Source organism: Vidua macroura, chromosome 5 (genome assembly GCF_024509145.1).
Source record: "Vidua macroura isolate BioBank_ID:100142 chromosome 5, ASM2450914v1, whole genome shotgun sequence".
NCBI classification, from domain to species: domain Eukaryota; kingdom Metazoa; phylum Chordata; class Aves; order Passeriformes; family Viduidae; genus Vidua; species Vidua macroura.
In genome coordinates, this window is record NC_071575.1 from 66,056,195 (window position 1) to 66,183,364 (window position 127,170).

Consider the following 127,170-nt stretch of genomic DNA (forward strand, 5'->3'; position numbering starts at 1 on the left):
GGAACAACCAAAACACGACGGCAGCCCATAATCACCTCTATTCTTGTGTCTCCCTTGTTCCTGCTGCATGAATTCAGTGTGGGCACCACTAGACAGGTGACTGGAGATGTCGCTGTACACTGTGACACACACTGCACGTTCTAGGATGAGCTGATTTCCTTTTATTTCTATTCCTCTCCCCTTACATCTCACCAAAGCAGCACACTTCAGAAGTCTTCAACAAGAAATAAAAACAAGGGAATTCAGTGAATGTAGCACACAAGGGGAAAGACTAAGAGAGACCACCACCAAAGATAAGCAAAACTTCATAAGAGTTCTCTTGAGGTTATCACTGAGAAGAGAAGGCTCTGGGGACACCTCATTGCAGCCTTCCAGTACCTAAGGGGGGCTTATAAAAAAGTTACTTTTTACATGGGCAGATAATAACAGGAGAGTGAATGGTTTTAAACCAAAACAAGGGATATTTAGATTACATGCTAGGAGAAAACATTCAGGGTCGTGAGGGTCTGGAATGTGCTTCCCAGAGACGTTGTCAAATATTATCTAGAATAGCTATTTAAGTCCTCCACGCTTCATGATATGGACCAACCAGCAGCATTCCTTGCTGAGGAGGAAATCCTCACTGGTGTGTCAGCATGAATTGTAGCTGCTTCTACACTTACATTGAAGCATCTGTGTTGGTCACTGCTGGAGAAGAGTCAACAACCACTGGCTCCTAAATGTTGACATCTGCTGCTATCTGATTATAATTAAGTACTTTGATTTTACAGGTAGTACTGGCTCCAGAAGGACAAAACCTGCAAACTTTCCCCTCTACTATCAAAGAATCCCAGAACCGATTTCTCAAAAGCAAATAGTAAAATCCTTTCTTTGAACAAAGATTATAGACCATTGAAGCTGCTCAGTAATTTCCCTCTGTGGTTCTAAGACATAGTTTTCCCCAAACCTTAATCAATTATATTCTGTATTACAAACACCAACTAACACAATCAGAGCCAAGCCAGAACATATTCTTTGTGCATTTTCCCCCTAGCAAGCACTGTCAAAGCTGAGACAATGACATTCTGCTAATTTGCCAATAATTTATACAGACACCACTAAAATGTGCTTAATCCTCAAAGAGATTCAGTTGCTTGACTCCAGATTTCAAAGAAAAGCATGCAAATGCAGCAATAAAATGTATTCCATTTAATCAAGTGAACACATAACAGACTGATTCACATTGTTTTATGGCATCAAATAACAGTTTTCTGATGTGATTCCATGTGGAAGAAAAGGGGGAGGTTGCTGTAAGTATATTTTGGCAGAGCAGTAGAAGAGGTCACACATAGCTGACTTTTTAGTGAACTGTTAAAGGCTTCCAAAATTTGTCTCTTAGGGGAAAATGGAAACATCCCCTCTCTACTACATCTTTAACAGAAAGAAATGAATAGCAGAAATCAGCTCAAATATTTCAGTTTACACTTGCTTAATTTTTGGAAAATGCAGTTTTCTTATTTTAAGGTAAGTAAATTCTACAGTACTGGTTTGTGTCCCACTATGTTAGCACTGCACCAGATACACCATTAGACTGCCTGGGAGAATTTTCAACAGCATAATGATAAACCATTTGGAAGCAGAGCTGAGAAGAGTCATACAGCAAAGTCTGTCACAGCTGTCAAAAAATTCCATTCCATTTTATTTGGAAAATATAATGGAAAGAGAAGGGAACCCAATGAAACCTGTGCGGTATTAAGTCAAATTAAATATAGTTCATAAAAATTAAGGCATTTCTGCATTACAGGGATATGAGTCCAGTAATAAAGAAAGAAATGGTGTTCTGGAGAATGAACTGTAATTATGGCTGAAAAAACATATGGAGAGAGAAGGGGAAAAATTAAAGGAGTTGTAGACAAATACAACTTGATGGCAGTGAAAAGCTCTACTCATTACTGAAGACCAGCAATGTTCAGGAAAGGCTGCAGTGCCGCCAAACATCTCAAGTCCAAAATTTCAAATATATTTTTACTTTATTTTATGAATGTCCATCAGATATATATCTTTGATGCTACAACACACTAGCTGAATAAAAATCAACAACATAAAACCCCTCATCATAAAAGATTCAAGAAGTGAAATCCCAAAGCCATAACCATTTACTCCGTGAGCATATCATCTTTGACAACCATATATAAATGACATCATGACAACAAATACAGTGTACAATAATAAGTGTGCAATGGTACAAAATATACAAAAAGGAATGTGTATTTAATATACATTCAACATTACCCCATAAAAATCTTTGTTGGGAAAGTGAAGTGCCTTTTCAAGACCAACAGAAAATGTACACCACTTCAGTTAAGATGCCTGAAGGATCTCCCATCAAAAGAGTAAAGTGTGTGTTCTTTGACTGAAACTATAAAACAACGGAGCTGAATTTTCCCTAATGAAAAAAAAAAATCTAAACTTCATAAAATTTTTGTTCACATCTAGAGTATAATAAAATATTTAGAGTGCAGAAAATTCAGTTTAATTTAAATTTTACTTTAAAGTGGGCCCTCTTTTATTGATAGACCTAGCTCAGTCATATAAAATCAAAAATCTATATTCCTTATAGTAAAAAGACTATTTCTGCCCATGTCTCTGTTCTGGTTTTGATGCATTCCACAATTCACATAAATTTGCTGTAATGGAAATATGAGTCAGACCAGAGGTCAATACAAGAATCATTACTCATTTTCTCTGGCTCTATACAAGTCTTACATAATTTTACTCGAATATTTTTTTGCCTAAGTTTCAGATTCCTTTGAGTTCGACCTCAGAGGGAATTTCAGGAAATTATTACTGTGGATATTATGAAGATCACATACTTATAAAATGTGGCTGATTTTATGGAAAAGTCCACCTAGCCTCCAGTTTCCAAGGCACCACTTTGTGCCTTTCCTCCAGAGCTGCTACTTGCACTGACACAGGATGCAATTAGATGCTGTGCAAGTACATAACCCATGCTCAGCTCTGCTGGACATCCATCCATCCATCCATCCCTCCATCCATCCATCCATCCATCCATCCCTCCATCCCTCCATCCATCCCTCCATCCCTCCATCCATTATTTCTAACAAGCCTCCCAAATGACAGAGCTGATCCCTGATTCCCAAAAGTAGAGATTTTTGCTGTACCTCCAGAGTTCAGGTTTTGCTGGTTCCCAGCCCTGGGAAAAGTGACATTTACACAGCTCAAGGGAGAACACTGAATCTGCCAAAGACCTCTCCTGAAAGGACAAGCTTCCACAGAGAGGGACAAGTGCAACTTGCACGGTAGGTACCACTTTACTTCTCTATAAAGAGTTTGAATCTGCTACTGCCTACAAACTCATGGGCCCAGACCTATAATTCACACAACAGCTGTTACTAAGTTTAAATTTAATAGCACTAGGTTTTACTCCAACCCTGATGGCCATGACTTAGGCACCAGAATGGGTTCAATTTGCAGGTGCAACACAATTCCTCTTGCATTAGAGGTCAACACTGACCATCCACACCTTCAAAGCATTAAAATCAAAAGTATTTTCCAAAGTTCAAAACTCACCCAAGGTTCATTCTGAGTACCATTCACAATTTTGATTTCAAGAAATACTCACAGTTATACCAGTAAACAACAACACACAACCTTTGCAGGAGGTTGCAGGCCTCTCTGAAAATAATTTCTTAGGAATATGCACAGGAGTGAGAAGGAAACAAAAAGTACCTATAAATCATATGGCATGCCTGAGTGTTGCCCAGGTGAATGCAAAAAATTCATGTTATTTGCAGTATGCATATCTCTTCCTGAGTTGAATTTCATTCCCAGTATGGAATCCAAGAATCTGCTTTCTTGTTTTGGCAAGGTACTCAATCACTTGGTAAGGCAATCCCATTTTCTGGTTTGCTTCCTGTCTTCTTTCCTCCTAAAAGGCCAAGCATTTCTCACCAAGATCACCACTATAATGTGTGCCAGAATATGTTTAAAATATAGTCCTGTAAAAATAGAAATTAGGTTTGTTCCTTGAAGGCAGCATTAATTCTTCATATATTCTGGGATCTTGAAGATTTCAGCTGAACAGATTCAAAATTATCTTCCTTTTCCTGCAATGGAAAGAGAGGTTCCCATCAACTGGATTGCCTCAAAATCTCTCCAGCAGTCAGCACAATCACTTCTCTCTCAATATCCTTTGCCAAAAACTTAACTTTATTTTTACTATGGTATTTAAGTGCACAGTTTGACCCTTTAATATTTAATATCATTACTAATTCTGTAAAAATTTGCAAAACAAATAAAATTATGCTATAGCTATTGTTCATGGTACTTATTTTAGATGGTACAGGGAAAGTCTGCATTTCATATTCAGAGAATAGGACAGGTAGCCTAAGCTGGGGAATTGCAAGGTAATCATCTCTATGGTTATTATCAGTTATAAATGTGTTTCCTGCAATATATAAAATGCTTGAAGCATAGCACGTGAGTGTGTACACCACTGCCTTGCTCCTGGATTCCAATCTCAACACCTCCTCTGGGAGACCCACAAGACAAAACATCAGTTTCCATCTTAAAAATCAGGGCTAGAGAGTTGAGTTTTCTCTCTGTTTTCATTTGCTGGGTGACAGCCTTGGCCATTTGGCCAGCAGGCATCAGGGTGAGCAAGAAATGTGGACATACACACACAAATAGTCTGCAAACTGTCTTGAACTGCCTTCATAATCTGATTTTTAAAGCCATCTCGCACAGATCAGGACAGCCTGGTGCAGACAAGAGAAAGAAGGGGAGAAATTGTCCTATGCTAATCTAGTGAAAAATATATGTTCTGAAGATTGTGGTATTGCCGTGCTGGAGACAACAGACACAACTAGAACAGCCCCCAGTCTGAAACAGGTTTGTAACTATTTGGTTTATATCTTCTCATTAAAAATAAGTCATCCCTTTCTATATTACAAGCCTAGCCCTCAATCCCTTGGGTACTCAAACCCACCAATACCTTTATGACATGTTGATAGAGATGCCATAGCCTGAAGCTTGAACATAGTTAGGGTACTGCAGATTTTCTTTCTCTCTCATTTTACGTTTTTCCTTTTTCTCCCCTGTTTTCCTCCATATATTTTTCTGTATTTGACATGCATATGTAGCAGGACATGAATTTCTTCATCTTTTGCATAAATGACAAGCAATGCCTATAACATTTGTTTTCGATAAATATCTATTAAATCTGAGTTATCTGCAGGTGTGCAGGACACAGAGCTGAGTAAGCTAATGAGTTATTGGAAGTCGAATTTACCAGCTATTGTTATCTAGCAGTAAAAAAAAGGAAGAAGCTTAGAAATATCTGACAATCTTGTTGAAAAAGGAGAGAACACTCAGGAGGCCTGCTACAGTGGATAAAAGAACATTTAAAAAAAATACAGGTAGGCATTCAAGTTGTCTGAATACTGAAGTACTAAAGCTTAATTCTATTTTTGCAATATCACCAGAAAATTTTATGTGATTTGATTTTATTTACATCTTCAATATTCTCAATATTGAATTAAGAATTAATATTGAATTTCTGCCCCTTTCCACAAGGAACAATATTGATTTTGCAGGACAAATAGGCTGGGGTCAAGGGAAAATTCTGCACATTATCTGTGCAATGGTAACTTCTCCTAGGAGGGATAGCTGAGGAGCAGGTAGCGTGGCAAGAGGACACCAGTCAAATAAAAAAAGTAAAAGAATGAAGAGAAGAGAATAATAAGGGAAAAGAAAGGCAGTACACAAGTCTTAATTATATTTCACTCAATCACAGAAAGGAAAAAAAAAAAAGAGATACAGGGAAAAGATCTCATAATTCAACATTCTGAGATATTATATGACAATAAACTAGAGTACAATGTTTCAAAATTAATTTTTATTATGAGCTTTTAGAAGACTTTCTAAGGAACTGACTTCAACAAAGCTGTTTGAAAGGGAAAATGTCATTTGCCTTTATCCTGATCATAACAGATGCCCCCTTGAATCCCTTAAAGACAACACTATCCTTTCCATAGCACAGATTTCAGGGCATTTAGAACAAAGACCAAAGAGCTTTTGGGATCTACCGTGATGGCCCTCTGTGGCTCCTCTCAGAAATGTTCAAAGGACACCAAAGACTTTGGTACTGTCAGTTCAGACATGCAACAATCCACATCACATCTACTGTAGAAAAAAAATGCTTTTTTGGTGTTGCTTCCCACTGAAATGGAGGAGGCTGCTGTGTTGGGCAACAGGATGAAGCTGATGCCTCCTCTTTAACTGAATCCTACTCAAAATTATGGTTCTCAAGTCAGCCATGAAGCCAGCCCAGGTGAGCTACAAGCAGCTGGCTGGTGCCTGTGTTGCCAGTGTTAATTTTCTATATTTCTAATAGCTGTGTTTGCCTCAGCAATGGATGTGCCTGGGAGGATTCCAGCCAAAAAAGGTTCTCTCTGCCATTAACTGGATTTTCTGGTGCCATCCATGCAACAAAAAATGTTACTGACATCTCTCTGTGGAGGAAAGAGCATTTACCCAAAACCCTATAAAATTTCTTAATTTTATCCAGACTGTGGATTTCAGCAGATCACTATGGACTGGATGAGATGTGTGTGGGAGGCTGCACTGCTGTGAAATTAGCATCAAAGATTCATCACATCCAGTAATAAATAAAGGTAATAATTATTTTTAGTATTAATATTGGTAATTACTACTCACCTTTGTTGCCAAGGATTTAAGCTTCCCCAGCAGTGACTGCTTATTTGAATATACAATTTCTTCTTCATTATCTTCTCCTTCCATTATAGCACAGCTGTCAGCAGCTGGCAGTTCACACTCTTTTGAGTTCGTTGTCATCACTAATTTGGAATATTTATACTCCAGCCTGAAGATATAAAGCCACACAGGAACAGATTTTTTCTCAAATGTCCCATACCCAGGGGTTTTGTAATTTAGATTGTCTGCAGTCCTCCCACATAGTTACTTCTGAGGTAGTGGAAATTAGATACATTTCAATCATTAAAAATATGTAACCAAAATAGTATTAACAATACACTGAGCTCTTGCTCTCCAATTAGTCCTCTATCCTTATAAAAGGACCATGTTTTCCCAGAAGACCAAGGGGAGGACAAGAGGGCTTCCTGCCGGAGGGCTTCCTGAAGAAGTGCTGGCTGGGGCAACAGCCAAAAGAGAACTAAGCAATATGGCCAAGAACCTAATTTTTTACCAAGCTGAAAGGGACTAATTAGACTAAAGATTCCCTTTTGGTCTTCAGAACTTGAAAAGGCCATGTTGCTTCAGAAACTAAAGTCAAGTTCAAACTCTCAAAAGACAGTTCCTATTGGGAAATTATGCCATTGCAAATTACTGTGGATGTTCTATACTTTCCTCACCAGAATTTTTTATCACCATCGTTGACAGAAGAAACATCAACTTGGTGTATGAATGGATTGATCCTACAAGGCACTGCTCATCAAGAGTATCATGAAGTCAGATGCAGGAAAAGTCACTCCATCAAGCTTTTAGCTCACTTTTCTATAGAACACAATTTGCAGTACTTACTTCTGGTTCTTCTTCCAAAAGTAGCAAGTCAAGGCTATGAGCAGAACAGCTGTGAAAGCACCAACACCAGCTCCAACTTTAAGCCAAAAATCCACTGTTTCACAAGGGCTGGTCCTTTTTTCTGGCAAGGGAACTCCTTTAATGCAATGCTTTGGCTCATTCCATACATATAAGGTTTCCTTTCAAACAGAAAACATCAAAAAGTGGGCTGCTTGTAGGAAAAGAAAGAACTGTTTAGACTTACAGAAAACAAGCTGTTCTGAGGTAGAAAGGTAAATGAAAGCAAACCAAAACACATCCTTCAGATTTTCAGACTTTAGGTTTTCAGTTATATTGTCTAATCAGTCCTCCCCTTGCTTGTGCCAGCAGGTTCAGGCACTGCAAAGGATTTCCTCCCCTGTACAGGTCTCCATGTGACACAATATGGGCTGGACAGCTTTGGGAATAAGTTGTGCCTGCACAGGAGCTGTTGATCAACAGGAGAGTTTGAACCTGTGGAAGGACTTCCTAATATTTGACTAGAGAATGCAGCAGCAAAAACATTGCAAGCAAGTAGGATGAATTTATGAACTGACATTTGGAAACCTTTCCCAGCCTGCCCCTGATGTTTGTGGTTACGAAACAACTTAAGTCTTTTGGGCAGTCCATCCTTCAGAAATAAGTGTCCTGCATGTCTGAATGCATTGAGAGCTCACATCCTTGCTCACACAGCTGGTCAGCACAAACCAGCTCTCTTGCAGGAACCACCCTACCACTGACACAAACATTCCTGAGTGTCAACACAGCTCCTCCCCAGCCAGCTCAGAGCCTGGGCTGAGATCTTCCAACCCATTTACATAACAATTTGCACACCAAATCTCAAGAAGAGTCCAAGTTACATGTAAATGAGCCCAGCTGACTTTGAGATATGGGTCCTGTACCTGAAATCCTTTTTTGCAGGCTCCCTCAATCTCATGGTAGTCTTGCTCCGTGCAGAGAGGACAAGCTTCTGCACTTTCCCATAGGAAGTAGAAAGTGCACCCATCGCAGGTGCCCGCAGGACAGGAGCTACGAGGAGAGCAGAGCTCAGTTATCAGTTATGAAAGAAACACTCTGGGGTGTGCATCCTCCACGTTCTGCTGCTGAAGATTGGGAAATATGAGAAATGGGTAAACATTCATCAAGTTAGCAGATGGGAGAATTTGGGGGAAGAATTTTTCCTGGTTTGTAAAATGCTTTCTCAAGTGAAGACAGGAGTTGAGCTGTCAAAGATCTAAAGGGAGAGGGAGAGGGAGAGGGAGAGGGAGAGGGAGAGGGAGAGGGAGAGGGAGAGGGAGAGGGAGAGGGAGAGGGAGAGGAGTCACTACACCAGCCCAGGCTAGCCCAGCATACTCCTCCATCACTGTTCTCCTGCACAGGGTGGCTGTTCCACCTGAATGCTGCTATCTGGTTCCTGCCATTGTTCTAATGATGTCTGGGTGATTTAGTTCATATGGAATGGACTTGTCCTGTCAGGGTTAATTACTAGAAGGATGTTCACCAGTTAATGAAGAGATAACAGCTTCTCTTACTCCAAGAAAAACGAATGGCCTATTTTGTATTCAGCCTGCAGAAGAAAGTTGTACTGGCAGTGGCAGGAAAGTCATGTAGATTTTGTTACTGACAATCACATCAGGTCTAACAGGAGCAATGGCCAAAGGCCATGCAAGAAGTTTGGTCATGTAAATATGAAATATATTCATGCAGAAAAAATGGATTTAAAGTTGTGTTGTTCTATATCATCTGGAAACCTGATATCCTGATCTGAAAAAAAAAAAACATCCCTAAAAGCCCATTCTGGCTTATCCAGATTTGAATACCTGACAACAGGTACATTCCTCTGTGAATTATGGAGCATTTTTCCAACCTACATGGCAAGAGCACTGACAGACCTTTCCCTTCAACTACTTTCATCTTATACTGCAGATTCATGTGATACTAAACACCATGCCTGGAGGATCAAGGAGTTACATTATTTGACATATTTCTGAGACCTCACCATGTGAAAACAGCTGACTGCTGAGCTAATCAAAGGGGGACAGGAAAGGAGAAGTCTACATGAACAGAGATAAGGTACACGTGTCAGCTGTGTGCCATTTCTGCCCATGCTCACACTTTCAAAAGCAAGGCAGGTTGTTCCTCCCTCACTCCTGCTGCTTTATCACAGTTCACATCGTGTTTATCCTGTGGCACTGGAAGAACAACTGAAGAATTTTCATGCAGAAGCTGATAGTGGCTTACTGCCCAGCATAATTTGTGTTAGGACAGGTCCCTCAGAAACTGGGGAAAGCATCTCTAAAGGTGTTCAAATATCATTCATTTCATCCATCACCTGTGAAGGAGACTCTACTTTGCTTTCAGGCAATCACAGTTTGTGTGTCACAAGAGGGACAGGGATCAAAGGATCCCACACATCTCACACTGTTCTGTTTTGGGAAGAGGACTCAGCTTTTGGGAAGGAGGATGAGTGAGAGCTATCAGCAGAGTTGTAGTAACATCCAGACAGACTAGAAAGGGCCTTGATATCCAAAGAGAAGGGTTATCAGAGTTGAACGAAGCTTCTGAAAAATCACAGTGTGCTGCTAAAGAGTAATAGAATTTAGTATTTTACTGTTTTTTTCTCTGCAGTTTTTCAATCATGCTTATGACTTAAGTTATGTTTATGCAGGCATAAACAGGATTTTGGAAGAAAGAAGCTTTTTAAAGTCCCTCAAATCAGACTGAAGAGGAAAAAAACTCAGGCAAATTAAACACAACTGGTACAAGGCAGCCAGGATACAGCAATGAAACACATAAATAAATATATCCCAAACATAAAATAGACAATCAGAGCTCACATAAGCATTGCAATAGCAGATTTCAAAGTTCCTAGAATAGGTTAGCCTTTTCCAAAAAAAACAATTTTCACTAGCCACTGCTGTAGACCAAAGAAGAAAAAGTACCTCTCAAAGCCCCAACTAGGCAGTTTAATCAGAAGGCCGAAGATTAAAATAAGGAACTGAAATAAAGGAGAAGTGAAGACAAGTAAACATCACTGCATTTTCTTTTGCATTTAAGCTCAGAACAACCTGCCACACAGCCTAAACACAGATCAGTTGGTCTGCTGGAAGCTGATGGACACCTAGGAAAAACAAGTGACTGATGAGGGAGAGAGCACTCCTCATTGCTATTATATCATAATATAAAATTACTAATGAGTTTTGTAAAGATTACCTGAGGAGCAAAGGCTTTTTGGTACTAGTAGGACACAAAGACTGAAATACCTGGGCACAGAAAGCTCTCCTTGGTCTGGTTTGTTGGGGTTGCATCTCATTGTTACAACAGTTGCACGGCCATTTTCACAGGAGGTTGTCACTGTTGAAGACCTAATGTCAAACAAGAGGAGAAAAGCAACATATTTCCACTACATTAAATGGATATTACTGTTTCATGTAAACACTCATGCAGCTGCAGTACTAACAAAATACCCTTTACCACAATGCTTTTGACTTTGCCAGGTGAAAAAACAACAAAAACAAAACAAAACAAAACAAAACAAAACAAAACAAAACAAAAAAAAAAAAAAAAAAAAAAAAAAAAAAAAAAAAGAGAGCAACAACAGAATCAGGGTAGGCCTCACCAATTCATTCATTTAAATCTCAAAGTGCTCTGAGATGCTACTGCTACTTAGGGAACTGCTCTGGTTTTCTAGCTAGTTTGGAATCTGCTGCATCAAGGAGTGAACTTTCCCACAAAACAGAATAGAATGATTGAAAAGGACAACCACAGGTGATGTGGTTGGTGTGTTACTCTGCTGGAGAGGTGCTGAAGGCTCACTCCCAGCCTAGAAACCTGAAAACCAAACTGTCCTGAAATAGCACAGGGCAAAGGGGATTAAAAAGATCTTTCTCCAGCATGATAGATGTTGTAAGCCAAGTTCATGATATGCTCAAAGCAGGGTCACTGGTGTGGGGCTCAGAACGCAGAATGAGACACATAATTTAAGTATTCACATAAGCATAAAGTGCTGATATCCAAAATCCTATATTCAGTCAAGTCCCAGCCTAGAAACACAGCTGACATGAAGACCAGCATGTAGACATCTGAACTGAGCTGATCTTTGAGCTACTTCCTACCCAAACTGAGGCATTCTTTTTATGGAGAAGAGTGAAGAATGGGAAAAGCATACCAGTAACTGTGCATGTTGAAACAATTACTTTTAATCTTGATTAGTCCTTTTTTGTAGCATCAAAGTAAACACAAATGAAAGTGAAAGAAAATATGCAACCAGAAGTGGACATTTCAAAGTCATATATGAGAAAATATGGAAGGTAACAGGATATTGAAAGTGGCATCTGGATGAATCAAAGCTCTACAAACACTTCCTATGGATCAAGCCTAATTTAGATTTAAGTAAAGAGTGTTTGCTGATTTCATTAGATGATCTTCAACCTGTCAATCAATATCAGGTAGATACTGATTAAAGTGGCAAAGATTAAAGGTGGGTTATAGATCCCCCCTCAGTTTTACTTTCCTCTAAACAAATTAAGACATCTGACATAGCAATAAGCAGCATTTTTTACCTACTTGTAAAAGAAATGCACATCCAGTGTTTTGCTTGGAGAGGGAGGAAACATGTCTGCCTTGATGCTGATATTTTCCAGCACTGTTTCAACAGTAGCTCCTAAAATGTGAGAAATTTTTAAAAAAGAAGCAAATATTAATGGATTTTTGAGGGGTCTATGTGTAATATTTTCTCAGTCTGAAAGGTGTGGATCTTACTTAATAGCATTTAATGGCATTGTTGTACATTACACACACCTTTTTCTAACTGAACTTTGCAGATATATATGTTCCTCATACAGTCTGATTTCCTCATGTAGACATAGCAAAATTTTAAAAATTAATAAAACACCCATGTAAATATTTATTACTCTCTTATATTAATTTAAAGCAATCACTGGATATTAAAGAAACATAAAATAATTTAGGCTGGCAAAAGATTACTGAAGGTATCTGATGGAACCACTCAGAGCATATGCCTTGAGTGTATAACCCTCACACATCAAAACCATGTAATGACCTGAGCAATTTGCAGTACTTTGAGAGAAGAAATAACAAGACTCAGAAGGACTATGGAATCATAGGCAAGCCTTGATGGCATATTTTGGAACAAATGACAGGCTGCTGTATGAACGACATGGATTTTGGGCAAAAGCTGAAAAGGAGGAAAATGCAAGTAATCAAAGTTCTTAGAGATCCTTCCAACCCCATGGACCAAAGAATACAGAAAATATTGGTGCTCCACTGCAACATTTCAGAAGAGGGAGTTGTACAAAGGGGGCTGCATCCTTCCAGAGAGTTAAAAGTTGACAGAACAAGAAGTGGTAGTGGTCAGAAACTGGTGAAAAGACTGAAGAAAAGAAGTTTTCCACTTGTTCTTGAAACAGTTCACAGAATCACAGACTCATACAATGGTCTGGGTTGGAAGCAACTTAAAGATCATCTTGTTCCAAACCCCCTGCCATGGGCAGGGACTCCTTTCACTAGACCAGGTTGCTCAAAACCCTGTCCAACCTGTTCTTGAACACTTCCAGGGATGGGGCAGCCACAGCTTTTCTGGGCAACCTGTGCCAGTGTCTCAGCACCTTCACAGGGAAGAATTTCTTCCTAATATCTAATTTAAACCTGCCTTCTTTAAGTTTGAAGGCATTCCCCCTCATCCTGTCACTACATGCCCGTGTAAAAAATCCCTCTCCAGCTCTCTTGCAGCCCCTTTAGGTACTGGAAGATGATCTAAAATCTCCTTGAAGCCTTCTCTTCTCCAGGCTGAACAATCACAGTTCTATCAGCCTGTCACCCAGGAGGAGTGATCAGCCCTCTGACCGTGTTTTGGCCTCCTCTGGACTCACTTCAAGCAGGTCCACATCCTTGCTATGTTAGGAAAGGCAGACTTCAACCATTTTAAAATCTAGCAACTGAGATTTAAAAAGGCACCAGAAGAGCTTGGCATCTTTTTTTTTGTATTAGGAAAAAGTCAGGACTATCTCTTTGTTTTTCAAGACAATGACTGCCCTCATTCCTCTAGTGGCAGGAGACAATATTGGCATTTACTGGCATGAATGTTTGTGAATTAGAAACCCATACCTAAGAGTGACCTTTAACAGAGCTTTTGATGACAGTGAATTGTCAAAAGATTCATGGAGAGGGGAAATGGTGACCCGAATTACAATGTCTCTCTCACAATGAGGCAAAATAATGGTAATGGAAAATGGGTTTCAGTTCATGGACAGATGCACAATGACAGAAAGTCAACAAGAATTTATGGAGCACCTCTTTTGTTGAACAAATCTGATCTCACTCCTTGAGTGCTGATGAACTTGGTTGCTAAAGAAAGTTATGTAAATTTATCAAGTATTTCACTAATTACATGAGGTTCTAATTAAAAAGTTAGCAGTGTACTATCAATTAAGCGCACACTCTGCATTAAAAACTATTTAGCTAAGTCATTATAAAATTATCTGGCCATGGGAAATTGTCATCAAACGTGGGATGTCTCCAGGCTTCTCTAGGCATCGATACTGAAGTGTGAAAATGCAAGATTAACATCAGGGATCTGCAAGTAACTGTACAATCCATGCTGGCAAAGTGTGTAGATGAGACAAAGATTAAGGGGATTAAAAATAAAATACAGAGCAACCTGGTTGCTTGGTTCACTTAGTAAAATGGTCCCAAAAAAACTCAATATAAGATATATATATATATAAAATATATAATGTAATACAAGTGCAGCAATAATTGAAGGCCAGTCTTAAGGAAGAGAGATTTTCCCTTGGAAATTGTAACTCTGACATCAGATCCAAGAAGCCAAGCCATCATTAAATCCCTTAAGTTTGGAGAAAGAAGGATGAAGGGATTCCAAATACAAAAGTGATTTTTATTGCTATTATAGCAAATTAAGTACTGGAATACTATTCCATTTTATGCTTTAAAAAAATATAAAATCTTACAGAAGGTGTAGAAAGAGACCCAAAAGTTATTTAGGTGTTAAAAAAAAAAATACATGGTAGCAAGACAATTAGGAGAACTTGGTCTACTTAATTTATCAGAAGGGTGTGACGATTCCAGTACACAAAATATTTCTTCAAGAAGGAAAATATTGGTGTGGACTGGAGAAAGACTAATAAAAAGCAAGAGCTGAAAACTGAAGTCAGGGAAATTCAAATAGGAGACAAGCCTGCTTTAAAAACAGAGAGATGGTGTTTGACCAGTGGAAAAAAATACCAGTGACTGTGGCAAAGTTGTTATTTCTGGCAGTCTTAAAAGTCCAGGTTGAATGCTTTCCCAAAGATGTGCTTTTGTCAAACATAAGTTTCTGGGCTCGGTGCCAGGGAGAAAGTACAAACACTCAGTGCCTGTAATGGATAGGTGAGCAGACCAAATTACTTCATTGTCTCATCTGGTCTCAGATTCTGGGGACTTGTGATCTGCACCAATGTAAAACTTAATGATGTGCACAGCCATGTGCTGCCCTAAGCCTCCTGACTCCTTGCCTAATTATGTCCCCACATCAGTTTCTTCTAAAAGTGCCCAAGCGGGATCTTGGCAGGGCAGAAACACTTGCACTAATGTGACTATCACAGTCATTTGTCTTGCCCTGAGTGAGGTGGGTACAGAACATAAAAGAAAACCAGTGCTTTTTAATTACACTCTCCAGATTTTTGTGCTGAAATGCTATGCACCGTGAGACCTGCCAGACCAAGCACAAGGAAGAGTGAATAATACAGAAAGGGAAAACTAAAAATGTGCACAGCCTTTGCTTTTCTCCTCCAGCCATCAGCTCAACTGAAACATCAGCAAAACACAAAGGCCTCTGTGCAGAGCTGCTTCACAGCTCAGGAACCATCTCAGACTGGTCTTGGGCTGCCCCTTCACCCTTCCCTCAAAGTAATGCAGCTGCTGAGCCAAGAAGGATTTACTCTGCAGCCCTAAATACATGAGTACATTCACAACAACAAGGAGAAGACAAACCATGTACCTAAGAACCTGTCAGCAAGGCTGTTGGACTGCAGAGCCAAGGCTGTTCGGAAGCCCTTGCTGTCTGATGGGATGATGGTGGACTGACAGACAAAAGCTCCCACAAAATTGGAAAAATCTTCTGATTCTGCAACCATGTCCTTCAGAGTAACATCTGTGATATTGTCAGTGCAAATTGCCATCTTCTTCCCCTGTGGACAATCAGGAAAAAAGAGAGAAGCTGCTGGTTGTTGATAAGATGTGAAAAAGTTTGGGAAGAAAGAGATTACAAACTTGCTGATTGCAAACTGGATGAGATTCATTACTTTACTTTATAACAAGTTGATGTCTCTATGTGTCTGTCATAAGAGGGACAAACCACAACAAATTGTGCCATTGTCAAAGTTCCCATTAAAGCCTTGTACAGACTCAGAAATACAATGTCACCTCTGGCAGGTGCCTTATCAGAAATCTGTACTGTGGAGCACTCTTCTTTGTTTATCTTGACAGCACAGTGTTTTCTTGCAGAGCATAGTAAAATGGCTTGCAAAGGAAAACCCTATTTCCCTTGCCTTTAAATAATATACTGTAGAATACCTCTTTATTTGGGATTTAATCCAGATAAAATATTTTCAAAGCACAAATACATGAAATCCCTAAACAGATATATAACCTTCAAGACTGCTTTAATATCGTATGCCAAGATCAGTGCTAGAATCAGAGCAACAGCAATGAAAGAGAAATTACCAGACTCAGTTTCCCTAGCAAAATGTCAAGCACTCACCACCTAATCATATGCTTGGTTGTACTGTAGTACCATTGTAGTAGTTTGGGAAAGTGAAGAGCAGATCCACAGAGAAGAGAGCATATCTGTATGTTTGTGGATCTAGCTGTCAGCAGCTCTAATCCAGGTGGTAGTTAAACACACATAGAAGCCTAAAAGTATGCAAAATGCTGTAAAGAAATGTGACTACTCATTTGTCTTAACTCATGCAAATCCTTTGATACATGGCTAAAAGACTTCAGAACTTTACAGGGCTGAGCATTATTGTTAACTACACATGTTGGCTTTCATGGGACAATGCACAACACTGGTACTGCTCTGAAAGTCAATTTATGTGTGTGACAGCATGCTCTGACTCAGACCAAGCTCCAGACAGAGCCTGTTTAACTCACAGACTAAACACATTTTTCTGCCACTCTTTAAGGCTGCAAAGTCAGCACTGGGCATCTTGGCCACTGGCAGACAGCAGGGTGACCAGGGGGTCTGTATACAACATCTCCAGGGAAGCAATGAGGGACACATATGGAAAGCAGTTGCCAGCTGAAAGACTCAGACTCTTCATTTGAGCTCCTGGGTGGCAGCCCACAAAGGTCAGGGTTGTGATGTAAGTGACTTAAAGGCACAAGAAAGAAAAAGCTGGGATGTGACAGGAATTATCTTCTGAGCTTTATTTATGGCCTATAACACAATATCTCTGCTCTGGAAAATCACTTGGCTGCTCAAAAGTCCTCTTGCACTGCAAAGCAAGATCCAAAGGGAAGTGTTTGCACAATATTGGTAACAACTCAGCTGACAGGGAGTCTTTGTCCTGTCGCAGTGTTACCCCAGAGCATCAACACATGCAACAGATTGGTTCATCCTCCCAACCCTCAAGCCCAGCTGAGCTCACCTCATGCCCACACAGGCTGATGTTAAAGAAGTGGAAGAACTTGGTCCCTCGGGAAGTGAAGCTAGGTCCACTCATCAATGAGCCCACCTGGCTGAGGTTGCTAAAATTGTAATTCAGGCTCTGGTTATCCTTGACATAGGACACCAGGCAATCACTGAAGCAGGCAGAGTGGTCCTGCAAGGCAGAGGCATCCATTAAAGAGCAGTTATGGAACAGCAGCAAACCATTCACCTCAGAGTTAAAGCATGGGTGCAGACAGGACTGCTTTCCTTATTAAGGATGAAGGGGAACTCTGTCCTATTCCTGTAACTGATCTTTCCCTTGGGATAATTCCCATTCCCATTTCAGTCCCTTGCAATCACATATCAGGACCAAAATGTTCCCTAAGCCTGATTTTTCTGTTGTCTGCTGCATTAGCCAAGAGAATGCAATTTCTTGCTTTGTTTTGTCCTGGGTACTTTTAGGATCCCAATGTTCAAGCTTAAAGCCCTGTAAACAGGCCAAAACACAACCTTGGTCACACTTGCATTTTGTAAAGGAAACACAGGAAACAGCTCAAGAAACAAGGGCAGGATACGAACGCAGCAGAACGCAGGCAGAATACAAACAAACTGGAGCCATTCTTCCAGTACCTGTGCAGCTCCTTGAACATGATAAATGTTTACTTATGCTTACAGTTTCATGTAAGAGGAACTTGTTATAGGTTTCTAAAGGCCCAGAAACATCATCCATCTGAGGAAGACTGAGTTTAAAAGAGCAGGCATTGGGATAGCTTTGGTGGAAGTAATGTAGATACTTGCCATGTTTGTACACTGTCCACAGTACAGCACCTTGAAATAAACCTTTTTTTGAGCTGATATTGTCACTTTTATCTGATTATTTACAAACAGAAATTAGACTAGTGACATCTTTGGTGGGCTTATTGGTTACAGCCATACTCCAGTGCTCACAAGGCACATGCCTGTAGGAAAGCACTAGAAGCAGCCCTCTGAGAGCTTCCAGCCCAACAAACCCTGTCTGCTCATCTCCCAGAAACACTGAGGTTCAGTACCTTGGTGCTCTTGCTGCCAGGCCCGCATGGGATGCAGGCCTCCCTGCCGTACACCTGGTGGATGGACAGGAAGGTGTTGGCCGGACACTCCTTGCACTGGCTGGTCTCCTTCTCGATGTAGTGTCCTGGCGGGCAGGGCACGCAGGACGAGCCGGACTGCTCGGAGCCCAGGGCACAGGCCCGGCAAGAAGAGGCCACTCCATCCACTGCGTTGGTCACCGTGATGGAGTAGATCTTGGCCATGTCATTGATGAACTGCCTGCTCTGGAACGAGAGCCAAGGAAACCACCCCGGTGTCATCACACCATGGCACTGGGACACCACCCACATCTCTGCACCAGTTCAGGTATCAGCTTGTCCATGGCTCTGTCCTTCCTCATGGATCGTTTATGCACAGCTGCCTCCCAGGGGCTGCTTTGTGGTGAAAGCCACTTGTCCCTTATGGGAAACCTGTGAGCTTCAACAGAGGGCTACAGTTCTGGCAGAGAGTGTCCAAAGAGTGCTGGGTTGCAAAGCCCCACACATAAAGAAGTACTTACATCTTGGCCTTCATTTATTCTCTGAAAGGCCCAGGTGAATGTGAAGGAAGCATTTTTGGAGATGATGTGAGTGTAGGATTGTCTTTCTTTACTTTTTTCCCATGATTCCACCACATTGGTATTTTTTCGATTAACATCCTACAAAATGGGCATAATTAAAAAAAAACAAAACAACAAAAAGTGTGGTCATACTACACTAAGCACCAATGTTTTATGATCTAGAGATTAGCATATAAAAAGGACTCCACAACTGCATTTAACATTTAATAAAGCAAGCATACTTATTTTGTTTTGCACAACTGACAAATTTTCAGACTGTTCTAAATTGCTGCCTAATTTCCACTCAATTTTCTTTAAATCAAAAGTAGATTCCTTTAAAGAGACACTAAATACCAAAAAGAACTGGCTTCCCCTTTCAGTGGAAGGGGCAAGGGAGCCATTGCAGATCCATTTCCTCAGCTAATGGACATTCAAACAAACATCTGTCTGATCCTCCAGGTCATTGACAGGATCAACTCCAAATTTCCAAATTCTCCTCTTCCCATCCCTCTGACCCAGATCTTGACTTGTCACTCTGTTACTAGATGCTAACACAGCAGCACAATAGACACTGATAATTTTGTCAGTCAGTTTAACAGGGGAAAAACTGTCTCCTTAGTGTCCAGTGATTACTGTTAGAATAAGCAGATAGCCAGGAATGGTTCACAACTCATGTGCTGGAGGAATTTCACTAGGTCATTCATTAAATCCTTCCTGCAAGGGCACTGCAGATACCAAACTAATGCCATGCTTAATCATAATAAACCAAGTACAACTAATCACACCTATGCAGAGGTATTAAAGTGACTTGTGCAGGCTCAGTCCTCAGTCATGGAGAAAGGGGTCTCACTTACTGCCATAAAGTACAGCACACAATCTGCTGAACAGATGGTCTCAAAAATAAAAGTAATCCGTCCGAGTTCTGACCCAGTTGCTCCTGTCACTGATGTTGGAGGTCTGTTTAACAGAGAAGGAACCAAATATTTATACAGTGCTCTCCAGACAGGCACCAGTCAATCCTTCAAATTCCTTTTTGTACAGTGAAGCCATCAAAGTCCTGTCACAGAAAACCTGTCCTTGCTGAATGGTGGGAGCCTCTGCACTGAGTACAGGGTGCAGCAGGGTCATTTTTTAAGCATCTAAATTCTTTATTGTACACTTCCCTCCTTATAATGAACACCCAAATTTGACCATATTGGTAGGGAGCCTTATTATTAAAACACATTACATACTCCAAGTGATTTACACCAATGTAATTGCATCTACCTCAGCTGGACAACAGCAGAGGGAGGGTGAGGTTCATCTTCCGCACCTTACTGGTCTCAACATTCGGCACCTGGTCTGAGCTAGGAGTCTAAGCTCACTCTTTTGACAGAGACATAAGCACCTCAAGCAGGTATTTCAGCCTGTCTGGGGGCTCAGGAGTGGAGGGATTCCCATTCTCCTGCAACACCTGCATCTCCCCACTGGCTCCAAGGGAAGCACAGACTGTGGAGGCTTCCTGGAGCCACAGAGCAAAATAACTTGGGTTTGACTAAAATACTTTTAGGGCAGGCTCCAGTATCCTCCCCATGGCAGGTTTAGCTGGTTACTGTGGAATAATTTAGAAACAGAGGTATAGCAATATCTTTTCTCAGTTTCCAGACAGCCAACTGGCTGCATCTTGGACTGAAGCAAATACTGCTAAAAACCAAGGTCTCACATGCTTGCCTGCCTCAATGGACAAACTGGGGACATGGGAAGAAAATTCAAGATTCCTCTTATCTCTAATTCATTACATTATTTCACTTCAGAAAGGAAGACTCAGATCATCCCTGGAATAGAGTGAAAGAGGTATAAGAGACAGAAATAACTGACAAACAGATGAAAAAATATCCCATTCCTTACTTAAATCCTGGGATGTGCAGGTTCAATATAAGATAGTCATTGTCAGAGCCTCCTGCTCCACTCTGGATGTGATCACCAGCCACCTCCCAACCTTCACAGGACAGAAAAAGAAAAAAAAATCAATGAATGGGTGGCAAAAGAAACCTATGTTACCATAATTTTTAAACAATTTGGTATTTCAGTGTATTTTAAAGATATCTGATATAAACTACAGAACAATACCATGATGATTTGAATGAAGAATTTTAGCAATTGTATGAACTGCTGATTTTACAGGCAATTTTCACCTTTTAAATCAGCAGAGATATTGATATTCCCTGTTCTGTGCTGTGCAGCTCAAGGGGGATAATCCATCCAATGTCTTTCAGCCTTAAAACAGATGAATCAGTGAACCTGTGTGTTAAATGTTAAGCACATACTTCAGTTGGCCTCTGCTCAACAGGCATAATTGAAAGCTTGAGTTACATCAGTCTGACAGGGTGGATCAGACTGAGGAAAATCTGTCAGAGAAGGCTGGAGAAGTCCCAAACAGGATCATTTTCACCAGTGAGCTGTGACTGCTCTCTGCTGCAATTTTAGCACATGTGCAGAGAGAAAGCTCTGAGCACTAAAGGAATAAAATTATAGACTGTAATTAAGTTTTCCAAAAGAATTATGTGTGACCTCGATGGGCACAGTTATCGCAAAACAGAAAATGAGAGAAACTAGGGAGAAGACAAAACAATGTTTTTTATAATGGGGATATGAATGCATCTGAGCATCTTTGATGAGGGAACTTCACATAGGCTGCAGCTCCTGCCCTCCTCTGGTATACAAGAGATTTTTTATTCCTTTGTGATACTGTGACATTGCTTCTCACAGGAAATTTCAAGCCTGGTGCAACTAAAGGAAAGGGAGGAAACTGTGCTGTGAATCATGCAGCCAAGAGCACAGTCATTTTGATGGGTGCTCCATTACAACAGGGATCCATGCAGGAGACAGGCACACAGCCCAGGGAGTTTGGCTCACCATTCATCCCATCACACTTCGAGTTGCCAACATTAAAGCAAGATGTCTTCATGTTTCCTGGCAGGATGTTCCACCACTTGTATTCAAACCCAAGAGCTGGTTCAGTCCCAGCAGGGCAGGCTTTGCACTCTAAAGGTGAGAGGGCAGAAAAGGATATCACACAGCCAAGGCACATGTCAAACAGTGCTTTGAAGAACATAGATACTGCTATTTTACTCTCTGGTGCAAGTAATAAGCAAAGAAAAGAATTCATTTCTTTGTAGTTATACAGTCAAAAGAATTATCAGGAGCAGGAGAATGGAAGTGAGACCAGCATTTTATGAATTGTAGAGCATAGCGGTGTGTTAAGTAATCTGCAACTGGTCCCCCAAGTCACACTTACTTTTTAATAGATTCAGCTGATAGTTTGAAAAACAAGAGCTCCCACAAAATGCTGTAGGGGACCATTGGGCCAATGCATCTCAGAATCAACAAGCCAGAGCTTAGGCTAGACAATGTTGGCAGGGTATTCATCTGACTGGGCTTAAAATGAGGTTTTCGCAGGAAAGAATTTGGCATGGATAGGAGAATGGTTGAGGAGGAATTGCTGACTGGAAAAGTTCTGATTCCCCTCTCAGAATCCCTTAAAATAGCCCTCAGGATGTCTATATCAGCCAAGAAATGCATCCAGAACACAGCAGGTCAACTTAGAGCAGCAATCCCTGATAAGAAAGGATTCAGGAGAGAAAGCAGATATCCACATGCTGCTCTCCAATGTTATTTAACAAGTATTTAACACAAAATGAATGCTGGCTTATGATGATGTGACACTAAATTAAGTCACATACAAGCAGATGACTGCTTTTGGAGACACAAAGTATTTTTTTGCAGACTCCTACCCTGTGTCCCATCCGAAAATGTGCCTGGTGGGCAGGGAGTACAGGAAGATGAGGCGTTGTTGTAAAAGCCAGGATTGCAGGGTGGACAGTCCTGCCTCTCTCCAGAAGGAGGTAGGGTCAATGCATCAGGGAGATCCTCTCTGCAGATCTTGGGTTCAATCCACTTGTACATGATCTGAGTCTGGAAAGAGGAGAAATGAGCTCTCATGGTGTACTATGAAGTTGTAGGACTAGATGCACCAATGAAGGTCCCCCTTGTAAACTAAATTATTTTATTTCCATCATTTGAGGCCACAGACCTTGCACACACAGGACAATAAAGAGAAGTGCAGGTAAGAGCAACAGAAATGATTGGCTTCACAGGAGATTCCAAGATATGAGGCTTTAAGGACAAAACAAAATAAAACAGCAATTAAAACAATTCCTATTTAATTAGTAAATTTCCTATTTAATTAGTAAATTTAATTTCTATTTAATTAGTAAATTCCCCCATGCAAGCAGTCCTGAGGAACAGCAGATAAATAATTCTAACTGGACATGCAATCTCTGCATTTTAACCACAGTAACACAAAATATAACTTCTGCCATATAAAAGCCCTTTATTTGGATTAGCAGAGAGAACCACAAGTTCTGCATTTCTAATTCATACTGGCCTGTTCTTTGAAAAGTCTCCAATTTCTCTCCTGCCATTTTTCACCTATTGAGAAAATGTCAAAACCATGCAGGAGCTGTCCCCAAGCCCCTCCAATCCCTTGTCATCACATAAGGAGCAGTTTATGAACACAAACTTGAGTCAGTCCATGGTGTTACTATATCACCTCTTCATCATCACCCCTCTTTGAGGACACAAGTTTCTGTCTTCAGGAGAACAACTGGGTGAGATGCATCACCCACAAAGTTGTGTTTCAAATTTCATCTGACTTTGTGTCTCTCTCTGAAAGGGTTTTACATCTCAAGATGAAACTTAGCTGAGTTCCACAGCTGAGAAACCCAACTGGCAAAAGTTTAACCTGCCCACAGCTCCCACTCTGGGTACTTCCACCCTTTGGTCCCAGCAGTCAGGGATCTTTGAGGCTGGAGGTTCAGGTAAGGGAGATTTCACCTTATGAATTTGATCCAGACCCCCTGTCACCCTGGGCCTTGAGCTGCTTGCACTCAGGGTTAGCCCTCTGGTAACACAGAGCACCTGAAGTATTGATCCTTCTTGAAACTGTTTCACAGAATAACCTGGGAGAAGCCTCAGTTCAGGCTCAGGCCCGTGCTCCTGGGAGCTCCAATGCTGCTGAGGCTCTCACTCTCCATCCCTGCCTGTACTTTGTTGCAGCCATGCCTGTGCCAGGTCATGTTCCCTGGCTGACCCATGGACACAATGTCCCAGCTCGACACTGGTCCTGCCTTGTCTCCATGGACTTGTCTGCCACCTTGGCTGAATCTGGTCACTGGCACAGGGTCCTCAAGCACTGAGGAACTGCTCCTGCTGCCAGAGTGGCACCTCTTCCTATGGATCAGCCTGTCCTTGCAGCTCCTGAACACTTGGGGGATTTTCTGGAGAATCACCCCAGAAATGCTTCAGCAGAATCAGGGTACACAGCATTTAAAATAAAAAGGCTCAAGAGCTGGTAAAGCACCTGTGTTGCTGCCCAGAGCCCAGACACACTGCCTACCATAGAAATCCTACTGCACCTGAGCAGGGAGAAGAGGGTCAGAGGGTGCCTGTGGCCATGTGGTGAGGGGTTTCTCAGACTGGGGATGAAGCATTCAACTTGGGATTTTTAAATCAGCAGGTAGATGAAAAGTCAAGAGTAAAGTGTATAAATCTCCAGAGGCCTCTTCTACACATGGAGTGGGACAGCAGAAGGGAGACAACAATCTATTGTTCAGTGAAAACCTGGCTTATTTTAGCAACCATGGATCAATAGGCTGGTCCTTTACAGCCACTGCTCTCCTGTAGATGGCCTGCAGAGTCAGGCCCTCTCACTGAGCTGCATCACATGGAGAGATGGCTGTGGAGTACAGCAAACCTGAACCAATTTCCAGACATGCAGAGCAGTGAAACCAACGCTGAAAACTCAGCCAGTATCTGTGTGCCTGTGACACCTGCTGCTGTCATTGCAAGTGGACAGTGAAGGCTGTCTGCAGAAAAACCCACTTTTCATTCTAATGATATCCATCAGTAAAGGGAAAGGCCATTGGAAAGGTAGGAAAAAGGTCAAATAACAGGAACTTGTTCAGTGTCAGGGAGACTTGGGCCACACAGAGCAGTGACAGAACAATCCACAGGAGCCTGCAATTAAAGCTGTAGCTGGGGGTGTAGCTGTGAACACTGCTGCTAATTTCTTGAGTCATTAGAGACAGTTAACAGAGCAGAAATCAGTGAGTCAAGACCAGATTGCAGAGCCTGACAGCTCTGGGGCTAAACTCACTGATGCTTGTTATCAAAGCATACGAGCTCTCAGCTGCATTTTAGAACTCACTGATCAGAAGAAACCAAAATACTCAATCCTGCCAGCAAATATTAGGCCAGCAACATACAGGTGTTATGGAATTTGACTATTTGTAATTCCATCTGAGAGATGGGATCTGAGAGATGGGAAAGGAAAGACATGAAACAGGCCTGACCATGCGTCCACACCCCTGTGGGCTTCCTATAGCAGTAAACAGCAGTTTCTTCTCCAAATTCCTCCAAAAATTCCACTTGACTGCTAGGACAAAGCCAGGCTGCTCCACCAGGAGGTCCCTCTATGAGAGACCAAGTGGATCTAGGGTGACTGGGTGAAACAATGTCCTGAGAGCCCAGGTGATTCGAGGCATCCCATAGGACAAGCACATTTCCAGCAGCTAAGCTGACACACGTGAACACTCCAGACTATCTATATACCATTATTTTACCTGACCACAGGCAGGAGTTTGACCTGTCCTTTGATGCTAAAACCAAGGGACATGACACACTTCATACCTATGCAGCCAAACACTCCTCCACCTGAAATAGAGATGGTCATATCCAGTGCTCCTGGGCCATGGTATCACCTGAATTATGGCTGGGCACTGCTGGGACAGTCATCACAAGCTTAAAGTATGCCAGAAATATTATTAACAACTAGAGAGATGGGTTTATGCTGGGACAGTACTTCACCCTGTGTTCCAGCAGCATGGACGTATGAAAGCAGCCCCAGTGACCCCATCAGGCCCATCACAAGTGCAAGGAGCTTATCATCTCACCAAAACACATCCCTTAAGCAGACCCAGACCTGGCAAATTGTTGCAGAGGGATAAAGGCTGCAGAGAGGGCAGGCAAAGGACAAGCCCAAAGCCTTGGATGCAATACTGAAAGCAAAATTGGGAAAGTAATCGGGAAATGGATTCCTAAAAAGGACTACCTTGCTTTCAAATGCAGAGATAGCACTAAAGTCAGTGAGCTTAAAAATAGTATCTTGCCTTCTACTTACTTTTCCCTCCTTATCACATGGGGTGTGGATCTGGAAAAAGTCTTTGCTTGTGCATGGAGGTCGCTCTAGGCATGCACTGGATCCCTCCTCTAAAAGAAAAGGTGAGAAACAGGATATTAAACTATCAAATGGTCCCTGGAAACAAATGTAACAAGCTTGAAATTTGGAGGCTAACATGAGTCAGCAGAAAATTATAAAAAGAAAATGAAAAATCAAGCTCTTAATGGTGTCTGCATGAACCTTCCCCTGAAATGAAGTGGGGGAACAGGGAAAATAGTAGCTGTGCTTATACTGTCACACTGAAATTCACTTATTCAGTGTATGCAGGGACAATTATTAGGAATAAGTTTTTTTACTCTGAGGATGGTGAGACACTGTAGCAGGTCACCCAGAAAAGTTGTGAATATCCCATACCTGGAAACAATCAAGGCCTGGTTGAACAGGGCTTTGAGCAAAGTGGTCTATTTTCCCTGCCCATGGCACACGGGTTGGAAAATTCCCTGCCCATGGCACAGGGGTTGGAAAATTCCCTGCCCATGGCACAGGGGTTGGAATGAGATGATCTCTAAGGTCCTTTCCAACCCAAACCACTCTATAATTCCATCAAACCCTCCCCCCTTCAAACAGAAAATTGTACAGTTTACCAAGCATGGAAATATTTTCTCACTTGATAAGGAACAAAACCACTCTAATCCTGTAGAAACTTCCTTATAACACTGGCCCAATTTCTCCTCTTGCCAAATAATTTTGCGATATTTCCATTCCCACTGTGAGCAGAGGCACAGGTCCTCAAGCATTTGCAATCATCAGTGATAGCAGATGCTATGATCAGTAAGTGATTCTTCAAGAACTTTCTAAAACTGCTACAAGGAAGAAATCTGAAGACCTTTTGCCTATGAAGAATAGATTAAGACCAAGTCGTTTGAAGATCATCACCTAACCATAGGAGAGGAAACGCAGAGGACTTTGGGACTAGTTTTTGCAACTAGATCACCCCATTTTCCAACCCCACAGGAGGCAGGGGCAAGGCAGGGGAGAGTGTTTGGAAAGGACATTCCTCAAAACAAGTTAAGGCTGAAGGTAGTGATGAAGCAAATTCGTGTCATCACCAACCTATAACACAAATTACCACGAGAGGGCACAGCCCACCTGCTCTATCCTTCAGAAGAACTCTCCCCTTCCTGGTGATAAAGGTCTCCATCCCTTCATGCTAACACTGATGACACTAACAACGTTTGACTGTGGCCCATTATGTATCTATGTGCCCTCTGCTTATTTTGGGAAGTCAATCATCTCCCCTTTACATATCTACTGGAGACCGTCATTGCTGGATACAGCCACGCTCACAGCTGAAACAGCTGGTGACTGCACATACTCAGACCTTCCTGGTTTTGCTTGTCCCACTTGGTTTATGTACCTGCATAATACATTTCTTCTTTACACTTGGTGCACTCTTTAGCTCCTTTCTCAGAATAAGTGTCTCGTGGGCACACCTGGCAGCCAGATGCACCTGGTTTGTCGCTGAAGGTACCAGGCTTGCATGCGAAGCATTCAGACGTGTACGCAACTCCTGTAAGAAAAATTCTGGGTAAAGCATTGAGAAAGACCCATCTTTAACTGCTGCTTATCTGGGCTTATGGCTGAGAGCAAACCAGCTGTATAAAACAGCGTAAAAACCACACTCAGTTTCATTACTCGCTTAAGACACTTTGGCTTTGCTGACTCATAATTTAGGTCTTTAATCTTTATACCTCAATGAAAGTCTGACCCATCTAGGAACCTTATATGACACTCCCAGTTTTATTATACTTAGACTTAGACCAAAAGAGCAATTATAGATAAACCAGATCATTTGAATATTAATTCAACTGTCATTGTTATTATACATATCCATTTATCACTGTTGAGAGGCTTATCAATAACCACGGTCTTTCTATCCTACAATAAAGAAAACCTGATTATTCCTTTTTCTCTCTATTTGCTAATCCAGTCTTCTCCAGTAGATGGCAACATTTACCAGATAAATTAATTTTTTAGCCTTTCCTCACTGAATTTTTGCTGTTCTCTTTCTACTCTTCAGAGGAGGAGACAGGGGGCAAGGGGCTAAAAAAAAGCCACTTCCGTGCCTACAGCACGTAGAAATAGCACTTGGCAAACATTGTGACAAAAGAGTGAGATAAAACCTCAAAGACAAATTCTACTTACCTTCAATTGTGATGTTCTTCACTAAAACTGGTTTTACAACTTTGGAGCCCATGAGAATCCCTGTTGTTCTCCAGTATAATATATTGCTACCTGATTTCAGAGTTACCTGCAACAACACATGTGAGTTAGCAAACATCCCCTTGCCAAGATGTTGTTTCATTTCCTACTTCCATTCAAATTTCTTGCATCCTAGCAGCTTTTCCTGTGCTGTTTATTGGGTCAAGAGGTAATGGTAAAGCAATAGCCAAATGCTGTACAGACATATCTGAGGAGTGCCAAAGTGTGCTTTATGAAAATGTTTCTCAACACCCCAGTTGGCAAAACACCAAGAGCTGTTTCTGACCTTGTTTTAAGCAGAATTTGGTAAAAACTGTTCCTGTCTTTGTCCAATTACCCCTGAAACTCAAGAGCTTTTATCTCCAGCCTTATGTTCAGATATAGTTAATCAGTTTGTTTTAAAAGCCTTGAGATACACTTTCATAAAGAAACTCGACATGACCTAGAGTTCAAAAATCCAGTTCACAAGTGAGTTTTGTTTATAGGTTTTAAAAATCAAGCTCTGCCTGCATGTAACACTACAACACCATGACCAGTAAGCCAGGCACAAACCATGGCTATCTCCGGCAGCAGTCTCATCCCTCCTGCTCACTTCTGACTGCAAACAGCAAATGAGATGCAGAAAACAACCTGGTTTCTGACTGCCCTGACCCACTTGTTTTCATGGCATGGTTCAGCGACTGCACAGCCCCTGTGGAAGGTTGGTGGGTTGGTGGCACCATGGCTGAGGTAAGGGGCAGTAGGAAGGCACGAAAACTCCTCCAGCAGCAGTTTTAGTGCCTTCTGCCTTCAACTCACTTTGTAACTGCAGTGTAACTCTCATCACTAAAAGCAGCAGGTTCACCAAGCCTCTGCCTGGCATGCAAAGCTGTTCTATATCTACTAGCTCAGTACAAGTTCTTTACTACCAATAGCAGGATAATGGCCTGAAAGTGCTATATTTTCAGACAAGAAAAGGGATAAACTCTACCAGCATAAGGGTCCAGGATAATGTGATTTCCAGCAGGCCTAGCAGGACCAGAGTTTTTGTTCACCCAGGATAAGGAGTTGAAAAATTTAGCAAAGTTGGAGTACAGCATATTGTATCTCCCACACCCAAACATCTGCTACCTACAGGGGAGAGCTGAGCTATCACGTGTAACAGGGCAACTGGGACCATATTGAAACAGGCATCAGGTTGTGTGAGGTGAGGTACCCAACACCAGCTCCAGGGCAGCAGGAATCACCTGCTGAGAGCAGAGACTGCAGCACATGGAAAATTGTGCTCACAGAAGACACCTTGACAGGATTTTCAGTGCAGAAAAATCCCTTCAGGACAGCCAGAATCATCATCTCACCTAGCTCATATGTTTACATTTCAGCCAGCCATCCCAAAAACTTTCATACTTTCATAGACAGTGAGAACACTTGCACACCCCAGATGACAAGCTCAGGGGGCACCATCTCCCATGCAGACTGCCTACATCCCTCAGATCTCCCAAGTCAATGCCCTGGCCTTGGATCTACCTCCAGCTCATGCCACTCATCCCTCCTCAGCCAGCTTTCCAGCCTCCCAGTGTAACCTGCACTGGTCTTGCCCCTGACCTAACAGGCACTCCGACCAGAGCTGGCTCAGGAATACATTTTCTCCTCCAGGAGGAAAAGCACACCATGGAAACAGAGAGTGTGCTGCTGCCTATGTCCACAAAAGCCTTCTTCTTCTGGCATAATGTCACCTGTGCTGGGCCTTTGCTGATATGGCTCTGGGGACAAGGGTATGATGGTATAGTGGAAGCCAGGCCTCAGCTGGTGAGCTGGTCTGCACATGATCCTGGGAACATGATGTTCACAGGGCAAACTCAGCCAGCTGGGTCACGGGCCAGCCAAAGGGCTCCTACCCCCAACATGGACAGGCTCATATCTGTGCTGCAGGAGCCATCCTGGTGCTGCCAGCTGGTTTTTCACACCAGCCCCCATGGAGCAGGAGTTGGGTGCAGTCCAGCTCCTCTGCGCACACTTGAGAATGAAATGCCCGTCCTGCTTGTCTCCACATATACACCCCACTCCCACTGCTCTGCTGAGACAGAGAAAAATCTTGTGTTCTCACGAGCAAACTGTTGTACAAGTTTTCAATCACAATCATGCAGAGTGATTGTGGCATGCAGATTTGCATAAATCTATTTAACCTCATAAAACACTTAATTCAAAGCCCAGGGAAATCAATACAAAGTCTTGCATCTATATAATTTCCTTTGGGATCAGCACCTTAGGCATCTCCATGACTTTTCCCCTCAGTACTAGGAAAGCTCTGCTTCTTCAAATACATTCACAGGAGCTGGCCCATGTTTGGTGTCAGGACAGAAGAAATTACAGACATTTATAAATGGAAAGAAACTTCATGAAGGAATTTTTCACACACTTACAGAATGAGAGCCCCATTCCCCGTTGTCTGTGAGCTTCACCCATTTGTCAGCTGTAGAGTCCATTTCTTTGCACTGGTCATTTTGTATCTGTTAATAAAAACACAAAATCAGTGACTACAATCAGGTGCATCTCTCTGTCAGCATAATGACTTCTGAGAATTATAAGACTCAGCTCTGTTTCTCTTGTCTACATATTTAGACAGCTGCCTTACTTGTGGCAAAATAAACCCCCAGCTTTCAACATCTGTTACAGCTTAACAGTGCCTCCACTGGCCCCCTCTAACACAGATGGTAAAAAAAGAGCAGGATGAGATGATCTCAGACTTGTCCTCACACTATATGGGAAGACAAGGATGCTGAGCATCTTGTCTTGCTGCTTCCTCCTTCTTCTGAACCTACAAAGACTTAATTCTCTAAAATCCAGAGGCTTCTAAGTCATAGGGGAAGCAGGAGTGGATGGGCCCAAGCAGGAAGACGAAGTGTTTTCTCTACAGCCAATATGTGCTTTGCCTTTGGCCTGCTGCCACCTGACCTAGGAATGAGAGTAAAGCTATCAAGGGAGAGGCAACATGCCATGGAGAGTCTGTTCTGGCAGAAGTGTGAGGTTGGCTGTCCCTTGCTCAGGTCCAGGGCAGATCAGAAGCATTTCCTTACAGCAGGGTGTGGTACACTTCTTTCTTATTTCTTCTTATATCTGCCTTCACAGATGAAAAAGTATGAAGTCCCTTTGAGGCACAAGATCACATACTCAACTTTTATTACACCAGGGAGAAAGGCCACTTCAACACTTTCAGACACTTGACCTGGAGTCAAGGATCCTCCTTAAAGTTGCTCCAAATCAAATCTGAAATAAGCTGTGTAACTCCACATCCTCCAAAGCATCTATACACTCAGTTCCCACCTAGACCAACTGCACTGAGGAAAAGAGGTGTGAAGAAGCTCCTGTGTTGAAGGTAGATCCCTAATTATCTTGTGCAACCTGAGCTACAGCACTTTTGTCTCTTGGTTCCCACCTGCAAAGAGGAGGTAAGAATATATAGCCTCTTCTCATCAGGTGTAAATATGTAAACAGAGCCAAGGAAAGGCAGATAAAACACCTCACCATTTCCCATTAAGCTGTCACTGCCACTGAAATGCCACTGTCCAGAGCTGAAGTGTCATTGTTAAATATATTTAAGCACAAAGGCATGCTGGAGGGAAAAAAATTAATTTTGCAGGAGCATTAAATATGGCTTCCCTGAAATACTGAGGTTGACTATGAATTTATGGGCATTTCTATAAAGGACTGCACCACTCATTGCTTCTTGAACAGGGAATGATAAATTCAGAGAAGGCGAATGAGTGGGATACGGATAAACGCAATAATCAAGAAGCCATTTTCAAAGTCAGTGCTCAGAGACACAATATATTTGCTCTATTGCAGGAGCAGATCTGCCAGTCAGTCAAACAACTGGAGCTGGGATTCATAATCCTGGCACATTCACCTGACAGCAGAAAGCATAGTTGCTGCTTTCTTCCCATGAAGAAGGCAGGGTAGTCTAATACAAAACAGAAATGGCTAAATAACATTGCCTGCACGGTCTGTTATCCAAGTGCAGTAGCAATCTATCACACTGATGTAGCAGCATGAAAGTGCCTGAACAGGTAATTTTTGTCTTCCTTTCCAGGCCTACTAAGGATAAGATACTTTGCACTTTTTTCCAAACTTCAATAAATACTAACCAACACCAGCTAAGACTTCTCACTCCTGTGAGGTGCCATGAACTGTGTCTTTCTGATGAAAAACAGAGCTTGTCAGACAGATAAAGGGGCACTAACAAAGGAGAGTGAAAATTTCCAATCATCTGCTTCTCTTGAGTTACCCTCCCATTACATTTTCTTCTGTCCCAAATGGTAGGTACAACACAACAAGGACAGTGGAACCTTCCAAAGCTCCTTAGTAATGTGGGGCATTTACACCCCACTGCAAATCCTGATGCTGGGAACCCTCCAGCTCAGTGGACAGCAGCCAGTCCATCCAGGTGGGCAGAGCAGGGTTGCCTTCCCCATTCTGGTCACTGCTGACCAGAAAGTTTCAGCAATTTGAGCACACCATTGAGCAACTTGAGCCCAGCCAGGCTGTTCCCATATCAGAGCTAATGACCCCCAGCCCCTCCATTTCGCAGCACAGACACATCCTCAGAGACTAATTCCTGCTGAAAGTCACCTGAATTTCTCCTGCTTTTATTTTCATCTTAATTACTGAATTACTAGGACACAAACTGACCTAAAACGAAAGGTTTCCACACAGTACTACCTTGGAAGAAGTATTTTTAAATGTCAAGTCCCTTCAAAGACATCTCCAGTCAGACACCCCTAAATAGGAGCATGTACCACCAACACCCATCTTGCAAAAGGCTGGACTAACTGGGGCAGTCATGACCTCTAATGGCAAAATCCCAGTGCGTGGAAGACAGGATCAATTCAGGCTGAGTTTTGAAGATTAAATAAATACCACAAGACAGTATAAGTGACAGAAAGAGAAGCAGATTTTTTGTATTGTTCAGCAATAACAAGTTATGGGCATGCAGGGAACTGAAAAGGGGGAAAGCTGCTGCTAATGATCTGGGGTGAATTCTTACAATATAAGGTTGGATTCACCATTTAAAAGGCCTTACAAAAAATTCAAAGAAGATGTTGTTGTCAATATACTGGTATTCGAAGAAGACAGAGCCGGATTTCTTCAGGTGCACAGCGTAGATGAGAGAAACTGTACAGTCATCCCTGTTTGACTCTATGTAATTCCCTCGAGGCGTCCATGAAGAGCTGATGAACATAAACAAAACAAGCCTCAACTGAGATCACAGATACTGAGGAGACTTTTTATACACTACTATACAACAACATGTTACATAATACCCCAGAATCCCACAACAGCTAACTGCAGTGAATTTTAAATTTTATTACAGGATCTCCATTTATTTTTCAGATATAGTAAATACAATAATTTTATTTTATATATATTTTTATATGTTACATGAATAATATAAAATATAATACTTTTCATTGAAACTGTGCATGGGAAAGGATATGGTATGAAAAATTTAGGTCTCAGCCTATATAAGAAAAGTTTCTTATCCACAGGTTCTATATACCCTCAATTACACTCAGAAACAGCCTTCTGCAAGCACCACAGGTCTCTAAATAGGCTGTAAAAGGACCTTTTAGCCACATTCACTATACCATGACCCTGGAGCTTTCCAGCTACAAATAAAAGCAGCTCCAGGCTGGTCTTAAACTCACTGGCTGCTGATGAGCCCAAGGAGACCATGCTGACAGCAAAGAGATGGGGCTACAGATTTCACCTCCCAGCCACTCTTGTTTGCCATTAGCAGGGCTGGCCATCCTCTGCAGAGCTTAGATGAGTCATTAAGCAGCTTTGTGCTGCTGAGCTGTCTCAGGTTTACCCACAGCTGCCTAACCCAGGTGCAAACAGAACTTCTCACTTGTTGCAGCTGTCAGCTTTACTCTCAGATGAGCCGACCGCCGTGTCCATGAAAGTCGCCACGTTGGAGAATCCTGCTGGCAGCTCATCCCACTCGTCAAACTTGATCCCGCTGCCCAGTGAGTAGGTCCCCTCTGCACATTTGCTGCACACTTGGTTCTTCATCTCCAGGTACTCACCAGAGGCACAGGAGAAAGCTGGGGAGACAATGGTTTACAATATAGGAATGAATTCATCAATCCTTATTAATTTCCTCATTCTTCTTCATTTTTCTTCTGCCACTTAATTAATTAAGATTGAACTGCCACTAAAGGGGACCAAACAGAATGTCCTAGTCCCAGGAACACAACAGCAGGATTACCAACATCATCAGCAAAATTGAGATGTTCACCTGGGTTTTCACTGGCATGGCAGCACTGAAACCAAACCCCAGTGACAACTCCTGATTTGCAGTTTGCCTCCATTGGCAAAATAAGATTTTTAGAAATAAAATCTCTATGGACAGATTGTGTCCAAAAGCAATTTGTGAAAATGAGGATTTATAATAAGAGTTCTTCTCACCCTTGCTCACCCAACTGTTACACCTTGAACTCAATTAAAACCACCAGTACTTGAGAGCCAGAACAGACTTTTCTCGCTCACCTAAGCTAAGAAGGGCATACAGCAGCAGGCTGACAGTCAATATAACACTACAAACCTTGTCTGAGAGTAGCAGACCTAATCCAAAGGCCCCTCTGTGTTTCTCCTCACATGAACTACCTACAAAGCCTCAAACATCTTGCCTGATAGACCATGTGGTCTTGGAAAAGGTCACCCACAGGTTTGTGACTAGAAGATGAGGATCTTTGATTAGGGTGACATTAGCATGCTGAGAAAATAACCACTGGTTGTCAGCACAGCAAAGACATTATTCAAAATCTGTGTAATTAAGGGAAGTACAATTAGGAGGTATATTCGCAAAGTGTTTTTTTTTCTGATGTCTCTAAAATTATTTTCTCCAAATAGCTGTATGCTCCTTGTCCCCCTGATCACATCTCTGTCTGCTAAGGGAAGATTATCCCCACTATGAAACAGAAACCTGGACAGTAGCTGAAGTCCTGTATGCCCAGAGAGCCCTATGCCTGTGTCACAACATTAACTCCTGCCTGGACACTTGTTTCAATGGCAGGCCATCCCGCTTTCCCTCAGTACCATGCTGCATCATGTCCTCCTTGAGACTGAACACCCTGAATGGAAAACAAATGAGCGCTTTCTGCAGCCCATAGCACTTCCTATGATGTTTGCAGATTTTTTAACTACACCAGTCAAGCCAAAGCAGGATCCAGAGCAACGCACACAACTCACATCCCAAGAAATGATGGGATTTTCTTCTGTTTCACACATGCCACATTGCACAGTGACAGATATTTCATACACTCTCTTTGACAGACATAAACTCATTAGCCTGAGAAACTGCAGGATGAGATCAGACTGGCAGCCGAAGTGCTGAAACTGGCCCAAAACAATGATGTCGGCTGAAGTCCCAGAAAATGTGGTTCCACAGATGTGCCAGTGTTTATCTAAACTGCAGAAAAACTTGCTTTATTGCAAGTTCTTTGATTAACTCATGGCTGCGTAACACGAATCTCCATCTGAATCCAACTAACAGTTCTGGCTCCCATTTCTGTCCCAGTACCAGCAGGATTTCTTTCTGTAATTGTCCTTGATGTGTGCCACTGGAAAGCAGATTAAAGGTCTATTTTGATGGAATGATCTGCCAAAGGGTCGTTTTTCCTTCTTGGTCGTATCAAAGCTAAATAGCAAGAAATTGAGAGTGCTGCTTAACCATTCCAGAATCATGAAATTCAACTAAGGAGTCAAGAACCGTGAGCAATTCACTGCCATAATGAAGATGCTGAGGGCAGCAGAGCCGCCTCTTCCATTGCAGCAAGGTCGAGCAGAGATTGTTACTTTAGCTGAACTAATATATTTTAACCCCTTGCAAGCTGATAATTTGAGAGAAATAAAAGTGTACAAGAGATCAGGCCAGCTGTCATGCAGGACACATCATCCATCTCTCACCTTCTAGGAAATAGGTGAGTCTTCATCTTATTTAGGTGGGGAATTACCTTCTTTCCTTATAAGAATTGTATTTCGAAGGCAGCAGCATTTCCCATCAAAACGCTTCCCTGGCTGGCTCTGAGCATGCCAGCTGCTTGCCAGGGTCAATTTGGGGCTGAATGTGGCTAATGGCAACATGAACCACTTTCAGTATTGGAACAGATGCAACATTTGGTCTTGTTCCAGCTGGAGAAGGGTGGGGAGGAAATACAGTGTGTGGTGAGCATGAAGATGGTCTCCTCTCCTCATGTCCCATAACTTGGTCTTCCATCAAGGGGGAGACCAAAAGCCAGGGCAAACTTTCTTTAATCTAAATTGCATCAGTTCAAGAATTCATCCCAGCTGGAGACAGGGATGTCAGAGTCACTTGTGGAGGGACAGAACACAGGCAGATGATCCATCCCAGGAGCTTCTCCTTCCTCGTGGCTGCTCCATAACACTGAGACGTAGCTGAGCACAGATGCAGCACTTCCCAGCAGCCACAGAAACAGCTGGAATTATTGCAGCATCGCTGTGTTTGTGAGGGTGACAACATGAGATGCTGCCAACAAGAAGGGCTGCATCACAACTTAGGAAGTTAAGGAGTGATGCAAAGTTTTGGGAACATAAATTCTGTATTTTAGGAATGTGATCTGATTTGTCATCCACTAAACTTCTTCAGAATCCAGAGGAAAAATTATTCTTCCACATTAGAGGAAGATTCTGTGAACACCCCTTACCCCAGAGTCCATTTGTTTAGGCATTTGATACTTAATTTTCAGAGAAATCATCTCTACTGAATAACTGGACATCACTATTTTCTATCCCTCTCTAACTGCAAATTTTACTATTACCCCTTTCAAATATCAGTTTGGGTGTTACACACCAACTTACACAGAGCAATGCACATTGTGAAGACTGAATGTGATCTTTCTGTCAAAAAAACTGTGAAATGCATGAAAATATTTCATGACTTGCCCCACCATGGGCATTTTTAAAATTGGAAGAACATTTCCAGAGGCAGTTAGGAACAGCATGACACACTGTGGTGCTGGATACACTGCTGCCTTTGGAGCTGATACAATTATTAGTGATTCGCAGCTGTAGCTTTCCTAAATAACTACAGAAGGAAAAAAAAAAAAAAAAGATGTTGTGGTTTGTACAGGTGAGTAGTCTTTCTCACAACAAGATGCTGTAAAGTACTGTTTAACTAGACATTGCCACAGGCAGCCACACATTTACACACATGTGCAATAAAGCTGACAGCATATGCGCTTAATAAAAAATTGACATGAGATCCAGTACTAATAGCCACCACTGTATAAGTCTTGTCAAACAGATCTCATTTCATTCTTCCAAAGGATTACAAGTCACTTGATAAAGGTGGCAGAGTGGATGTCATAGACTTAGGGTTCCTAATACAGTTAGCTTAGTTTTGCATGTCACTTATGAAGAAAGGTGGTGCTGCACAACGCCAGCAGGGAACACCTTAAAGGGATTGAGAACAGCCTGAGTAACAGACCTCAGATGGGCTGTCGATAAGAAACCATCCTTGAGCAGGGAGGAAGGGGGCAGTTCTGCCTGCCCAGGACTGAGTCAGATGGCTGCCCACATTTTTCTCAATGAAAAGGCAAAAAGAAAAGGAATGGTATCAAGATTGGCAGGGGAGAGACTGTTACCAAGCCTAAGCCCACTTAAAGTCCGTGTGCTTTAGCAGAGTCAGAGGTAAAGACAAGCTGCTGAGGGCAAGGTGTGCCAACCCTGCCTGTAGAGGACTGAAATGTATCCCAGAGAGCAGCAAGCTGAGGATGAGAGCAGACCCATCATTCATCAAGAGCTTCCACTGTCAAGGCATCCAACAAAGTCACTAGTGAGATCTAGATAAATTTAGAGGTGGAAGTAGAGATATGTAGGATGAAACATGTATTACAGGGAAGAAGATTGTTATAATGCTGCATATAGATGTGATTTGGCATTTTTGTGAGGTCAGTACAAAACAAAAGGACTTCAAATGGTTTTAAAATTAGAGGTAATGTCCTGCAGTGAGAGATTTGAAGTGCTTAATCTATGTAGTTTATCACAAGGAGATTGAGAGTCAACTTGATTAATATATAAGCATCTCCAGGGGGAGCAAACACAAGATCCTGCTGCACTCTTTAATCAAGCAGACAAATGCATAAGAAGAGCTACCTTCTGGAAGCTGAACCCAAACAAACTCAAATTGGAGATAATGCACAGACTTTTAATAGGAGGAATGACTGGTTGTTGGAACAATCTGTCATGGCATGTGATGGACCCTTTGTCTCTCAAGTGTTTCATGCCATAACTGGATACCATATGGAAGAAAAGCTCATGCCAAATACCCATTATCAGCCCCACCATCAGCCCAGATGGGTGTATGTTAATGGTCTTCAAGGTCAGACTAGCAAATCTAATTAAATCCCTTACTCTTAAACTCTTTGAGTCAAGATCAGTGGTGCCCTGCCTCCCTCCTAGGACACACCACAAGGACTGGGGCATCCTGAAGCAGGAGCTCTGCCCACGATGTAACCACTTCCAAGGAGTGCTTGCAGTACATCACTTGGCAGACCTGATTGCACTTTACAATCACTTTGCAGACATGGAAGCAGCTCCCCAGAGGGCAAAACAGACCATAAACAAGCTTGTCCCATTTGACCTTTGACTGTAAGTCTCCAGGGTCACATTCTGTCTTTTAGTACACCCTCCTGGTGATTTTGGTGGACTAGGATCAATATTAGTTGGCAAATTTCTCTTCTACTAACCGACCATAACATTCTCACATTGCTTAACTCTCTAATGCTGGGGATCAGGACAGGATTATCAGGAACAAAGACTGACAAACAGAGTAGATCCTCGCATGTATTTGGCTACTCAGCTTCTCCTGAGTGCTGTTACACACATGTGCAATTGTGGATTGTGTCCTCATCTCAAGTATCTTTCAGATACTGCCACACTGTGAGAGGGATAAGAATATTTGAGATTTCACCAGAAGATTAACCAAAGATGTCTCAATACCCTGCATCCTCCAACACCAAACTATAATGTATTCATTTGCTTTCCTCCCTTATGCAGCCCTGGCCACTCAGTCTTCCCTCCTTCCTCATCCAGCTTCCCATCCCACACCACTTGGACCCACTACTTCTACCTCCACCACTCTTCTCAGCAAACTATTCCTCCAGGCATTTCTTACTTAACAATACCTAAAACTATCTCAGGTCTTCTGTTTATTCTGCTGTCACTGAACATGTGCACATTCATGTGTATTCTTCTGTGTCTCCCTGGCTCTCGATAATTAGGATTAAAAAAAAAAAAAAAGACACAGGACTGGATTTTACCAGGTTGTACAACATCAGAAGGGGATAGCAATTGTGCAATTATACACAAATCAATGAAAATACAAAGCAAAAATGACGTCAAACACTGGTTTTCCATCTCTCCCCTCTCCATTCCTGTGTTGTTCATCCAAAGCCCCACAATCTGGGATTCAGGTGATGTGCTGCCATCTCCTGCAGGCAGAGTCAGGGCTGAATTGTCTCAGCCTCCCATGGGCAGAGGTGGAAATGTGAGGTTGGCGGCATCAGGCAGCTGTGTCTCAGAACAGCTGCTGTTTTCAGCAGACACATGCCACAAGCCTGGAGGGGAAGATGTGGCCAAGGACAAGCACATGGAGGATTTTCAGTGATACCCCTGGGCCATCGGGGTCCACACAACATGGAACCAAGGACCAACCAAAATACAGAATGAGGAGAAAAAAAAAGAGGAAGACAAAGGATGAGAAGAAATCATTGCTTTATTATTAATATTTCCTATAATCTTGCCAGCTTCAGAATGTCTTCTGTGAATAATTTATACGTGGCTTCTCCAATAGACTGTGAATAATTGATGTTCGTTTCCTTCAGTCATTATTTCCCAATGTGTTACCAGGAACTAGACTGAATCTTAATTAAAAAAAAAAAAAAAGAAAAAAAAAAAGAAAAAAAGTCTGTCTAGGCTGTTTAGTCTTGAAATGTGATCATACTGAAACCTGATATAACTTGGGGAAGAGTACCTTCTGTGGAAAATCTTTGCATTTCATAGGAATACATAATTTTTCCTTTTATCCAAAAAATAATGAAATAGAGCAAAGCTTTTTTCAGTTCGCCTCTTTTCCCCAGCTGGCCTGGCACTTTTTTTATCACTTTATTGCATCATTTGGACACTGAAAGGTGTGGGTTTAGAATGGAAATAATCAATTCATAGCAGTGCGGTGTAGAGAGCAGGAATGCAGCTATCGCCAAGAGGTTAGGAAGCACATTTGCTACCAGGGTTTCAACAGCCATCCCAGTGGAGATGGCAGGAAACAGATCTGGAGGTGAGTGAGCAGCTCTCCAGCCCCTACTGACTCCTTCAGGCATATTTTGATTGCTCATCAACCAAAGTGGTTCTAGTGCCATTTGATGTTCCCTGCACACACACAGAGTACTTTCCTCTCATCCCTCTACCAAGCCATAACAAATCTCAAGTCTTGCCAGCTGCTTCCCTATTGAAAGAGAAATTAGTGACTCAGATGAATTTTTTTTAACTTTTTTTATTACATTGTGTACACAACCAAGGTGAAGAATTCATCAAAAGACACTAAGGCCAACCTTTCCCTTCATAAACTCAGTACACACATAAACATGCAGTTCCCAGTAACTCTTCCCCAGAGAAGAGAATTAAATTCTGAGCGTTCTGTTCAAACTCTTCAGCTTTTTAACTATTTGCCTATTTTGTTTTGAATCTGTGCTTCAAAAATCCAACAATGTGACTTGTTCCGCAGGGACAGTGTCTTGCATAGAGTAGAAATTCCTAGAAAAACTACTTGTAAAACTGGGGTATCTCTCAGGGTATCAATCCATATGGAAACACCATGAAGTCCAGCCTCAAGTTTCAGCCCAGGTGAGAAACCTAATACCATCAGTAAGACTCACACACCTGACTGGAGTGAGGAACACCAATTAGCAAGGATGCTCTAAGAGGAACAGGAATAAACATCTGCTCAAGTGCTTTGCTAAATCACAGCCCTTCAATAGCAACTCTCAAACTGTGCTGTGCACACCCCTGCTAGCTGAACATCTCTGATCCATGGCAGCCCTGCATTAATATCTGTGTGCACACAGACTTTGCAGATGCCCACTGACCCAGTTGTTACCTGCTTGGGATATCCAGCTTTACCAAAGACTGAGAGAACATCAATCTCAAAACCTTCATTTAAGTTTTCTGTTATGAAAGAAAAATGCTAAAACTCCTGCTGATTACTTAAATTGCCCTAAAGTGTCATAAAGTGTACAGCCTTAAAAAGGTCATTTTGCTTAATTGAGACTGCAATTAGCAGGAAGATCTGTATCTCCTCCTGTGGTATGCTGGGAGCAGCAAATCCAACTCCTTTAAAAATGTTCTATTATTTTCACTAGAGTTTCTTTATTATGCACATAGCACTACAAAATGAGCAGACCTTTATGAGATAAGGTACAACCTATTCTTGCCTAGGATGGCAAAAAAAAACTAATATTCTGTGGAATAAGAGAGTTAATATTTTAAAAGAATATGAGGTCAAAATGTGAACTTTAAGCTCTTTTTGGGCAACAATTCTGCTGAGATGAGAATATCAGTGCACCTGGGCACACCCTAAATCAGGTAATTGGGCTGTACTGGAGGGGGAGAAGGGAGGGGGGGAGAAGGGAGGGAGGAAGGGAGGGAGGAAGGAAGGGAGGGAGGAAGGGAGGGAGGGAGGAAGGGAGGGAGGAAGGGAGGAAGGGAGGGAGGGAGGAAGGGAGGGAGGGAGGGAGGGAGGAAGGGAGGGAGGGAGGAAGGGAGGGAGGGAGGAAGGGAGGGAGGGAGGGAGGGAGGAAGGGAGGGAGGGAGGGAGGAAGGAAGGAAGGAAGGAAGGAAGGAAGGAAGGAAGGAAGGAAGGAAGGAAGGAAGGAAGGAAGGAAGGAAGGAAGGAAGGAAGGAAGGAAGGAAGGAAGGAAGGAAGGAAGGAAGGAAGGAAGGAAGGAAGGAAGGAAGGAAGGCTCCAAATTCAGACTCTGGAGTGTAAAACATGCAGCATATGGTCAGGCTGGCAGAAGAGCCTGATGGTGGCCACAAAAACAGACTGCAGTGCAGTGTCAGCAGGAGCACCATGCCAAGTGCTGCTCCCACTGCCAAATCCCAAAAAATCACCAATAGACACTGCCTATAGCCCCACACCAAAACAAAGAGCTCCCAGAGATCCCAGCCATAAGGGGGTGCAGGAAAGGGCTTAGCCCTAAAGCAAGCTGCTCCCTTGGACTGCCATCAATATTTTCCATTTTAAAAGCCAAGCAACTGCCCAGATGGCAGTGATCCTTATCAGCTGAACTCCCTTCCTGCTATCAGACTCATGAACGGATCAGAAGGAGATCTGTGGTAATTAAAAACGAAGGAGATCAAATTAGTAAAGCAAATTCCCAACTGTCAGGAGTGATTCAGAGGTCTGGATTCTGCTGAAGGAGGCTCTCTGTCTGCCACTCCCACCTCCATGTATGTACCTGTCCTTCAGAACAGTATTGGGAAGATGACCAGATGGGATACCTTAAATGGGAAGCAGAGGAGAGCCAGAATAGCTCTAGGAGTAATAAATATTACCTTTTCCCTAGCCAAAATCTTTCCGGACTTTTAATGCATCTCTTCACAGGAACCCTTGCAACCATGATGTGGCAGCATCAAAAATGTGACTCAGCTCTGAACAAACAGAAACCTGAGAGTGGTGCCCAAGCAATCTGGTGTGGCCATGCCATGGCCTGTCCAGACCTCACAGGGTGGCCACTGAGGTACCACACCACACTGAATGGGAAAACACAGGCTGCAGGGTCTGAAAGTGGTGATGACTGCAGCTCCATAGAGCAAGGAGAACAGAAAAAAAAAAAAAAAAAAAAAAATAGAGGGGAGTGAAATACAGAACAGGGCACGTTGTCCCAGTGCCTTGCAACTGCAGAGCTGTTACTGCAGCTTCCCTCATATATCTGGGTCACTGCATAGCAGGACTTCCTACAGCACCACAAAAATCTCTCATGTGAGCCTCCTTTCTTCCCACCTACCACCTACATGGGAGAGGTGTGGAGGGCAGGAGGGCAGCAGGAGGGGAAGGTGGATCATTGTGCTGCTCTGTGCTCATGGAAACAAGAAAGCGTAAAAATCCTTCTAGTAACCAGGTCATAAAGCAATCAAAATATGACAGCCCTTTCTACTATGCACCCCATGACTATTTCTCAGAGGACACTGTCTTCTCTGCAGGTAAACTGTGCTGATTAAGCTTCCAAAGACTCAAAAACAGGGTAGAATCCCGGCATGTTTCAGAGCCTGCAGCAGTTTCAGGGAATGTTGAGGCTGTGTTCAGCAGGACACAGTCAGCTGTGATTTGCAGGTCACTGTGTGCTTCAAAATGCAGCAGAGCACAGAGACATCCAACCTAATTTTAAATGGTTTCATTCAAATGAAAAGCAGTAAAACACAACATCCTGAAAATGAGCACATCTCAAGACACCGACTGAGCTCTGATGCCACAGTTCAATTGCTCCAGATATGGGAAGCACCTGGGCTAACATATTTTTAGCAATCTCAAGTGTCTTTCCACTCCACTGGAGGCCACAGTCTAGACATATTTACAAAGCAGGAGACATTTAACATATTGTTATACCATCTTTCAGATTTCTAGTTCAGGCACAATTTAAAGAGAGTGACTGCTGAGCATTTGGAAGAAGGAGAGGTTGGCACAGTATTCTCAGGATTCAAAATTAATGACAGCCTACACATCACTTCTCTTTTCAGGGAGCAGTAAAGATCAGCGGCAGATATTCTCAAGCAGCAGCATTTCTGAGTAGATGAAAACAACTGCAAACATTGTGAAGTCAGCAGTGATGGCAGGTGTGCTCCAAAAAAACTCACTTTCTCATATAGATTCCCTTATACCATTGTGTCCACTGAGGGCTCTACCAACCTCAAGGAAACAATAAAAAAAAGCTCTAAGAGCTCATGCTGCTTCACAACTGCAACTGCTATACAAGTGCAACCCTCTCTTAAAAGCAGAGACATAGCTGGCCACAGAGTATCTCAGGACTAATTGATGCTGAACAGAACATCTGAAGATAGCAGACCTCTGGAAGGAGGAAACTGGAAGCTGGAAGTTGTCCTACCCAGAGTGATTTTACTGTCGGCCCTGATTCTGCAGGTTGAAGGACCAAAGAGAAACCCAAGGAGACTCCAGGATTCTACCAAATGCCAAAATGAGGACCTGCGAGACATAGGAGAATCTGAATAAATTTGTAGAACGACCAGAAAGACTCATCTCAGAGGATATGGCATAGTTCTGGCATTTCCTGATAGACTTTGGGATAAAATATCACCAGGCCTAAGAGAGAAGGAAGGCATCTCAAGGAGCTGTTAATGTGAGTTGTGTGCAGCTCCTGGCCAAGCCTGCAGCACAAATCTCACTCTGCACACATTCCACTAAGAACACGACATGTAGAAGCCTCAGATACAGAACCTTTTGTTTTCCTTAGGCTGCAGAAATTCATGCTTTTAGTGTAAGATGTCCTTGGTACAGCTGCTGTATTGTCAGATGAGACAGAAGCCACCAGCTTAGAGAATACGACAAGACAGCAAGGAGATATCTGTCAGCATCTTCAACACAACTCATCATCAACAACATACCCCCATGTGCAAACACTAGAGATTTGTGGGGCAGTCACTTTTCAAAAGCTGCCTCTCCCAGTTTATCCCACCTACTGGAGAATGGACTGTCAAACTCTATGCTGGTTAAAATATTTTACAGTAAAAACCACTACATTAACGAAGCTGAAAGTGAAAGGTGTTCCCTACGCATTCCTACAGTGACCGACTGCTGTTGACAGATTCATGTTTTCAGGCTGAAAGATTGGCTGTTCTTTAAGCAAAAGGTGAAAGACTAAGAGATGAGAAAACCTAAAATTACTTTTGCCATCAGAACATAGCCAGACAGCCCCTGCTGCCAGTTAATTTACTACAGACAGAAAAAAAAAGATAGAACTCCAAGAGCCCAGGGAGATGGGATCTGAGGGATTCAGTAAAAAAGTCAGCTATCTGATTGCTTCTTAAACCAGCTGAATTGCCGTGGGATTTAACAGCAACACTACAAGAAAGAGATGAGTTTTCCAGTGTATTTAACAGAATCCTGTATTTTGGTGTATATCAGAGCCCATCTACTGAGAAAATTTTACACCTTGTCTAGCAGGGGCTAGATATTGAGAAGCCAGATTCATCTTTTGTAATAAACCAGCTGAATTCTCATTGGAATTGATTTAAGACCAGAAACAGGCACAAACAATAGGAGATGAAGAGGGAAGTGAACCATTTGTCAAAATCTGTAGCAGAAAGTTGAGGATAGTGTAACGTTGCTGGACTTAAACCATTTATCACAAGATTTAAGAAGAAATAATGTATGTCACAAAAAAATAGTTATACCTATGTCCTCCAGGGTACACCAAAAGTGGTTGTGCAGCAGAAGAAATAAAACTATCTGCTCTTTTATAGTGCAGGCAGCAAAAAGGCTTGAAGGATAGCAAGGGAGATTTAGCAGCAGAAAAATTTTTAACAGGAGGGAAAATGAAAAGAACTAAATGTATGAGCAAATATCTGGAGAGCTTCTGGGTTCTTCATCACAAGAGGTGCCTGAAAACAGTCCAGCCAAATATCAGCCATGAATGACAGTCATTTCTACTACAGCTGTTTGGGCTGGAGGGTGAATTATGGCATCATCTGAGGTGCTTTTCAGGTCTAAATTTCTGTAATTGAAAAAGTACATCCTAAGGATATACAGAGATTCCACATTTAAAACCCTGGAAACTAAATACCAGGAATGACACATTCTCAAATGATGCTTGCAAGCACTCAGACACCTTACAGTGATCAACACTGCTACAGAAAACATTTATGTACCTCACACTGGAACATAGAGAAATGAAAACAAACCTTTAGAGGAGCAGAGTCAGAAGTGAGTAAATCTGACATCTGCTGCAATAGAACTGAAAAGATGTTGCCATTGTTCATCCTGTTTGTCAGATACAATAATTTATACCCCCCGGTATAAATTACTGTTAGGATCTTTTGTGGAGAGAATTGCTAGAGCAAGGGAGTGTGATGGGAAAGAGCATTCAGACTGGGAAGCTACGAAACAGTGAGGGATGTTTTTGCAGAGCAGCAGTTTGTTTATATCCCCCAGATGCAAAGAAGTGTTTCAATATAAAAAAAATGCAGAACCAAGTGATATGAAAACACTCCAAGTTGTTAAAAAATAAATGCATAAATAAATGAAATGCAGGAAATTCATCATAAAATACTCAGGCAAATAAGACATTTACCATTCCTTATGCATTCAGCTTATGAATTAGCTAAATAATGGAAGTAATGAGATTGTGGACACTATGCAAATATAGTTTGACCATTGGTGGTCACCATTTTGGCCAATACAGCTATAAATGACTGGAGAGCTGCAGAACTGGAGAGCAGGGCAGCTCAATCCAAGCAACCACAGCTCTTCAGGGGTGCTGTCATAGATGTGCCTTGTCTGTGAATCAGCATAAAAGGGTATCTGTAGCAGTGACTTTCATGGCTACACTGCAAAGACAATCGCTGCTCCACATCTCCAGGAGAGAGAAAGCTGGGTTTGAGGGGAAGGACGACTCAGGGAAACTCGAGACATCAGTGACAGCCCTACAAACGTAAATAGCACAAAAAGCCAGTGACAGTCTGTAAAATGAAAAGTCACAACGTACTGCATTCCTTCCCTCTCACGGGGTCAGGTAGTCCAGAGCACTCCACTGACGGATTCGGGACAGCCACCCTCCATCTGGAGCCACTGCTGTCGCACTCCGTGTACTCGAAGTGGTAATCTGTCTGCAAGCAATTACAAAGAGTTTCAGTTTCATCATAACATTTGCATATTAAGCTCATTAATCAAGACTGGGATTAGCAAGCTCAGTTGTAATTAAACCAGAGAGGAAGTAGCTGGCGTGGAACATACTGTGAAGCTTTGATGATTGCCGTGTATCATCACAGAGCAAGCACAGCTCTCATCAGATGCTGCACAGCACAAATGCTGGGGCAGAAGGTGGGATTTGCAAAAGCACTTGATAGACAGGAGGCAGATTCCACTAGAATTTTTTTCCCAGTCTCTTAGAACAGGATTGATGTAAAATTTCTGTCCATCACAGTATCTGATCCACAGCAGCCAAGGAGGCTTCCTCTTTGATCAATAGAGCAAGCCATACTTGAGCACACGTCAATCCATGATAGGCTGAATGTGTAAGATGGATGGAATGTTTCCTCCTGCAAGAGCCTTTCCCTCTTTGTCAGTTTCAGAGGAATCCCAGGTAAATTAGGGCAGATAAACCTGGTATTGGGACGCCTCTGAAAATATCATCCAGGGTCAGCTCTGAGGAGTACCTCAAGGCAGAATTGTGGCATGAGGGGAGATCAGTCCTGTGGTCTCTGGGGCTGAGATAAGCCCTGGGCAGACTCATTGAAAAAGAATAAGAAACTTCCTACCATTAGCTAGGAAATAATATTAGCTATTTGTCTTATTAATAGTATTGATTCAGATCCCACATAAAATCTAGACTCACATTTAATCACATTTTTAGTTTTGTGTTTATAGCTCTGTTTTCAAATTTATAGCCCAGAAGTTTATGATTAAAATAAACCTCAGCAACATCTCATTTTTCAACCAAGTTTGGGTGGAGCTAACAGAAATGGTGAATAACCTTCTTCAGAGGGAACAGACCCATGTTCAAATGACACACAAGCTGGCAAGCTCCGTAAGTAGGTTCCATATGGGCAAAGCCACCTCCATCTCCCTCTGCAGTTAACCAAGGTAAAACATTGGTCATGTGCCTATTTTAGACACCTGTTACAGAGGGGACAAGGAGATAACACATCCTAGAAACACTTCTTTCTCTCCACTGACTATAGAGGAAAGCTAGCCACTTAACTTGGATGGAGTCATCTTCATTTCCTCAGGGGAGCCCCACCTCCAACACTGCACATCCCTTTCTGGCCCATGAAAGTACCACCAAAAGCATGGTACCAAGGAAAATTTAGCCACAGGCGCAGTGCTTAAGAAGCTTTGAGGCAGCCTGGTGTGGTGATCCATAAAGTCTGGTGGGCTCCTTTCAATTTATCTGTCTTCTCCAGGCAGGACTGGCCATGAACCAAGGAGGGGAGGCAGCGGCTGTGTCTGCAGCCCAAGCACAAGCACAAGAGCTCTTCAGCCACTGCAGCTCACTCTCATTACAGCAAACCCCACCCAAGGGGCAGCAGAAATCTGCCTTCCTGCCATGACTGCAGACATCAGGCCCTAATTCCACTGCCCTAGAAGGTGCTACTCTGTGCACACAGGGATTATTTTGGGGGCGATCTTCTCCTGTTCCTTTCCTTGCAACTGACATTGTACATGATGGAGCAGAAGAAGGGGGATCAGGTGGATAAAAGTTGATCCATGCTGGCTCTGATATAGAATAGTTAATTCCTGCAAATATCCTGCAAATTCTTCACATGGAGAAGACTTGCAATTCTCCTCATTTACTTGCAGAAAAACAAAAAATATTAATACTTCTCCTACTGTTACCATAGCTCTCCAGAGATATTCAAATGTTAATAAAGTTCTACCTAAACATCATTAAAGCCTTTGCTATTTTGCATCCAGGTGCAAATAATAATCTGATTTCTCTGGAATTAATATTTTAATGGCTGAATAATTATCTCTGTAGTTCAATCAGTGGTTTAGAGTCCTAACTCACAGCACAGTGGAAAGGAAAACTATTTATCTCAAAAAAAACCAAACCCAGATCAACACATGAAATATGATATAACACACTGCCAACTCTACAAATATACTCAATTATAATATGTATTTTCCCCCTTTCATCTCATTATGCAATCTTTCAGGAATACTTTAAAAAAATATTCCCGAATCATCTCAGTATGAAATCTGCCATAAGGCAACCAGAATACACAAATGTAATAGATTCATCTCCTAGTTCATATGACATAAGAAAAAAATGCATCTATTAAATTACTGGAGTGAAGCAAAGAAAAGGATATTGAAGTGCTCTGACTCCGACTTACTTGCAGATCCATCTTCTATTTAATATCAGATTTTTAAAAAAAATTACAGTGAGCAGTTTGGTGTCAACAATCCAGGTTGCTCTCATAGCCACCCTCCCAAAGCATACTTCAGTGTCGTTGAGCCAGCAATGCAATCCCTCTGCAACCAAAGCAGGTCCCAAAAGTGGGACAGCTGTGAGGGACACATCATGCAGTGCAGAAACATCTCCTCTAATGGCTGGATAACTGTCAACTATCAACAGGGATTCAAAATTAAGGACACTAACAAAAATTATAAAGAATAAAAGGCTTCTGCTCTCCTTCCACATTCAGGAGAATATGATACGTATTCAGGCAGATGAGTCAAGTTTCCATCGCGCCACAGAAACCTCTCCTGCTTTAACCAGTCAGGTAGGGTTCCTGGAGAGATGGACCCAACACGTCATTCCTTCTGATCACCCCATCCCTGTGTGTAGTTGTGTCCACAGAAGAGCCACAAGACTCAAAAGGTTTGTACAGCAGAACAAGAGTTCCATTTGTTTCCATTACTTTTCCCTGTACTATGCTCAGTTCCCTTGTGGATGAGTGGTTGGGTTGGGGTTTTTTTTGTCTGACTTTCAACTCAGCTTTGTGTCTGAAAACACCTCTATGGACATGGCTGTTTGTCTGAAAAGTGACTGTATTGAGGACTCTTCAGATTAACTTTTGCCTTTGGTTGCACACACATGCATAGCTCCAAAAATCTCTGCCAGCTACAAATGCTACTCTCTTAGAATCAGAGAACAACAGAATCCCAGAATGGTCTAGGTTGGAATATTAAAGATCTAGTTCCAACCTTCCTGCAATGAATCTGAAAAAAAAAAAAATGCCCAGAGAAACTGTAGATATCTCATCCATAGAAGTGTTTGAGGCCAGGTTGGATGGGGCTTTTGAGAACCTGGGATAGTGGAATGTGGGAACCCAGAGCAAGGGGAATATCTCCCTGTCTGCCCTAGGGTGCTCTGACTCCCAAGAAAGCACTGACTTTGACCCTCATTCATGGAGAAAGCCTCCAAAGCTTCAAAGTAAACTAGAAACCACAACAATGTGAAATAGATTGCAGAGAGTAGTTTAGTATGTCACATTGGTGATTAAGATTTTACGGTTTTAAGATTTTTAGCATATTGTATGTAGATAGATACAAGATAAAGGGTACAAGGTGTTGTCTCAAGTTCCTTTATTCTTTCTTCTTCTTCCTTCTTCTTAGTTTTAGGTGGTATCTTGTAATTAGGTAGAAAAATCCACATTGCGGGTTTTAGGGGGTCAGTTATTGGGTTAAAAAGGGAAATAATCTAGGTGTCACTTCTTAATTGGGAAATTTAGTTTTTGATTGAACTTAAAAGGCCTTGCAACACAAGGTTGTTAGCCATTTTTGTGCTGTTTTCCTGAATGCAAAGTCTAGGTGCAGACAGTGTGCTGAAGTCATGATAAGATAACAATAAAACGAGAACCTGAAGACCGAAAAAGTCCTGTGCGTCTGCTTTTCCTAACAAAGAACTGCTTCAAGAAAGTTTCCCCCTACCAAAGAAGCCCCCAGAGAGTTGCCCAACTTAAAACCCACAAACTCACAATCGAAGACATCCCTGCCTGTGCCACAGGGTTTGGCATGAGATCTTTAAGGTCCCCTCCCAACACAAACCATTCTGTCATTCAACGATTCTATGAAACAATCACTGAGGGCCCAGCTGTATCCATCTTTTATAATCAAAATACATTTGTGCTGTATCACAGGCACAGCAGCAGCTCACAACTTCAGCTTTAAATTCACCAGCGTGGCTCCTTATGGTGGGTGAATGTAACTGCAGGAACCTGTGGTTCAGCAACATGGTCCAGCACCTCAAACTGGTTTATAACAGCCACGGTGATGTCCTCAGCCCCCAGCGTAGCTCAGGTCCATCCCTGTGAGCTGGAAGCACACCTTGGCTGCAGCACCCACAGCTCCCATCACACACAATGTTTGCAGGATTGTTTACTGGAAATTGCCCATTAGTGCTGCTTACCGGGCTCAGAACTTCTAATCTGCCTCAGGAATTTGAACTTCCAAATATAGAAGGCTGACTATGGAACCACCACAGCACCATGGGACACTTACAACACCTTTGTTTCTCATGGGAAAATGAGAAATTTTGGGATTTCCTTATGGAATCATAGAATGGCTTACATTGAAAAGAATACTAAAGATTGTCTACTTCCAACCCCATGACAGAAAAATTTCTTCACCCACCAGTTCTCTGAAGTGAATTTCACGGCAAATCCATTGCCAGATGTTATCTGTTGCCAGCTACTACTTTGGCTTTGCTTTCAATATTTCTTCCCACTATCATCTACTCATACAGTATCCTTACATTTGGCCACAGGCCTGTTTTAATTTTAACTGTAATTCTGACTCTGTTTTATTACTTTTCTGCACTTGGCCTTCATCTTCTAAATATGTCCCTCCCCTAGTTCAGCTATAATTTCCTATAGCATTTCCTATTTTATTGATCATAATTCCTAGGGTTTGACAAAACTGGTTTGAATTTCAGACCCAAAGAGGAAGTTTCCATTGGAAAGCGTCTCTCAGGAAAAAATTAACAACATCCCACACAGAGTTAAACTTGGAAAAAATGCAATTTTCTAAATGGATAATTGATGCTGTTCCAAGAAACTGCTCAGGATCAATGTGTAGTCCTCAGCATTAAATTTCAAATGAAAACTTAATAGTAACCTGAAAAATGCTACCAAAAATGGGCATCTGTGTTTGCCTTACCCTGTGCTGAATTTTGCTTTATTGTTCTTGGAGAATCAGTGAAATCACATTGGCAGTACCATGCAAAGCTGTAGTGAGAAACTCTCTGACCTACACATGCTCTCTTTGAAGGACACCCTGCACAAAAAAGAAGCCCTTGTGCATGCACATGACGTGAAAGAGATGGTGCACTGGTCACAGCTCTGCCAGGGGGAGGAAAACACGACAGAATTTTTCCAGCACCCTATGCTCAAAACCCATCAATGTGGGATCGATGGTGTGGGCTTGGCACCCTCGCACGCATCCTGTGCAAAGCTCCAGCAGAGATCTCCTGGCTCCCTGGGGCACACAGACCTCCTGCCCTGCAGCCCTTCCCCAGCTCCCAGCCCACCTGGAGCTGGCTGAGCAACACTTCAGCAAGGTGTGTCCCACCCTGTGTCCCCTGCAGCTCCACTGCCCCCACCTCATACAATTCTTGCCTTCACTTTAAGTGGTACCAAGTGTCCCTCCATGCCCAGCTCTCCAGGCCCAGTGCATGTAATGTTAGATGTTTCCAGACCTCTGCATCTGAACTAGACATCTCACAGTCCTCCACGACAGGACTGACTGACATGGGCATTTCCAGGGCACAGATCCTCTGTCTTAAAGTAAATGCCTATTTCAGGGCATTTCTGAAACTTTACAAGTATTTTTTTCTTCTCTACTGACTGGAGAGCTTTCTTCCAGACACCCCCTGCAGCAATGAGCTTTCTCCATGACAAAGAGCAACACCCTCTTCAGTGCCCTTCCTATTTTTCTGCATCAATTTCTTCATTCCTGCCTTTCACATAGATGGGAGATGCCTTGCACTCCTTCCACTTAATTAGAACCAAAGAGCAGAAAGGGCACAAGCCCTTACAACCAGTTCCCAATGCACTGCACTGAGTCTGGGCAGAAAATACTGGATGAAGCCCAGGAGCAAAGAGCATTTACCATATCTGTTATGAAACACAAGAGCAAAAGGCCCCTGCAATTTAACAGCTTGCTTTACTCCTTTTGTTTTCCAACCACAGACATCACTGAGCCAAATCAAAAAAAAAAAAAAAAAAAAAAACCACACACAACAACAAAAAACTCTTCTATGCTACCTGGCCAATATCACTAACCAACAACTCTCAAGAGGTCTGACACTTACCCCTGCCCTGAATGTGGACTTCTTGTTCTACTGATACTTTTGCTTAACCCGATTAGCTGCACACAATGCTATTAAAAGATACTGCTTGCCAAAAGGGGCATCCATAATCTTTACAGACCTCTCTGCTGTCTATATTTACATGAACAATAGGGATTAGTTGCGTATTTATTAAAAAAACCCTCAACCCTCCTCACAAATAAAAGCCTCTTTTAAGGAAAGAACGGCTACAGGCAGAGATAAGAAGGGAACCCAACCTCACTGAGCACTGCTGTGATTCCCCCCAGACTAATCTCAATGAAAATGAGTCAACATTTTCACTTCCCTGCTACACCAAGAAATGTCACCCCAAAAGAGAGCAGATGCAGAGACATGGCATTCTCCCTGCATGGCTGTTTCCCATGTCTGGCATCCATAGAATTAGCACACTCAGGGACTGTGCTTTCAACACTTTGAGACAACTCCAGAGCTTTCAATGGCTGCTTATCAGCCACTTCTAATTCAGGCCTTGAAAATGAGAGGCAAGTTCCCATTTCTTGTTAGTTTTGAGCTTCCACCCCTTCCCCCTCTTTTACCACACTCATTATTTGTAATTGTATCCCAAATATCCCTGCTGCCCCTCTGTGCTCCTATCACCCCAGCCCATGAGGAAGAACCAGACCCTTGAGTCAGCAGGGCTGTCACATCACTCTTCCAGACCTATTGCCCAGCTCTACACTCCTCCCCAACATGAGCACATTCCTCTTTAAGCTCCTTTGAAATTACTTATATCAGTGATTTTCAGCTGAAAATTTGAACCAGGCTTTCAATTATTCCTAAATCCCCAAATTCCTAAAGACATTTATGTGTATTCTGCCACATTTCTCTTTTCTGGACCCCTAATTCATTTGAGGCTGTTTTGGCAGTAAGAATCCCAGCCCTAATTGCATTACTTAGAACTTCACAAGGCAGCTGCATATATTCAGACTTTCTCAAAATCAGGCTATTTGCATCTTAAATCTAATTCATGCACCAGGTTTCAATCACCAGAAGCTGAGGTTGGAACACTGCCAAAGCCATCTGCAAATTAAAGATGAACTGAAGAGGTTTACTGAATGAAAGCCAGAATTCAGCAAAAATATATCATCAATATTTGCAAGGAATCAGAATAAATGACATTTTACTAAGTTTTTATATAACCTATTTAAATCTAAACCAGAATTCTAACCCAAATGTGTTAAAATATATGTCTAGTCCTAGGCCAGTGAGCAGAGTGACCTACAGTAGACAGATGTCTGCAGAATGATGGGTGAAGTTCATGAGCAGTTCTGTCAGCAGGAGAAAGACAGGGACAACCCTTAGCAATGTTTACAAACAACAACTGATAAAAAAGTGTTTGGATGAATACAGCGTCCCACTGGAAATGAAGGCATTGAGCTCTCACACTAACCAGGTCAAAGGACTTCCTTTGCTCTTGGTGAACCTGCTGCAGCATGGGATGATGACCACCAGAGAGATAACCAGGAGGTGGTTCCAGCATATCCCAGATGTTCAGAGTACACATGAACTGCATCTGTTTCTCCTTCCACGGCTGCAGAGCTTGTACAGACTCCTTTCCACACAAGTACCTGAGGTTAGGTGGGACAAGTCCTTGCTGTTCCTTCCTGCTGCACCAGCTGTCACCTGCTGGGCTGCCATGGACATTCTGAATGTGCTGGTGCAGCCTCTGAACAGCTTCCAGTCCACCTCTCAAATAAGCCTCCCAGAGATGCTTGTCATAGAAATCATGTGCTATTACTACAGCAGGGTTTTAAATTAAGAGATTGCAGAGTTAAAAGGGCATTTCAGAAACCATTTAGTCCATGTTCTTGCCCCCCACACCTAAACCATTCCTGACAGAAGTTTGCCTAACCTTTTAGAAACCTCCCAGTGACAGATATTGCACAGCTTGCAGGGTGAAGCTCATAGTTATTGGCTCGATAAAACAATGCTAATGTACTCAGACCATTCATCAGGCAGCTAATGAAGCAGATATCATCAGCCAGGGAGCTGAGCAGATGAGCTGGGAGAAATATCTAGGGGTGAAGGGTTTATTTGTTGCAAAGTGCAGCCCAAAAGATACCATTCCAGCATATAAAGAGATTCAGAGAGCACGGCTGGCCTCAAAGGCTGGCTGCATCCCTCCAAGAAATCACATTTACTCTGCTATATATTTATATATATTTATTACATGATTTGTTGAAGATAGTTTCTTAAGGACAGTGCATTCCCATGTAACACAACATCAACTGCAAGAAACTACAGGGCTGTGCTCTCAACAGTTCTTCTCTTGGCTATCAGGCATCCTCCCTCTGGTTGGAATCAGTGCAGATTTCTCCAGCCTCACAGGGCACCAGTCAGGTCAGACACTGTCATCTTCCAGCAGAGATGGTACTTTCTCACTTTGACACTTCCTCAGCCTTTGCCAAATCCCTTTCAGCAGCAGTCTAGTAATGGCTAGGAGAGTTTTTTATTATCATTACTTTATTTTTCCTTTCAGGGACCATTTTCAGTCTGAAAAGGTCAGGTCAGCCAGCAGCCCTTTGACTACGAGAAATTTATTTTTCTTTTAAATAAAACTTCACAAAAAAGCTATGTGCAGCCCAACCCCACCCATCTTTGAAAGGGTCTGGGATTATTTATTTTTGCAACCTGCAGAAAAAAGTAGCCTCTAGTAAAACACTGTCTCTTCCATCCAGGGCCTTATCTGTTGTCCAGTTAAGTCAATAAAAGATATCTATTCACTTCAAAGGACAACAGGATGAGCCACAGTTAACCAGCTCATGTACTCATCACCCTGATGTTGTTTAAATAACAGGTAATGGCCATTGTCATCCTTGCAAGTGAAGCGCTAAGGAAGGCAAAAACCTTTCTCCCTTTTAAAATAATCCCATTGGATTTCATGGAAGGAGATATCAAACAGAGAATTCTACAGGATGCCACAAAATGACCCTCGAAAAGATTATTTTCAGCCAGACAAACTGCATTTGCCATCCAGTGATGGCTTAATAAGCTAATAAGAAGTGTTGAGCAGTTTGCCTACCCCAAACCACATTTTTCTTTTCCCTTGTGTCAGCACTACATCTAAAAAGAACCCGATCCATCATAAAGTCATTTTTTCTCCTAGTTTTCAGCAGAACAGCTCCCTGCACACTCTGTCAGTTGTGGACACAGGGAGGAGTGGTAATGGGTGGCCAAGGCAGAAAGATGGACAGAGGAAGAAAAGCATTTTCAGTCAGGAACCGGACTGAACTATTGCTCACACAGACCTAGACTGGATTAAATTGATGGCAAAAGTACTCCTTGATCCTGATGTCTTCTTTCCCAGCTTCCACAGCTTTATTATTCAAGGGTTTGGGTCTCTCAGGCACCACAGAACATTTTAATGAATATGGAAATTAATACAGTCTCTAGGGATACACATCTCCAAAGCCACTCAATAGAATTTCCAAATGCATATTCTGGTTCTTAGCAACAAAGCCTTACAAATCTTCGTCAAAGACAGACTTTTTAATGCCAGTCAGACCATAGAAAATTGAGAGTTAAGAGAATAAGCTTTGTGCTTTAACTGCATCTTTGGTGAAATGCTGGTTCCTGTTTCAAAACCACCTATCCCTGCTTTACAAAAACAACTTGCAGGAAAACCATCAAGAAGAAATTTAGACATGATGATACACATTTGCATTGTATCTTAAGACCTAAAATATTCTTTTCCTAAAGGAGAAAGGAGGAGTTAAACTTCCCACCCTGCTCCATCATCCCCCCATAGCTTGACTTGGGTAATTTGGAGATGGAGGAGTGAGGGCTGTAACACATCTCAGGTAAAGCATGAGATGGATGTAGGAAATGGCGCCTTGTAAAAATGGCAGGAGACATCAAATTCTTTGGCAAACAGGGCTGGGTCTTCTTTACAATGCACAGGAAGGTTATCATGAGCATAGGTGTAAATCCAACTTCTTCATCAGCTGCTGGCTTGCTTGAGGAGTCTCAGAGAAGTGTTCACTCACCTGCCTTTCAAGTATAATCTCATTTGGCACACCTGGAGATGATACATTTCTCCACAAATTATTCTGGGAACCAGGCCACTTTATATTGTCTTACCTAATGCTAAATACTGAGACAGGTCAGGAGTGGAATCCAGAAGCTGAGTCCTTAAACATATAATAACTGCCTTGTCCACAGGCAAAGGGCAAAACCACAAAACAGACTTGAATTTACTAATGCAATTCCACAGTATTCTGCCCACTGTCTGCATGGCTTCTGGGAAATGGAAAGCTTGGAGCACTTATTTTCTTTACATTTAAGACTCTGTAATAGGCCAGTCACAAGTGCAATAAAGAGGATATTTCTGCCAGGAGAGAGCTTGTAAAAACAGCAGGTTAATAGCATGTTCTCTATCTCTGGCAAGTCATTACACATGTAAGAGCCACCAAAAGCACCTACCAGAAAGAGGGAGTAAGATGTGAAATAGTATGGCACAGAAAGCAGCAGAAGTTTCCCACTCAAGTTTCCTACCATCATCTGTCACTTGAAGTCCCATCCCAAGGCTGAAGGGATACTCCCTGCAAGCATTTGCTTTTGGCTTCCACTTCTCAGGACTATGGAAAACAGTGCTGGTTAATATCTTTGGAGTGTGTTTGGTTTAGAATAAGATGCCAGTCAAACAAGAGCAGTTCAAGCATCAGGAAAAACATTTCAACTCATCTCTCAGGTGGGACCAGCTGCTAGGACTGGATTGAAAAGTTCCACCTTATCAGAAAACTTTTTATAATATCCATACCTGTATCTCCTAAAATACCACCAAACTTTTTAGCTGAAAGTTAAAAAAGTTAACTGTCTCAAGGGCAACACAACTTTCTCAGGTCACAAATAAATTTAAATGATGGTATAAAACTGTCTGGCTTGTTTCCAACAGAGAGGATAGAAGAGAAATGAGAGAGACATGTCCAATATCCAGCAATTCCACTGGGAGGAAAATCTGCTAGACGTGATCAATTAATTCATTGTAATGAAGAGCACTGTAACCTGCTATCAATCATTTTTGTCCTGTGCTTTGTATCACATGGATTTCTAATATATGCACATGCCAGGGGACCTGGAGGAATATTACTCAGCATGTCTTTCAACTGGCTTTTTTAACTGTAAATCATGTGATTATTTGTTAACAAGACAGGGATGTGTTAACGATCTGATGACATTTCATTTATGACTCTTGTCTAGGTAAAGCCTCCAAGGTGCACGAAATACAAGCAAATAAAGAAATCAGCCACCTATAATGAGTGTGTGGGCACGTACACACCTGCTTGTGCATTTTTGTATGCACACATAGCAACTCACACAAGGATAATTCTGTCATCACTTAACCCACAAGCTCCATCTCCTCTTGGCTGATAAAATTTGGTACAGCTCTGCTGCCTGCAGAGCCTCACTGATCTACACCCACGGAGACTCTGGCTTCTTGTTTATCTTTTAACAGAATGACAAAAGGTTGCTAAAGTAACACACAGGTCTCGGGGGAAGTTTGGGGTATCTGACCATTGCTCCGTGAGACCCCCTGATGGTGCAGCCACAACCAAAACATCTTGTCTTTGCTCTCGAACCCTTCCAGCAATGACAGCTAATTAGGTGCTGCAGAATTAACTTTCATCTTCCACCTGTGTGCTGGTGGTGACTAATTGCATTCACAGAATGAATCAGTTCACAATTCCAAGTACACCAGTAAATCCCACCATGGACAAGCATGAGAAGATGCTATAAGGATGGGATTGACCTCACCAGGACACAGATGGCAAGGATGACAGAGCAAGGGCTTGATGTCTCCCCCCACGTTTGAACCAAAAAGTGCTCTGAGAAAGAGCTCCTTTTGTGACACAAGATCTTGCTGCAGGTGGAACACTGGGCACAAATGCTGCTCCCTTCCAAGGTCCCACCACAGCTCCTCGGGGTCTATGGCATGGACACATCAAGGCAATGCCCACAGTGCTCTGAAGGAAGATTGTAGGTAACGTCTGCCTTCTCTGCTTGCTAATACCCACTGACATCTTGTGCCTAAATCCATGGCTGGATTTCCTCACAGGATTCAAAAAACCTATTTATTTTATCCCTCCCTCCCCAGATGCTTTTAAGTTGTGTTACATATCACTGAAGTGCTGGTGCTCTGGGAGGAATAATAACATCAAATATAAATATAGGCATTACAACCAAAGCCATCTGTTCCTTTCTGTTGATTACAAATCTATTCTCTTCACCCAGGGCTACTCCAGCCTCATGATCTCTCCTGCAGCCTCTGTCTCTGCAGCACCCCAGCAAACATGCAAATACACAAGCTCGGCTCCAATTAACCTCTACACAGGTTCAGACCAGCCACAAGGGATTGTCAGAAGCAAGGAAACAAACATCTAGAGCTGGATAGAAAATATCCCCATGGACATTGACAGGGAAACACATCACAGGGGCAATGCAGTTGCCCATGTGTAGCACCATGTGGGCTTCAGCTGCTGGAGACAAACCTGTGGCTCTGGTAAGATAAAAATCACACTTCAGGAAAAGCACATGCTGCTCTGAATCAGAGCAGTTGCCAGCAGACCACCCTAACCTGGCCTGAGACAAGAGCAAGTCTTTGAAGAGCAGATACAGATGCCCCAGAAATACAGGAGGAACAATACATAACTTGGGACAAAGCATGAAGGCATTCAGACCCACATGACAAAACAGAAACAACCAAAGGTTCTTCCCTTTCCTTTAAGGACTGTGACCAAAAGCTCCAGCTAAAACAGCTGCAGTAATATTTCCCCACAAGCTCCACATAATCGCTTTCTCCCCTTTAATTATTTCTATTTCCTATTTCTATGCATAACTCCCATAGGAAAAGGTCACAAAATATTTGGATGGAAATACCCTTCAGCGAGCACAGCAGAAAACACAATTTACAACCCTTTTCCTGGGGCAATGACAATGCTCTTTCCTCTCTAGTGACATCAGAGATTCCAATGAGAATTTTCCTTGTGTCCTTGCCAAGCCAGCTCAGCCTGATCCTTCCAGCAAGGAGCAGATGCCAGGCTCCCCTCTTGTCCCAGTTCCCTGGCCAGCCCTCAGGACGGCTGCGTGGGGCAGTCAAGCTGTTTGGAGCTGCCCCAGGCAGTAACAATAGCTCAGGAAAGCTGTTTGCTCCCTCAGTTCCTTTTCAGGTAGTGTGGAGAAATGGAGCCAAAACCCAGCAAACAGAAGTTCAATCAATTGAGGCTCAAAATAGAAACAAGACCGTGCTGACCGCCACGGAGGACAGAAAGGGCTGCCTGGGCTTGAGAGCACAAAGAGCTGAAAGAGTCATATTGGCTCCTGGGGCTGCAGGATTTGCACATGAGTCCCTCCAAGTTTATCAGCAGTTTCATAAGGAAGTAAATAATCAGGGATTTACAGAACAGAAGGCTCAGGCTTGCTGCACTGCTCCAAGACAGATCCACAGTCGGGCTCCACATCCCTGCTGTGCAATGGGGAGGGAGTTGCATGCCCTAACATCAAAATCTATGAGAATCAACCAAAAGCACCAAAGGCAAAATTCAAGGCAAATTTGAAATTGTAAGAATAGAACAAACCTATGCCTCTCCCCAAAGCTGGAGCATCACCTGAGGCCAACATATGAGGGAAGACTACTCCCTGCTCAAGTCAGTCTCCATTAAGCAAAAGTTTTCTCAGCATGCTGCAAGTTTAGCACACAAGCTCTGAACCAGCTTTGCTAATCTTGCTGCAAATTCATGTCCAAAGCAAGATCTGTCTGCAGGGGTTCATATTCCTACCCTAACTGGAAAATTTGAAATTCTGAGGTAGTGGTGACACCCAGTGAAATGGGTGAGAACAGCCCTGATGTCCACACCCGCTCTGTAGTGCTCTTCTCAGCTCCAGATCTAAGATCTGAAATCAGAGTCTACAAAAAATGCAATAATTCAGTCTTTAACTTACATCTGCTTCCTTATGACACAGAACATTGAAGCACAGCTTGGGCACCCTGGTGACTTTATCCTCAGAGCATCTTTCCAACACAGAACCACAAAATTGTTTGGATTGGAAATGACCTTAAAAATAATCTACTTCCAACCTCCCTGCCCATGGGCAGGGATGCCACACACTAGACTAGGTTGCTCAAAGACCCATCCCATCTGGCCTTGAACACTTTCAGTGAAAACAAGTGTTCTTATCCCAAATGTAATTCTGCCCAGGAGCTAAAAAACCAGGACATTTAGGTCTTTATTTGTAAAAGGTACAAAAGAGCTTTGCTCCTGTCCAGGTGCTTGTTACAGCAGCTGGGCTCTTCACCAGCTTGGAATCGTGTCCTAAGTGCTGTGGCAAGTGGCACACAAGAAGATCAAATGCAGCTCTCCTGAGGGTCAAAAGACTGGATCAAACTCTTTGTTAAGAGCTTTCTAAATCTGTAGTGTTGATCCTGCCTGAGGGACTGCTGGAAGGGAGCTGCTTTCGCCGTGGGAGGAAATCTAGCAGCAGCCCTCGCCATGGCAATTCCATACTGCACTTCTGCAGAGCTTCAAAAAGCAATAAAATAGGAACATTTAGCCCCACTTTTATAATTCTGCAAAGCTTTCTTGATAATCCATCTGTTTTCTTGCCAAGGAAAGCTCATCACAAAGTCAGGGGCACAGGGTTCTCCAGGCAGGTAGTGCTGCTCAACGTGCCTTCACTGAGCAAACAGGCTTCCCCTCTGCAGGCAGCAGTGTGTGGGCTGCTGTGCCAGGCCACCAGCATCATCCATCTTGTCAGCCAGCCCCACAGAGCCAGCACAAGGTTAATGTAGTCAAGGTAAAAAAAAAAAAAAAAAAAAAAAAAAAAAAAAAGAAAGAAAATAAAGAATAATAACATACTGAAAGGCAATGTGCATATAAAGCAGCTAATTTCCAAACACTGTGAACTCTGCATTTCTCAGGATACCAGTGGCACAGGTTCCCACAGCCTCCTCCCACCACTGACCACAGTGTACTTTGTAAGCTCTGAAGTTTTAAACAAGGTTCAACATTGAAGGAAGAACAGTGGAAATTAAGAGATGTTATATGGGCCTGACATGCTTATATCTTGAAGTGGCAGCCAAACATATTTTTAATTGGCTTTGAAAATCGGAATTAAGCACAGCTATAGCATAATTACATTTCCATTTTTCTCCACAAACTGTACCTATTTCAACAGTATCAATTCTGTCCTGAGTTGGGAGTCTGGAAGTTTGCTGTCCTCATTTGAAAGAGTCTAAATGTATCTTCTGACTGTCCAAGGAGAAAGGTGGGGCCTCCAGAAGATGGTACATGTCATCTCAGAGGAGTCCCTGCCACCTGAGAGTCTTTAAGCTGAAACCACTCAGGATGTCAAAGTCATTCGCTCTGAAGGCTGGAAGGAAGGAGGGGACGAGGGAGAAGAGTTTGAGTTGTGGGGTTTGCTCAGTTGAAAAGCAAAGGATATTTCACTCTGAAATACCCATGCAACAGGAGATAGTCAGCTTTCCAGCTAAAAGTGCGCTTGTCAAAATGCATTAGGAAACATTCCCTTCAATGTGGAAGATTGCAAATCCCACCAGAATAACATTTGCTTCTAAGGCAAAAAAAAAAAAAAAAAAAAAAAAAAAAAAAAAAAAAAAAAAAAAAACACCACAATACAACCACAGCACAACCCACACACAGTACCCAGCCAAAGATACCCTCAACACTAATTAATTGTAACACCCAGTGCAGAGATAACCCCAATCAATGTGAATTAAGAGTCTCCTGCAGCACTCAGGGAGTCTCCAGGGATAAAGCAGTGCTGACAAAACCACTCCATGCCTTCCCAACATACTACCTTCCCTGTGCCTATCTCCCTGCAATGTCCTATCATATTTATTCACAACCTGTCACACACCAAACAACTGGCTGCCTAATGCCATAATTCAGTGTCCGTAATGAAACATCGTAATTGTCTGCTCATCTCAGCTACAGCAAATCCATATACAACTATGCACCACCAGGCACAGAGACAGAGAAATAATTATGAATCTTCCACCACTGGCTGAGTATTTCACACACATAAAGACAGGCACAGAACCAAAGGCAGTAAGTCTCAGTTACAGCCTTTCTACCCACCTGACACCTCCAGCAGCACTGGAAAATCCAACACGACATGGCAAAGTCAGCGAGGCATTCTGGGGGTTCCCTGAAGAAAATAACCTGGGGGCTCTGCAGGAATCCCCCAGTGAAGAATCCTGGGGATTTCCTGCAGAAGTATTACCTTTACATCCATGGAATCCATAAAGAGAAGGAATTAACTGCTTAATCAAATCCCCAATGAGCAACGCCAGACTCCCTAACTCACAACTGCCTCCATGTCAGTCTCTTGTGAAGATTTGTGGCTGTGTTAAGCTGTTTTGCTTCTGTAGGCTTTTACCTCCAGCCCCTACAAAAGCTTTCCAATTTAAAGGCTGAAAGATATTTTTAAAAATACATAAACACAAGTGGTAAGCAAAAAGTCGTGCGTTGGCAGGTTATCTCAACATGAATGAGGTCCCTTTCCAAAGAAGTCATTCCCTCTTCTGTGTTGTCCTTTTCTGTGAGAGATGCCCAAGTGAAGCAAACTGCTACAGCCAAGTTTAATATCCCAGGAAAACTGTTCTCTCTGATGGAAAACCCTGAGAAGCAGTGAGCCACAGCTGCTCTGTCAGGAGCCATTACGACGAAGGATTACCAGCACAGGCCATCTGCCCGAGCTTGGAGGTTTGCTTTGTTTTTTGGATTTTTTTTTTTTTTTTTTTTTTTTTTTTTTTTTTTTTTTTTTTACTCTATGATGCTGCAGTAAATCAGGACAAAATTAAACCCAGGAGTGATCCCATTGGGGCTGAGTTGCCCCTGGAGCACCACTATCACCACTCCACCATCCAAGGATATTAAAATAAAAAACACTCCTGAACAATGATTCAGCATGATATGAACTGATTGGCCACTGTTTCTTTGTTAAAAACACAGTGCCAAACTGAAAGGGGAACTAAATCAATAGCCACAATTCAGGCTACATTAATTCCAAATCCCTTTCACTGTGCAAATACATTACAGTGATTCACTGAGACAGCCTCAAAGAAGCAAGTGCCTCTGCGTTATTACACAGCAAAATGTAAGGTGCTTGGGAGTCATGTGGGCAGACAAATGATGGCATTAGGGATTTAATTTGCCCTTATGGATAAAAATGCAAATGAGGAAAGGCAGGGACGTCAGCAAGCAGCAGAAGCCAGGCCAGAGGAGAAGCTCCGAGATGTTTTCCCCATGCTGGCAAAACAACACGGCCGCTTGCTGGGTGTGAAAGCCGTGGTCAGGCAGCGGAATCACTGAGGGATGCAGGGGTCGTGTCCTCCTCGTGGAGACCAAAGGGCCACATGATAGCAAAGGTGGGTGATGGTGCCCCACAGAGTGAAGGAGGAAGGTGTAATCCCAGGATTATCTTTGCATTTAAAGCCAGGAAGCACTTTAAGGTACCTGGTGAAGAGGCACAACCTGACAGGGCAAATCACAGAGGTGCAACCAAAATGCAACAGAGTGGGAGATGTCCTCATCCCATTCACAGAGAGGACAGAGAAAATGTTGTTCATTGCCTGAGGCCAGCGATAAATGCACACTGGAGGATAATGATGCACATCCTGATGCCTTTTCCTTTCCACCATTCACTACAGCTGTGCAACTGTGAAACCCAGCACACTGCAGACACACAGACAACTCCTATCCTCATCTTCTGCTGCCCAGAAGCAATTTATAACACCAGTGGTTGGTCATGCCTGCAGCTCTTCAGCTCCCAGGAGCTGTGCACAGCTCTCACTGCAAGTGATCCCAAACAGAGAAACACTCTGAAGAGCCAGGATCTAAATTTTGTAGACAGAAGTGAGTGCAACTGGACCATTAAACACCATGCTCACATCCTGCACAGAGAATAATTCTCAGTATTTTGGAATAGTAATGACGTAGCTGACCACCAGCTGTTTGCACAGGGCCATTGCACTTACACAGAGTAGCTTTTAAAGATGGAAGAATGGTGCAGATGATGCTATCAGGCACATAATCAAGTTCTAATTACCTTTTTCTTCTACAACCACATGCTACCCAAACCATACGCTGCATCATGTTAGATGATGGTAGACAGAAGTGGGAAAGCAGATTTTTAGAGTCTTTTTTTGCCCATGGGAAGCTCTTTGCCAAACAAAGTCCCACCTCTTGGTTAGTGGCGAAAAACCTGCAGCCTGCAAGGGACAGCTTGAATTCAGGTGATTCAGGATATTTCCCATCACAGATACTTCACCCACCTGGGTCCTGGGCAGTAACAGAGCTCCCACAGTGGTAAATCATCTGGAGATACCCCATGAAGTGCAGAAGATGAACTAGCAGCTAAACACCTACATCTCTGCTGCTAATTAGCAACAAACAGAGAACACCTTGCTTAGGAAAGCCAAGCTTAACTGATCTTCCCTGCCTGGGGAAGGTGACCTGCAAGGCTGCGTGCAGAGCTGAAAGGGAAGATGTGCCCACAGGGCTGTATTGGGGTCACAGAGGACTGTAGGACTATGCAGGCTCTCTGGGACAATTGGAGTGTTTGCAGTGTAATTACCTGTGTCTGGAGATCATGGATTTAGTACAACCCTAGCTGGGTGGCTTGGAGAGGAAAATTTCTAGTATAATTTAGTAGCCATAAAAGCACAAAGGTTTTCTAGGACTGGCATGCGAGTAAAGTTTGTCTTTTTACCTAAGAGGATCTCATACATAATTCTTTTTTGTTTGTAATTGTCTCATTATTTAATATTGCAGTTCACAGACCCCTTTCACTTTCATCATAAGGTGGGGAAAAAACGTGTGCTCTTTTATAATCACGTTCAGTCACAGGCTCCTCCTAAACTAAAGTCCTGATGAACCAGAGTGAGTTCATGGAAATTAATCTGAGCCCAAATAGCTAAAAAGCTATTTTTTCATGAGCAGAACTTAGGAAAGGAAGAAAGGGAGGCACAGGTTTTATAGGCATCTCAAACCCAAGTAAAAATCACAGAACACACAATAATTCTTAACTCTTGGAGCTCAGGTTGGGGTGCTGTTGCAGGAAGATTGGGCAGGGGAATCTCTGCTCCCTGTCTTAGAGTAAGAAAAAAATTCCAGCAATTAAACAATTTACTTGTCCAATGTTAAAGCAGAGATTAGACTAAAGAGATTATTACATAATCAGAGATCATGATATATGAGGAAAATGTTTAAGAGCCCAGCTTTGGTGGTCTCTTCCTTAGGTTAATAATGTGCTTTCCTTTGCAAAGGCCATGAGTTTCTGAAGAAAACTCTCCTGGATTTACACCAAGCTTTCATGAATACCCACACATGTGAGGGAGAAAAGGCTTGTCTTAGGAAGGATTAACTCCTCAGGCCAAGCAAGCTTTAACACATGACTAAGGACTCTCTGAAGATTTATGTAGCCAGGAAAGGGGAAATAATAAAATAAAAAAAATGAACTGGCTTTTGCAGGCCAATAAGCAGCACAGCTGAATTAGATCTGCCTAATGCTTGGTTAAGATCTGTAGCCTCAGGCAATCATTCTCTATTAAACAGATTATATTCAGCACAAACACAGGACATTTGTAAGCTTAAAGCTAAGAGGCTACACATGAAAAGACAGAAAATAAATTGTTCTGGGAATAGGAGCAGGAGGAAATCTAGAGGTAAAAAAAACCCTGGTTTTAAACTTAGGAAAGGAGGTGATTAGTGTTTACCAGAGAAATTATCACCCCTGCAAAGAACATCTTACCCCATAAATACATCCAGCACATACAGATCCCCTCCTGCCCCCCTACTGAAGCAGGGAATACAATGATGGCAGGTCCCTGGAAGATGCTCTCCTGGGGCCCCAGGATCCCCCAAAGCTCCTGCTGCTGCCAAAATGCTCCAGACCACAGCAGGGCAAATTTCTCATCCAGGAGGACCTCATCTGGCCTTACACCACGGCAGAGGCTCTGGCTCAGTAAGATCAGTACTTATGGACAGGAACTGGCTGGGAGCTTCTGGTTGAAAAATTGCTCTTTGCAAAAGCATCCATTTCCTGAGAAATTTTGAGGGAAGTGACCACATTATTGTTCACTTTTCAAACTGAGCCCTTTTAGAAAATCTTTCTGGCCCACATATTCTCACTAGTCATTTTATATGAAAATTCACTTTTTCACTCAAATGGTACAGAATACTTTAGCCTCCAAGTAGACAAACTCTTGACATCTAGCCTTGTCTTTTTCAGATTTCTTTTTCATTTTTTGTTTTAAAGATGAAGCTTGACTTCTATATTGAATGGGAATGTGCTTGTTCTGAGTTTTGCTGAGCAGAGAAACAGCTGCTTCCAGAGAAGCTCAGCTTTTAACTGACTCAGAAAAGGGCCACCATCCAAATCCACCAAATCAGTAACTCTCTTTCAACTAGTTTCAAGCAGGAAAACAAAAAAATTCTTACTCAGGACCAAACCATGCAATATACCAAACTGTCTTCACTTCCACAGCATAACAAAGCTGAAGACTTTAAAGAATGAAGGCCTGAAAGGGCAGCTAGGATTTGATCCACAAAATCCTCCTGCTCTGGGGATTTGGTACTCCCATCAATTGGTAAGAAAAAAAATGTAGCATGATCTGTCAGCAGAAAAACTTTGTGATAAAACACATGTTATTTGTTTCTGAAGTGGCTGGAAGAGTCCCCTGCTTTGCTGGCAAAACAGCTCACACTTTGGTTTTTCCTGTCTGACTGCATTTGCCACATTTCTGGAGTTCCAAGTAAGCCAAACTGAGCAGAGCAAAGCTGACAGCAGGACCCTCACTCCGTGAACCAATAAATCTAGTGTGGATAAAGAAATTAAATGAGAGAAGGAAAAATCTCTCTTAAAAGGAAAATTCTCTACACAGAAAAAACTATTTTAAAAGGGACCACTGAGACACACCTGTCCCCACCTCACCCCAGAAGAAATCCCTCTGGGGCAGGAACAAGCTCCAAGGGGAATCACACAACTGAAGTAAGAGAAGGAGAGAAAGCTCCACTGCTATCCACCATTTCTGAAATGCCCTGGTGAAAAGGTTTAATAACAACGTGGCCTTCACTGGTGTCACCATATTTTTATGTTATCCAAATTATAAAAATCTTCAGGTCTATCACCCAACCTCACTCCTTTAGCCATGTGGGTTTTTAGCACGACTAGACACCAAGGACAGCCTGAGGATGAGGTTTAATATAGACTTATACATCCTTATATCTTTAATGTATTTTTGTCTGACAGCATCCTATGACACTGTTGCCAAGCCAACTATAAAAAGAGCAGCTCTGTGTTTTCATTGTGAAGAAGATAAAACACAGCAGCAAGAGCACAGGCTGTAAGTGAGAAATGGATGGGAGGGAAGGACACAGAGCAGTTAAAGAAACCCCTGAATTCAGAGGAAAAACTTCCCCTGCCTTCAGCACACTTTGAATCCATCCTCCTTCAGGAGATTTGCATTTCAGACTTTTTAAAAATAAAAACCCAACAATATTTGCTTCAGAGCTAAAAATTGTCCTGGAGTTCAGCTGAGGAGAGAAGCTTTCTCATTTCTTATCGACTTCAAGGACAACTTCAATGCTTTTCAGGATTGCCACACTGCAATTTGCAAATATCTATGAATTTCCAGACTCCTACGCCAACTTGGCTTCACTGGAGGTTTCTTATCAGTTTCCTGTTAGTAGTAAGAGTTTCCTTCCTTGAATTTCCTTAATATGATCTCTTTTTAACTCCAAAGTATGATTCAATAACCAAATGATAATTCCTTTCCTTTAGCTTGACATTAATAAAGTCTTTATAATTTTCCCTCTAACTTGTAAAAGTTAGAGGGAAAATTATAAATTCAATACAATTCCGAACTTGTAGCATGTCAGACATGAGATACTATTTAGACTCTTGAGACGTGTTCTCTAAACCAAGAGTCATTTTTTAATTGAAATCAAGAGTATCTATATATAGCACATTTCTGTATTAAAAAAAAAAAAAATAAAGTCAGTGCTCCAAGAAAGAAATGAGAGATTCCAATGTATTTCATACTTTCAATATAAATATAAAGGTTTCACCCCACATCTAAAGCCACTTTTCATTTAAATCTTTGGTATTATTACCAAGTTATCCTTCAGCATAACAGAACTGGCTGCCAACATTTGTCTTTATCTTTGCTGCCTATGTTCTCTTTCTTTAAACAAACAGCTTGCTCTATTTTGATAACTCCTATTTACACTAAAATGACCCCTCGTGCATTTACATCCAACTTCACAGAACTGAATTTCTGCCCCAGAGAGTAAGCTGTGAAAAATGCAAATCACAAAGATTTCTACAACTCTCTTGATTAGAAGAAATTTCTTTGGTCCAAAGTCACCCTGTTATATCTTTACTGAAGTTACTACTTGTTCCAGTGCTTTTTTCTTAGAACATGCATTCTTCAAAGGAAACTACTGAGACAAACTCAGTATCAAAATGTAATTTCATTTGCACCATTGAAGTCAAAGGAGTTTCTTTACAGCTTGATCCAATAGCACATTTCAAAGAAAAGAGGGAAAAGAAAAAGCACCATAGGCTTATAAGTAGCAGAAATCTTCCCCAGCTTCCTTCAGGATTGATTCTCAAGGTTAATTGGTCTTTTATGTACAGATGACTTGCTCGAGCTGGCTCTTTATATCTGTTATTTCAGTTCATAAAACCATTTCTAAACCTGCCTGTGCTATACTAGGGGAAGAAGCACAAGCCTATAGGGAAAGGACATAAATTAAAGGATTATAAGGAAAAGGAAGAAATAAAACTAAAATGGAGGCAGTAGGCAAGGGCATTGCTGCCACAAAGGAAGTAGGGGGTTGTTTTAACTGTAAGGGATACATTAGAAAGAAATATATCAGCTATCATGTTATACATTCACAGAGTAAACCAGGTAAATTGTAAACATGCAGATAATATTGCAGCATGGTTAGATGAAGTCAATAGAACATCCCACATCCAGAGCTGTTTTCATCTTACAATAATGAACATGAAGCTGGTTCATTTTCCAGCAGGATATTTGTTCCTTTTTTTTCAGCTTTTTCTCAGCTTTTTTTTTCAGCTGTTTCTGGACAGTGGACAAAGGCAGCAGGTAGAACACAGTCTCATCAGCTACAAAACACAACATCCTCACAGGAACTAGGCTGCATTTTCCTGATTAATTTAATGATCCTGAAACCCAAACAGCACCTGTAATTGGCCCTCGGTCTCCACTATTGTGAGAGGCAGGCTCATTAAAGTCCCTCCGGCTTCAGGCACTGCTGGGAGCTGGAAGTCAGGAGGGGACAAAGCTTCCAGCCCTCAAGCAGCTTTAGCAACACAGGGTGCCATCAGAGCTGTTCCTAAATGGATGCACACTCATACCAGCCAGGACAGGCTGCTGGCTCCCGAGATCCACCACGGCTCACACGGGTGCTCTGAGAAGGCAGCAGGGAAAGGGGCAGAAGCTGTGTCAAGATTGTTTTGGTAATCATCTTACCTGCCTTTGCAAGGGTTTTGAAGCCAGCAGTTCCATCAATGCTGTCACTCAGGATACTTGTATTTGATTTTAAAAGGCTAAATCCACCCCAGTTTCCCAGGAAAATATTTTTATATCACACCTTTGCTCCCCAGTGAAAAAGAAGCGCCTTGGAAAGCCTCCACTGCTGCCACCACAGGATGCAGAGATGGACCCAGGAGTCCAGGAGCCAGCCCCAGCAACCCCAGACATCCCAAATCATTCACCCTGTCAGCAGTGAGATGTCCTCATCCCATCCTGGTGGTATTCCAGACAGCTCAGCTTCAACTCAGTGCTCAGGGGCCATAAACAGGAGAATAAAGCTGATGCCACATTTTCCCTCCCTGTTACAACCACTTACAATCTACTTGGATTTGAACTGAACTTTTGAATTTAATTTGAATTGAGTTTGAATCACATTTGAATTTTAATTGAATTTTTCCATAAGCTGTTTATTTACACCCTTCATCACTGGTATCTTCTATTATTTCTTCAGGGAAAGCCACCATAAGACAGACTAGCACTTTTTGTCACCAAACTGATCTTTCTCACTACGCTGAATTTCATCTGTTATGCTGACACCCTTTATCCCTGTGTCTATTTAGAATTTCCTATTTACAGGTTTCTACTTTCCACTAATCATGTCTTTTGGATTATTATTACTACAGATACTTTAATTATTCACTGGAAGTAATTTTTAATGGCTAATATAATTCTCCTCTAAAGAGTCATTAGAAAGTAATTTTTTAAATTATTGCTAGATAGTAGCTATCAGGCAGACACTGAATCATTTGGGAGATCATTTCTACCTGCAGTTACACAGTACAGCATTCCAGCATGTGGATCCATCATTTAAACCCAAAATACTGAGTATTTTCATACCCAGCCCAACCTCAGCACTAAGCACGTATCTGTAGAGGGCTGACAGATCAGGGGCCAGGATCTACATTCTCTCCTATGAGTTGCATGCCCTGCTATGTGTTGTATTCAATGATTTGCAGGAGAGATGGAACTTTTAAAATTAAAATTAACAAATATGTGTGTGGACAAAAAGCTGCCTACAGTTTTTTGGGTCCAGGAATAGCCCTTAAAGGAGATGTAAGACAGAACTGGATTACCATTGCAAATTTGGGCAAATTTGGCTCAGTCTCCTTCTGAGCAAAGCACTGCAAATCTGCTCTTGAGCGGATTCACTGCATATGGCCAACCCTTTCTCTTGCATAGAAACAAGGGAGAGCTTCATGTAATCTTTTTTTTTGTGTGTGTACACTTAAAATACTGAAGAAAAAATAAAGCTGACACTGAGGATGTAAAAATAATTTATTGGATGCTTTGTCACTAAGTTACACGTGTAGCAACCAAATATCCCCATGTAATGGATGGAGTGTTTCCTATGCCTGCCAGTTTAGTACCATCTACACAGTTAAAACATGCCCTTATCAAAGGAAATGCTAAATGAAAGTGCTTTTTGCTCTGTGGATATATTACCTGCTATGAATCTCTTTCTGGGCATGCCACTGCTTTGTTTTTAGTTCTTTGGTCACTTATGGATGTGATGGGGTCCAAAGCACAGGCTGAATTTCTTTTATGAGGATATTTCAATGCAATACAATAGCAAGTACAAAAATGCAATGAATTTGCCTGGCATTATTTGTTCCAGTGAAATCCATGATTTTTCTATTTGCAAGATAATGATTTTCTCTCCCCTGTTATTTGTTACACTCTTTCAAGCAGGTTTATGGGCCAGTGGTAGCTGAAGGTGACTTTTTTTTAGAAAAATACTAAGCATTATTTATTTACATTTCTAAGAATTTTCTGTTCCTCATTATCATACCAAAATCTTCATATACATTAATTGAATATTTGTTCTCTAGATTCCAATCATCCTTCCAGTTATTGTACAAGCTCTTTACTACTAATTATTTTCCATAAAGGTATTTCATGAGTCAGTATCCTTTCATCATAAAATACTTAAGATATTATCAGTAATGGAGTTATTATAAAGTAGACATTATTCTCTCTTCTCTAAGAGTCTAAAATCTCTCTCCATTTCTTTGATATATTTTAGCCCAACATCAGCTACTTTATATAATATGTATAATTCTTCATTTTTGTTTGCTGTTTTTCCTGTATTACACAAAGATGCCTCTTTTTTGTTCACCTGATTGTTTACCTTTCTCAGAGCAGGCATCTTTATCCCCACTGTCTTTATAATACCATTACTTTCATCATGACCAGGATGATTAGTGCATCAGTTAGTGGTTCTGCAGTCTAGTTTTGATCTGTTCAAGCTTTTGGTTTTTTGTTGTTTGTTTTGTTTGTTTGGTTTTTTTTGTTGTGGAGGGTTTTTTTGTTGGTTTTTTTTTTGTTGTTGTTGGTTTTGATTTCTTTTTTTATTATAGTAATAATAATAATAATAATAATAGTAATAATAATAATTTCCAATTCTTGCTGCATACCTAGCTTGTTGGGAAGCAGCTTTTTGATTCTATGAGCTACATGTTGCAACACCCCACATCAAAAGTTCATTGAATCAGATCATCAGAGAGAAAAAAAAAAAACAGTAAATGATAAAAGCAGCACAACTCAGACTGTAAACTTTTCCTGCCATTCCCACCCTATACCACACCATGGAAAATGCTTGGCAACTTGAAGAACCTTCACATGCTGCTGTCAGGGAAAATCTAGAACCATTACTTTTACTTGAGGCGGGTGGCTTTGTTAGTCAGGGTTTTCCTTTTAAACACCCGTAGGTAGCAGTTTCACAATATCCCAGTCTGTCTGCAGTCTTTTAACCTGATGAAGAAATTATGAGTGCTGAAGTTGTCCAAGTTAGGCTATCAAATCCATCAAATCCTTCATCGCTGGCTTACAAATGATTACAGCAGAGATTGTTATTTGTGGCAAGAACATACACAGTTTCTAGGCTGTGGAGACTCTTCCTGCTGACCCAATGGCTTCTAACCTAATCTGACTGGGAATTCTTGAAGGAAACTATTTCTTTAGTCATGCTTCCTAAAGTGATGAAACTACAGAGCAGGGATGATTGCCTACATCATCTACTCAGTAAGGCTGGATCTGTGCCTTCCTCTGAGAAGCAGCATCCTCCCTTCAGTGCCACACACTTCATTAGGGCTGTGCAGGCACTGTGACTGATGGCTCCTGCTCAAGCAAGTCATCCCACTGACTCCAGAGAAATTGCCCACGTGAGCCAGAGGTACCAAAAAACACCATTTGTCATAGACTGATGCTTTCAAACACATTAATCTTCCTACAGCTGCTCCTTTTTAAAAATGGTTAGAAGATTTACTGCTGATGAAGCTGCATTATTTAGCAAAGTCTGGCAACCCATAGGCTGTGGACTCCCCTTTTAGCCACATTAAAAAATGGGAAGCCACGTGGAAAGGTCTGTAGCGCAGTGGGACTGAGCATGCCCAGGTTAATCTGAATGGGCAGGTCTTTCCCTGAGTGATCTGGTGCCCAGGTGGCATTGAACACTAAAAACAGAATCCCCTTTGCTAGCACCCTGCTCCAGCACTTCTGTCATGGACCTGAATATACAACATCCACAGCACCCATCCTCCCAGAGCTGCACTGCCTGGAGAAAGGGAATGGAAACCATATCCCAAAAATACAGATGCCTTTCCCATTAATTCAAGAGTGTTTTTATTAAGAAGACAAGTTGGACTGGCAGGACTAACCCTTCCCCTCACTGTACTTCCCTCCTCAACTACTCCTGCTAGAGACTGTTGACAGCTTTTGCACATGCTGCCTTGCTTTTCTCTGCACCATCCAAGAAGACACAGGAGGAGCATGCTCACTGCCACAGCTGCCCAGAAATTGAATTTGCTGCTGAGAATTTAATTACAGAGAGCAATCAACGCAGCAGACTGAGAAGTGACCAAATGTGAAATGGGGTAAGTGCAGGGCAGAGGTGTGGTACAGCAGTGCCTCTCATCCTACATGTTACACTTCGTGTGCATCCACTAGCAAAAGGCTTTGGAACATATGGGGATGATATTAACCATATAGAAAAAATGGTTGACCAAAAATAGTGAGGCTTTTTATCAAACTTCATCATCTTCTCCAAAACATTGTTTCTACAAAGCTTGGTGCTATACAGTAGCTTTAACATGATGTTCACTAAATTGAAATGTATTAACATTTTCCAAGCACGCATTACCCTTTATGTACAAGAGCCATTTCTAGTCCCAGAAAAGATCATTTTACTTTGACATTTCTAACGAAAAGAAAAACATTGCTCACAGATAAATAATAAATGAGAGTGCAGATGCTCTTATTTGCATGGCAGAAGGCAACAGGGAATTACTCATGAGTATGTATCCAAATGAAACTACCAGACCTGTCCATAACATGCACATCTGGGTACCACAACAACTACAGTCACTGACTCATTTTCCTCCCACTTTTTTCCAATATCCCATCTAATTAATTATATGGTTTTCTCTTTCTTCCTGAGGAGTCCTGTGATGACTAAGTACAATGAAAATGTACACGTAAGAATGAATGCTGTCACTCTTTGGGCTGTGGGTAGTTTTAGTAGTTACCCTAAGCTGGGCACTAGTTGCATGTTTTCTCCTGAACCTGAGAAACTGTCATAAATATCTGTAATCAGAGATTAACATAATTTTACCACCTTGATTATTCATAATATTATAGAAGAGTGAATCAGAACTCAGACATTAAATGCCTGGGACGGTTGAAGATAACTGGCTTATAAGCATCCTAAGTTTCACTCTCCTGGATATTTCACAACACAGACTTTAGGCTTTGGCTTTGCATTAAGAAAAGTGTTCATTAGTGTTTAGAGCAAACACTGGGAATAAGGCTTATAGCTCCTGATCCTCCTTCTGCCACCAGCTTGAGCTGTTCTGTAGCTTTGAGAGTACCACTGGGCCACCCACTTAAATTTCTGCATCTCTAATACCTTAAAAGCATACTCTGATAAAGCCGTTCTCCAGAAGAAATGGGTATTACCAGATCTGAGCATGTGTGCACACATGGGCTTGTTAATGTCCCACTATGCCAATGCTCAAGGGCTGCAGCATACTGGGTGATGCCTCACTGCTGGGAACACAGAAAACTCAAAAGCAAGGCACAGTTTTGGGTTGTTTGACTTCCAGGCAGCAAAGCAGGTCTCATCCTCATCCTTGACCCTATACAGTCAGAGAAGACAAATAGCTACAAAACCTAAACCATGCACTGATAATAAAAAAATTCAGATGCAGATCCCAACTTTCCTGACTGCACTGGGACCTGGGGTTCCCCTGGACATCTGATGGTCTGAACTGACCCTGCTGTTCTTGGAATGATGACAGCAGCTTGTGCCCATCACAGCTGCCCATTGCACAGTCAGCTCCCACTCCCATGGGCAAGGACCTTCCTGATGGCATCAGAGGAAGTGGGAGCGGAGCAGAAAATGGCTCAGTGTGCTTCTCATGGAAAATTAACAGAGTGGTCTTGCTCCTAAGAAATGTCAGTAGCAAAACATTAACATTATTTAACACCATTTCATCCAGCCTTACTGACTGGAAAGTTGTTAAGGCAGCACTTTAGGCTTAGTCACAAAAGGACATAATTAAAACTTCACTATGGATTCACCTAAGCATCCAAAACATTTCTCATCTGAATGTTCATTCTTGTTTGGATTATGGAACCGAGCACTCCTCTCAGTAATTCCACCTCCTCCTTAATTTACTCAGACAGGGTCAGGATTTATATCCGACTTTGTGTAAGTCCTTTCCCTCCTCAAAGGCCATGCCAGCATGGGGGAAGGGAGGCAACACTTACACATCCTCATATGTCCTCAAAGTAATTAGTTCAAAGACCTAGAGACTAATTCAAAAGGCAACATCCAGCTATGGAGAGAGAATGAGCCATCATTAAGTCTCCAGTTTCAGCAGCACATCACTCAATCCTCAAGCCAACATAGCAACAAACAAAAAAAAAAAAAAAAAAAACAATTTCCTCTATAATTTTATTTTTATTACTTCACCAGTAACAGAGAACAGGACCAGATTTTACCACTGCTAACAGTGTTACTCTGGGAATAAAAGGCAAACCCTGTGCTACCCTGCATAGGTGGTTGAGAAACTGAGATGTCAATTTTCTCTTTTGTAGAATTAGAGCAAGAAATTATATCAGGCCATAACACTGAGTGAAAATAACAGGTTTGACAGTCAAATTGCCCAAAAGGCAGGAAAATGCTGCCCAATTCTAGAGGTGAAACACTTGAGACAAAACAGATTATAATAATTAGAGACAAAGACCTCAGGACTGTCAGCATATCTTGAAAAGCACACCTAATTAATCCCCTAATGAGGAGGTGAGAGGTGCAAAGTTACTGCCTATCCTCTTAGAGTGCTCAGGGAATACAAGGAATATTTTATGGTAAATATTTCAAGAAAAGTGTCTGAGGAGACCTTCCAGCACCTTCCACTACCTAAAGGAGATGTACAGGTGAGGTGGAGAGGGGCTTTTCACAAGGGCACGTAATGACAGGATGAAGGGACAACGGTTTTAAATGAAAGAGGACAGGTTTAGATTAGATATTAAGAATAAATTCTTTACTGTGAAGGTGGTGAGATACTGGAACTGGTTGCCCAGAGAAGCTGTGGATGCTCCTTCACTGGAAGTGTTCAAGGGCAGGTTGGATGGGGATTGGAGCAACCTGGTCTAGTGAAAGATGGAATTTGGGACTGGATAAGCATTAAGGTCCTTTCCAACACAAACCATTCTGTAATTCTATTATCTTCCCATGCAAGTGAGGTTTTTCAGTAGCTCCCAAACACACAAAGCCTCACCTGCTTTGCTTAACCACTGCCATGCAGTGATGGGGCTGCCCAAACCTCAGGGACTGAGGTGTTCTGACACAAAACTTCACGGCTCAGAGGTGATGATGCCTGGGGCATAACACATCTGGACTGGCAAAACCCTTGGCACAACACCAATTGGGGGAGATTCCCTTTCCAGCCAGTACAGCTGCAGCTTGAAGTTTCAAGCTTGTCATGACCCTTCCTGTGGTAACCAGTGCTTGTAATCCAGCAGCATTAATTGGATTAATACAGAGAAATTATAGGAGCAGGAAAACATAAGAAGCTGCCTAGTTAGGAGACTATATAATATCAGTTCTGGTTTCGTTTGCAATATAGATTTATATAATTGTGGTGCAAAAAACAGCACAGAACACGTCCAGCCCAGACAACTTCCACGGCAAGGGAGCCATTCCCACCACCCATCCCCACCTCCTCCTTCTCTACAGCCCCTGCTCCTGCCAGGACACCATGTATGTCATGCAGCTCTCACCTGCCTGTCAGTGTTTCACCACACATTTAGTAACTGTTATTTCCAACCCCTGGGATACATCTAATGTTTTGCTAACCCATGTGTTGATTTGCCTTTCAGGATTCTCAGCAGCAGCCCTGTGTTTTTCTGATACGCACTCATCCAGTTACAATGCTTAAACTACCCAGGGTCTTGCTCTTTCTGATCCAGAGGACCTTGTTCGAAGGGTTTTACAGTCTAAATACCACCCTGGACTTGATTATAAGGCCAGATTTTACCATTTCTGCCCTGAAATAACAGCTGCTCTGGAGGAGGTCAGCTGTTTTAACACCAGCATTGTCTTTGGTGTGGAGAAAAGAAATCGCTGCAAGCATTTTCTCACAGTTCTTCCTCAAAATTCTTTAAAACACTTTGCCTTTGTAAAAAGATGCCAAATGCAATAAGCCACAGTCAGACCTCACTGGTAATAGACTTGTCAGAGGCACATTGGCTTTCTGCAGGGTAGCAGCATGTCACTGCAGCCTCTGAACTGTAACACTGAGCACTCACAGCCTTTCATGGTCACAAAGCTCTACAAATGTCAAAAGAGACCAACAGATAGTTCAGAGCCTTCCCTCTTGAAAATTAACCTCTGTGAAGATGAATTCACTGTGACTGAGCTCCCCTCACTTCTCCATTTTCTTCCCTAGGAGTGTGCTGCTGAAAGTCCCTTGTACCAGTAAAGGAAATACTAAATTCTTTTGTGGTCAACAAGCACAGGTGGAGGGTGGACTGGAGCAGGCAGGACAGGATGGGATGCAGGTTGAAGAGGGCAGTGCTGCCCACTGGAGAAGCACCACTGAGAGAGATGAATTCCACTCGATTTCACACACTGAGAGAAGCCCAACTCATTACAATAAAAACCACCAAGCATGCTGTTACACTTGTGAATTCAAACTAGGGGTTTATTTAACAGAAAACTTGGCCATTACTTTGTGAACAGGCAGAAGGGGTTGACCCTTTCAGATGCTCTTTTGAAAGCTTGCTTCACACCCTAATTACCCCATAAACACTGAAGTTTCATCCCAATTGACCAGCCTTTCTTCTCAGGGAGTTCTTCAGTGTCACTTACACAGGATGGAGTTAACTCCACAACCAAAGCAAAAATCCCAATGATTCCTTTTATGCCATCAGGTTTTGGGTTATGGGGTTTTTAACCCTTCAGTCTTGAAAACTAACAAATCCATCTGAAAACCTCTATTGCTTCTCAAACGGGTTTTAGACAAGACTGATTGGAAAATAATATTTTTTCAGCGAGCTTCTAAATTTTCTAAAACAAAAACAGGCTAAAGAGAAAGCCGAAGTAAAGAATGTGACCATAAAGGATGTTGATACATAAATTTATCTTCATTGTTCTAATGTTATTGAGTCATCTAGTCTTTTAGTCACCCAGCAGTAATATTTGGACAGCTTTAATCCAGTTCCACAAAGTGAATATTTTTCCATTAACTGCAACAAGCTTTCCATGAGTTTTTGTATTTTTCCTCAGATTTTTACAGCCAAATAAATGTAGTTTGTCAAACTGAGAATGACTTTTATTATCACCTATGCATGACACTCTTAATATTCATGACATGAAAATCTTACTATTTAAAATTCATACATCATGGATTGGTTTTTGTGGGATTTATTTTCTTTTTATTACATACATTTAAATGAACACATAATCATATTTTAAGTTTAATAAATGCACACAACTTCCTACGTGACTAAACTTTTTCAGTGATACTTTCACTATATATGGTGATTTTACACAATCCTACAGATATTCACCCTTGTATCACTTTGCTTTCACACAGCATTTTCAGGAGGTCCAGGCTTTTCAATGATTTTCCTGAGGTTCTCTCTTCCAAAGCAGGAATTCCAATACTCAAAAAAAGCATTTAAAAATAACACTTTTTTCACTTGTTCTTGTTTGTGACAAGAGGTTTTCAGGTCACTGCAAGTGCAGGCTTGTGGTGGAGAACAGGGTCACAGTGGTAGAGGGCACACCTTGACAACAACCCCAAAAGACCAATCCCTAAAACCCCTTGCTGAAGTAGGTTCTCAGGGCTTAAATCTGCAATTATTGAAGTCAACTACACTGAAAGATCATGCACTGACAGAAATGTTACGCATAAGACTTAATGCCACCTTTAATGCCAATATTCACAATCTCATGAAAGCTCATCATAGTAGCATTAATGGGCTACAGCTTTTTAACTCTCAATATTTAGGCATCCTATGCATGGCTTAAGCAGTTGCCTTGTTAACTACTGGAAATCTATCCCTTATACACTCTTTTATAGCAATAAAAAAAAGGCAAAAAGAGCTGTAGAGTTGTAATTTTATAGTATCCCCCCTCCCCACACTCTGCAATAAATTTCTACCTACAAAACTATAAAGGAGGAAGCTCACTAAATGCTGGTTTGTCATTTGGTATTCACCAGTCAGAGCACAAAGCAAAGTGCCCTGCAGAGGGGACAATGACAGTGTGGCACCAGTGGTGTTCCCCACAGTGATGGGGCTGAGTGCTGCTGTGCGGGGCGGATGGACAGTCCCCAGCTGGCCGGGTGTCCCTCCCTGCCACACAAACAGAGCAGCATCCAGACAGGCTGGCAGAGAACTGTTTGCACAAGGTCACTTCCACACACATAAACCCAGCTTTTCTCTTCAGGAAAGTAAATATTAGTGCCTATTATTCCCAAACATCATGTATGCAGCACGCCTTATGCAAACGCTGCGTGCATATGGACACCAGATAAGCCACCCACGTGCTGTATCTCAGATCCACACACCCTGGCACTGTGCAATCAGCCAAAATGTTCTCCTAGAACAAGATTCATGTTTCACTACCAATATGGTGAAGCTTTTTATTCAGAGCTACTCTGTTATTACAGTCGAACAGGCCTGACAGTATCAAAGTTGATCACAGTTCTAATTATAACTTTTAATATGCTGGATTTTATTCATTCCTCCTCCTTTTCAACCTTGATGTTTTATTCCCAGCTATTCAGGGCTTAAGACTCATAAATGAAAAGAGAAGCTTCTGGTTTTTTGAGTATGGATGTTGCTGACTGTTACCTATTCAGAAGGCAATCTGCACAGAAAGGGCTCAGGGTATAACTATTTAATAGCTCAGAAGCAAATCCTAAGAAAGCAATTACCTAAGGTACCTGCAGTATCCCAAGTGGCTCTAATTAAGCCACTCCAAAAAATTGCTGAGCTTTAGATTGTGAAGGATTCAAGGCCATTAAGGCCAGGCTGGGAGGGGGCCCTGAACAGCCTGGTCTAATGAAAGGTGTCCCTGCTCATGGCAGAGCTGGAACCAGATGACCTTTAAGGTCCCTTCCAACCCAAATCATTTTGTGACTCAATGATCCCAGGCCTGAGATGGACAGCAGGCAGATGAGCCAGCTGCTCCAAGGTGAACAAGCAGACCCAGGCAATCTCCACTCAATAGATGCATAAGCTTTCACCAAGTTTCCCTTGGGCACTGAGTTTTCCATCTGCCAAGACAACTTTTTCTTTTTTATTTCTGCTCCTTGTTCTCCTTCTGAACACCAATGCAGTGGCAAATTTCACTGCTTCCTGAAGCACCAGCCAAATGAACTCACTTCTTTGCATGCCTTGTCATGACTTTTCTTTACCAGATGCAAGACAAGATGATAAATTGGGGTCCCTTTTTATGATCTCAAAATAAAGGACACAGACAAACCCTCACTTTGGGTGCTCCTGAGATGTGTAGAATTCACAAACTAGAACTACATCAGATATAAAACAGCTGAGTAGGACAAAATAACTTACCTCAGATGAGGACCTGAGCTGGTAACTTCAGTGGGAAAATTATAAACATGAACTTGAGAAAAATTAACCAGATGGAGCAAATGTTAAGGCAAATACTATAGCATATGTATCTACAAGGCTCCTCCAATTTGAGTGAACAATTTAGCTCAACATTAATATTTTTGGGCATGTGCAAGTGCATCCAAGAGCTTGTGCCTCTCCTTCTGTACAGCCTCTCCACTGTACTGCTCTGAACCAGGTTTAACTTCTGCAATTACAGTGTCCACAGGGAAAATGCATCTCCAATGATTCAGTTCACTACTGCCAAACTGCCTCATCCTCACAGGGCTCCCAGGGGGTTCATGTAGAAGAGGATAAAGGTAACGATATTTTACAAGTTGCCAACTTTAATTCTGTGAGGATCTGAACTATGGCCAGATTTAATCATCTGAGGAATCAACACAGCCCATTTCATTGCAGTTCTCCTCCAGTAGCAGCCCCACAGCATCATCCTGTCCAATCTGCTATACAAATTCCATTTTAAAGAGCATATAAGAGGATGCATACAGAAGAAATATTTCTATGAAAATCCACAAAAGAGCATGAAATGAGCACCAAACTAACTTAACATTTAAATAATCTTAACACCAATCAATAAGCTTTTTTTTCCACACTGCACCTAAAGCAAAATCCTCAACTTACCAGAGGCAAAAGATTTAAATTCAATAATATATTTCAGTTATGTCAGAGCATTGACTCTGTGATACACAGAATTCCCTGACTTTAATCCAGGATGGTATTTAACATCAACTTCATCTTAAATAAGGCATTCATTTTCAAACTTCAGAGGAATTATTCATGTGCTTAAAAGGAGACACATGCATGAGCATTTTGCAAAGCTTCCACTCCTGTCCCTCTGCTGTTGGTTATCACTTTCCATTAGGTGTAAGAATTTTTCATAGCAGGCACCAGAAAATCATTAGAAAAGGAACAACACAGTTATTAGAGGGAAGCCTGGGTGATGCTCACTTGTCTGATCTTGTATCATTTTTCTGCCCTGTCACCTCCTCCACAATTTCCTACCAAATGCATTTGCTCCACATTTCCCTTTCTCCTGAGAGATGTTCCTATATGAAAAAATACCCATTAGGTACTTGGCCTGCACAGGGCAGGGTGTGACAAACCCATCCCTCATTCCCTCATCACTAGTGACCCACGTCTGTGTGCTCCTGGTGTGCTCCTCCCTCTCTCCACTGGGATGGAGGAGTCTGGCTCACTTCTGGGCTCAGCTCAGACTTTGACTTCCTCAGGGGCTGAATTTCAGGCACAGCCAGGGAGAGAATCAGTGAAATTAACCTTCAATGTGAAGGGAATGTTACCCCAATCCAAAGTCTACCCACACACAGAGTCCCCAAAGGAAGAGCTACAAGTATTGGTCAGTTTTGTGTCAAAACAAGTGATTTGCACTCAAAACTCACACAATTTTAACATAAGTGGTCACATTGACAGTAAACATGTTTATAGACAGGACTTTGTTACACTTCTATGTAATATTACTTACTATATTACACTAATATATAATATCGCATTTACATGTAATATTACAAAGTAAGCATTTTGAAAATTAAGAGCAAGTGTGCTTCTTTTGCCAAACCTAATTAATCCTTGTGGGGAAGTAAAAATAAAAAAAAACTTTGTTGACTTTAGGCTTTGCCAAAGCTGCATTTACTTATATGAAGATTATTACCAGGTTCTGCATTTTACAAATACGAATTTTACCCAGGAAAAAAACACTGTGGAAGAAAACACTGCAAAACCAAAACCCACCAGGCTACAGAAAGACTGTGAACTGTTTCCTTCTCCCATTCATTGTTTTTCAGTGGATGTTTTGCTGCCAATATCATTCAGCATTTTATTTGTTTGCTGACCAGATGGCTGAGTATTTTCAAACAGGAAAAAAAAAAAAAAAAACAACCCCATAGCAAATAAGACATTTTCTCTTTACAAATTTTAACTGAATCTTTATCAAGATTGTATTCAAGTTTGGAAATGCTATATGTTTTTATGAATATTCCATTTTGAGGGGGGGAAAAAAGGACAAAATAGAGACTGATGACACCTGTAACAGTAGAGGGACATCATGCTTGGGAGGTTTAGCCTGGGAATTTCTGCCTAACTTGCAACCACTCATCCCAAGATATGACCAGCCTTTGTGAGGAATTAGCTGTCTGATGTGAAACAACCCTGTTAATTGAACAAAGCAATATCTTAAATCACAGCCTGACAAGAAAAATATGTAATACTGTACACTTATGAGCAAGCCTCATCCAGTATTGCCCTCCTGGGCTGTCTCCAAGCCCACAGAGTCCATTTCCACTGCAAGAATAACCAATAAATAAATAAAACCAAGGAGAAACTAGCAGCCCAAGGGAGCCTGAACTAAGTAAACGGTGGAGAAAACACATCTTAGATTTTATTTTGCCATCAGCTCCATTCAGCTTCTGGATTCTTTTCTGTGTCTGTGCTGCTGACTCCAGTTAAAATGACCTCCAGTAGCAGGGTCTAGCCAAACCTTGCTCAGTGCACTATTCTCCTGAAGTCCAGATTTACCCACAGGGCTAAGGAAGCTTAGGCAGCTACAAATCCAAATTTGTTAGCATTTCTAGCAGCTAGAGAGTGCCCAGAGCTGCAAGATTCCCTGTTGCATCCAGCCAAGGCCTGGTGAGGGATGAGCTTGGTGTGACAGCAGGAGGCAGAGCTTTGTCCCTAGCCCCATTAAACCCTGTTCCAGGGGCAGGGAAATGTGTTATCAGAAGGGCTGCATCAGTCAAATCAACCAGCAGTGACTCATCAGCCACAGACTGGGGGAAAGGCAGGAGGGAGAGATCAGGCTTTTGCTCAGGTACAGTTCCTCAGCTGTCCCTGGCTGCTGATTGTGCCCACGAGATGTGAGCCAGCCCAGGACACAAAGAAAGAAATGCATTCATAGCTGGTTCACCTGCCTGGGCAGTGCAGCCAGCCTGTGACCACGCACATGGGAAGCCATGAAAAATCCTGCAGTTGCCTTTTTGCAGTGAGAAATTAAACACAGATACAAGGCCTAGCCCATTTGACAAATTACAAGCTGATAATTACAGGCAAGCTTAAAAGTGTGTTTCCAGAGATAGACAGATAGACAGAGGTATATCCTGCATGTATAATAAAGAAATTTACCCTGGCATTAGCCTGATGTTAATTATTCCCTGGATAGGAAGGGACTCTGCTGTGTGATAGCGTACCTTTGGTAGGAAGCTGCTACAAGGCAAAGCAATAAAAACTCTTGGCTCACAAACAACTCTCCAGAACTAAAGACCAAGACTGTGCTCCTGCTGTGTTTCCTTTCTAATTCAGCAGTTCAGAGGCAAAGATTTAGATCCCTTCTCCAGTATAATTAGGTCACTGCAGAGACCTAGCTGCACCACTGTGATGTCCCAGCTTATCAGAACACCCTCACCCCTGCAGCTCACAGAGTGCTGCAAAGTGACCTTGTAGCTTGTGTAACAACTAATGCCACTTACAGCGGGGACTGATTCCACTGATGGGCCCTTATTTTACTTCAGGTAACTAAAAGCTGAGCATCTACCTGGCAAAAGCCAGCATCCCTCTGTAACCAGTGGAAAAAATGACCATATTCAGCAGAAAAATCACTTTCAGGATGATAAATATTAATCTTGAGTGGTGATTGTCTCAGCTAGATACTTAGGTCAAGCTAGGTGCCCAGCTTGTACAATTAAAAGCAAGGTAAGTTCTTTTCATGGCAGAAATGCTGGGTCTGCCCTGTGTTACTTCCACACCATCAGGATCTCATGCTTGGACTATGTGTGGACCACTGGAGCAAGGTCTCTTCACACTGATTTTCTGCTTCCCTGAAGAACAATGAGGGTGCTACGTGCTTTCCTAACATCTAACAAGTACCCAGTTATCACCATCCCATGACAAAACTGCCTCTACTCATCTTTACTGCCTAACTGCAGGATTTCTGTGGAGTTCATCCAGAGCTTCTACTGCAGTGCCCCTTGCTGTGCCAGCTGCCATGGGCAAATCCATGCCAGGGGGCACACAGACAGCTCAGGGACCAGAGCTCCTTGGGTCTGTCCTGGTCAGCAGGCTGGAGACTGCCCATGAGAGCAGGTCATTGCCCCAATAATTTATTCCTGTTTCTAGCATGTGTGGGAGGCACTACTGGGTCTTCCCATCAGCCTGCCTACAGTGTAAATGCTAAATTTAAATAATGTCAAAGTTTGTTAAGCAAACTGTACTTTCAGTAACAGTCACATAAAGCCTCCCAAAACCTTGAGTCAGGCATCATTGCTTCCAGCCCATCAAATTCATATAACCTATTTAAGTGCCACAGGACCTTAAAATACTATGCAACTTAGCTCCACCTCATTTAACTTTACAGATTTTCAAAGTTCACATTTGAAACTCTTCAATACTGAGGAGCCAACTTAACTTTTCTTTCTCCCACCTTTTTCAAGCTGTGATTCCTGCATGACCACATGATGAGGCTTTAAGGTAATCTTTTTCTCTTGTTTAGCAAAGCAGTTCAATAGATTTGCAGGTCAGTATCACAATAGGCAATGCAGCAAACCAGCTGGTTTGTTTGGGATTTTCTTTAATTTAAAAGCTGGAACTGCAAAGCAATGACTTTTCAGAGGAGCCAGCAAACATTTAAGTAGAGTTGGCTTTAAGTACCATTAAAAATAATGCAAAACAAAAAGATACAGGAATTGATTGGTTTTGGCATTATGCCTCCTCTTAGCTGGGGTGAATGAGAGTGTGATCATTGATCACAGCTATTTCAGTAGCAGTTCAGGGCTCAGTGTTGAACTATTTGTGATACCTGGTCAGTGCATCCCTGAAAGAATAGCTTGACTCTAATTGGATGTGTTCCTTTGGTGCAGAATAGAGCAACACCTCTGGATCTACTGCCTTACTGTGCAGAGGCTAACAGAGAGAACAGTGGGCTTCTAGCTAAAAAAGGGAAATTCAGAGTCCATATGTATCCTATATTCAGCATCAAAACCAGGCATTAACTGACAGTCATCCTGTCAGATCTTCTGGAAGAGGAGAGAGTTGGCCTGGGTTCAGCTGTTACTTGAGCAGCTCTAGGGGAGAGCCACTCGTCTACTAATCAGGACACTTGACATTCATCACAAGGCAAGACAAGCTGCTCATCAGCAGGTCTGCAGGGCAGGTGCTTGTGAGGAAGGTGCAGCATCATAAGCTGACTCATTTCCCACTCCAATTCTATCATGCAGCCTTGCCCCAGCATCCCTGAGATGAACATCAGCTCGTAGTCCCTCCATGCAAGCATGAATCCTGCCATAAAGAAGTCTGGTTACAGCCCCTCATGCTTTCCTTTCAAGAGAAGTCTGAATTTTTAAAAAATTGGATTAGATAAGAACAAACAGAATAGACAAGAAAAGAACTGTCTTGGGAAATCTTTCCTTTCTTCATTTGCTTCAGGGAACCACAGAGCTGGAGATAAAAAGCAGCTTAACCAGAAACAAGCAGCATTTGATCAGCACTGTTGACCTGCCAGCAGGAGGGAGCCATGGATATAAAAGCCTGGGAAAAATCAGCCATCATCCATTTCTGCCATACATCTCTCAAAAGACACAGCACCACCCCTTGTGTGTATAAAACACCACCAGCCTGTGTGAAGGCCTTCCTTTAAGAAACTTCAGAGAGCAAGTACAAAACCAGAAGGATTTCATACACCGCAGGGAACACCGTGGGAAATTAACACTTTAAGAGTCAACAGCTCAGGTCTAAATCACCTTTACCCTTCAGCTTGCAGCTAGCAGTCACCACCTCGTACACCTGAGTTTTCTGTGACAACACAATCAATTTAGACACTACTATTAAATGTGTCCTGTGTTTTATCAAGCCAGCAGCAATTATGTTAATGGCATCTTCAGGTTTTGCACTCCCCATCACTCCTCCCTCTGGCTTGCTTATCTAATGCATTTGAATTTTCTGACCATATTCATTACATCAAAAACACCTCTAAGCATGTTCAGGCCAGTTCTACCCTCAGAGGGAAAGTTCACCCTCTCCCTAAAGCAGGGGTTTTTCAACAAATGGGATTATAAGATTAGCACTAGTAACCCACATTGGTAATTATCATATAGAAAATAGCTCTTTTGACTGGGTCAACCCTGCTAACTAGAAGAGGGCCAGGGATCTGCCCACACTCATGGACTTGCTCATCTTGTTTACAGGAATATCCTCTCCTGATGCTCCTGTTCTTGGCAGGGTGGGCATAGCCTTTTAACCAATCCCAAACACCCAAAGACTACTTTCCTGTGGATTATCCCTGGAAAATATTTGTACCTCTAAGGTGGAACAAAATCTAACCAAATGAAAATTGAGCTACCCAGCATTTTCACCACCAGAAAACAGTTCCTTATCACTTTTTGTAGGTGCTTTCCAAAAGTCTTCAAGTATCACCATAAATCACCTCTGTTGTGTGTTGTATTCCTTGACCACAAAACACTAACAGGTATTCCATAGCAATGGGATGAGTGATTTGTTTTCTCTTTGTAGCAGTAAAAACTCAATGTCAAAGAAATTTTCCAGTTGGGAATACACCATCATCTGGAATTATTATTTTTTTCATTGAAAACATGTCTTGCAGCCAGCAAATACCTTTCCTTGCAGGGACAGCACTTGTGTCTCTTAAGTCAAAGCACAACAGAGAGCAACAATCCAGTTCTTTCACACCTTTAACACACAGCTCTCATTTTCTTCTTCCTACATTACAAAATACAATCCACTTGCCATTATCTCAGTGTAAATCCAGGATAGCTCTATCTCACCAAAACTTTATGTTCTAGAAATAAAAAGAAGACCAGATTTGTGCCCTTGAGTATGTCCCAAAGCCACCTGTATCACTTCTATCACCCCAGAACCTAAACACTGTCTGAGTCATCTCTGACACTCTCCCAGCTAAACCCTCACCCTTTTTTTGGCTTCTTTTTCTATTTTTTTTTCCTTATGGCAGGTGAGTTTGCAGCCGAATCAGCATTAGTTCTGACTCAGCACAGTGACAGAATCATCAGCACCAACACAGCAGAGCCAGCAGCTCAGCTGCACATGTCGTCCTAGATCATCTTAAATCAGCTCTGAGCCCATGTCCCAAGTGCACAGCGATTACTGTCTGGCACTATTTATCAGAGAGAGTATCACAATGCTTGTGAAACAAGGTCATTATGAGATTTAGACAACGTTTTGTACTTGAAAGGGTTTTGTTTGTTTGTTTGCTTTAAAAGATGGATGTTAAAATAAAAAACAAAATGGGGGGTTTATCCATTTCTCTCCTTCAAAATGAGAGGTTTTTGTTTTCAAAAGACTGAAAACCAAAATCTAAACACATTTTCAGGTCCAGGGTAAGACCTAAGGTATTAACAAGGACTAGTGAGCAGGACACTCTTTTCCAAGTAGGTGTAAGAGTCAGGGAAGGTATGGCTATGCCGGATAATAATATTGGACCTTCACAGCAGCAGCCCCTAGAAAAACCTTGGCACCATCTGGGAGACATTCCCAAACACTGTTTCTTTCCTATCTCAAGCATGAGGCATTCAAGGCTGCTTTTCTTTTTACCAACCATTATCTGTTCTTCTCTAATCTTTTTATTTCTACTTATTTGATGCTTACTACTTCCTTCAGCAGGCGTTGACAGCAACCTACCATACGACACAGGGAAACCTGCAGTGATGGCATCTCCCTGCTGCCCACAGCCTGAGCCCTGCAGGTCTAAGAGCCCCTGGCTCTGCCCCAGGGTCGTTGCAATCAGTGGGAGCCCTGCCAACACCTTCTCTGAGCACAGGGTCAGGCTCATGGAAAAGGTTCCCTTCAAGTGATTCCAGCATTTCTGACCCAGGTCATCACTCGGCATAAAGCAACACACAGTACTGCCAAAGCCTTCCCAGCCAACACCTGGAGGAAAACATGGCCTGGATGAGGCAGCTGACAGCCCAAATCCCTGCAAAAACCCATCCTGGCCCCTGGCTGCCTGGTAGTCCTGACTCCATGATGCACGGATGTATCAGGAATCCCAGCACAGCTCCCATTCTCACTCAACCTATGAAGAAAAAGAGAAAATAAAATCATGGCCTTCTTTTTAAATGACAAATCTCACCCTGAATGATCCAGTGATATTTGATGGTGGAAGAAATGCAATCTTGTGTTGGTTTAATGGCTACTGCTCTTTTGAGTTTATGGTCTGTTACAGCAGTTTCCACTATGACTAATTCTCTTATCCTTGAATCATTACAACCATGGCTCACTATCCAGTTTTTATGCCAGCATCTGTCTTCCTTCCCAGGTTTTCACTTCTGACACCTCACTAATCTCTCCTGTGCTTCCCCCACCTTGGTCTGCTCATGTTCTTTCTGCTGTGGTACCTGTTTTAGCATCTGTCTCCTCACCTTTTGTGCACGTGTTTCCACTCCATCAACTTTACTGTCAGCAGTTTTGTAGCCTGTTTTTTGCTCCTCTTTCCTCATCTTTATGACCCTTCATCACCATGGAAAATGGAAGCTGTACATTTCTCTTTTCCCCACAAAGACAAAATCCATGTAGCGAGACATGACAGAAATAAAATGGTCTGTGTAGGAATCTTTCCTCAGCCTCTTCTGCTGACTATGTATCGCTCATAGATTAAGTGTCTAATATCTTTCAAGGTGGTTAGAAACTAGGGAATACAACATTGGATCATCCCAGCAGCTGGTATAGGTAGCACCTGCTCTGCTGCCAAAATAGCAAATGCAGATGCTTCAGAGAAATGCATGAGGGTACCAATATGGGGTAGCAAGGGAACCAACTTAGAAGGAGAATTCTTTCCTAAGTGAGCTATTCCCTTCAAAGTTTTTAAAGCCAACAGAGACTAAATGAATCTCAGAGATCAAAGAGTTGTATTTGATCAATCCAAAGGTTATTTATGGTTACATAAAAATAAAAAAATATATTACGTTTTAATAATAAAAACATTTAGCCTTTCAAGTGCACAAAAATCGTTTTTATTTCTACCTTATCCTATAGATTTGCATCTCATTAATTTTCTCTATCCCATGCATTAATGCATGTTCTTCTTTCTCTTGCTCTATTAAGTTACTCCCTCCTCACCAAGACAGCCCCACCCTTTGCTGTGTGCTCATTAACGAGCTGTAGAACAAACACGGCGTTCACGGTTCCTGAGTACTAATGATAGGGCACAAAACCACTCTGACAGGTTTTATTCTTTTCTTTTTCTTTCCATCACCCACCCAAATTGTTTCACCATCAGCACATGTGCCGCCTTTACAGAGCTTCTGCAATGACTCCAAACCTCTTCCCAAGCAGGTACAGCTCACTTACAACACAAGAGTGTTTCAGATATTCAGATTCCTGCCAGCAGACATCCCTGTTACTCCTGTCATGTGCATTTGGTGCCAGGCGTGCTGGCTTACGTAACACCTTTCCACGACTGACACATCTCCTCCATCCTTTACATGCAAAGACAGAATTTCACCTTGCTTCCCACACTGCTCAGTACCTAGTATCCTGATTTAAGGTATTAATATACCTAAAATACTTCACACTTACCTTAGACATACTCAATTTTTTAACCTTTTCTCATCACGAGAATTGGCACTATTTCAACACACCAAATATCCCTTACTTGACCTAAGTTCAATTTCATGCTTCCCCTTTATTCTTAAAACTTCTTTGCATTTGCCTAGCAAGTGATTTTATAAAAGACTCATTTTCCAAGAACATTTCTAATATTGTTTTTGTCTTTTCCATAAGGATTCTAGCAGACTAGTGCAAAAATACATCCCCCTAAAGAAAGCATTTAGCATTACCCTTTATATTACCTGTCTACTAAAACAGCAGGTAAACCATGCAATGTACCAGAATCACATTTATTATCAATGTCAAAGGCACTTCTCAATCTGCATAATAACTGAATGGAACAGGAGTATGAAAGAAAACATCTTTGCCAGCAGGATGCTCTGTATCTCTCTTTGAAAGCAATTTGGCTGAATAGGAATCAAGAGATAAGTCACTCAGGGAGTTCAATTTTTTTTATTATTATTGCAAAAAACAACATAGGGAAAGATGAAATGAAGAAAAGACCCATTTAGGCTGAGTATCAAACGTCATAAAAGCAAAATCTGCTCAGATTTGGGTGAATCTCTAAGGGGAAGCTGAAGAAGACCCATTCAGTTGAAAAGTTCAGAAAATAAAAAGTACAAAACACTGGAATTTAAGATGTAACAACTATTGTCCCTGCAGCAGCAGGGGGAATGGCATGAATATCTCATTATTTCCAACATAACAGCTTAATGTGTATTTAATGGCAGTGAAAAACATGGGTGTCATCAATTCCACTCAAAGTCATAATTTATGCAACACATGAAATATTTCCATGAGTACCCTGATCATCACTGGCACAGCAGAAAGAATTCACTGAGCACTTATTCTTCTACCACTGTCCTAATTCGAGCTGCCAAGTCACCAAAGGCACAGGGTACAGTAATGGGTCTCCCCAGGTTCTGTACCCCAGAGGTACCCCAGCAATCCAAGCTGAGCCTGCCTCCATCTCTTGGAGATGCACAAATCACCTTTAAATTTGCTGCTGGCACTGGAGAGCTCAGGGAAGACTCAGGATGTGAATGACCATCACAGCCTGGACTGAGCACTGTTGTGCCAGAAGCTTATGGCTGTATCAATTTACTCCAAAAAGTCACAGGAGCATTCATTCAAGCTGCCTGTACCTTTGGTTTCCAGCACAAACACACCCCTCCTAAATCCAGTGTGCTGAACTACTACAGTCCCTGAAGAATGAAGTCAATGACAAAAAGGTTTCTGGAAAGTGACATTGCTAGACATTATTATTTTACTATCCATGTAATCAGAGCACCACAGAGCCTCAGGCACAGCCAGAGATCCCACGGCTCCAAATGTTGTGCCAGCACAGAAATCTCACAAACCAGCAGATATCTGTATTTGTCATAAGTGAGGGAACTAAAAACAAGTTGTCAAGGCAGGAGTGGGGAAAGTGCTGCTAAAGAAGGATCCCCTATAGACTGAAAATGAACTACCTGTCAGCACATTAAGCTTTGTTCTTCTCAGACCTTTTGGGTATAAAACAAAAGATGTTTGCCAAGTCTTTAAAGGACTGCCATACCCTCTGACAGGCTGTGCTTTCTTATGGCACAACTTCATCCCTGTCTGAGTCTGCCCAAACCAGAGTCAATCTCATCGGGAGCCGATGTGTTGTTAATAGCAATACACCCAGGTCACTCAAATCAGACTCAATTAGGGCAAATGGGAACGTTTTGAGAAAAAACTATTAACTTCTGTTCTTCCCTTTTGCAAAGCAGTTCATCTGCTATCCTGGTTCTTTGTAAGCTCCCTTTTTTCCTCTCTGTCTCCATCCAGACATGTTTTTTTGTAATTACATTTCCTGGGACACACACTTTCATGGCTGCACACACCCCAGCACAAGTAACACACAGCTTTTTAACCACGTGAGTGAGGGCTGTCTCCGTTTCACACAGGACTCAAGTAAAGTAAAACAACATTGTTAGCCTCTCTGAAAAGAAAGGAAAAGCACACCGGTCCAGATCCACAGGCGTACAGGAGTGGGGCTCCAGAGAGAATTTGCACACCTAAAGCCCAATGCAGGATGCTCAAAATACCAGCTCTACACTTTTGGTACCACTGCACAGGTTGAGCTCTCACCTTTAACAGTGTTTTTTTTGAAGCAAAGACTTTAGGATGAAAAAAGCTCTAAAAGTACCTGTTTCCCTTCACTAGCTGAAAAGGGAGCTAGGTAATTTAAAGCAGGTGGCTGCATAAATTTCTCTCTCTGGGAATGACTAACATTTAGGAAAAACATGCTCTGAGAATGATCAACATTTAGGAGAAACATGCCCAAAACAGACACTGATTTGCCAGACATCACCTCGCCCTACTGCAAATTTCCCACACTAGACTAGCACTGAGCTCTGCTACTTGGAAGACAACAAGGAAATTCCATAGGCAACGAGAGAATATTCCCCAGGTCAGAAATGCTCTCTTTCATCACAGGAAGGAGAGAGACATGGACTTCTGCACCCCCAGCCGAGGATCTCCCACACTGCAATAGCCTCCAAGCATGGATCAGGACCCTTGGCCAGCCGAGTGCTCCCATCTGGCTGCAGTCACCCACCCCCAACCCACTCTGAGAATGCACAAATTCGTTCTTGCTAAACGGTGCAACTGCAAGAGGTGAAGTGGGGAAGCTGCGGTCCTAGAGCATCCTCAGATAGAAGTGGGTTAGAAGGAAGGGAGCTGACCATTGTTAACCCACTTACAGGTTTCTGCTTGCCTGAGCAGAGTGCCGGTCACCTAGACCTGTTTGGGATGGTGATACCCAGCCTCCTCACCTCTACTGCTGGTTTAAAACACAGGAAAGACCCACTTACTCTTTAACAGCAGCAGAGAGGATTTCCCTGCATGTAGGGAAACCCTGGAAAATAGCTTCATGAAGCCCAGGTCCCTTCCCCGGAGAACCTCAGGGGCTACCTGGGGCTGCGCATCCGTGTCCGGCCGCCTCAGCCCCGCATCGGGCACAGCCGTGCGGAGCGTACCTGCTCCGAGAACCCTCCAGGTTCGGGTTCCTACAGCAGTAGAGAGCCAGAAAGTTTCTCTCCCCATGTCACACGCACGGCTCAGCCCCGGACACACCGACATGACACCGGGCGGGCGGGACAGCTCCACACACAATCCCTCCCTTACTCTCCACCTTTGCGCTGATTCAACACTGTATTTAGAAAAACAGCGAGGCCGGCCGAGCCCCTTTCGTTTGGAGAGGGACTCTACTATTTCCATGCACCGAAGGGAGCAGCCCCACCACGGGCAAGGGGAGTGGGGAGCGCGGTTCGCGACCGACGGCCGAGGGAGCCGCTCTATCGTGATAACGCGGGGAGGCTCGGCCGCCCCAGAGCCCCCCCGCCCCACACCGCGGTGGAGGGTCCTTCCCCGTGGGTCTGATCCCTCTACCATCCCCCGGACAGCTCTGAGGAGCCAGCAACACCCCCTTGCTGGGACACCACCCTCCTCCCGAGCCCGTGCATACCCCCCACCCGCCCTTACGGATGGGGAAAACCCAAAGAGGAGGAGGAAAATCTCACCTCTTCGCAGGGCGGCAGCTGCAGGGCGGCCGCTTGCCAGCCCAGCAGCCAGCAGCACACCCAGGCGCTGCCCGGGTAGCCCCGCTCCGCTCCGGCCCGTCGCATCCTCAGCATCCTCGGCAGCATCATCTTCCTCCTCCTCCCCCGCCACGGAGCGCCCGCGCACCCCTTCCCGGGGGCGGAGGGTGCTGGTGGGGATCACCGCCCCCTGCTCCTGCCGGACACCTGCGAGCCCCGGCCGCGGGCTGCCCCTGGCCCTGCGCCCCGCCTGCAGCCGGGCATAACCCCGGGGCTCTCGGACACAGCGGCCCCGCCGGCCGCCCGCCCCGGCAGCCGGCACCGCCAGAGCCGGGAGGAGGGGCCGGCAGCGGGGGGAGGAGGAGGAGGAGCGGGAGGGGGAGGAAGGCTGGCAGCGCAGGCGCACGCTGCCGAGGCTGGTCCAGCCCCGGCGTGGCGAAGGGAGCGCGGAGCATCCTCCGGCTGCATCTCGCCAGCCCCAAAACCTTCGCGGCGGGGGCGCAGGCACCGGCAGCCCGGGCCCTACTGGGGAGCACGGCAGCAGCCCCCTCCTGGAACCTCTGGTTTCCATAGGCTCCGGGATGGGAGCGGAGCTGTGGGATTGAATCCCCCCTTCCCCAGCCCTACCGTGGGATGCTGGCCTGCATCCCCCGCCGTCTCCCGCCTGACTGCTGGCAGCCCTATCCCTGCCCATGGCAGCGCCAGGCAGGTGCCTGCACCCACCTCCCTGCTCCTCGGACCGCTAAGGATGCCCCGTGTCCCCCACGCAAGGCGGGATCCCACCAGGCAGGATGTGCGCTGGACCGCCCAGCTCATGGCCAGAACAGGGCAGCGACCTGCTCAGTGAGATGGGAAAGCAGCTTATTCGTGGCCTGACCCAAATTATTCTTATCTCCCAGAATTATGTGCATTTTTCCCTCGGTGGCTGCCTTTCATTCCGAATTTTGTCTCCTGTTCCCCAGCAATGTCCAACTACTCATTCCTAATGAAGTGTGTGACTGCCTCAGGCACCGATCGTCCTCTCCCTGCCTGATATCTCAGGGGTTGGCCCTGCTCACTTTCCTGCTCCCTCCTGGGTCTTCCCTTCTGCCTCCTCTTATCTAAGTAGCAAACCCCAGCAAAGGGCTTCCCATGGCTAGCACAAGATGTTCCTGTCCTTATTGATCCACTTTTCAGACTCCAGTACATGGCCCCTTTTTTTTAATTTCAATTCATGGAGTGACTTTTTTTTCCGTTAATTTTACCGCAGTTCCTGCTCACCATGATTCAGGTTTGACTCAGCTTTTATTCACCTCATGAAAAGAGACGTGAGGTGTTAGGGCAGAGTCAGATCTTTGCATCATGCAAGCCCTCTGTCCATCCCTGGCTGGTGTCATTGCTGTGACCATATGCTAACAGAAAAATGGTTCAATATGCTCATTTTATGTCACTTGAGACGCTTTCTGGAGCAGTCAGGAAAGGAGCTCTGTGATGCTCTGCTAACGGAGACAGGTTTGCAATTTCCCTTTGTTCCTGTACAGAGCCTTGCTCTGATTTTAGCTCCAGCTGGAGGAAGGAAAGTGGGTTATGGTGCTTCCATCAAAGGCCCCATCGCTCACCAGGGTGCCAAACAAAGCACCTTGTGTAATCAGTTACATGAAAAAAAAATCAAGTGATCTTTCCAGAAAAAGTGGAAAACAGGATAGAAACCCTGCTGCTGCTTTGTTTTGTTCTTCTGCACTGGGTAGGTCACAAGGTTGGTCCAAGGATTTGTTGCTCACCTTAAGTGCAGGATAAAATCCAGTGTCTGAAGAGCACTGATTTCAGCTGGAGCAGCATTTCTCTTCACCTTTGGTAAAATAAAACACACAAAACTGCAAGCACTCCCAGGAATGTAGCAAGGGACTCACTCTGAAAGTATATGGGAAAAATATATTGGTTGAATACAACATGCCTTTCACATGAGGAAAATGGGTACAAGGGTGTAGGCACACAGTTTATGGTATTTGGGAGTGGGGCTGCAGCTGAACCTCATCTCCAGTGGGTTCAGCTGTGAGAAGCAGGTGAGCAGCACTGACAGCAATGAGCCATGGAGTGCCCAGGTGCACTGACAACCACCAACGGGAACAGAGGGCACACAAGTGAAATGCATGAACCATGAGGGGTAGAAAGGATGGACTGAAGAGCAATAAAGAGTAGATGTTTGAAGCCTTCTGAAGTGATTTGGTGTTGCTCTGTCTGGGTGGATGCTGAAAGCCTTCTGAAATTGTATGGTGTTACTCTGTGTATCATGGCATGTGCTACAACACAAGGACAGCTTGCAGAAAAGTGCACCTGCTGCGGGTGCTGGCCTCGAGTAAGAATGCAAAGTGGGAAGCAGATCTGGGGGGCTGCTGGCAGAATTGCTCTCTGCAGTGTGGGGTTACTGCTGCTGATTCCCAGGGACCCTCCAGGAGGAAACAGAGCCAGCAGAGTCAGTTCAGGTGAGCAGAATTTCCACACAGCACAGGGATGGGTGAGGAAGGGGCTACCAGAGTGTGCTTTGTCAGCTGCTCAGTCACCCTTTTGCATCACTAAATTATTTAACCTTAAAACTCAGAGTGGGGCTAAGTCAATTTACAAATAAAAGGCTATATACTCTTCTTCAGGACTTGCTGTATGTTACCAAAGCTTTTCTACTGTCCTCTGTGGGACTCGCTATCTTCCTAACAAGAAAAACCAAGATTTTGGTTTTTGTCTTACTTTGTTTCCAAATTACATGAGGTCCAGAAATTACTCAATCTTTAAAATTAGTATCATCACTCTGGTTGCTGTACTATTTGAACCAGCTCTGAAATGCCTGTGATACTAAATACTGAAGATCTTACCTGATGGTAAGCAGGATGGCAGAAATTCTGCAGTTCATAATAATTATGTGGCCAGCAGAAAATACAAAGTGTATATAATTCAATGAGCTTAGATAGACATGAACAAATGAAGTAGAGGAAAGCAGTGTGGGATTTGAGACATACTGTGTAATTTTTATACAAAAAAGAGTAACACTTGTATATAAGGCAGCAGAAATAAAGGAGTTTTAAATCTAGTAAAAACAGATAGCAGGGAGTGAAACACTTCAGATCTGTACCTGAAATCTTGACCTAATATTTTGAGTCAAGTGAAAAGATACAAAAGTAATTCAGAAGATTTATGCAATCTCACTTATAAACAATTGCTCAGCTCAACTACATTAAAGTACAAAAGAAAGGAAAAAAGCAAAGTAGCAAGTAATAATTTATACTGTAATGTGTTTCAAGCTACATCTCCCCTATTGCCTGAATTTTATTGTGCATCAGCCTGGTATAAGTTAAAGATGTAAAAGTGTACCTTTATACTGCTATTCTAAGTTGTGCCCAGAAAAAAATAACAGCTTGCAGGCATTTAAGATCCAGATCTGTAAACAATTCTTCCTGACACCATCAAGATGCTGAAAGTTAATCATGGACTTTTATGTTTGCAAAGCTCAAGCTGTAAGTTTCCCTGGTAGCCACTGAGCTGGGGCAGGGAAAGAGCCATATGTCACTAATGTTAATGACACCAAGTGAAAGGGAAAATTAAATGGCTGCCAGCTACTGTTTGGATGACAGCAATTAGTAACCACACTTGGGATTAGTCAGGTCTGTAGGCTGACAGTGGCTTTCATGAGAATACATCACACAGTAAATGAAGCTATTAACCCTTTTCTGCTCTGCCTGTTTCTGGTGAAATTGCCTTAAAAACCTTGCTTGCACACACATTTCACTGCAGCTTTTGGAAAAGCTAACCAACATAAAGGCATTTCATGGAGTTTCTTCACTGAAACTCATTTTCTAACACTGTTGACTATCCATGTGGTTAACTTTTGTGATTGCTCTGCAAGAGTAACTGGTTTCCCACAGAAGGTAACATTCTTTTTGCTTGCTAACACATCCATCTGTGGGCTCTACTGCAGTATGTCCTGCTCTGACTTATTCTTTTTCTTGTGAACCATATCTTTTCCCATATAACCTGGTCATCTGTGTACCTTCCACGAGGGAATATTTTATCTGAGACAAAACACACTTTCAATACATTGTGTCATCCTGGTGCTTTACTGAATGCAGTTCAAGAAAGCCTTAAAATATGTGCTTGCTCCTACAAACTTTTGGACTTCCAAACTTTTCAAGCTTTTTGGATTGATTTCCAAAGATACATAGCAATACTAAAAGAATGTTTATGCCAGGCCTCTGACCTACTTAGACATCACTTATACTTCCAAGTGATTCAAGGACCATTGTGACCCCATCCTACAATAATCTGGAGAACCCAGCTGATGTGATGGCTAAGCAGTCACTGTACAAAATGTGTGGCATTTGCAGTGAGATCTCTCTCAGGTTCTCCTGTAGCCCATGGAAGAGCCCAATGCTGGGATTCACCTCATTTAACTTTGTCACCCACGGCTTGTAGGGCTCTGGGAGTACTATTCACCCTCCCCTGAAAAATAAGTTATAAACACATCAGAAACCTTTTTCTAAAGGGTACCTGACAGCATCCAGAGCTGAAAGTGAAGGTAGCCTTCATCAGGCATTGTTTTAATCATCTATTTGAGGAGGAGTCGAATGTCTTTTCTCGCCATTAACTGTACAGGTAGTTCTGACATAGACACCTATACCTGGTGCAATGAAGCCACCCTAAATAATTTTCTGCTGTCTAGTGAGTGTCCTCTTTAAACAAGGTTCATGTCCTCCAGCTTTGGGGTGTGTTAACTGGCACATGTCTGCCTGGCTTATACTCTACCCTCAGCCCCACCTGCTTCCAAACCAGAGCCCAGCATAGGGGAAGAGACGTGGTACAGAGGTTGCTGGGTGATGCAATTGTGAAGTTTCATCACATGGCTGTAGCCTCCTGATGTAAAGCCACACCTGAAAAACAAGGAAATAAGGCTTCCTGGATAGAGAAAAGCCAGGATCAGCTTGTACTGCCTTTTCATAATTCCCACTCTTAGAGGTAACATTCAGGGTTTATCCCTTTCCCTCCCTTGCTCCTCAAAGCTGTATTTTTGCCTCTTCTCCCTAGAGATGTTTAGAGTGCCTGTATTTTGCTTTTCTAGCAAACTTCATCTTTTGGATCCACTTTAAACCTCTTGAAGCCTTCCATTTGTGATTTCTTTGTTCATCCCTGCTCTTATTGTGACTTTAGTTAAATTTTCCTGTAAATCTTGCTCTTGGCTTGGCACTAGAACAGCTCCTTGAATACATACAATTTAACATGAGTTGTGTAAGGGTTAGATAGTTGTGTAAGGGTTAGCACTTCCATACCATTTCTATCCACAAGCCTGGAGAAGAGAGGTTAGAGACATAATCTGCCTTGCTTGAATCTGAATCACAAGAAATTCAGCTGTAAGAGAGGAATTTCTCTGCTTTTCAGATAGCCACATGATTTGACAGCTATTTCTTTGCTTTCTAAACTAAGGGGAAAATATTAATTTTCAGTTTTATAGCGTATAGACCATCTGATTCCCCTCCCCATCATATATAGGATAAAAAGAGATGATCACTGCATTAAAGTCAAATTAGCATGTTTGTTTTGAGTAAGAAGGAATAGCAAGGGTAAATATTTCCAAGACAACTGGGGACAGACAGCAGGATCAGCATCCAAAGCCTTTTACTGCTGCTATTAGGTTTTCTCAGCCATTCATCCACAGACATCTTTTCCCAGCAAACCTATTTGTCTGCTTATTGGGTAGTAAGAGGGTTTTGAGTAATGATGATTCTCTTGACTTTGCATGCAAAATTGAGCCTTGTTAGAGGACTCTCAGGGACCCATGGTGACATGGTTATGTCTAAGGAGGACATGCTGTATGAGGGGGGAGGAGTGGACCTGGGTGAGCAGTCTGAAAAATAATGCAGTGTAAATTATTAGAAAGCTAAAATCTACCTCTGTGTTGATTTGGTGTGTGAGCTAATTTAGGAGGAGTGACATGGACTAAATTGCTTTCTGCAGAGGAGAACAGTTATGTGGTGTAACTTTGTATTCATATCAATAGTGATGCCAGGTATATTGAGGCTGATCACATCCACTCCAGGCTGGCAAAGGCTCTGCAGATGCACTCTTGGCTCTAGGAAGGAGCAGAAAGCAGAGCAGCCTCCACGCAGTGCTGTATTTCTGACCAAGGAGTCCCTATGTCGCCCAGGTTCTCCAGTCACCATTTGTCCCTTGTTCCATCACCAAAGTGTCAGAGGCCACTATCCCACAGTGCAGTGAGGAGAACTCCCTCTCCCACCTACCTTATCAGAAACATCTTATTTTTCAAGGAGAAGAACAATCAAAACTTCACAAGTTTACAAGTTTCACATAGCTCAGCCAGATGACCTTTGAAGGTCCCTTCTGACCCAAACCATTTTATGATTTTATGATACTGTTCTCTGGAAGGAAACAGGGCTCATATTTTCTATTAATCTGCCTGATCTTGATGGAAGTTTTGCGATTAAAACACTGCATTTTCAATGGTCTCTCAAAGGTCTTTCTGCTTCCCCTGAATCAATGACAGTATCTTCCTCACTCGTCAAAAGCTTCAAAGAAAACAATACCAGGCACTCCCAGGGACATCGATGTGAGCCATCCTGAGCCAATATTAAAATGCTTTGAAAGTCCCACCTGTTTGATAAACAGGATTTTTTTGTAGATAGGACATATTTTATCACCTTATTATTGCTGTGGTTAGTAGCAAAAATGAATTGAGCTGACACTGCTGATAGCACTGACACATGCAATGGCAGCAAATAACTGCAACTCAGTATTAACAACAGTATTGATTTTCTGCTCCCAAGAAAGCCTTTGTAAACTTTCAAACCCCAGTTTTTCCAAATAAAAAACACAAAACTAAATGTCAGAGATTGTAACAAAGTCATTTTAGTAGAAGCCAGAGGTGTAATTCATCATGTGACAAGACTGATCTCACGTATCTGGGTGTGAAATTCTGTTAGCCTTACACAAGCACGTGACAGAACTTTTCAAGGTAATTTCAAGGTGATGCTGTGACCAAGCAGCCTGATCTACCCCAAAAGGCTGACCTACATGTCAGTGCAGAGTCCCATCTCCATTTCTGGGGCTTCAGCTGTAAGGAGGCTGAAGGAGCAACACACAACATTCACTTGACTCCTAATCATAGAATGGTTTGGGTTGGAAAGATCCCCCAGTTCCAGCCCCCCCTGCCATGGGCAGGGATGTCACCCACTAGATCAAGCTGCTCCTGTGGGTGAGGATTGGTGTAAGGCAAAGCAGGGTATGTGCTGTTAGATGAGTTTGCAGCTATGACAGGGAAAGCTTAAAATGCTCAGTGGTCTTAGCAGCTTTCTTGGCACCTGAGAGCCTTTTGTCCATCCTCAGCAGTCCTGGAAGCAATAAACACCCTCAAACGTGTGTGCTAATGCAAAAACCTTTGTAACGAGCTCCTCTTCTCTGTGCCCATTATTGCAATTAGATGAGCACATCCAGCTGTCACATGCATCATCTGCTTGAGAAGTTATTTTATCCTACCAGGGCGACAGTCACTGTGCAGGCTCTCTGTAGTTCAGCTCTGGATGAGTCACGGCGCATTTACCCAGTGCATCAGGCTCCATTATGATTAATATCTGAAAACAATTTCTGCAGCCATTCAGGTGCCGCAGGCAGATGCCTGCGTGCTCAAAAATAAGTATTGCGTAAACTCTTTGCCCGTCTTGCTGAGTTTACAGCCTCCCTCTCCTAAAACTCCCACACATTTTCATTCACTTGACCCAGCTCACTCTATGGATCTTCATGGAAAAAGAGCAAGGTTTGGGGCCAAACCCACCAGAGGAGCAGCACCCCCCCATCCTGGGGGCTTTTACCCCTTGCCGAGAGGGAGGACCACTTGTCTGGGAAAAAGGATGCACAGATCTGGAGGACAGCTGGGCTTTGCATGGTTTTCTGCAGGAGGAGGGAGCAGACCTGTACATTTCACATCAGCCCTGTCCCCACCTCCAGATGCCTCAGAGTCAGCCTTGGTTGCTCCCTGTGTGGTTTCAGGGTGAATTGTCTCTTAAAGCAGGCACTCTGAGTCCTATAAAGAGTATTATAGCATTTTTAGGAGTACAGCCCGTTTCCCTTACAAGGACTATTCACAAGGAATATGGCAATATTTAAACATTTCTCTGCACGTTTGCTTCTCCAGCTCCCTCAGGATGATGTTGTTTTGACACAATCAGTTTGATTTGCCCCACAAAAATACTGATTGCTCTGTCAGCATCTTTAAATTTGGTAACACACCACAGCCTTCAAAATCCACAAAGGTAAATTTGCAATTTAAGGGGTGAGGTGACTTACTGCACTATAAATAGCTTGCTGCATTAACATGCTAGTGTTCAAGTGGCACTGAGCTAAATAGAATACTTGCAAATGTAGTTTTTATGCTTTATCAATTGTTCCCTCATGAGTTTGCTTTCCTTGCTGGGATTATGCTGGTGTCTGAATTTTCCCCCCCTCCTTAAAACCACTGCTTACCTTACTACTTTACCCAAAGGTAGTAAGTAATTCCATTTTCCCCAACATCTTTCCCAATGCCCCTTTTCCCTACAAACTCACCTGAAAGAAAACGCTTTGAATTAAAAGTCTGTGAGGCACTCTGGTTCATCTTAAACCCAGCTTTCTGAACAGATTCCACTCATGTGCCAGCCCACTGCTTATGAAGATGCAGAGCAGCACAGCAGGGGTGAGTCCCTGAGAGAGAGCTGAGTGTGGTAGTAAGACAAGAGCTCCAGGGATGTTCTTCCACTCGTATCACTGCCACTGACTCATCCCAGATAAAATTTATTCTTTTGCAGAACATCACCTCAAAACTTACACCTTAGTTATAGGCTTACTGTGGCTTCTGTTGTCTCAGGGAAGCCACTTTTTAATTCCTTATTTCAATATCTTTCTCTGTAAATTATTATTTAATCAGCCTTTGAGATGTTTGGATGAAAATTACTTACAGCAGGACAGGAGGGGTTTGTTTGCCAGCTGATTATACCAAAAAAGTGCAGTATCTGGCAAGTAGAATGCAAATCTCCTTGATCCAAGCTTCTATAGAGCCATGGATGCTCACGCTGGAGCATTTGTCTGTTTGTCCTTGGCACATGGATGCTCATTGCAGCCTAGACCTGCCCAAGAAGAGGTAGAGGATGATCCATGAGCAGCCTGATCCTGGCATAATTAATTAGAGGTGGGGTTTAGCCAGACCTCCAGGGTCATGAGGAGGATCAGACATCTCAGGATGGGACCAAAACAGCCCATCCCAGACCAAAAAGATGACAGATCTCTTCCCCTGCTGCGGGATGGAAAGATTTGTTTAAACACCTAATGAAACTATGTATTAACTCGTCCCTAAATATTACTGAGAAATAGTGAAGGCGAGGGCAAGGTGAGTCTTTAGTACCTCTGGCTGTAAAAAATACAAACACTAGCACCATTAGAAACCCACAGACCTGCAAGAGATCAGAGGGAGTGAATTTGAAAATAACTTTGCACAGTGAATAGTGTGTTTGAATTAATCTCTAAAAATGGGCTTTGCCATGCAGGTAAGGTAGGATGTCAGCCTGAGGTTAAAAGCTTTGTGAAACCAATCTCTGTTTTAAGACTTAAAGTGACCCTTGATATTTATCAGAGTAATGAAATTACAGACCTTTTCAAAAAGATGATGAGAGGTTGTATTCAGCCCACCCATCATAACAACTGGGTGGTTTTGCTGCAACTGAACAACTTGCTTTTCTATCAGTTTCCCACATACAGAGACAAATCCTGCAGACTGCATATTTTTATTTCCAGGCATATTTCTGCCAAACTTCAGAGTTAATTAAATATAGACATATATTTAGATAGATATAGATATTTCTTTTTTATTCTTATTTTATATATATATATATGTATGTATGTATGTATTATCTAACATAATACATATATACATATATATATATTTCTGGTGACTGAAGTGGCCAAACAGAGGACACCCAGCTGACCCCCAAAATGCTCCAGATGACCCAAGAGGCAAAGATGTTGCAGGCAGCAGGGATAACAAAGGTGACCAGCCCCCTCCTTGCTGTGTCACACACAGCTGGACAGAGGCAGACGTCACTCCACAGGCACTGCCTGTGGAAATGCACTGCCCAGCTGGGTGTGCAGGCTGCTGCCCTATTGGTAATCCATGGATGCCTGAGGCTGATGGTAAACAGGTCTTTAATTTGCTGAACATAAGACAAACACAGAAGAGAAAAACTCGTGAAGCCAAGCCACAAAGAAGTCCTACATCAGAAATATCAAATGAAATTTTTCTAAGTACAAACTTCCCTGTCTAGTCAATGCAGGTATCTTATACTGCCACCTTCCCTTTTTTTTTTTCCCAGTAAATCACTGTAAAACATTCAAAATAAGAGAACCAACAACCTTTGTCCCTGAGACTGAGGCAAAATTTAGACATTTTGTGAACACTTGTGTAAGATGAATTGGGTGCTTCATCCTGTTCCAGTTGCAGCTGACCTCTCTACATGAGGGCCAACATGAGACCCAGCTTCCCAAAAAGCTGCTTTCCATGGGTACCCCTTTGTGTGTCTCCAGCAAACATAGGCAAATGGGATTCCATGAATAAAATATCAGTCAATTATCGTTCAAATCCTAAAGGTTTAAAAGTAGCACAGCCATTGTGAAGTCTGATTCCACTTTTTATCACCCAGCATGCTCGGAGTTTTGTGCTGATGGGCTGCAAGCTTGGCTCAGGCCAGCTGCCCAGGACCTTCTCCATCTGTAATGCATTCACCCCATAGTTTTCAGACATCCCATTGCCAGCAGAGGGGAAACTGTAAGGTATATCATCACTTATCTTTTGATATGTCACTTTGAAACTAATAACTGATTTAATATTTTGCTTTTTATTAAGTGATGCTTATTTTACTCTTACCTTAAAGCTTTCTTACTCATTTCAGAGATCTAAAAAGTTCTTGGCAGAGTGACAGCCAAGGAAGAACAACATTAAAACAGTCAGCCTGCTGTGCCAAACATCCTGAGGTGGTGTCAGGAATTCCCAAAGCTGACAACTGAGTATATGGAGAAGAGACTCTCGCTTGCAAACATCAAAGAAAGCTGCTGTAATATCCAACAAGACTGTGTGGGGAGAGGTCATGGGGTCTCCACACAATTGTAGCACCGAGTCTGTAACATATATTTAGTAAGTGAGCTAACAATAAATGTGTTTTGTACCAACTGCAGATTTGATTGAAAAAGATTGTGGGATGATTGTTATCTATTGAATAATTGAAGGATTTTGTTATGAAGTATCATGTTACACTGATTTGCTAAAAATAGCCTAAAGCTCCCTCTGATTTTTAAGGTGGAGCTGTTGGGGTATCAAATATTTCAGAGCCATCTGCTGTGCATTGGGATTCACATGGCTTATTTCAGACATCTGCACAAAAATAGGATGAATGACATCCAACAGACACCTATTTCTTTCTGGTTAGGATAGTCCTAAAAACTTGTTGAAATGCAGGTATCTGTCCTGTAGACACACCTTTGCTCAGGGGCATCCCAAACTACCTGCCTTCAGAGAATAGTTAAGAATCCCTGACATTGCTAAGAATATTTCCACTTGTTCCACTGAGCATTAAAAGTGACCCTACAAAGCTCCTACAAGGCATTTAAATTATTAGAGCCCATACCAAGTCTGTTGTTTTCACCAAGACTGTATCCAAACATGAGGATATTTCTCCACACTAGGATCCACAAGTAACAGCAGGGATTGATTATTCACAATTGGTAAAGCTGAACTGCCCTGTTTGGAATTCCTTATTCTCAAAAACTGTAAAACCCCACAGTTGTCTCCACAAGGAAACTGAATTTTAAATGCTTTACAGGTTTCACAGTGCTTTGATTTTTGTTCAGGAAAAAGGGTTGTTTGGTATTTTGGCTTTTTGGGGTTTTTTTGTTGCTGTTTTGTTTGGTTTGGTTTTCTTGTGGTTTTTTTTTTTTTTTTTTTTTTTTTTTTTTTTTTTTTTTTTTTTTTGTTCGTGGAGAAATGCAAAGTTCTCATGTGCAATTTACATTAAACTAACATGCCCTCATTGGCATTATACCATTATGCAGGATAACTGAAAGCAGAGCCCTTCCTAATCTTAGAAACACAGGTCTGGAAGCAATCTCCAGGGCAGGGGATACCTCATCCACATTCCAGGCACTGAAACTCATGGCATCATGCAGCAATTCTGGGAGCTGCTTTTACAAAGGTCATTATCTTTCTTAACCTCTATGCAAAATTCATAGTGCTGAGAGCCAGGATTCACTTTCCATCAGTCATGATAATAGTCTGACATTCCTGAAGTCCTTATTATCCCATACAGCAAAGCAATATATATATATTCAGTTTTCTTTTTGATTTAGACCAGACAGGACAAATTCTGGCTTAAAGAACCAGTTCTGCCTCCTTAATTCATAAAATCAACCCCTGAAAATCCACTTTTGCCACCCAGAGAAGATCTGCTTTTAATCATGTCTTTAGGAGAATCACCTCTCAGATCTGCTGTAATGCAGAACTGCCCTGGATTGCCTCAGAGAGTAGCTTGGGACAGAAAATAGCATAAGCTGCTCTCTTAGTCTTCACTGTAAACCTGGAGTCTAATAACAACATTTCTTCATCAAATACAGCAGAGTCAGACATGCAGATTTACACAGTTGTAATTCTGGGGCAAGGAATAAGTAGATAAAGCAGAAGGATAGCTGATGGAGATGGACCAATGTCCCACTTGTGCTTGTTTGGTAAATTACTGGTTTTTGGAAGGAAAATACAGGAACATTGATCTGAGGCCAATTCACAGCCAGCTGATTACATGGGCAGAGATTTAAATTTGGGTGGAGCCCCACCACCGTTTTCATGGGAGATTTCATATGTTATTTCAGGTTATTATTACAATAATGAGAGAAAGGACTACAGTGTGACCCTGATACCTGGGATTTTCTTCCCAGTTAATCCCTGTCAAGTGTGATGATTAAGGACCTTCATAATTTCCTGTTCAAATTTTATTGCCAGAGGAACATTACTGCACAAAAAGATATAAATCACACAAAACTTGTTTACATGCTTAAGTTTTAATCATGGAGGATCTGAGGCTTCCAAATTCTGTTTTGGAAAGTGCAATAAAGACTGATATAGAGATGGAGAATTTACCTCATTAGGAAAAGTTGTACATATCATGCTAGCTTTTTATATATTTGGGCTTTTTGGTTTCAAGAATTACATAAGAATTCACATGAATAGTACTCCCCCTGGATAAAACTGAGAGAAAGGAAATCTCAATGCTGTCACATAGTAAAATACCATCTGCTTCTATTTAAGAAATCCACGATAATGGAACCCAAAACACTTTGATCAGATGTTTAATGTGAGTTTTGAATTAGTATTCCAGATCAGCCTTGTAAAAAGTTGGCAGCTCTAAAATTGCTTCTCAGCTCCTTTCCATGACGACCAAGAAAGAAAAAGCAATATTTCATTCTCTGAGAACAATAAAATAGACTTCCCCACAAATTTGACGAGTTTGTTACAGCACAGAAGAAAACCCTGGCGTGTACTCAGACTGTATGCAGTTATAAACAGCAGATTTAGGTCAGACTGAATGATATGGCTCTTACTCTGAATCATCTAATTACAGAGCATTTAAGAGCCTTTTTCTATATATGTAAATGGGACTTGAATATTCCAACATACTGAGATTACAAAATGAAGATTGAGTAGAAAAGTAAAATGGCAGAAAGATGCCTCTTCTACCCCCAAAGATTAGGAACCTCAAAAACAATTTCTTGCATGTCAAAATAGATGTCTATGCCTGACTGCAGAGACTCTGCATGACCTTGTAGGGATCTCTTTAATCATGGTAGGACATGGCCAGGGCAACGGAACAAGAGGCTGGAGGGAGACCTTATGATGGTTTTCAACATCCTCATGAGGGGAAGCAGAGGGGCAGGCACTGATGTCTTCTCTGGTGATAAGTGACAGGACCCAAGGGAATGGCCTGAAGTTGTGTCACGGGAGGTTGAGGATGGATATCAGGGAAAGATTCTTCACCCAGGCGGTGGTTGGGCACTGGGACAGGCTCCCCAGGGCAGTGGTCACAGCACTGAGCCTGACAGAGTTCAAGGAGCATTTGGACAATGCTCTCAGGCACAGGGTGTGACTCTTGGGGTGTCCTGTGCAGGGCCAGGAGCTGGGCTCAATGATCCTTGTGGGTCCCTTCCAGCTCAGGATATTCTGTGATCCTATGAGTTCCTAATGTGATGCTCATGAGCTTGCAAAAGCCAAAAATTCCTCTCCAGCTCCTATAGCATTTAATACACAGATGTCAGAATGTAAAAGATCAGACCAGTCTGGATTTATTCTAATTATTTCTGACTTTCCTGTATAATTTGCATATTTGGGACTCAGTATTGCCCACTTTGCCACTTGTTTGTACAGGAAAAATTACCCAAGGTGTGCATAGCCGTGAACAGAGGTGCCTGGATGGGAGACACCTGAACCTTTGCCATGACAAATCAAGCTAAGCAGATGCAATCGTAAGGAGATTTTTAAGAATGTCATATTTCCTGTGAAATATACCTTTGGGTTTCCCAAAATATTGAATGCCTTCATGCAAAAGCCTCCAGAAGCAAACAGAAAATGCTGAGGTTATTTCAGTCTGAAAATGACTGCAGCCTCATGAAGACAAACTCACTCTTTTCCTTTGCACCAACTGCAGAATTACTTCCAAATCTGCCTAGAATCTAATAAATCATTCACATCACCTTTTGTTGTAATGGATGAATATTCACGGTGAAGGCTTGCAATTATAATTTGCAAGATGCTAAAAATTTCTGGCAAAATTTGCACAGAAATAACCAGTTCCTTTTTTAATTTTAATGATCACACATCTTTAAGGCACTTGTTGAAGCTGCCTATAGGAATTCAGATGAGTACTGCCAATTAGTGAAACTCAAAGTACGCAGAATGTGTTCCTAATAAAGACACAGGTGAAAGCTTTGATGGAAGTCCATCTTGAGTTCCTCAATTATTTTTATCTTTCCCTTTGGATGTCCACAAAAACTGGTGCAAGTGAAGTTTGGAAACAGGAGGAGATGAATTGTCATCTTTGGCTTTTCCCTGTGTCACATTGGCACTCTTGGCTGTGGAAGCTCTCACTCATTTGAGATTGCACAAGCAAAATAAAGCCTGAGCTGTTTTCTCCTCTAGGAATAAAGCACAAAGCTGAACACCAGGACTGAAAGAGCTTCACACCAGGCATGAAATTTCTCTTTGGTATCACAGCTAATCTGTGTAGAGGGATTGCTCTGTTCAAAGAGCAATTCTGCCCATCTTGGCTCACTCAAGTACTGATGATGGGAGCTGGGTGACTCAGTCCAGTACAGATGAGATCTCCAGTGGCTCTGCAGGTAACCTACAGCTTCCTTGAAGCCAGCTCTGCTTCAACCCTGCCAAAGTTAGCAGAGATGCACAACACTGACCCTCTGATGCAACCATCCTGAGGAACTCACCTGTTCCCATATTGCTCCCATGAAGTTTTATTTAAGTGCAGTTACATTTTTTATACTGGAAACTTTCTCATTAAAAATTTAAACAATGTTGTGGCAAGAAAAAGCACATGTGCTTTTATTCCAGGCTGCTTTCCAAACATCAGAGCTCCTTTCAGAGCTCAAGTAACACAGGGATTGTCACATCAGCAATTTTCTGAAGGCTAGGTACTAAGATTTTATTAATATTTTGACTGTGTAAAACATCGCAATAGTATTAAAACACCCATGAAACTTAAACAAAAGTAGCAAGGGAGTTTTCCTCCATTTATCCAGTACTGTACTTTCAGGTGTGTCAGGGCTGTTGCAGGGTCCAGATGGCTTGTACTCAAAGATCAGGTTCAAACACAAACCTGCCCTTTTCTTTCCCCTTCTTTCTCTCCCCCTCCCTTCTTCTTCCTTCCAAATCTCAAATATTTAAATATACCTATAAGATATAAATGCCTGGACTGTAAGTGTGGGTTTACTTTAGGGTTTGACAGAGAATTAAACTATATTGTCTCCTAGCAATAGAGTGACAATTCAGCTTTTTTTTTTTTTTTTTTTTTTTGCAAATATCTGTATCACTACCATGTACTGACCCCATCTCCTTCCCTTTGAACCAGTTCTGCTGCTCTTGCAGCCCTGCCCGACCCAGGCAGCACCCACAGCACAGCTCAGATAAACCAGGAAGGGAAGAAAAGAAAAGGCAAGGCAAGGGGGTATCACGCAATTAACACTCAGCAGCATCCAGTGTTTTTTAATGCTTGAAACTTTGAAAGTTGAAGGACGATGGCACAGTACCACAAAGGCTTTCAGGGCCTATGACTATTTTTGTTCCAGATTCAAGGGAAAAGTCTTGGTATTTTCAAGAGAACTTCCTTGTTGGATGTGCCCTGGAAAAGGAAACAAAATTGGCATCCTTTAGCCAGCAAGTAGGACTGGGTTGGGTCAGGATTGCCTGTAAAGAAAGGTAACTGTGAGTGAAAGATTGCCAAGGCAGAAATTAGCAGGGTGCAGACGAAGTATTTATGAGGCTCTGTGACTCCTTATATTCCTATTCTTTTTTTCTTGACTAGTTAATACTTTTCTGAAATCCTGCACTGGCAGCACATTAAACTATTTATCTGTTAATTGTTTGTTCACTGGACACATGTATTGACTTAGTGTGTCCTAAATCAAACAATGGTTTGTTTAGAGGAAAAAAAGATCCTGCAGATCTCCTCAGATGGAGGAAATGGAAATGTGCAACTCTATTTTAGCAAGGATATTCCTGATGAAGTTCATTTCCCTATGTACAATTAACAGAATTCTAATAAAAAAGGAGTGGCTTTCTCCAGAAATTGCAGATCTTCAAGTTAATTCTGACTCAGCAGAAGATCCTTTCCTTGATCAAGGTGATCACCACTTCATCCAGTGCATGGGAGCTGCAGTGCTGAGTGCTCCCAATTCCTAATGGCTATAAAATATGTATGTGAATGGTTTGTGCCTTTTCACAGACTATTTATAGGGTGAGACTGTACGCTCAGCCATTGACAGGTATTTTCTGAGGTTATGGAATGGTAGAACCAAAATGCAGGCACCTAATCCCCCCTAATCCAATCTGCAATTGAAAAAAATTAGACACATAATTAATCTAAGTAAGTCTGGGAAGCGCAGCTTGCAGCAAGAGGGAAAAGATACCCCTTTTTCTCCATTTATTCAAAGAATGTTAAAAGGTGCTTTGTTCACAGGTGCCTTGTTCACAGCTTGTATAAGAAATGTATTTTGAATTTTAGGTGGTTCCTTTCCCCTCCCCAAAAAGACATAATGAGAATTATATCCAGATGTAAACTGATGCTAAATAATTTCATATTTTTAAAAAAGTAAGCATAGAATTATAACAGGAAAGACAAGTAATGTATAGGGTTGTGTGGGTTATATATTACCAGAAATCTTTAAATCATGGTCAGATATTATTCTGAAAGGATCACTAGAGCTGAAATAGAATTTCCCACTCCATGAAGAAATTACTTAGTGGGATTTGGAGGTCTGTGCTATACAAGAGGTGAGTTAGTTAAAAGTGATTACCAACATCCACTTGAAAAATCAAGAAATTCTTTCTCTCTGACCATCTCTCTAAGCTCTGTGGAAAGGGGAAGTTAAAACCTTCCCCTTTCCACAGAGCTCAGAGAGATAGGAAGATAAAACCACCATTGTAACCATAACAGAAAAAGATCAAAAGAGAACCAAAGCAAACAGCAGCTGGCTCAACAAATACTAATTTCATGTAATGGTCATAAACAACAGGTTGGAACTGTGGATGCTAATAAAGTGAGAGTGAAGGTCAAATCTTGCTCTTTAATAACATGGTTGGTTCAAAATAACAAATAAATGGAAGTGTCATTCACAAAAAAGCCCATTTGTGTGAGTAGTGCAAATAAATGGTCCCTACCCCAGCAGTGCCTCAGTTCCTATAGCAGGCACAGAAGTGATGCCTCCAAATGAACTGACCATGAAAAGGCACCTGGGAGACTGAAATTGCTGCTGATCCTGCTGACCAAACTCCCTGTTTCATGTTATTCCTCAAGGTGTTGATTTGCATCCCTCTGGCATCTCTTCTCTAAGAAACAGACTGTAAAGTGCTTGGGGGCAAAAACATCTTTCTACTGGTTTTTTTTGTGTAGTGGGTCACACAAGGGGCTTCAGGTCTTGGCTTTGACACTTTGGGTCTATGGAAACAGTTGGAACAGTAACAGATAATATTTCATCCTTTAATCTGTTGCCTGCAGAGCTCCCGGAAATAAACAGAACTCACACTGGTATTCAAGTACTGATGTTTAGGGAAGAGATTCAGCAGTTACAGAGACTCTGAGGATATTAATTCATAGCAGGTCAAAACCCAGAGAAGTTTGGTCTTGATGAGGTCATTGCTGGAGCTGGCTTCTTCCCTATCTGCTTGTGTGAGATTTTGGATGCAGCTGTGCAGACACAACAGGGGCAAGGATGCTGAGCCACATGAATGTGGAGACTGATCCAAACTCTCAGTTCCTGTGAGAAGCATTAGCCCTCAGATAGCTGCAAGTAATAATCAGATTTTATGCTTATCACAAGAAAAATCCCATAATTGTCCTAATAACTCTATGAACAATTTATCCCATTATTTATTTCTTTGTTTGCTAGTGCAGTAACCTGAACACAGATGGCCAGGAAATACTTTTTTCCATCATGTGACCTTTGGACTCTATTGTCAGCTTGCTTTCTGCACCATGGAGCAAGCTCATTTTTGAAAAGATAGAGGAAAAAAAATAGAATAGCCAAAACCTTTGTATTAAATGTATTTACTTGGGCTGGGGGATGTATTTCTTAGTCCAAACTATCTTGAAACCAGCTATTTCCATGGCAGAGAAATCTCTGGCTGACCCAAAGTTTATTTAAATGATTAAAGAAAGTGTAAAAGACCTCACAGGAGAAACTAAGAATCATGCCATGGAGCCAAGGGGGTATTCTGGAGGTATTGTGAGTCTGGGTCACTGCCCTGGGCCAGGATTCAATCCTGAATCCTCCATCAGGCATGAATCCTCCATTTACCATGTTTGTCCTGTCTCTGCCACAGGGACATTTTACTTTTGAAACTCAGAGACAAAGACAGATGAAGGTAAAAAAAGCTCTTCTTTAGCTCCCCATTCTCTAATGAGGATTGTGGTTCACAAATTGTGATGGGGAAATGATGGAAGAGTCCTACAACCTCTGCACAATAACCATTCAGCACTGAAAATTATCTCACACTGGAAATGGCTAAGTGGCTAAGCTAGAAGGAAAAATTAGAGAGAGGATTTCAAAATCAAAGAATAAATAAATATAAATGTTTGCTAATTATGTAGTTCCAGGATATTACATCAATATTAATCAAACTTCATGGCATTTTAAGTCCTTAAATAATGTTTTCCTTTTCTCAAAAACAAAAAACCTGCCAGGTTGACAATTATGAGAGAAAGGGAAAGAGATGCTAAAACACATGGGTTTAAAATGCACAGTGCTTGGACTGTCATTTAAAATCAGTCTTGTCCATTTGAGTGGAACTAAACTGTGTTATAACCATGTTATGAAACCATGAAAACCAGTATAGGAGCCCAAACTGGGATATGTCAGCCATAGAAACAGACTTGTACAGATAATGCTCCAGAAGCCAATGAATTTTAAAAGGACAGCTCAGACATCTGCTTCTTAGAGAAAGGAAGACTTTTTTTTTTTTTAATACTTTTGGTTAGGGTTTTCTTGATGAAAAGAGATCTTAAAACTACTTCTTCTTTTTTTAAAAAATCAAATCCAAATATTATTACCAATAAGGGTTTAATCAAAAACTTTTTTTACTGAAAGGCCCCAGTTTTGGAAAAAAGGGTCAACTAAAAATTGAGTAGTTCTAATTTTCAACCAGGACAAGGCAATACTTCATGCAAGAGGTTAGGCAGCAACACAGAGGCAAAGTGAGGAGACAACTCAGGTTTGCCTGCTCTGTGTGCAGCTTCACCACCATATCACACTTCTTTCCATTTCCTATTTGCAGAAGCAGAACAAAACAAATTTGCACAGAGCTGTCCAAATCAAAAAGCAATGATTACCTGCAATGAGCAAATAGAAAACAGAGTCATTTCTAAAGAAAGCTGTCTGACTCTCATATAGGCTGCTGAACTGTTGGTGAATTGGTTTTTTCCAGAGATTTTTCTTTCTCATAAATTTGACTCCCCTTTCTCTTATTGGCAAAGTACATAATATATATTGTTAATTTACTGGGAAGATAGTTCTCTGCAATTTTTTGTAGATGCAATGCAATGAAGTTGCACAAAAATAATATCTGGGAAAATGCATTCTATTTTTGTCACTTCATTGAGATATTCACCTCGCTCTGGGCTCTTCATGCACATAATGGAACTATCACACACTGCGAGGTTAAAAAATAACTGTACAGAAAAAATGAACTTGACTGGCAGATTCTGTGAAGGTCACAGAGCAAGAGGGACTTCACACAAATTCACATGGCACTCGGACAATATCTTATTCTACTGAATTCTGACAGGGGCCATATCCAAACCCCTTGATCTGAATGTTATGAAAACTGGGAGAAGGTTGGATGCAGACATAATCTCTACAAGCAACCTTTGCTGCCTCTCTGCCTCGGCTTCAGACATAAGCAGCTCCACATTTAGAAAATATTCAGAGATGAATTCACATTGGGAATCTTCACCTGAAATGACCAGAGTGAAGGCAACTCCATCAGCCTGAAAGAGCAGGGTATAAAAGGTTAGAGCATCTCTGCTGTCAATTAAAAGCGCTTCTATGGTCAAACCATCATTAAAAGGGGAAAGACAGGGGGAAAAGCCAGGAATCTGTGCATCATCCTGCACCAGACCTAATAGATGGGCTGGCCTGATTCTCAGCTGCTGCTGCAGGCAGCAAACAGCTCTGAGATTAAAAGCATAGTACTGATAAGCAAAAAAAGAAATTAAAACAGACAAAAAAACCAAAAACCCAAAGCCAAAACAGCAAATTCAGTCAAGGATTTCAGCCATATCACTGCATATATACATGCATATATCTCAACAGTATTTGTTCTTTTATCAAATTGATAACTTCAAAATTCACTGAAATTGCAGTGTACTTGAGTTTTTTCCATTTTTTCCATACTTTCCCATTTACTCCTCACAACTGCCTGTGATGTCTAATACACACTACAGAGAGACATTAATTATTGTCTTTTCAAGAGGGCTGAGGTGTTTATACACCTTTTTTTATATATGTAACCAAAACTATTTTTTCCCAAAAGAATTTTAATTGCTAGGATTTCTAATCATTAGACTGTTTGCCATAGCTGGCAATTATTCTGATATTATATATGGCAATTAGTTCTATTTGATACAGCTGCCAGTATTTCTTAGCAGGAAATTTGCAAAAAGTCTAAGAAGGGATTTGCAGCTCTTGTGCAAGGACCTCAAATTCTTCTTTTAAGGAAAGGGAAGGAAATCTTGGAATTGGAGGACAGAGTTGAACAAACACTCCTGAAAGGGGATATTATCAATCAAACATGAAATTGAAAATCCAGAAAATTTGAAATGGAGTGACTACAACCAATTGTACTGAGATGAAATTGGGTGTAGGGCAACAGACCAAAACTTGCCAAAATTATTCCCTTGGAAATCCCTAAAATCAGGGAAGAAAGAAAAACAAAGAGACAGAAGAGAAACAGAAGCATATAAATTTCATTTAAAAAAAAAAAAAAAAAACACAAAAAAACCTGAGTAGGACATGAAAACAAGAAAAGCCAAAGGGATAACATGAAGTGCAGGAATATGGACTGAAGCTTGCCCAACTGATACTCATTGAAATTGCAAGATTTCAAATCTTGAAATCTTGAAATCATAGGACAGAGTTGAACAAACCTTCCCAAAAGGAGTAATGGTCAATCAAAAATGAAATTGAAAAATCCAGATTTTTTTTTTTTTTTTCCTTTCAGGAAATTCTTCCTTTCCCTTCAGACTCTAACTTGTATCACTCCCTGGATTTCAGTCATTCTGATTTGGCCCTAAATACTCAAATAGAAATTTAAGAATTTTTATCATTTGGGATCCCATCATATATATTCCTGATCTAAATTCATAGAACTAGTCATGATTGAAATTAGGAATATATTGAGGTATTTACACTGTGAGAATGCTGAGGACTGACTTCTTAAATTTCTCCTGCTTGTATGGATGTTCACATTGTCTTAAAGGGAAGAACATGGGAAGAACAAGGGAAGAGCAGATCTCAAGAATATCATCTCAACGTCGATGTCTTTAGATTTTCTTTCCAAAATAGCTGATTGATGACAAGAGTATTTTAATTGGGATATTGTTCATTTGAGGTGAGAAAAAAAGGGATTTTGTAATTTCTTGTTCTTCTTGTCAGTCCCATAAGCAGAGATCCCTTTTTTCCCCTTGAACACAGAGTTTTCTGATCACCAGTGACATATCTTATCAGCTGCAGAGATGAAGACAATTTCCTAGACAATTAATTCAGAATCTCCTGTTAGAGACAAACCAGGTATGCTTTGACTGTTCCTTACACTGATGGATGAAGCTGGCTGGTTTATGTTATAATGCCTCGTTTGCTGGCTGTAGCTTTGCCTTTTTTTGTGTCAACATTTGAAAATGTTGTGTTTCTGAGTTATGGAAACATTTCAGATTAAGTGAGAGAAGGAGATGGAAATACAGATTCTCCATCCAGATGAAATATCCCTGACAAATTTTTTGTCACCCAGTGATCTCTGTCATCACCAGCATCTTTTTATCCTGCCTCCTGTTCCTTCTAGATAGTGAGTTGCAGTGAAAGGTGCCCTGCCAACAACTACATGCCATAGCTAAAGATTTGTGCTGATTTAATTTGAGAACAAATTCATTTTAAAAAGATTGAACAGATGAAAACACAAATTATAACAGAAACCAGATGCAATTTGTAGTATAGCACTGAACTTCTACAATGCAGGAATGTGGCCATATGTTTGGGAGTGTAACATTTTGTCCTTTATTTTAATTCTGGTTGGTTCAAGATGGTTAGAAAGCTTTTACAAATGAGTGGAAGGAATGAGTCTCACACTTGAAACATACTGATCACTTCACTAGTAAGAGTGATTTTACTGGTTAACTCCATCAGTTTAGACTGAAAGTCGATTAGAGAACAGTGGACAGATTCTGACAAGAGCCATCCAGGTGGGATAAATCCAGATTTACAGCCATATAAATGAGGAGGACATGAGCCATCTGGCATGAATAAAAAAAAAATACATAACCACAAGATCTTCCAGACGCTTTCAAATCCCTAGGAGAATCACTCCTTTTCTCTCATAAGAGTCCTGCAAAGAGAAACCTGCACTCTCAAAATTATCATAATGAAGAAACTCACAAATCATTTGCAAGCTCGAAGCAAAGTTTTCTGCTTGGACATGATCCAATCCCCAGTGCAGCAGCACTCTGACATTTACTAAGGGATTAGCACATCCTCCAGTATCACATCTCAAACACCACAGCACTGCAACTTCTGGCCCCCCACATACAGCTGCTGTTTGACATCAATGTGATTTGCACAAATGCTGCAGCTGTGCTGGCCTCAGGCGAGCTGACATTTGTGTAATAGCTGTCAGAGGAGAAAGCTGCCCTGCAACTCAGACCTGGAGAAAGAGGGAATCTCAGCTAGTGGTAAAATCCAGATAACAAGTCTAGAATTTCTTAGTTCAATCCCTTTTTGAGCTGGTTACGGACCGAGTCCTGCAGCTCATAGCTGGGGATCAATTAGTCATGCTCCCCTATAATCCAGCCCCCAGAAGGCATTTTAGCTTTTGCCCAGCACTTGCTCCTGATCTGACCCTACTCAGAAGTGGATGGTGACTGCATGGCTTTGGGAACTTTCCCAAGTTCCCAAATTGTTTAAAACAGCCACCCAAACCCTATAGGGCCAGGGTGCTCCAAGGGAAACACAGCCACACACTGGTCTACAGGTACTGAGCAGTGGATGGAGGATAAGCTGTGATTAGGACAGTCCTTGGGGAGGATGTCACACACCTGACTGGAACAGGAGGAGGGGGTGAGATTGGAGTATCCACCTGTGAACAAATCCCCAAAGTAGTTTTCATCTCACAGGGCTAGAATAGCCCAGAGGTTGCTACCAGCAACCAAGCTGGATAAATCAGTGCTCTGGGAACAAAGAATTTGTCTTGCAGCCTGATGTTCACACAACCCTTCACCTGTGCTGGAGTGCAACCAAAGGACAGGACTGAGAGGTATTAAAGAGCTGAAAGGCTTTTTATTCCTGAAAGTTGAATTCACAGTCCAGTTTCTCATTTGATAAATTCATAGCTGTCAGATACAGGCAGTTCAGGGCAGATTTGCTGTGTACAGCATCTGTGTACAGATGTGCTGTAAACACAACTGTGATCCTGGAAGACATAAACACAAAGAATTGATTTCTCACTCCTTTGTTTGAAATGTGCCTGTCTGTAAATGCTGATTATAAACTCATTTCTCATGAGATCTATGTTCTCATCCTTTCTCTCTACTGTGTAAAAGAAAAGTATCCAAAATGCAACGAAGAGAAAACTGGTCACCTGATAAAGGTGGGATGTACACTGCATGATGATGGCATATGAGAAATTCTTCTTACATTGGGGCGCAAGCTAAAACCTGAGATTTTCAGTAAATATGAAGGACAGACAGACAACCTGTATCTGGGACAATCTTCCTACTCGTTCACTCCCTACAGATTCACATCCTTAGCTGCTCTAATTCTGCACAGTCTGACTGACTCCTGCAGTGGAATGAGTTTACAGCAGGTAAATATTAATTTCTACAATGGTAAGGGGTGTTCAGACCACAGTGGAGCAAGTCCATCTATAGCCTGAAGAACTGGATTGATCTTTCTGACCTCTGCAAAGGAAAGAGGATATGAATGAAATAATGAGGAAAGGGAAAATATAGACACAAAGCATTGAATTAATTGTGAGGAAAAGACCTGAGGCATCACATAGTCCTCCCATCAAGGCAGAGACAAGTGCTGAAAGCAATTGGTTAAAATTCATTTTATCATTCATTCTGAGGCAGAGAGCAGACAGCAGAGCACAGACTACAGGGCTGAACAGCTTCCAGCCACCAGAGAAGGATTTAGATCCAGTGGGTCTTGGACAATGCTTTAAATGCCCTGGAACACACACCTTCAGCTATGGGACCCTGCAGACTGTGCTACAGACACGAGAGAGGGGCTCCTGGAAAGGCAAATGTGGAAGCCCAATCTGCATTTTCACACTGGGCTCAGGGCTCCCACTGGTGACTGGTGAAGCTACTGCTGGCAGTTTCACTGGTGGAACAAATTCAGGAATCATCTCCCCAGCGAGCAGCTTTAAATTAACCTGATTATTTCATCCCAGCTCTTTGACAAATGAGTCTGATTTATTTAGCTCATTTGAAACAAGTTCATTTTAATGAAGTTACTTATATAACTCCGTGATGCCATTAGCCAGATTACATGCTGTCCAAAGGGCATAATGCATGATCTCGTTTCCAACTTAAATCCCTTCTATTTCTTTCATCCTCTAACTTAAGTAGCAGGAGACGAGAACATATCTTCTTCTGTTTCTCTCTAGATGGCAAAAAGTCATTTGACAGCTGCCAGGTATTATCAGCTCATTCAGTCACTTCTTCTCTAGCCTAGGAAATCAGATTAGAATGCAAAACATATTTCTGCTAAATCACAGGGAAATCCAGCCCTATTTGAGGTGCAGAAACATATCACTGTTGCTTTTGGAAATGGATAATGTTATCCTGACCACTGCCCTTTAAACTGTCAAATTTGTTTTACTGCATTAATTGCTTCTGAAGATTATTCTCACCAGTTTTTGCATGTCTGTAATAGGAAAAAACAAAGCTGTTGTGGCTTGGGTTTCAAGTTCTACCCTGCCATGGATTTTTCAAGAGGCAAACTTCTCACACTCTTCACACTCATACTTCCCCACATGAGTGCATGGGCACATGGGCACAGAAATCCACTCTACTGAGCACCTGGAATGTTTGAGCCTCACTGTGAACATGAAAGAGCCCAGGAAAAGGCAAATGGGCACTTTAAATCACCACTGGAACTGGGCCCTGGCACTGGGTATAACTTTGCACTGAGACCCATTGATTTTTTTGTGAGTTTAGGTGGAATTGCCATCAGCAAGATAAATGTATCTGAAGAACCTGGCCATGCAGGACTGGACTGACATTATTGATGTTATTTATGAAGTGCTGAGGTTGGAAAATACTGCCTGAGGTCCAGATGTGCTTAAGCATCAGAGACTTCTGATGTCCTTCTGATGCAAATGCAAACATTTCTCAAGGCATTGAACTGTGCTCTGGAGATTTCAGGAGGATAACCTTGTCTCCCTAAGTTTACCTCTGTCTCTTCTTGAATGTAAAGCATCCACAGAAAATTTTAGGCATATAGATTCTAAGAGGACACATCCACCTGGGCATCACCTCAGAACTGGTCCCTGATGGACTGTTTTCTCATTAAAAGGGAAAAAAGGTGCTCACTTCTTTTTGCATGAGAGCTTCTGGCACAATTCCTTCCCCAGGAGCTGGCAGGCTTCTGTCCAGACTCCTCCTCATTGTGGAGCATGGGTCCACGGGCATGCTTTTCTCAGCAGTGAAGCCACCCAGAGAGATGTCTCCCTGCAATCACTTCTGCTCACATCCTGCAGCTCTTGTCTCTGACTTTTTAACAACTTTGTGGGTTTGCGCTGGAAACTGGGTCACTGGAAAGATCCAGGACAAAGCAGAAAAACAGCAAAAAATTACCTATTTTGGAGATTTTTCTTAACCCAGATTGTTTCAGTCTTGTAGCATTCTGGCAGGGATAGTGGGGGGATCTGCTCCCTCTCTTCTTACACAGAGCCTGACATGAACCCAGGGTAGGAAGCCTGATGCTCAGATGGGAAGGATCAAACAGGGATCTCCCACTCAGTTGCCTGGACTTTCAGATTACATTCTCACAGGAAAAACCCAAGGCAAGTAACAGAAATCCTTGTCTGGCCCCAAGTGTCCTGGCTGTAGGAATAAGGTTTTTCTTGGTGCTTCTGGCCTTTAGCTCTAGCACTTTCAGCCACCCTCTGAGAATATGGGTGCTCCATGGACCTCTTGAGCAAAACAAGAAGAGTCTGTGCACCTCTTAGACAGCACAGACATTTAAATTTAGATATTAAATAGGCTGATCCCATCCTTCACTAATGCCTTCAAATATTCTTCTTTTTTTTTTTTTTTTTTTTAATATAAAAGAGTTTGGGTTGGTTCTGGGTTTTTTTGTTTCCCAGAAAGAAACCACTGAGAGAAACCTTTAATCACCCTATACATTGCAAGGAAAACAATCAGCAATGGATCACAGTATCAAGCACATGATATAAAAAGAAACATTAAAACTAGGGCAGAAGTGACTCTCAGAGGTTGTTTATGTTGTATCTCAGGTGTATCTATTGACAGAAGCTTCAGACTGCTGTTAAAGGGAGACTGCAAGACCAGCATGGGGCTGAAAGGTTGGATTTGTAAACATAAGAAAACCTTACATTTTGGGGAATACTGCCACAAATAGATTTTCTTCCATTGGAAAGATTTGAGTTTGGAGTTGTATTCTTCCTGCCAGCCATATGATACTCCAAGGAGGCAAAACCAAAACTGGCCGATCTGCTTAGACAGTTGAAGTTGGGAGCAGAAAAAGAGGAGCGAATTTCATTTTGTAGTAAAACAAATAGAGGAACAAACTCGAATGAAAATACAAAGGAGATGCTTCTTGCTCACATCCTCTCGAAGTCAAAAAAGCTGATTCCCAGCTCCTGGATAAATCACAGCACCATCTGCCAGCAGAGAGTAGAATTACATCATAAATAGCATATTTTCCTTAAGAAACAGTTTATCCCCTTCAAATGCACAGGAGGTTTGTCATTGCTTTCATGATAACCCAGCATTTAGCAAAAGCTGCCAAAAAAGCTGAACCTACATAAAAGCTAAATCAACGTGCAGCTCCAAAACAGGACAAGTTTTTCCCCTGTGGAATACATCCTCTCCTCCCACAGCTTGAATTTATCAGAGTTCAAGATTATGACCATTCAGTTACTGGGGTTTTATGGGTGACATAGGCCAAGGAAGCAGCTCTTGGCCTTCGGGTTGACCTCCCTCCCCTACACAGCTGCAGCCCCCCTGCCCACCCATGGTCTCTGCATATGACCTGTGCACAATGCCATGCAGAAAGCACCTGCCCACTTTTACCTGTGCCTCCTACAGAAAAAACTGCATTTGCCACCCTCTCCTCATGCCTCCCCCTGTGTAGCAGGATGCTTTGCCTCAAAAAACAAGTTGAACAATGCTGTATTTCCAAAGCTATCAGTGGTAAATGAAAAAGGGAACCCTCGTGCTGCTTTTGGTGCTGATTAGTGCTGAAACCAGTATGACACATCAATCTCAAAGTTAAATATCCCAATAGTGAGATATAGATGTGGTAGACCTGGTAAAATATCTGGATAAAAGAACAAACAAGTGCTGCTACTGATCACTTACCTAGAGGTACTGAGCTGACACAGCTGGTCTGGAGACATATGACTGAGAGTGCATCACTTTACACAATAAAAGCCCAGTTCCAAATTTTAACATAACATATCCCTTCTTGGGATGTATGTGTGGAGATTCCTCCTTTCACTGGGGATGCTCCTAAAGGTTATTCCTGGAGGCTGAGTGAAAGAAATCTGCCCACGGTCATAGGTATGGGTGAATAACATCAATCTCTACTTAATAATTGTTCTTACTAGCTTGAATACAATTGCTTTAATGCAATTGCTTCAATATCGCTTCATAGTGCACTATATTATAATAGTTATAGTTCCTGTACTGTCTACTAAATAATTCTGATTCAGATCTTTTTGTCTAATCATAATCATACTAAATTATATATATTAATATAAATACATCTGGTTTGCCACCCTTAATCCTGTGGGACAAAGTATATATAGTATGTATAAAGGTTCGATTACACCTAAATAAACTTTTACACATAAACTATTGACAAAGTCTGGGGCTCAAAATGGATCCAGCTGCACTCAGGCTCCTCTCTAAGAAAGACTTTAGAAAGCAAGGGGAGTCCTCTCTGCCCCTCATGACTCAACAGGAGGGCTTCTCTAATGAACTTTGTCTGAAGCTCCCACTCTGCCCACGACCCGCTGCCATCAGCACCTTTGATTTCGGTAGCGCGCAGTAAAGCACTTCCCAGCTGGGATCCATCTGCTCCTCCCATATGCTCTGTCCTTTTCTCTCCCTTCTCTTCTGCCAGAGATCCTGTAAAGTCTCATTCCTTCTCCTCTTCTGCTGTCCATACGCCCATCTTACAGAAACCAGTTCCTCCTTCCTGTTTTCTCAGATATCCCCTCCAAACACCAAATCCTTATGGACACTGTGAATTGCACAGCTGCCTTCCTGCTAAACTCAACAGCAGGAAGAATGGCTCATCCCAATGTCACTGGCAGCTCAGATCCATGTAGACCTTATCCTCTGCTCATTGTCTCTAGAATTCTGATCCTTTTTCTTCCTCACATTTAGCCATATCAACAGAATCATTCCTAGTCTTGGACTGCTTCAGAGGGATTGCTACTGCCATGGCCTCAAGGTAGGGAGAGGGCTGGATATGTCCAGATGGCAACCCAGGTTGTAGGTGTGCAGCCTGCAGTGACTGCCATCGAATTTAGGTGCCCCAGCAGAGGTTTCAGGAAAAAAGAATGACAATGCCCTCATTCTCAGCTCTGCAGACTGGGTATTGAGGGTCCTGGATACATTGCCATTCTCTAACATTTTCCAGGACTCTGACAGAGGGTAAGTGACAGAGCAGGCACTCAAAATGAATACACAGAGACTTTCAAGCTGATCAGTCCACTAGAGCCTCACACAGGTGCAAGTCAGGAAATGACGAGATTGTCAACAAAGACAAAGAGTCTCAGAATGAGTGAGTGCTCTTTATAGGATTCTTCCTAGGCCAGGCCACAAGGTAATAATTTTTCTTACAGGAGATTCACTCTGCAGTGAAGAGCCCACACAAACTGCCACCAGTGCTCTGTTACTCCTTCTCTCTCTTTCAAGGCAGCTCTTCAGAGCCTGAGCCTGAGCAATTCTCCATAGCCAGCCCCTACCAAACTGTGAGCATACGAATGAACAAGTGTTATATAAATACTAGATTGTTTATTTATAAATATTTCTTTCTGTCAATGAGTAATGAATATATTTGCTGTACCCATATGTAATGAGGTTCATATCTATACAGATAGAAATCTATGTAAATATGAAAAATCTCATAAACAGGAATCAAGGCCTTTTCTAACTTCTATGTTTTGCATTTCTTCCCCTGAATCTTGCAGAAAAAAAACTTTATTTCTTCTATCATGAAAAAGGATCTGCACCAAGCTTTCTGTCCCCACCCATGTAATCAGATTTGGGATTATTAAATTCACACTTTGCCTTCAGGATTTATGGTGAGTCATCAGCATGTCGATCCTCCTTCTCACATCTTTGCCTTATCAAGCAACTCCCCAGTCCCACTTTTCCCCTAATGCTTGACGAGGAGTGAGTTTGCTGTACATACAGAGCAATGCTAATTGGCCTTTAATTGGAGCAGAGGGAGAGACGTTCCATCTCTGGGAGGCAACTGGTGGGTCTGGAGTACATGGCAGTAGGGACACCTGGTGGCTAACAGGAACACAGGGCCTCTGGAAGAAAACTCAGTGTGAGTTAGTGAAAAGCTAACTTAATCTAAAGAGATTGTTAGGTCCGTAGCAAACTCTGTGTTTGACTCTTTCGTCGAGTTAAGTAGGTATAGATGCATGCAATTGTTCCATTAACATGAGATAACTCAGGATTCGTGAACCTCATTTGCTCTTACAAGAGCAAGATTTCATCCTGCTCCTGAAACAGCAGAGAATCCCAGGCAGCATTTTACCTACATATACCTTGAATCTGATATAAAGTGAATGTTCCTGAGTGTGGTTATAGCACATATCTGTGAGGAAAATTAGATTCTTCCTATTGCATAAACAGGGAACGGGGCCCAAACACAGGTCATCATCCCAAACGCTGCACAAAGTCTTGCAGATCTGTGACTAAAATGCTGGCATAAAATTCCCAGTGGCCCAGTCCTCAACCTGCTGCCACTTCACAGCTTATCTTCTTTATACCTCACTATGATATGTCCCAGAACAACACCACTGTGTAAAAGGAGGTACAGATTTTGCAGCTAAAATAATGTTTTCTACATGGTACATCCAGATAGGTAAGATAAAAATATAGTAAAGAGAAAGGCTTTATATCTAGCATGGGAAAGGCTCGTAACTGAAGGGATGACATATGGGGAAACTAATTTATGGAAGGAGTCCTCTTCATGTTTGCTGCTTACTGAACAAGGTCTTTTTAGAAATTTCCACATGGTGAAGGCTTATATGAAATTTCAGTATAGTTTCCTGCAGTCTGAACACAGCCTCCTGATGAAGCTCTTTGGTACAGCTCAAGGAATTGGTATCATGCTATTTTGAAAGCAAGCCTGTAGCTGCCTTGAAATCAAACCAGCCAAGCAAACAAATAAAATCCAAAAAACAAACAGAAAAAAAACCCACCACCACAACAACAAGACAGGTACTTCAAGGAAGGCAAATGTAGTGCTCATGCTTCATTTGCTACAAAAACTGGGGGGAAAAAAAACCCAGAAGCTGCAAGAGATCATGGCTGGTGAGTCCAACAGCTGTATG

The 127,170-nt window shown here is 42.2% G+C and overlaps 1 protein-coding gene across 1 annotated transcript; it reads right to left on the reverse strand.

The window, feature by feature from the left end:
* Nucleotides 1–1,173: 1,173 nt before the first annotated feature.
* ELAPOR2 (endosome-lysosome associated apoptosis and autophagy regulator family member 2) lies at nt 1,174–95,304 on the reverse strand. The gene is made up of 21 exons (XM_053978822.1): nt 95,292–95,304; nt 34,244–34,439; nt 33,416–33,563; nt 30,759–30,845; nt 28,300–28,405; nt 27,512–27,664; nt 26,095–26,183; nt 22,649–22,829; nt 21,771–21,899; nt 20,763–20,853; nt 19,730–19,832; nt 18,837–18,974; nt 18,298–18,561; nt 17,247–17,420; nt 15,596–15,785; nt 12,145–12,241; nt 10,842–10,943; nt 8,481–8,607; nt 7,561–7,739; nt 6,718–6,883; nt 1,174–4,106 (listed from the first exon to the last, which is right to left on the reverse strand). The coding sequence occupies exons 2-21, from the start codon at nt 34,405–34,407 to the stop codon at nt 4,047–4,049; spliced, it is 2,748 nt and encodes a 915-aa protein (XP_053834797.1). The 5' UTR covers nt 34,408–34,439; nt 95,292–95,304; the 3' UTR covers nt 1,174–4,046.
* Between the last annotated feature and the right edge of the window lie 31,866 nt (nt 95,305–127,170).

What these genes read in the sequence shown, in the direction of transcription:
- ELAPOR2 (XM_053978822.1), bottom strand. Translation starts at nt 34,407, where the DNA reads ATGAAGAACCAAGTGTGCAGCAAATGTGCAGAGGGGACCTACTCACTG. An exon ending in GAAGAACATCACAATTGAAG is followed by an intron (nt 27,665 to 28,299) that starts GTAAGTAGAATT and finishes TTTTTCTTACAG; the next exon opens with GAGTTGCGTACACGTCTGAA. An exon ending in GGAGAGCTTTCTGTGCCCAG is followed by an intron (nt 8,608 to 10,841) that starts GTATTTCAGTCT and finishes CTCTCCTCGTAG; the next exon opens with CTCCTGTCCTGCGGGCACCT.